The 144,179-nt window shown below is 37.7% G+C and overlaps 1 protein-coding gene across 6 annotated transcripts; it reads left to right on the top strand.

The window, feature by feature from the left end:
* Positions 1-45,834: 45,834 nt before the first annotated feature.
* MDFIC (MyoD family inhibitor domain containing) lies at positions 45,835-100,405 on the top strand. 6 transcript variants are annotated; one of them, XM_075743938.1, is made up of 5 exons: positions 45,835-45,928; positions 48,075-48,230; positions 59,749-59,880; positions 83,991-84,266; positions 96,782-100,405. In XM_075743938.1, the coding sequence occupies exons 2-5, from the start codon at positions 48,140-48,142 to the stop codon at positions 97,027-97,029; spliced, it is 747 nt and encodes a 248-aa protein (XP_075600053.1). In that variant the 5' UTR covers positions 45,835-45,928; positions 48,075-48,139; the 3' UTR covers positions 97,030-100,405. The 6 variants fall into 6 exon arrangements, with proteins under 6 accessions (XP_075600053.1, XP_075600062.1, XP_075600034.1 ...); XM_075743947.1 differs by lacking the exon at positions 45,835-45,928 and adding an exon at positions 47,448-47,589 and having other exon boundaries at positions 59,752-59,880; XM_075743919.1 differs by lacking the exon at positions 45,835-45,928 and adding an exon at positions 47,448-47,589.
* The last annotated feature ends 43,774 nt before the right edge of the window (positions 100,406-144,179 follow it).

The following is a 144,179-nucleotide window of genomic DNA, read 5'->3' as shown; positions in this document are numbered from 1 at the left end:
AGATGGGGAAAGACAAATTTATGTACCAATCAGGACAGGATATGAAGAATACTGGTATATTGGAATTTAAGAGAGTATTTGAGTTCAGGATACTCTAACATGATGAAGTAAGAGATGTGGTACAAAGCTGGTAGAAAGGTGAAAACCAGCAACACGTAGAAAAAAGAAAATTTATCTCTAAGAGGAACTGGTTCAGAAACGTCATTTAGTGTGCCTAGTTAACTTACTAGTGCTTTGAAAATCTGAAACATGTGTGATGCACACCATCAAATAGGGGATTTCTTAAATTACAGTTGTATGCTAATTACTCACTTTAGGCAGTGGTTTGTCTGAAGCAGTAAATGATCCTAGACTTTTTGTCTTAGCAAGAAAAAATCTTACCACTAAAATGTTGGGGACTGTTAGTCACCAGTGCAGGAATTGCCACTTTTCTAAACCTTGAATAGAAATGAATTCAATAAAAAGAGACATAATGACAGATTTATAAAAGCAACGTTCCTTTACATAATGGATTTTCTATTCTAATGTTTCTTTACTGTAATCCTTTAAAATTATGCAAAAAATTTATTATTTAAGTGATAGTAAAGAATTCATTAAAAGATTAATAGTTCTGGTTTACCAATTCGCTTACCAGGTCACTTAATTATTTAGTTCATTAATTCTGTAAATGTCAGACTTACCATGAACTCTAGTGATTTGCATAAGTAAGGTTATAGTTCTATGAGCAATTGTCGTCTAACAACTTCAAACGAGAATTTGGCATTATTTTTAGATTTCAGATGAAAGAAAGTGTTTGTCCCTACACACACACATATATATATACTGATGGGATAACCAATCTAGCTAATTGATTTATCAGCATTCGGAATGGCTTGCGGGGGGGGGTGGAGGTGGGCAGCAGGAGTGAATATTTTTTCCAAAGCATCTAGAAGATAGCCTCCAAATTAGACTATATGAGTAAGACTTCTTTTAGGAGCCACATTTCCCATTAAATGAAAAAACCCCAAACAACAGTCTTTGAAGGAAATATGAGATCTTCTAAAGCTTCAATTTTTTTTTATTCATTAAAAAGAATTACTCATTGGAATAGTGAGATGACGGTTCATTGCAATTATCAAAAGGAGCCTAGTAGTGAGGTGATATTTCACATAAAACATTTACTCTATGCTAATGTGATCCCAACATCAGTACTTACATGTATAGATTTGTACGTATACACACACATATATATGTGCATAAACATGCCTAGAGGTACAGAAGAAATACTAGTAAGAACATTGGAATTAGTCCAAGTAGCCATTAGCTGTTATTTAATCTTCAGTAGTAGCCATCAAGGCAAGACACAGTACAGTATGGCATGATGAACCTCCCTTTTGCATAGGTGAAGTTTTCCATTCACTTGGTAAGCCTGAGCGGAGAACATCAATAGCTGGTCATTATGCACCATGTAAAATAATTTGATGCCCTATGATGCATACAGGCTAAGTAAGGCCATCTTAAATAATTTTTATTGTGGAATGATTTCTTCCATTACAGATTCTATGCACTGTAAAATAGCACGGGGCTGTAACAGTCACAAGCCACTGTGTACTCATGTATCTTGCTGCAGTGAACGGTTCAATGTGAAAATGAATCCTTTCTGGCAGGCTAAACTCACGGCCCTCTGTAGTAGTGGCATCTGCTCTGGCATGTGAATCAGCCTGACTCTTAGTGGGTGCGTGCCAAGTAAGCAGAGGTTTCTAGGGGGCAATACATAATCTGTTCAGACCCACTCCCACAGTCCCCATGAGTGGATCCATTAAGTACAATTAGGCTTGTAATTAAGGGCCGCAGTATTAAGCCCTTCAAGCATTTTTTTTTTCTTTTTGACAACGCAGAATCAATCTTGTGACAGCTTCACTGACACACAATTTTAGATCTTGATAAACAAAGCGTGATGATTATATTTAAGATGATGTGAAAGCCAGTAAAGCATGAGGTGCTCTTACACGAATTAGACTCATTCAGAGTAAATAGGTATAAATAGAAGGAGCATAGGTCAGTGTTATCTATACACAAAGGAAGTATAAAAGTGCAAAAATGTGAGCTTTAGAGACAAGAATCTCTATAACCTGAGTTTATAGACATTCAAAGATGTTCGTGGACAAACCAAAGTGATCCTCAGAAAATGGCAGATGTCCTATAATCTGATCCTGTTTTACAGCTAAAATGTCAGATTTTTGTCTGTTTGGTGGTGTGCAATAGTTACTCAAGTATTTTTACTAGCTCTGAAACTTTTTGGGGAGAAGGACACAAATCCAACCATACTGAAAATCATTTAAAAGTGTTCAAAAATAGTTACTTATAAAAATGTTAGCCAAAATAGTTTTAAATTTTCTGCCATATTTCATAGTTTAATCAACACTTTTATTGTCTAATTGGGCATGTGCTTTCAAAAAACTCACCAAACCAAACAAACCCAACAAAATCATTAGTGTAATAAAGACAAACCTTTCTGATATTACATTAGTCTTTAAATCCTAGAAATCTGAGGGTTGGATCCAACCTTAAGTCATGATATAACAAATCTGAATATCCTGCACAAATTGACCACAACAGCATATTGTAAAAATCACCACAAAATCCGATACAGTATGACAGCACTAGTGGTCTTGCTTGAACTTCTGGTGCTTTATTTCTTCCTATGTGGTGTACCTGTGTTAGCAAGGAGGTTCTTAATGTAATTATATGAACAGTGATACAGCTGGTAAATAGGACTGAGTCTGTTAATGTCTGATTTAAAATTAAATCAGCTGCCTTTTCTCAGTTCCTCAATCATCAGTGAAAAGGCAGGCAGATAGATGGTCTGATAGCAACCTCCCTCATTTAGGTGAGAGGAAACAAGTTAGGTAGGATTGTTGCTTTTTTGTTACAAAAAAACCTGGCTGATGATCTCCAGACGAGTTTACTGATGAGTGGTGTCTCAGTTAAACTTTGCGATTTATCATTTTCCTACATGCTTTGAACAATGACGTGAATACTGCAGACTGGCAGAATAGAATGCCAAATCCTCTGCAGCTCAAACTATTTGCTGTGATGTCCTATTGCTAATAAGTATTAGTTTTCTGAGTTTACAGATCTCACACATGCAGAAATCCTCTAAATTTTCCTGATCCCCAGGGCACGTAAGAACAGCAGCATTGTACTTAAATCTGTAACTGTTTGCGGTACATTGGCTTTAAGCATGGCAAGGACTGAGGTGATACTGCACATTCAAGAATAGAAATAGTCCAGATGATAGAGCATTTGCAAGGCAGGCTCCTACTGCTTGCAGATGCAGCTGGTTTGGGTTGGAGGATGCAGCTGAAAATGAAGTGTGGCTGGATGCAGCTTCTAAATATCGGGCCAGAACCCCAGCTGATGTATACTGGCACAGCCCTGCCGAAGTAGTCATGTTAGTTTATGACAGTTAGGCTCTTGCTCAGTAGTTTTTCTGATGTGCTAACTTGCTGGTGTTAGCATTTGTCTTTATTGCTCTTTTGATCTAGATAAAATAATCCAAATTGCATAAAAATGCAACACTAGCCTTCCTGATGCAGGGGCTGTTTGTGCGTGTGACATTACCAAAGTAAAAAAAAAAAAAAGATGACAAAACAAAAATGCTACTTCAGCATAGGAGAAACCTCACACAGTCACTTTATGTTGAATTATCCAGCTGTGTTGCAAAAATAGTAGTGTTTGGATTAAGTGAAGTGTCATTCGTAGGGTGTATTTTGAATTATCGTGTATTTTGAAGGTGATGGACATCAACATTTCATCAGCTTTGTGTTATTGAAAAATTTGGGGATTTCCTAATGACTGTTAATAGCCAATGAGTATATATTCTTCACTGCCTACTGGTCAGTAGATTATTATGGAAATATGCTTCCGTCTGTTTCGGGAATATAGGTCAGGTCAAAACTCTGACTCCTCTGTTACTGTGGTCAGTTTTAGCTGTTTCTGATGAACAACTACTCAGGCTTCCCGATTCCAATAGTGCTTTGAAATGTGAAGATTTAATAATGCTTGTAAATTATGCAGTACACAAACTTCAATGTTATAAATTAAAAATTGAGACCATTTGCAGTTTTATAAATGTCTGTATGCTAACTGTTTACCTTTTTTTCTATATCGTGTAAAACATGTATCTTCTCAACATGTGTTTCACATTGTTGGTATAAAAGGATCTTAAAATATTTTTTTCTATGAAAACTGAAACTTTAAGCAAAAATATTTGTTCTGAAGGACTGGAAATATCTGATATTTTCAATTCTATTTGGAATGATAGCGATTCAGCACTACAAAATAATCGTAGGATTAGTATTCAGCCTGTGACTATTCAGACTATTGCTCAGATAAAATGACAAAAACAAATGTGAAAGTTCTGTGAAAAAACATCCAAGGCTGTGAAAGTCTAAGTACAGGGGGCATATTCTGTAGTATCTATTCCCCATCTTTCTATGGTTTAATCAAATACCATGTTAATAACTCTGATACTGTAAGACCTTTTACTAGCTTGCTCTGATGTTTTTCTGTCAAGGGCTAACTAATAGTTTTAGCTCTCCAAAGAACAACATAACAAAGATAAGGCAAATGCCAGGAAATGTATTCATTAAATAGTCAAGAGAATGCCAAGGACAAGCTCACTGTATAATGTGTTAGGAGAACATCAATATTTGAGAAAAGGAAGATGCTGCTTTGGTATAACATATTTGTGAAAACTGGAATAAGCATGTTTTAAGCAAGGCTTCTCTTTAATTATTGTCTGAGTTTCACATAAAGTCTGCTTCATCAACTGGATAAATATTTGACTGCTGTTCAGTAAATTGCATTAGTTTACTTTAACTGTATGCTCAGCCTTATTCAGGCATCCTACATTAGGCAATGTAGTGTGTAATGCATCTCTGCAGGTGACCAGAGCTATTCTCTGTATGAGGTAAATTAAAACTCATATTTTAAAAATTAAACATTCTTGCACTTCATGATTTCAATATTTAATTATAACCTGTGTCAGGGCCTAATCTCTGACTGAGTCAGGCATGAAATTAATCAAAAACGAGGCAAAAGCTTAGCAGTTCTACTGCACTGTAAAAATATTTTTTTCAGCAATTCTGTGATTCTTACAGAAGTTTTATGAGAAAGATGCTTGTGAGCATGTAGTTAGGGCAATAGTTAAAAGGTTAGTAAGTAGCCAAAATAATGATGATTTTGGTTGGTTGCCTCGAAAAAAACCTGGCAGAACAGTTTACCCCTGAGATGTGAGTGCGCTGAGGACCTTGTAACACTACAGACGTGATCAGACGAGGAAAGAAATCTTTGACACTATATCTACTTTAGGAGGAGAGCTCAACTACATTAACTAAGCACAGCTTTGCCATTCTCATGGAAGTCGCATCAGGCTACTAATAAAGGAGTAGATTATTTTATGTGAAGTGAAGTATACTGAGGCTACAGAGAATACAACTATATTTTACTTTGCAAAGTCCTTGTGCAAATTAATTTAGAATCATAGAATCATAGAATATCCTGAGTTGGAAGGGACCCATAAGGATCACTGAGTCCAACTCCTGGCTCCACACAGGACCAGCCAAAATTTGCTGTAAATGAACTCTTTCTGGGTTTTTTGGGGTTTTTTTGGTTTTTTTGACTGATGGAAAATGTGGTGCAGAGCAGTGAGGGTTTTTTTCACTGTGCACAATAGCCTTATCTTTCTCCTCTTTTAATCTGCCCTTTTAAACTCACCAAGTTCAGCGCCAAACTTAGTAGCTGACAAACAAAGGAAATGGTGAGGTGCCAAAAAAGTAAAAAATAATTCTTGAAATTTCACAAAGTTCAAGCTTTTTCTGCAAAGTCATGAGATTGTGCTTCAGTTTTATGTGAAAAACATAGGTTCGGCTGGGTTTGGTTTATTTTGATGAATTTGTGTATTTTTTGTGGCCTCGGCGTTTCCTGAAACGAATCATCCATAAAAAACAGGAAGCACAGATGCGGCCAACAATAGTGGAAAAATTCCCAAATGGGCTCCTAAAAGCTGGCTGAACTACTTTTGGCATAACAATACAAAGTAGATAAATATGTTTGAACATACAGTGTAAACGGCAACTTTCTCCCATCCCAGCATAAAGCTGACTGAATTCTGAGGGCAGTCAGCTAGCAGGACCAGCGATTTTATTTAGCTCAGCTCTATATTCTGCTCAGACATGGGCTGCCTTCATGGTTTTAGGCTAATCATGTGTAACCTCCTTAGTTTTACCTGTTGTAAACCAGTTTGCACTGCTAATGATTTCTCTGAGAATTTGGAAGGTGTTTGGCATATGCAAAGTTTCTTATTGCTGGAAGAAAGATTTGTAAGGCAGTAGCTGAGCATGAACTTACAGCTGGTTTGTTTATTTGGGAGAAGGAGCCGTTCTAGCACGCACAGGTCTTGAAGTGCTGCACTTTTTAAAGAAAAAAAAAAAAGGTCTGATTTTATTCATATGAGCCTTCTGCCCAACATGGCCAAGAGCACATCTAGCCCTTGGTGACAGTTCAAGAACCACCAGCTTATAGCCATTTTACAGCAAATTAAAATGCTTTTGTTAAGATTAGCCCTGGAATCACACTGGATCTCATCACTGAGAATATTTTACACCCATTAAAGTACCTTGGCTAGTTGCAACTAGCAATCTACCTGGCTTCACCTAGCCAAGCTGGTGTTCCCAGGGAAAGCCTCTTGCTCCCCACACGTAAATGGTACAAGACGGCTGGTGCTGGTATTGTGCCACTATCATCACTTCAAATGCAGGTGGGGTCACTGCTTTTGTTCCCCCAAAATAAAGTAAATGCAGACTAAATAATTCCCTCCCGTATTCAAAAGCCAACCCAGTTGTCCTTGGGAAGCCAAATCTTGTGAGGGCTGTGACTGGGACTTACCAGGCCTAGCTCCGCCTTGCTGCCCAGGCCTAATTTAACCACACCACCTAAACTGGATTTGCGGTCATCAACATACCATCTGGTGAGTCTACAAATTATTTTAATGCCACGTACTCATCCTTTATAAGTAATTTAACTTCAGGATAACATTTCAAAAATATACAGAAATACTGCATGAAAAACAAGCTATGTGATCTAATGCACTGGTAAAATAAATTATTAGAAAGAATATTTGTTTTTAATAATGTTGGACAGCTTCCATTATGTGACAAGAATATTAGATTTAGTCTTTGAGCTGAATCTGTTAAGAAAGGTTTAGCAAACTTTCTGAGTATATATTTTTAGTAGACTGGAGTACAGTATAGAAATACAGAAGCCCGTTTTTCAGTTTATTTAAGAACATTTTCATTACAGGAATATACTTTTCTGATTTCCTTCAGGCTTTTTCGGGTTCTTTGAGATCTGGAGTTCCTGTTGTACTTTCGGTTACAGGATAAAATCTGGTTCTTTACAGGTTTCTAATGTGCAGTGAATGCAAATGATTTAAAGCAGTTTGGTAGGATTACCTTAGCCAGCGTAACCGTTGCTGCCACTCGAGCCTCCCCAGGTTTTCCTCGCAGATGTCTCAGCTGTCGATCAAGCAGAGTCCACACAACCTCTTCAAAATCGGAACCACACATCTCATGCATGCTCCTCCCTTTTCCATGCAGAGGAGAAAGATTTAGACCCTGATCTCACCTCAGAGAAAAGATATTTCTCCAAACACTGAATAAAAATATCAGTTTAGAACAGTGAACTCAAATAGTTTATTCTTTTTTAAATAATTAATGTTATCATTTGTCTTTACCTTTTTTAGAGTTGAGTTGATATGCTGAAGAGTTATTGCAGCCTATGTGCAACTGCATTTGGTGAGTCTTACAGAATTACTGTTGTTAAAACTTGTTTTAACTTTTTTCTCATTTAAATTACATAGAATACATTGTAATCAGAATTATAGCCACTTCGCTTATAAAACAAGATTAATGACAACAAGGATATTGTTATACTTATTGTTATGTGGTAGTGGAAGATAGATAAAAAATTAACCACTCTCTTTTTCATGTAATTCAAAAAGGCTTTTCTTAGCAGCCTGAGAGTTATTTGGTGTAACACCCTATTTACTGGGAAACTTCAATAATTTCCCAATATTTTCATTTCTAATAATAGCGTAAAACAATTACAGTTTTAGGAGTTCTATAGCCCTCACTGCTCTAGAGGTTTTCTAAATATTTTCATTATCTGATAGAAAATGGCTTTCTGCTCAGTATACCATACAAATCTGACCATGAAGTTACTTACTGGGGTAAGTGAAAGGTGTTGGTCTGTGCTTTTATTGCCCTATTTATGGAGTGATTGCTAAACCCAACAGTACCTTATAACCTCATGAATAAATCATGGAATCAGTCACTGTATTTATAAAAATGTCTGATACTTCTTTCCAGTTTCCAGCATTTGAACATCTTTGGGTGACTGAAATATATAATTACTAAATGGTGAGCAAATAAAGTTATCTGAGCTGGCTTTTGTGGCTCAACATGCTTGCAAGCAAGAGCTTCCCTGAATTAAGGAACTCTGAATGTCAAAGCTAATTCATCTGTGTTTACACATACATACTCACGTTCATATTTTCGTGCCTGTCTGGCTAGGAAGGAGTTTATGGTTCTTTTCGAATGCAAAGACGGTCTTGCACTGAGAGGCAAAAATCTCTTGTCTGAAGCTGTGTCACAGTGTTGTGCCTCCTACCTAACCCTCCCCTTCCTGCACAGACTTTGGGACCGGCAGACACGAAGCTTATATTGCATGAGCAGAGCAGGCAACTCCTTAGGCAGAGTGCTGGAGCAGCAAAGCAGTTCCACCACGGGGCAGTGACAGCGCTGCTGACTGCACACCTTGTCCTGCAGCGTGCCAGCTCTGCTGCCAGCCCCCAGGCTCCGTCCTGCCCTGTGGCATCAGGGGATGGGAACCAGCCGGGACAGCAGTATGGCTGCTCCATGGCAATACCGCACTGAGTTCATGTTCCTCTTGCCCCATGCAACCTTTAACTCGGCTCCATCTGAGGCGTGAGAGAGCAGTGGGATCTTCTTGCTAACATGTAAAGGCAGAATGAGGACCATGGCATATGTGTTGGGAAATCTAGTGGTGCTGCCAGATCCTGAAAGCTTTATCACGCTCCCCTTGACACTTAAACTGCTCTTGCCAGCCATTTCCCATTGCATGGCTGAGTACTGCAAGAAAATGACTACGGCAACAACTCTCGTTAGATGCCACAAAAACATAATGCTGCATTAATGTCCATAGACCCACACACTTGCTCTAAGCTGTATTTTGTGCCTTTTATTTAAAACTCCATCATCCCTGTTGATGACTTTACTGATGTGCTCCAGACAGCTGTGGCAATGATTGTCAACGTCTCAATTTAAAACAAACTGGCAGTGCTCCCCTGGCTTCTTGTGCTTCCTCTTCCTAGAAGACAGCCCCTGAACACCCAGTGGTCCTGGGGGTGTCACTGAGCCTGGACTTGCTAGTTGAGTCCTGCAGGTGGTTGGAAAGATGCTGTAAGTGGTGTCACTGGTACTCGCCCTCAGGCACTAATCAAACAACCAGTGGATCCTGTATCGCAAAGCTATGGCCAAGGCTATTCCTCTTGTTCACAGATTGTGTACATTAGACAGTGGGAGCCACCACTTATGCTGGCTCTTTGACACCAAAATACAGGAACGTTCCTCCTGATTCAGCTCCTTCACACAGCTGGACCAAACCCCTGTTAGCTCTCCTGTGCCTAGTGGTAAGACCATAGGTTTAAATGCTGATTTCATTTATTGAATAACAGGGACCATATCTACATGTTGCTTTTAGTGCAAAAGATTCTAGCTGGTTAAGTCTTTGTTATATCCATGTGTGGTACATATTTGGCTGTAAATAGTCCAGTGCTGTAAATAGGGAAATGATAAGTTAGTTTTCATTTCAATGCACTAAAAAGTAAGTTTAGATGATTTACCTTGAAGGAAGCATAAACATTTCCATTCAAATTGGGTCAGCCTGGGACTCATTTGAAAAGGATAAGGGAATATTTATTTCTTTGAATGTTGAAGATATCTAACCTTAAAAAAAAAAGTATACTCAGTGCTTCTGAGAGGCACAGCCTGTTCCTCGGAGATCTTGTGAACAGTTTCTCTCTGGGTCTGACTCGCCAAGTATAAGTCCTTATCTATCTCCAGCGCTTGCTGCATTGCTTCACTCCTTGTGAAACACTTGCTCCAACGCTGTTTTGAACTGTTTTATGTCTTCTGTACTATTTTGTTGTATATTTCAGGTGCCTGAAAGTAAGCCACCAAGATACATCTTTCAATATATGAAAGACTCTGTGTGTGTGTGTGTGTATATATATGGCTAAAATTAGATACATAGATAGGTAACAGGAAACTTTGACTTTCACACTATGACATTTTTTCTGCACTTCTGGCACATTTTCAGTCCTTTTCAGACCTGACCTTCTGTCTTTGGATACAATAAAGCAAACCAGGTAGAAATTCAGTGAAATATCCACATTTGTCATCTCCCCCCCCCCCCCCCCCCCCAGTACTAAATGTGTACACTCTTAATATTAAATGTAATGACTGATTGTTTTGGGGAGCATTGGCAGCATTCATCCTCCACCTGCTGGTACCCTTTCAGTGACAATTTCTGTGCTGTAAGCATTTTAAATAGTTCCTGGTACATGAGAACAGAATGGATTCGAAATGTAGACAGTTTAAAATGTATGAAAAGGGAGTTGTCTTCATATGAAACATCCACTTATCAAAACATCAGGAATGTACAAAAGGCACTTCTCAAGTAACTATGGTAGTATCTATAGGTAAAAGTATAATTTTTCATATAAATGAGGACAACAAAACTACTGGTAGTCTCAAGCTTATTCTTAGATAACTGGAAATCCATTTTCATTTAGATAATTTCAATTACTTGTTAATATTCCATTAATATTTGGAGGGCAGAACCAGTATGAGGGGTAAATACATTTTTTCTCAGGGTTCTTCATTATTACTGTCTTTCATCTCATATAAGGTATCTATTGACAAAGGGAAAGGATGATTTAGAAACCAGGAATGGTTTATACTGCATTTATCTTAAAAGACAGAACCATTGGGTGACTATATGAAATTAATATCAATCTTTGTTATTAGTTTCTTCCTATGCTGGTGTCCACATGATGTGGACAAACTATTACTGCTTTTTGTCTGATTGCCACCTATATCAGCAGTATCAGTGGAAAGATATTAAAATGAATGAAATGAGGGGCTAAATAAGTCTGTCTGCAGTTCAGATTTAAGGCAGATTGGCAAGGCAATGTGGATGAGCTCTCAGAGGCAAATAGACTCTATGTCTGTCATGTGAGGAAAAAAACCCCTAGAAGATCTGAGCTTCAGAGCAGCATTTGGAGCAACGTTTGGATAGTTAGGCATAGGATTGCAGTCTTTCAGGGGAAATTTTGTTTTTTCCATGGAAATACAGATCCATGATCACGTTATCTTACCTGCAGTGAGACTGATTTATTCTCCTCTGTATGTGGGTGTAGAGTTATGTGATTGCATTAGGCTATTAGGATTCCCCAAGACCTCTCAACCTTTCTGATCTTTCCAGACATCTGGAATCTTGGATGAAGTAGGATGAATCCTGCCCAAGCAAAACTTATAGTGGGAAAGTCACCAAGACCAGGGAAACCCAGACATACAGGAGCCTTGTTAAAGTTGTTGGGCTTTGGGTTTTTTAGATACTCTGGTTAGAAAAAACATAATCTGTGCGATTATGTTTGTGGATAACTTGCATTGTTTCAAACCTCTAATATTTTAAAAAGCAAACACCTCTCTATATCAAGTTAACATGTGTTGCCTGTATTTTAAACTCCTCTGTATTAGCCATAATTGAAAAAATGTTGTCTCTGAGTTTAACTTTCTTTTTCATATTTACAGTCAACAGAAAGCCAAAAATGTAGTTATTTTCCTAATATGTCTTGTTACTCTACCCTGCTGTCAAAATTTATAATTCACATTCATTTTAAATAGCAAAAGTTTAAGAAATATGCATTTGTGTGACTGAAAGAACATTAAAACTTCCATTACCCACAATTTCTAGCTAGGAGAGATGGCAATCTAAAAAAAACAAAGTTACAATGATGTTGGACTGCATTTCACATATTGAGAATGTTCAATGAATAGTTTAGTGGAGAAGTACTTTTACATCTCTTTAGCGATGTCCTCTTGCAATGAATTTTGATTAATGCTTCTGTGATGACTACAACAATCAAGTTTGAAAAATAGTTCTAAGGAAAAGCCTGTAAGGTATGTTTAGCTATGTTAATGCAGTGGCACTAAAATAAATGAGAAGAATCAGGCTGAAAAACATAAGCTGGCATGAAATGGTATTTAGAGTGTGCAGTGGTAAATCACGTTTGCTTCAATATAGCTTATATTTGGCCCATATTGATTTGACAATCTCTGTGAGTAACTTGCTTGTCATACGCAAATGGTGTCTGGGTGAAAGCAGTGATCCTGTGCTGCTGGACCAGTCGTGGTGGCTGCTGGGGTCGGTGTTGAAGCTGGAGCTGGCGGGTACTGCCACCCCTCAGCACAGTGCTGCTCGCGCACACGGCTGAAGCCGCTCGCTTACCGTGGCAGCCGCTGCCTCCCTTCGCTGCATCCCTTGGCTGCATCGTTGCTGGCAGTGTTTTATACCTTTTATTTTACTCTAGCAAGTCAACAAAGACAGGCTTTAGAGACCGGACAAAACCTGACTCTACACGTAAGACATATAAAGCAGAATTAGGCAGTTCCATCAGCGGCCTCTAACTGGCTCCATTTATCAGCCAAATAGTAAGCAAGTAACATGCCGTGGGCACCGTTTTGCTGTTGGCTTTGGTTTTAGCTTTTTAATATATACTGGCATGAAGTACACCAGAAGACCTTACGGGCTGCCAGACTGGGAATTACTGATCTAATGGTTGTAGCAGAGATTTCAGAAACAGGACATCTGGTGCTTCTTCCTAGTATTTTCACTGGCTTTCTGTATGACCTTAAGTAGATAATTTCCCTCCTCTCTGTCTTAATTAACTCACCATCTATATTATAAAGATATGAATTCCTACCCATCTTGGCCTAAATATCAATTATTATTATGCTGTGGCTTCATATGAATGTGCATTTTATAAGTAAGGAATATTTCATAAATAAAATTATTTGAATGCCTTTCTTTTGTTTTGTGCTTTGTCAGATGCTCTCTTCAAATCTGAACATGGTTGATTGTCTCCTATATCTTAAACAATTCTTCTGTCTGACTTAATCAAAAAGAGTTGTTTCAATGATGATTAGAACTCCTTCATTTGTCTCTAATATGACCGTTTTCAAGACTGGAAAAGCTGCTAGTCCCTCTTCCATGCAATCAAACAACCTTTATCTGCCATTCTGTGTCACAAGTAGCAGTTTTCTTTATGCCCAGAATGCACCCAGATGCTTTTGGTACACGAAAGGAAATTTTATCCTTTTCCTCCATTTTCTCTGCTTCATTTTCACTGAATGAATGGGTGGGATATGCCCTTGTTCTCACAGAATGGGATGTTATAATGCCTGAACTTTATCCCTTGTATTTCCAAGTGATTGGATCATTTCTTCCGTTCTAGTAAAATTGGACAGTGTACTCAGGTTTTTGTAATACCATGTTATAGACTGGCAAATAAACCACAGGATGCTTTTTTTTGCTTTTTTTTGCCCCCCCCCCCCCATTTCAAAGTGACAAGATCATCAGAAACTCAGTAAAGAGACTTTACAAGGGGGTTAAGAACATTTTTCAGACTGTTTCTTCAGGAAGATGAAAGTAACACCCATTTTTTTCATTTGGCTGTGGGTGGCCAATTATGAAGACCTGTCTTTGGATGAAAGAAATAGGGAGCGTGAGGCACCTGCCTACTTGAATCCACTTCATACAGAAATATTTTGCACTATGTGGATCCTCGGCCCAGCTAGCTGTTTGCTAGCTGTGCAAGTATCCAAGTGTCAGCCAGTGAGCAGGGTGGGGTGCTGACAATCCTGAGTCCAGACACCACCTGCCTTAATACCAACAAAATGATCTAGTTCGAGTCCAAGACACAGGTTCAAACCTCAGAAGTGTTCTCAGGCCTTACAGGAATTGGACACTGTAGCAGAAAATAGCTGGAAGGAGACACTAACTTGGCATGCGTCTCCATGTGCAGGGCAGGACCTCCTTAAGATGCTGCAATTAGTGTAATTTGAAACAGGAGTCTGAAGCCAAATCCTCCACGTCTAATGTGGGAACGTCCTAATCACCACGCTTCTCGAAAAGGAGGTAGAGCTTCCTCAGTGTTTCCTGTTAATGCTATTAAATGCTGTATTAAATAACTAAATGTGAATTAGGAGAAAGGTTAAGGGGGGAGGAAGCAAGAACATTCTCCTGGGACACAGGAAACTTATATTTGTGTACCTGTTCCAAAGAACGCTTAATTATTTATATGAAATGCAGGTCACTTGGTAGAGAGACTGTTTCACCTAATAACTGTCAGATAAACATACCAAAAGTGGGAAGACCGAGCAGGAGACAAATACATTGCTGTTGTCACTTCAGCCCCTGTGATATTGCATCTGCTTGTTCGGTAGGTAATTTCCTTTTGACAAAATAAATGGTGAAAAATAAGTCTTTTCATATTACCCATTTAAGCTGGAAATGATTTCACCCCACCCCCCTTTTGAAATAACGTAGAATATCATCCTGGTATTGCATGGAGGGGCAGCAGGAGCTGTGATCTGGTAAACTAATTTCATTCCTCTAATTTAGATTTAGTTGCTACCCCTTATTGTGGAATCGGCACTCCCAGCGAGTAATCAGGGAAAGATGGTTTACCTTTGAGTTTATACCAGTATGGCTTAGGCTGAGTAAATGCTAGGTGTGCAGAGTATCATCTAATTGTCTAGTTTTCCCTACAGGGGTCTATCCCTGTTAGGCAAACGCTGTGCCAGCCCAGCAATGGCTTGAACCTAACCTGGGTAATAAGTGCACATGAAATTTAGTAGCTCAGCAGAACCCAAAGCTTTTGACAATCAAATGGTTAACCCTTTCACAGATCTGTTTCTTGGGAATTGAATAAATGAGGGTATTGTAATGTAAAGAACATTTGTTGGCTGAAGGCCACCATGAGGGAGATTAGTGGGGGGTATTAAAGATGAAATTATAAAGTCTCAGTGAAAGAGATTCAGTTGAATTCAATGATAAATGACAGTGAAAGGAAGAGAGGGATATTTCTGAGATGAGCTGTATTTCCCTAAAGAAAAATACTTGTGAGATCAGATTTTTAAAGAAGGAGTATTCTTTTTTTATTATTGAAAAGGTTAGATTATATCATTTTTGAGAGCTCTGTTCTACTGAATGTAATAAAAATTGACATGAAGTGTTTTAAGTTTGTTGATAATTCCATACTATTCTGACCCACTTTATCTGAATATCTTAAAATTCAATTTCACTTGTAGAAGGTATTCTCATATTATCCTGCTATATAGGCTACAAAAGGCTGGTAAATCCATAGATGTTCACGACCACTCATGCAGAAATGAAATATTTAACTACAAGGGTATCTTGTGTTTCAGAAGTTATTTGCTGACACTTCATTCTCTGATCCTTGTAGTCCACACAAAATGATTTGCACATAGGAAATATAAGAAAATGCTTTACAAATTGACTTTTTGAATATTTTGTTACTACTGCTAATAGATTTTATTAAGTGGTTTCTGTTCAGAAATGTTTCAAATGTTGTGATTTTTTTATCATTTAAAAGCACATTGCATGTATTAATCCTCTTAAAGGATTCCTCAGTTTTCCTCAATAAAAACAATAAAAGGATAGGGGTGTACATTCTCATAACAAGACATATGAAAGCCAATGTGTATTAATTATGCTTATTAATTTAACTTTTGTTAAAAGAAATTAATTATAATGCTTTTATTTTAGGAAAAAAATCCTTCCATATTTTACCTAAGTCTAAACAGGTAGAAGTCACTGATTTTTTGCTTAGTTTGAGTGGTTATTAATATAGAAGTCTAACTAATCTTCCTCCTTTAACATCTAGAACAAATTACAGTGCACATTTCATCGAGTAAAAATGCAGCCTCATGTCATTCTAAATCACATTAAGAATCAGTTGAAGTTGGGGAGGTGGATGTCGAACTGTCAGATTTTAGAAAGAGTGGAAAAACTTGAGATCAGATTTTCAGCCTACAAATTCAGATGGAAGAATTTAATCAGCCACTTTCCGTGTGCTTCACTGACTATCAGAAGTTCTGTCTGTCACATACAGATGTGGATGTGAATGTCTGATGTGTGTTTCCCAGCTCTACCTAATTGGATAACTACAGAACTGGTATTAGAATAGACAGTTCGTAGTCAGACCTGTAAACTGGACAACAGCCAAGTTTGGAACAGGAAGCTATATATTTTCAATGTACCTTCTATGTCAATAAACTGGTAAAAAATATTAGCACTGAATCCGCCTATTCATACTGGATTTTAGGATACGATTTCTACTATAGAAAGTAGGTTTCTGTTGTCTGAAAGCATAACTCTTCAATTTCCATGTGCACTAAATAGCCCTTCTTTTTATTACGTGCACCCTGGAATGGAAGGAGAATAGAATGACCCTTAGCAAATGCTAAGAAATGCCTATGAACCACCTCACCCCAAAGATTTTCATTCAGTCACCTGCCCTGGTAACCTATAGGGAATCCCAAAGTCTTACTAGCCACTGCCATGGATGGAAATGAGAACATCACAAATTTTACCACTGTAGAACGCTTTCTGAGCCTGCCTCTTGTGCTATGCAAAGGCTATCACCCCATCCACCTCAGCAAACAGACTGTCCTTTATTATGTGTGCGATAGCATTAGCATCACAGACAGTGTTCATTTTCTTGCTGTTCCCCACTACAGGACACGTAGAAAAAAGATTCATGATAGGAGCAGACACTGTTCAGTGGGATTCGAGCGTTGACAGAGCAGGTTGAATAGTAACACACGTTTCAAACATTATATTGTAAAATTCCTGTAACACATCTGGTCAGTGCTGTTGCTAGAAGTCACAGCCTGACTCCACTGGGCACACCGTTTTGCCTCAGTTGAGTTACTTGCATTTAAATACAGCCTAGGCAGAATGGAAAGGCAATGAGATTTTTGAATAATTTGCTGGAGGGCTTAAAATATCTTAGTAGAACAAGACGACTATCTAAAAAAAAAAAAAAAAAATTCTCCTGGGTGGTACATTCATGGCTTCATGACTAATTTGAGATGGCATAATTTTAGAGATACTAAGAAATCCTATGACGAAGACAGAGCTGCCGCATCCAAAGATTTCAACCTACTGTCATAATGTGAGGGTATAAGGACTCTAGAAAGGGCACAATACTTGTCAATTAAATTAAAAGTGCCAGGATGGTCGTCCATGTTGTTGAGTTCCTGAAATGGCAACATGTCTTGTTTCAGATGTTACCAAAATCCATACTGTCATCAACTCAGCTTTGGACTGTTTCAGAGTCTCTATGGGGAGATACACTTTGTTAAGTAAAGCAGGAGATTAATTGGTTTCTGGTTCCTATTTGGTTTTGGGTAGAATTTAAAGTTTTGGGTTATGCAACCTTAAACAGTTTGAAAACAAATTATTTGTGATGATTTTATCTCTGGGGGATGCAGTGCCAAAACTGCAATTGGAAGGATGTTTAAAGTAAAGTTTATTCATATGAATAGGGCATCTGGTACTCGGTGTTCTCCAAAGTAGTTCTTCAAACTGGCTTGTTGCCTTGGTCTGAAATAGTCCTAACAGACCAGTTTACAGGAAACACAGGAAGAGCAGATCTTATTTAGGTTCTGAGGAAGGCAAATTATGATGTGGAACAGCACTTTAAGGTATGATCGAAAACTGGTAGGATTTTTTTGGTGGTTTTGTCCTCATTTTTTTTAAAGTATAGTATCAATTACTGAGTTCCTTATACCTGTTTTTGAGGAAACGCCTAAGGAATTTTTCTTCCGCGATCAGATCAAAAAAGATGAAGAGATGTCTAAGTTAGGTGAGGCCCCACATTAATACATTTGAAGTGAATTTATTAAAGGGACAGGGAGAAAGGGGTCTGTAGGCCCTCTCCCCACATTTAGTGCTTAGGTACAACATGTACATTGGCATGACTGCTCTGCTGTGATGTCCCAGTGCGTCCCCTCCACCCGCACACACTCCTCCTTGTCAAGCACACTCTGCCTGCACCTTGAACGTGTTCAAACTTTACTAGTTGTAAAATTACATAAACAAAGAATGAAGCTCTTTAGGAATTTCCTGGAAATCCACAGTGTTACAGATTCTTAACTGTAATATCATTTGAGAGTAGGGTGTGCCTTACTAACCTAGTGGTACTGCAGAGCGTGTCTGAAATCTTGATACTCAGGCCTTCCAAGATGCAGCTATATTTATACTGAAGAATAATAATAATAGTAATAGTAATAATAATAATTTTAAACCAATATTCAACAGCATTAAAATGGTGCTTCTCTGGCAAACAAATCCTGGGTTTCTGTTGGATTATTACTGTTATTCTAGGGACAAAATGGGTTGAACATATTCTTTTACTGTCTTACCAACCACCAGGACGCAGCAATGCCAGATGTTTGGGGTTTATATCCAGCACTTTATGGACATTAAAAAATATTTAATGACACTCTAATCATGCTCAAGAGTAGCCTGGATTTAGAAATAATGTCTCACCCACGAATCACCTGCAAACAATGAATAATCCCTGAGAAAGAGTGCCAGAAAAAACAAGAGATTGTGTATACCTTCCTGGAATTATGAACAGATTTCTGACTTGATGGAAATTCAAGTAGTGTCAAAAGTTGTGGAAAGGAAAGGTGTAGAAGGGCCATATATATAATAACCCAGAAACACAGCTTTATTATTAGGACAGAAATGTTTAAGTTTAGCATGACAAGAAGTGTGAAGAAATTGAGTTGAAGTGTAGCTAGATATGGAGATAGTGTCTCATTGAAATTTTTCACCTCATGCCAGGAAAAGGTCTTTAGAAAGTTTAAATAAAAAGAAAATGACACAAATATTATAGTACTTGAGTCACGCCAGATTTGAAGATGACATTTTCATGTCTTCTGAAAGTGTTAGAGATCTTGAAATTATAAGTAAAGAACCAAGTGCAGAAAAATAGACAGTAGACTAAGGATAAGTATGTGGGATGTAAAGAATTAGGCAAAGTCAATTATTTTTAAAAAGTTGTTCATGTACAACCTGTTTACACTCTAACAGAGAGAGCTCATCAATCATTAAAATTGCTTCACACTTCCCAAAATAAGATCCTGTTTTCATTACTTGTAATTTTGCCAAGCCTGAAACATCTGTTCTAAAATTTCCCATACAGACTGAATTTTTGGAAAATTTCAATCCCGATAGATAAGTTTCTTCCAAGAACAAGATTAGACTGAAAAATGTGATGACTTATCCAGAGCCACAATGGAAAATTGAAAGAGATGAACTATGCCTGCACCTTAGAAGCTGTAGCATACTGCCTCAGTCACAAGGTAGCTCTTCTTTACAAATCAACGTGATATGTATGTTTCGTAACTCAACATGATTTACTGAAATTCTGTGTCCCTGGAGAGAAGCACTTGCCAAAGTTATTGTTTTATATTAACCTCTCCACACTTTAAACAGGATAGTCACATAAAATTGCAAGAGCAGAACTAAGTAGCTGTGGTATTTCTTGGCCGCAATAGGTTGCTAGTTATCAGGACATGATAATGTGGAAGCTTGAAAGGAGGGAACTGATCTTGAAGATTTTTTCTTCATGTATACCTCATTATTATTAATTACCATAAATAATCTAAATGCAGGTTTAATTGTACTGGGTTGGAAAAAAGAGAAACTGTGTCAGAAGATGATAGAGTTGCGGAATTACTATTAGGGAAGGTTTTCTCAAAAGAAAGTTAGTTACACCAAGAGATTTCGGTTCAGTTGTCAAAAGAGCCATCTAGAGTTCATTGTTAATAGAATTGGAGAGGAGCCTTATGTAAAAAATGAATTTAGCCCCCTCTATTAGAAGGAAACCTGGATCATGAGCCCAGCTCACACTTTGGGCCCATTTCCATAAAATTCAGAGGGGTTTAGTTCGACATACACTGTTTAAGATGCATGTAATTGAAATAGCCTTCTGTAGAGAATCTTCAGTGCATTCATCCTTCCACAAAGAGGTTCTCCATAAAAGCTCATTCTTTCAAGCCTGATAGCTCCTGCACATGAATAACTTTCACCATAGGAACTCACTGAGGCAGCAAACCCTGAACTTGGTGTCTTTTCAGAAATAACAGGCTCTTGGAACAATATTCTCTTAGCTCCCTTCAGAAGCAATTAACTGCTTCAAGTACACCTGGAGCTTATTAAGTCTGGGAGAGGCCTTAAAGCTACAGTTCACATTTCACTTCAGTCTGGTAAGAAATCAAAGAAGAGGGTGATTTTAAGGAGTCAGGTAATGCTTATTCCATATTTCTGGCAAGCAAAATATTCTATAGAAGGTGCTTGCTTCCTTTGGCAAGAGAAACCCTATTTCCAGCCTAGGAAGCTTCATATCGTATGAATATTTCATTTCCCTTCACTTTAACTGGAGAAAATGTACAGTAGGACATTTTAAAGGCTTTTCTCAGTTTCCAGCTGTGTGATCTATACATCCACATAAAGATCTATGGCATCTGCTCAGACTGCCTGCTTTCAGAAATGACATCGGTGTAGCTATGGTCACCGGCTTGTCGCGGCTCTGAGATGGCTGATTATGGGACCACAGTATCAAGCTATTAAGTGATAATGATACTTGATGATATACATTAATTAAAACCACCAAATTAATGACAGCTGTGTCTCTCTAAATATTTCCCTTTTGGCTGTGAGTCTGTTCTCAGCACAAGGATGATTTGGAGAAAAATCTAATAAAATTATTTAATAACCTCTGTTTGGAAAGTGCATGTACGTTCTCTGCTGAAATGCGTGCCCCTCAGACTATACCAATTCACAAAGCGTGGCATTACCTGGATGCGAATTTCTCCTTCTCTGAGAAACTGAATAAAACCAGAAAATTGTTTGGAGAAATGAAAAGCAACTAGAGAACATCTAGGGCTCTAGCTTTCTTCCAAAAAAAAAAGCATAAGGTTTTTGAATGGTCTAAAGTCCTGACGGTCAAAGAGGACAAAAAAATGGCAGGAGAAAGCACATCCGAGTATCTGGCATTGAAAAGACAGACTTCAAATGCTGATCACACCGATGACATCCCTGTCACACTTGATCATGTTCTAGGTAAAATCACAAAGGTGTGGATGAGATAACACTGAAATAAACTTTTTGCTTTGGTAAAACCGCATGGATCTGAGACAGCTAGAATCAATCTAATTGGAATCTAGCAGAAAGAGTAAAATACTGATTTCTAATATTAAAGAGCCAAGACTTGAATGTAAGCATAATGCACTGCAGAATGAATGTGCCAAATCAATGTGGTTGGCTTTCATAGCTAATAGAGGCTGAAGACAGCAGATCAACCCCTTCCTGGAAGATAGATGTGGACAGACCAGCATTTCACTCCTGTTCTATATCTTGCTTTGTAACAGGCAAGGAGTGTATATACCTGTTAAAAGACTAGTGATTTTTTTGTTGGTGGTCTAAAGGCTTTACGTCAGGTCCAGATGATGTTCTGTGAAGTGGAAAATAATGCATGATCAAGGAGGCAAAGACATACAGATATAAATGAAATTTAGGTAGATAGCCTTTCATCTGGCATTCCCTAATATGTGAATCCTATCTGAAACACTGGCTATTCAACTTTAATGTTCTTTGAACATATTTTAAATAGGCACAATATAAATGATATTCCCTTAAATTGGTACTTCTCCTGGGACCTGCATGCCTTAGAGCATTTTTAATAACTTACAGACATTATATGAACGTAATGGAAAACTGTCTATTGTTCTTCCACTGGCCAAGGAGCATTTACCTTAATGAGAGTACAAGGATGTTTTGAGACTCTCCAAAAAGCAGCTCCAGCAGGCTGAGAGCAGAAAGAAAGACTGGGCTGACCACGGCATTGTTTTAATCCTAGGTAATCCGTCAGACTGGGCAAAGACATCACAATATACACATAAGTGTAGACCAAATGAAAATACCAACCTAGCTCAAAGTGAGGCATTCACCTGTCTTCCTATTATCAGTAACTCTTCCCAGGTTGGCAAAGGATCGCTCTGTATGATTTCAGCCCATTCAGGAGAACACATGGAGTCAGTTTGGGAATACTGATGAAAGTGAGGACATGGGTCTCAAAGAAAGCAACGATAAAGTTGAGAGGGTATTCTCAGAGCTTGTGTGGTGGCTTGAAGAGTAGCATCATGCTTGTATTTAAATATTTTCTGGTCTCAGCCGTTTATCTGGTGTTTTAATAAGTAGCTGAGCAATGCCGTAATGAAAGTATCCTGGAAGTAGTGCTACACTGACTCCTCAATTCATAGAATCATAAAGTCATAGAATCATAGAATCATAGAATCACAGAATGGCTTGGGTTGGAAGCGACTTTAAAGATCATCTAGTTCCAACCCTCCTGCTGCGGGCAGGGACACCCTCCACTAGACCACATTGCCCAAAGCCCCACCCAACCTGGCCTTGAACACTTCCAGGGATGGGGCATCCACAGCTTCTCTGGGCAACCTGTTCCAGTGCCTCACCACTCTAACAGTAAAGAATTTCTTTGTAACGTCTAATCTAAATCGACCTTCTTTCAGCTTAAACCCATTACCCCTTGTCCTATCACATCTTCTCAATATCTATTTCATCCTAAATTTAGAAAGGACTTTTTTACTTAACATTTTTTTTCAAAAGTTCATTGTTATAACGTAACAGGAATGCAGTATAATACTTAGAAGTAGGATTGGAAAAGAAAAGCTGTATAGGAAGAAGAATGCTATGTGACTAGCACGAGAGAAATAAGAGAAACTAGAAGAAAAATATTTTAGAGGTCTGCAAATTCATTTCACGACAGCTTTGTGAAAAGTATATATTTTTGTGGGATTCTGTATTTTACAACTGAGACAGAAAGTGAGACCCTACATATTTGACAATTAACTTTATCAATTGTATATATTTGCATTTACAACTTTGAAGTGAACTTTTCCTTTTGGGAAGTGTTCAACTACAGTAATTCCTTGAAAGACGTTATGAAAGAACTTTATGTTCAACTTTACCAATAAGTTTACATTTTCCACGTAATATGTTTCTTTCTTCTTGTATTAGGTTTGCTGGAGTCCTTCTCCCCCGCTCCCTCAGATTAGTTTATCTCTGTTTTTTAAAGAGACTTTAGCAGAAGAGAGGAAAGCAGTTTAGATCCAGTCTCTGTGAAAGCAGTTTCATTCAGTAAGAAGTTATCTTCTTTTAGCTTGCATTTTTGTACTTATGCCAGGAAGGAAAAGGATGTGGTGTCAGGCTTTGAAGATTATTGCTTTCATTTTGTCTGCTGCATGCGATGTTTTGTAGCTATCTTGAAAAAATCATATACAAAATAAAATTGTTTTAGCACTTATTCTGGGTGTTGGTTTTATATCTAAGACTGTCTAGCAGACACTCTTTCAGTACCAATGGATTTTTCACCAGTCTTAAGCTTTAATGCTCCCAGAAGATGCTCTCCAGATAAGTCTTCAGGCCCTGATTGTGAAGTTAGATCCACTTGGGTGAAATCATGTGAAGGCCCATTCACTTCAAAGAACTTGCAGGTGCCTCATGTTTTCAGGTCAAAATTTAGATCCCGAAAGCTGCTGTATGGGTCCAAGGTGCTGTCTATACTTGACATATATTTCTGGATATCACAACTACAGTCCTGGTGGTGCCAAGCAGGCCAACGGTTAAATATCTGAAGATTTCACAAATTCATCTTTTTGCCTCTCACATCTAATCTGTAGACACCCTCATATCATACTGACTGTATAATTCCTTTCATGAAAGAGACCTACAAAGTTTGTTTTCACTCCCAGTTGCTCTAACCACTGCACCATGGGGAATGCTCTCCAAAGACCTGAGAGAGAGAATGAGTCAGTCAGAGGTGGGATTGGAGTGTGGGTCTCCAGCAGTCCCAGGTGAATGCGCCAGTTGGGTCTACTGAGTGTAATACCTACGCATGCTAACTTATTACTCCTGGCTTTATGCTGTGGTCCTGGGGATTAACCTGTGTAAAGCACCTGAGATCAGAAGAGAGCTCACATCCAAGAACCCCAGCAGGTGAGAGAGTCAACCAGTGCCCAGCCAGGAAATGGGTGGCTCCCTGCCTGGGAGTGCTGATAGATATCCTTCTTCGCATTTCCTACTTTGTGCCATTTCCCTGCCTTTGGTGGGTGTGTTTTCTCACAAGCCCATTTCCTTGGGAGCTTCCAGGCAGCGGGAGCCCGTGAGCCTGTCGCAGGGTTACAGATTCCACCAAGCAGCAGGGTAATTAGGTTCAACGTTGCAACAATTTACTTTGAAGTCCATTACGTGGACATAGCCTTGTTAGTTTATCTCTGAAGACTGGAAAATGGAATACAGGGATAATTATCAAGAACGGTAGAAAAGACAGCCCCAACAAATAATGTCAGGAAAATTAGGAGGTCTCAAAATAAAGGAATTGACCTTGTAGTGTATAAATAATGACAAACAGTGGGACAAAGGTGGCGCTTTTATTTTGAGAAATGAGACAAAGGACCTGACAATACTCACAGATAAATAGCAGCATAACATCCACAGCAACCCCAACTGTCAGAGGTCATTCTGGAGTCACATTTTACAAGTCACAGGCTTCAAGCCTTCTTTGGTAATATTTCAGCAAATAAAACAAAACTGAACTTCCAAGATTTCTCACTAACCGTAGCAGCTATTCATCATTCTAAATCTCTACCGGCGTTTTCAGAGCTTTTCTGTCACAGCCACTGGAGTGGCAGGAAATTCCTGTACGGAGGTTGTCTTTTCACCCAGCAGTTCCAATTACTTCGGTCCTTGACTGCCGCTTTGACAGCATCACTTCTGAGCCATCCAGCAGTGTGATAAAAATTAGGAAACAACAAAAACAACGCATGGCTTTTGAACAGGCTATTTCTTTAAAAAGGTTTTGAATATGTGTCAATTAATTACCATTCTCTGTGGCCATAAACCAGAGCGGATTTCACCATTTGTATTTCTTTCATCTGTAGTCAAGCATTTCTTCTCTGAGACCTGTCACAATAACTGATACAGTTTCCCCGTGTCTTCATTGTGAGGCAGAGTTGGGTTTTTTAACTATTATTGGAATTATCCTATATTTTATCATGGGTATAAATGGATTTGTAAAAATAACAAAGTATGGTCAGAATTCCCTTGAGGTTTTCATAGACAACACTCTTGCATTTTAAACATGAGCAAGTTGAGATGCATGCATAGAACTATTTTTAATGTATTAAAAATCTGAAGTAGAAAATAGTATAATTTTCATCAGAAGAATACTGTTACTGTTTCACCACACACTTGCCATTAATTAATAGTTTGTGTTTTGAGTGTAGTCATAGCCTTGCTATTTGAAACAATTCCTTGGGAACAGTTTTTACAAAAATAAAATTTATTAATGTATTTGTGTCCACGGGGCTTGTAAAGACCAATTTCTAGGAGAGTCTGAATAAAACCATGACAGTCCTGCTGAATTCTGTGAAGCCTTAAGACTGAGTTTCCCTTTGTTAAAACTCAAAATGTGTCAGAAATCTACTGACTCAGAATAAAATTGCAGGTTACAATTTCACCCTTGGGCTTAATCAAACATGTGGTGTAATATCAAATTTATTGTGTACTTTTGCTTTGAGCTTTGCTGACATTTCAATGCCATCAGCTGTAGAAATGTCGAAAAATGTGATTGTCTTTTTCTGCATTTGGATATGGTGCCATAGTTCACCTTGGCTTAAACAAGTTTCACGATATTGTCCATTTTTTTAAGCTGATAGAGGCCATTTTATAGATCATATTTGTGTATATAAAAAAATTTCATATCACTAAGGTTATTATCATGAAAAACTACTGTACTACTTTTCACATGCTACTATATTGTTGATTTTAAAGTCCACGGTTCTCGATTACCATATTTATGAATGCAAAGATAATGTGATGGAATATGATAAATATATAAATAATTTATTGGCTATTTTTTCCCTTTCAGATATTCATAATTGTTATGCTTTAGACCCCAAAGCATATTTTTTTATGTTAATCAAACAATGAAATAAACCTGTGAGAAATGTATGCATTCAGTATCACATTGAAGATACACTTTGTTTTTCAAGCAGATAAAGAGCTTTCAAGTGGCTAGGACACATGCATTATGCCCACACATGTGTATAATGTATACATATTGTTTTAGTGTAAATGCATATAAAAAGGCATAAAATAAAGTGGTATTTGCTTTCTGTGTTACTTATGTAGTGAAAAATAGTGTTCATCTATTTTTGGAATTAGCATTGAGTTTTCTCCTATTCATTTCTTATTTTCATAGAATCACAGAATGGTTTGGGTTGGAAGAGACCTCAAAGATCATCTAGTTCCAACCTCCTGCCATGGGCAGGGACACCCTCCACTAGACCACATTGCCCAAAGCTCCATCCAACCTGGCCTTGAATACCTCCAGGGACGGGGCATCCACAGCTTCTCTGGCAAGCTGTTCCAGTGCCTCACCACCCTCACAGTAAAGAATTTCTTCCAAATATCTAATCTAAATCGACCCTCTTTCAGTTTAAAGCCATTACCCCTTGTCCTATCGCTACATACCCTTGTAAACAGTCCTTCTCTAGCTTTTTTTGCTTTTTCTTCACTTTATTCAGGCATCCCAATGTTGTGAAGAAATCTTAATAGTGCTTAGAAAAATATCATCTTTCTTGCATTTGATACAAAAATAAAAGTGTAATTCTTACTCAAATGATGCCCTTCCTTCAAGGATCTCAGAGTAGCTCATATACACTGGAAATGAATGTTTGCACACGCTGGTGCAATAGGTATTACTACTGTATTTTAAAAACACAAAAGGTGAGACATGGGAGGACTATATGGTTAGATCCACAGATCTAGGTGTCTAACTGCATCTCTACATTGAAAGCCCTCTCAGCCCCCATGCTTACATACAGAGGTTGTGGCAACAGCAGTTCTCCTATGTATGGCAAACGCTGCTTGTCCCAGACGCCACTGGAACAGGGGATATAGGGATGGCAACTCCTTACATTGGTGGTGTTTCTCAAGACCCTGTGTCATGAAACCATTCCATCACCTGCCATCCAATCAGGATGGTGTTTATACTCTTTCTAATAGAAGATTCCACCAGCTAAGTTACCAAGGCACCTGTTTTCAAGTGTGTTCAGACTTGCTCGTCTCAATATCACTAACCTAGTGGACACTCATGTGTTGCAATATCGCAACTGAGAAGATGTGTACAAGCATAGCATTAATATAGAACTGATGTGAAATCTGCTTACGCTTGCACAGAATGTTATGCTATAACTGAGAAAATGCAGCTCAACTGAAAGCCAGTGCTAAAACTTTAAGGCTGTGTTTTCTTCATGTTTTGTTGTTGATGCCCTTTAGGAAATCAAATTCTTTATTTTCTTTCTGCAACTATGAAATCCATATGAAATGCTACTTATTCAGTGCTGTGTGAATATCAGTGATTACCTTTTAACATAAGTGCAACTCAAAAGATTATTACACTCTGATTAGTGCTTGTTATTATTGTTTGTTTCTCGACTCCCGTTTTTCTGTAGACCCTCATCTGCTGCCTACCGAGAATGCTGGATAGCATATGAAAGAGAAATGAGCTTTAAGTGACATTCACACCTCCTAATCTGAGCTATTTGCAATTATTTTGTAATCTTAGGAGAGAAGCATTAACAGCTGATTGAGACTACAAATGCTGCAGGTAACAGCCACAAGGATAAGTCATGGAGAGCCTATAGTTGCAGCTCTGGCTGGGATTCTTCAAATTGTAAGGCAAACGTTAAACACGCTCCATGACTGACGAAATTCTGAACTATTCTTTGGCAATCCTCCTAAATACAGAGTGATTTTGTAGCAGTGAGTATTGAAAGCTATCACATTATCCAAACTTCTGTGTTGAAATTTTGTCGTACCTAATAGGTGAATAAAATTTATTACCCTGTCAGGTACTGACCATACTGTAACATCCCTTATTTTTATTTAACCATTCTGTATAAAAATCATTCGCCATCTGTGTCCCATTTAATGTTGTTTTTGCCAGTGTTATCCCCTTTTCTCTCACTATTTAGTGTTGCCTGTTGTATTCAGTTTAATATTTTTGGCTTTTCCACATAGTTTCATCTGTGGGGGTCAGTTGTAACCCCATCTGTGGGGTTCAGAGGCCACTTACAGACTGTTCTAGGTTGGAGGATCATCTTGACATGCGGACTGCAAGTTGGCTGCCATCAGGTGTTCATGGAAGGCCCAATACAATGATTACATCCCTAACATCCCTAACATTCTTTCTTTTTAATAGCCATCTTTTCTGCACCGTGTATGACCCGTCACCTCAGCAAGCAGCTCTGTACAGGGGCTCTGCCTGCCACTGCTCTTCACCACCACAGCGACCTGACTGCTTGAGTATACTGTAGCAAGACAATACAAATCAAAAAGAAAGGTGTCAAAAAGAAGTGAAGCTCTGGGAAAGAGGTGAACGTGTGGTCATGCGAGGCAATATCCCAGTGCTGGATGTGGGAGCAATTATCTGTTCTGCCTGGGCCAGAGAACTGCAAACTGGTGCTGACAATGGTCCTCAGCTCAGCAATATGCATGGGTCATTATACAGCTGCCACTGGCTGGACCTGATGTGAAGGTCAGTTGTACTGGGTCATACTGGCTTTTGGCTACTGACATTCCCTAGCTTTAGGATGATCAAGAACAATTTTAAATTCCAGGATGCTGTCCTAATAGGCTTGTACAACAATCTACCATAATTTCTTTACTATGAGCATGCCCTTTTCTAGGTACATCAAGAGTTCATTTCCTCTACATTAAAATAAAAGGTGTTAATGTAAATGTTATTGCAAGTAGACCTATAGCAGGTTTTAATTTTTAAATCTTGGTTTGCAATCAACACAGGAAGCTTAGAATAACAGAGTGGCCATAATGTACTTACTTAATTTCAAAATTGTTGCCAGAAAAACAAAGACAAAAATGCCATTAATTTTGAAAAAGGGAACTACATCAGAATGAAGAAATTTCTTAAAGAAGAAATTGGAAAGGACAGCCAAAAGGGGAAAATATGAATTAAGGAAAAACTTAAAGAAGATATACAGAGACCTTTTTTCTTTTTTCCCCCCAAACATGTGAAGAGCAAGACGCTTACAAAAAAGAAACAAGAGTTTGTAGAGACATTAGATAATCAAGGTATGCAAAAAAGATTTAGGGAAGATAAAGCTGAAACTGTAAGCATTTTTTCTGTATCTGTGTTAACTGTTGAGAAACTTGTGTCTCATGTCAGGAAGCCTTGAAAACCAGGTTCTGACATCAAAGCATCTGTTCCAACAAATGAATTCATGGAAAGAAGTTACAAAAATTAAAAGATAATTTAGGGTGTATCAAATCAAGAACTTTAGAATAATTTAGGTATGAGGATGCCAGATTATTTACTACAGCATGTAACCTTTTGCTTTGAACTGCTTTGATACCTAAGTAATGGAAGGTGTGTATGTGATGCTGATTTAAAAAACCAAAAACTTCCAAGGAAGATCAAGGAAACTACTTGTTCCTATTTGAACTGGATAAATATGAACATAATAGAAGAACACAATTAGTAGACGTGAATAAATGTGATATATTGCGAGAGGGGAAACCGTGTGGCTTTCGTAAAGCAAACTGGCATCTGAAAAATTAAGTATAGCTCACTGGAGGAGTCAGCAATCATGTAGACAAGAGTGATCCAGCTGCCAAAGTTGTCTTGCAATTCCAAAAGGCTTTTTACAATGTTCCTTGTCAAGGACCTGTAAAACAGACTACACTACACTGCCATTGAGTAAGAGGGAATGTTTTTGAATGGATGAATAACTGCTCAAATATAGAGAAAAAATAAGTTTATATGTAGTCAATTTTTTCAGTTGAGGGAGGCTACTAGCAGAGACCTACAAAATTGCGTGCTAGACCTGTGCTCTTCAACATAGTACAAAATGTGGTGGCAAGGTGGGTGAAAAGTGAGATGATAAAGTTTGCTGGTATTACAAAGTTATTCAGGACAAGAAGGACGAGGATCAGCTGAGAAGAGTTGTAGAACATAATGTTTCATAATAAAAAAGGAAGTGAAATGAAATGTAAATAAATGTTAAGTGATGTCCATGGGGAAAAATAACCTCAGCTTTAATTATATATACATCTAACTTAACATACACAACTTGTCACTCAGGAATGAGATCTTCAAGTTATAAATAGTGGATAACTGTAGAGAAACAGTTCTATGAAAATGTCAGCTCAAACCAGAAAATATCATTTTGCCTCTCTGAACTCCACAGTGTACCCTCATCTTGAACACTGTGTATACTTCTGGTTCACTTTTATCCCCTCCCTCCCTGAGTCAGAAAGGTACAGAGGAGGTAACAAGCACGATCAAAAGTATGAAACAGTTTCAACATGATTTTTAATTAAACATCTTAAGACTTTTCAGGCTAGAAAAAAAGACAAGTGAGAAGGGATGTAACAGCAGTTTATAAAATCATCAAGGTTATAGAGGAGTTAAAAAGGGAATGATCGTGCACTATCTGTTCTGGAGAGAAAAAGTAGCTAACACATGAGCTTAGAATATGGCAAGTTCAAAACAGCAAACAAAGAAGTAACTCTTTATGTAATTAAATTACTACAGGACATTTGTGGTGTTAATAGTTGATAGAGGCTTGAAAAAAAAATTGTAAAAAATCCATGAACTACTCAAAAAGGCTATTGAATAAGAAGAATTATCTAGTTTAGCTAGTTCTGAACTGCAAATATGTGTGGCCTGGAAGAGTAGACTGAGGAAATATAATTGCTTTTGCATAGGTATCTGCTGCTGGCTAATGTCAGAGACAAGATAATGAGCTACTTTGAACTTGGTCTTACCTCTTATAGGGATGAGTGGTCTATTATGTTCTCTACTTATTTTTTATATTTCATCAAACAAACTTGCCTTTTCTTCTATATCTCTATAAACAGAATTAACAAGTGCTTAATTCTGCTTCATGTTGTATTTGGTACAGTTTTCTTTGTAGACAAGTTTGTTTATTAAGACATGCAAATGTACCTCAATTTTCATGCTCTGGATGGAGCACAGGACATTGCTAATTTAGCCATGAAAAACAGTGACACTTTGGTTTTGAGGGATGCGTTGTAAAAATATTATGTTGCTATTAATAACTACCTTTTATTCTGCTAAGTTCTTGCTTAAGACCGCTCACGTTTGAGGAGGCAGGGATTTCTAAGCCTTTCTTTATTTTAAGGACTCCACTACCCTCACAAATTAGAATTCAATAATCAAATGGGATGTGATATATGGGTTACACCTACGTAGCCAAGCTGCTCATCCTTTGTTTTGCTTGAGAGTCAAGTTTGTCTGATTATCAACTCTACATATATGTTAAGCTCCAAAGTCGGCTACAAGCACTCTCGGCAGGGAAGCCCAGGCGTCAGCGAGAGATTTACGCAAGGCTCAGCACTGGACCTGCTGTAAGGACAGGGGAGCAGTCTGCGCCGGCTCAGGCTGAGGGCCACAGAGCATTTCCCGCTGTGGATTGGAAAGAGGAGCGAGTCCCTGAGACCCCTTCCTTTCTGCCCTGATGCGTTCTCTGGGGAGTGACAGAGCAAGGAGGTGAAAGTCAGGAGTGCGGAGCAGGCACTTTCTCCAGGCCAGCGTGCTGGCAGTACCGTAACTGCCCTTTGCACTGACACCACTAAGATCTGTTTCCCAGCACATTTCGTATTTCACATGGCATGCAAATGAATTAATCTTCACAGTTCCTACGCAGTAGGTAAATGTTGCCCTTAAATAGAAAAAGCCCAACTTGTCAGAAGTCAGGAGGCAGGCAGTGACAGGAAGGCTTCTGAAATTACCCTGCGGCTGGGCTCAGAATTCAGGAATTCTTTTTATTCCTGGTATTGCGTTGAGGTCATCTTGCTCTTTGATGTAGCCTAGAAAATGAAATGAGCTATTAAAATCTGGATACATTTCCCCATTAAATTAGAAACATTTACAAGTCCAGCATTGCACATAAAACTTAGATAGCATTTCTCATGATAAAACCGTAAGTAGATTTTGTTTCTTGTACATTTTGGATTGTGTGACCTGTGGTGTCTCTTTCTCTATTTGGCTTGTGGTTTACTTTGTTATGTAATTGTTACATCTACTTAAAGGTCAGCCAAAGTAAAATTATATTTTGTTGGAGGGGAGATGTAAACAAATGTTTGATCTTGCCCTGCCATTTTTCTTAGGCCTTCTGCAGAGCTGGGTTACAATGTGCCAGTATTCATAAAAGGAGATTATATTTTCGAATCTGTATTGTATTATTCATAAATATTTCAAGGTACCTGCAAACCTAGGTTAAGAGCTATCATGTCTCGGGAAGCTAAAAAGGCAGCCATCGTGCATTCATTGCATTCTGTACAATACAACCATGTTTGTGCGTAACTCAATGCATTTATATATGAATATTTATTTACAATGCCCACTTTCATCACTGCTTCCCTATCTTAGCTTGAAAGTAACCAACTAAACTAGGAAAAGAAAGCAAGGAATTCTTACAAACCTTGTTTCTCTATATCTAAATTCTAAACCCCAAATATAAATTATTGAATACTTTGTTTTAAGAACTTAAGCATTTGCTCACTGCATTTTTACTTTAAACATGCCGTAGATACAGATGTAGTCTTCTTGCATTTACATAGGGCTGGTGTTATTAAGAATATCCACATGAGAAAAGGTTACAAAGATGATCCCTGTAAGAAGGTGAATCAGATAGCATATATTGTAATATAGAGCACTTTTTGCTGTAGCTGACTGACACGTTTAGAAAAGCTGATACTTTGATGAGAAGATCAACTGCACAATATTCTCCAGCATCTTCTCCAGAGTCTCAATGCAAACTAACATAAGGATGCAATGTATGTGTCAAGAGAAATAAACACACATTAAACCAGACATTCATTTTCCTCAAACTAAGCTCTTAAAGCATATGCAACAAAATACTGGGAAAAGGTAGGAATGCCAACTTTACAGCAACAGCCACATTTCAGATAAAGAAAAGCTTTTATATGAAGTTGTATCCACAGTCCCTAGCATAAAATATTAATAGTTCCAGCTATACCACTTTATAACTGGGGAGGAAGTGTTCCTAGGAGAGAATCATTTGATTACAAAAATCCTGCTGTTCAATAAGCATATACTATTTATAATTAAAAATATTTATCTGTTGGCTAATAGGTAAGACCATTGGTGATATATGTTTGATGATTTAATTCAGGCGTGTGATCAGTGTTTAACATAAAGCAGGATCATATAAACTTGCACAGGACTGCTGTTGAGCTCATATACTGAGGCATTAAATGACCTTATTTTTAATAACTTGATTAACGTAAAATGATTTTCCTGGTTTTTTTGTGTGAGGAGAACTCCACTTAAATGTTGTATTCACTTGTCCTCTTTTCTTAAAACAGCCTGGGAGGAACTGAGTGGTGTTGTACTTCCCCTCTCTATAGGCAGGAGGTCAGGGATTTTTGTTTCGCACAGGGCACCTCTGCTTTACTCTGCCTCACCCCCCTACAACGTCCAGAACAGGTGGCAGACAGCTTCTGACAATGTGAACCTCGCTACATTCAATGTGAAAAGGGAGCTGGTTATGGTCAGATGTGGGCAGCAAGTTGTCATTTAGAAAATAGTTCCCAACTAATGGATAAAGTATTTTTAAGCATGCTGGAATGGTTCCACAGCCAAGCTGTTACAAATGAATAGGTCTTTTGTTGTGAGCCTTGATCTCTTCCCTCCTTCCTCCCTTTCTCCTTCCCCCCCCCCCCCCCCCCCCGCCCTTTGTCAGGATGAGTCAATATCTTTCTAATTGGGTGTCCTTTCTGGACTTTTTTTCCAGGTTTTAGGCATTAAGAAAGTTCAAATCCTTAAACACATAGCCTTGGTGCCCAGAAACCATTTTTTCCTTTAACAGATTTATTGCTTCAAGAGGTATTCATTTCAGAAGGCTCAACAGTATTGTTATGGGTTTTTTGCTGCACACAGAAAATGTAAAAGGAACTCAGTTGTACTTCAATGAAATGGCATTATCATCCCAAGAATGAACAAACTGATTTGTTATGTCCTTAACAAGAAGCCAGTCAACTTCCAAATAGTGTTGCGGGATTGTTCTGAAACCATGGCCCGGTATGCTTTCAGAGATAACTACCCTGCTATCTCGGTGGTAGCTCTTATTTTGTCATCACATCCTTTCTGCCCGTCTGAGGAAAGCGAAAGTGGGTGAAGCCATCTCTGTCAATAATGCCACGGGTGAGATAGGCCAAACTTAATGCTGATAGTCGGGCAAGACTGAAAATCTGGTAAGGGGGCCTCCGAATGGAACATGATTGACAGGTGTATTTGCTGATTTCCCAAATTCTTGTCTTAAGATTTTTAACAAATAAAATGCTTGGAATTCCGTGGCACCTGCTGTCCCAGGATCTTAGGCAAATATAACCCTCCTGGGAATCAAATACTGCCATCCTTATTCCATAGATAATAAAAAGAAGGCATGCAAAGATTAAGTGTTTGGCTTGTAGATACAGTGAAAGTTTGTGGCAGATTTTACAAGAGAGTTGAGGTTTCCTGCATTAAAAAAAAAAACAAAAAGGCAATAGTAGATGCAGAAGAAACTGTGTTTAAAGAACTGTAGCTGGGACTCAGAATTTAGATGCACTGAGACTGTATTCAGTTTGAGGCTTGAACGATTTTTAGAGAAAAAATGGAATCCCTCATCACATTAGAGTGAGATTTTATACATTTCTTTATCAAGAACAGAATCTAATGATTGAATTGCATAAACCATTTTTGCATGTCCTCTTGTATGGACAAAGCCTGATGACTGAGGTAAAGAAAAAGCAGCTTTTTGCAAACTAGCGTAAGATCTCATTGTGTGTAGATGTGAAGGAATTATTCCACAGTTTTTATTACTGACTTTGTGCACTTTTCCCTGAAATACCTGGTGTTGCCTGCTCTCTGAGACAGACTGCTCTGCGAGACTCTCCGGAGTGACTGAACATGGCAGTTCCTCGGTTCTGCTCTCTCTCCGCGTGAGACCACAAGCGTAACGGGACTCACAGAGCATCTGTGAGCAAAGGGGAGCGAAAACCAGTGCCCCTCTGCAACGCTGCATTCCTCTGTCTTCCCACCTCCTTCTGAAATTACCTAGGGAGAAGAAACTAGACATTGAAATTAGGTATCTAGTGACCATAAATAAAAGTACCCATGTATTTTCCAGTGCAGTAATAGTCCATCTCCAGCCCTTCCTAGGATGCTGGTTAAAAAGACTGTTAGGTACATTCAGAAATTTGGATTTCCTCCCTTTTATCTCTGTGAACCATTGCAAGTGGATATGAAGTGAGAAACTCAGAAAACTGAAGACAGAAAACTGTTGGGGCAAATGAGGCCTTTTTTTCTTTTTCTCTGTGACAGTCAGTGGGAAGGACAAACACTTTATGTTTCTTTTCTGACTAACAGTTAAGGAAGTACCAACTTGCCACTGCAAGCAGTCATACCTGCCTTCTGTGCTGGCTGCTTGGGCAGACTGCAAACCTGCTGCCTGCCTCTCCGGCATCTTCCTTCAACCTTTTTTCTTCATTTCCACTAAATGAAAAGAGGGTTAAATTTTGTACCGCCTTAGACTGAGACACATGAGTTCAGAGGAATAGGACAAAGGAGAATGATGATCAGAAATGTCACTGGGTGTGCACACATCGGTTGCCCCGGTTCTGGAAGTCACCAGATGACAGCCTGGTGTTCTCGGGTTTAGTAGTTCAGCTGTAAAAGACGTTACCTCATTTTTACATGAGTACCAGAGACGTCTTCGTTGTAAAAACATAAAATAACCAAACATGGCCATTTTGTGTATAGCAGACTACTGTATGGGACCTGTGAAAGATTTGAGTCTCTTCTTATTCGCTGTCTAAATAAAGATGGATTGGCCTTTTACTTGTGACTCACAGCATTAACTAAAAAAAAAAAAAAAAAAAAAAAATCCCCCAAACCCTCAACTTCCTTTCCAAGCTCTTATGAGGGTTTTCCACTAGGACCTCCCTTCTCCTAATTCCGTAGTGACCTCTTCCTAAGGCGTCATTCCTTACTTCATTTATATTTTTGGAGGTATAAATGAAACAGGCCCGTTCCCATGAGACTGGAGAACTGCAACCGCTTTGGACTTGTTTCCAACATGTGCTAACAGGCCAGTTTGGCAGATGAGAATTGTTACTCATTTACAGTAGCTATATGAAAATGAGTCATAAATCCTAACTCAAGCCACGTATGTTCACACTTCAGTCTCAGCCCTCAGTTTCTACACAGGTAACTCCCTCATGCAATTATTTGTCCTTAGCCCTGCTCTTAGGGAGATGAACATATTCCTTCCAAATTCTGTATACACTTTACCTACACCTGCCCTTCACGGGACACGAGTAGGGGCTGTCAAATGCAGTTACATCATAGACTTTCAAACCTTCATTTACCTAGAAAAATCTGTCTTAATGTTGTTTGTTAAATGTGCTTCTCTTACTGGTTGATGGGAAAAATGTTCATGTGGCTGGAATATTCCAGCAATAAACAGCTCTCGTGATTATCAAATGCCTCAGCTCCACTTCAGCATTTAATCACCCTCAAAAGCCATAAATTGCCTCATATACTCCTCCACTATGAACATTTTCTCTTAATCAAACTGGATTAATAAGTTTAAGAGACATTACCCATTTATATGTGAATTTTGGTAGGTCATGAGAATAATGAGCCAGATGTACAGGAGATGTAAAGGGCAATATAAGTTGCAAATCCATAACTTAGAGCTTATACAACATACAGAGAGCAGACATATCCGATATTAGCAGAGAAAGCTACCGACAGATTCATGCTCATTTCAACTTGACATAATACATTTATTTACCTTCAACATGAAAGTGTTTACATTATTTCTTGTCCCTAATGATGTCAAAGACAAGCTTAGACCTGTCAACAGGATCAATTTTCAGTACTGTCTCATATTTGGGACTGCCTGTATTTTCACTTGGGAAGGGTTTTGTATCCCAAAGCAGAGCTACAGGTTTGCTCCAGATATTGGTTTCATTATTGTCATTTCTGAAGTTTCAATTTATGTATCAATTACCATCTATATGTTATTTATTTGTACTTAAAGAAAATACACCAAATATTTGCTTACTCTAGGTGCTCTGAGCATTCCTGCTGATAGCTGTCCATAAAAGTCTACTGTACACACACCTTACCACTGCTCATTAACTGTGTTGGAAATTAAAGTTTTTAACTGCTCACTTATCCCAAAGTACTAAAACTCAACTGTGTGGGCTATCAAAAAGTACAACATAAGCAAAGCCTATCGGCAGCAAGGAGTGTGCCGCTGTCTGTTTGTGTTTTGAATCATAAAGTTGTAATGACAATATTTTATGGTAGGATCCTCTCAGTCCCAGTTCAAGAGCTTTGGGTCTGTGACACTATGATACAGGCTGTGCAAATCTAAATATAACGCTGGCTTGGTACAGTAGTGTATGTGTTCACAACTGGAAATAAAAATGTTAAATTGTGCTGGGGGATTGCAGATATAGCCTGTGGTTTGCAAAGATAAGTGAGCTATCATAAACTGAACAAATTTAAATCTCCTGATTTTGCACAGGTGACGATAGTACATCTTTTGCAGTCCTAATAGAGCTATGTCTCCTTTAATTGATTTAGTTACATTATCAGTCTCCCAAATTGCACATGGCATGCAGAAAACTGATTCTTTCCCAACAGTGATATTTTATGAGATTGCCTGTGGATTTATAAATACCCTGAATGTTTTGAAATGAAACCAAAATCCAAAGACCGAAAGGAAGACTTAAGTAGAAAGAGCCTAGTCATAAATTAACGAAATTAAACATTCTTCATACATTAAAAAATAAATTGTAGTATTGATTAATGCAGCGAGCAGCACAATTCCACCCCATTGCTACCATATTATTGTCACTTCAACCTGAACTTGCGATTTTCACAAGTTTCAGCATTTATCTTTGGAACTGTCACCTGTCACGCTTAATGAAACTAAGTGACAATTGTATTTCTTTTAGTACATTAATATAATTACGGTTTTTAAAACCCACTTCAGGGTTAAAATAAATCATAGAACTTCATTAACTATTGCAAGATAAGAAATCCAGCTTGCTGCTTTTTTTCTAAAGTACTGTAGGTTTGCCTTACTGTTACTTTGTCTTCTTTAATAAATATTGATTAGGATTAAATACTTTATAATATATCTTTTTCCATTCATGAGTTGTAGGCATCCACCTTCACAAATGAGGATAAATGTATAATCTCATGGTCTACTGTAGCATATCCTTTATGCATGCACATTGTGAGTGTAGTTAAGTATGGGTTTCTAGACAGATACTTAGACAAACATCAATGTCTATGTACAGAAATCCGTTGTGTATTTCTAAAACTTGCACTTTATTTTACCAAATTCCCAAATTGTGTATTTCCCTGCAAACTGCAGAGCAAATTAGTGCAGTATTTTACAGATTGCTGTATCCATGGGTCAAGATCCTGATTTTGTTCATCGATGTGAGGGCAAAGTCACCCCATTGTTCCCAAGTTCACTCATTTACATTGAGAAAATGAGATCAAATATCTTCTGCTTTATTTTAAAAAAAGTACTATTCTGTCTCCTTTGTCCTGGGAGCTTGTTGGTGCTATTCACCAGTTCTCATTCCATAACAAATCTCATAAAGAATTTACAGTGTTACAAGATACTAGAAGCTGTGGATGTCTTAAGACACAGTTCTTTTTTGGTATTATAACAGAAAAAATAGCATACTTTTGCGTTTCTGCTTACCTTCATGTTTTGTCTTTTCCAGTTGCAGTTTTATAAAAAGAAAATTCAATGGCTGATAACTTAGACGTTTCTGAAGACTTAGGGGCTTTGCACTAATTCTTTATATATGGCACCAGGCCTTCACAGACTTGCATAATTTTCACATTCTCACTAATTATTTAAGGTGTTTTTTTTATTTCTTAGCATATTTGATCCCATTGCAATGGCAGGCAGAAGGAGACACTTATTGAATATAGGCCTTGAGTGCTTCTTCACATAAATTTCCAGATGTAAATTGTATTTTTTTTTCCTCAAGAAAATAAGACCTTGGTGATGCCATGGTGTTTTGAGAGAGCACTTCAATAACTCTTTTCTAAATTCTACATGATTCTTTTTCGGAATTACCCACAAATGAAGAGGCAAGATGCAATTCTTGTGAGAAGTATTTAATGGTTTGGGCTGAGAGTGTGGGTTGACCACATGAGGAGCACTCCCATTCCCAGTCTCAGAACAGACTGACGCTGAGGTGAGGAAAAATGGAGCAGGCCAGAGCATCTCATGTCCCTGCTGCAAGTGACAAATACACAAGAAAAAATGGCAGTAGCATTTGTGCTACTCCCTTGATTTACTCCTTAATTATGTTTATTGTGTAAACTAATTAAAAGTATATCTTTTACCCTTAAAACCAGGTCTCAAATCTCTTTCAAGCCCACAATAAAAACGTGCTTGAAATTTGAACTAGACTGTGGAGAGTATTGGATCAAGCTCAGGACTGGTTTACCACTATTACATTAAAAAATCTGACCTTTTTTTTTTTTAATTTATTTTGCTAACATAAGAAAATTGGGCAAAAATCAGGGAACTGGCCAGACATCCAGGACTGGAACAGCAGAGATTCTACAGTGAAAGCTCACATGCCACAATTGCTTAAATTTTACTTGGCTGCAGATCACGGTTATCGGAACATTACTTTTATTATAATAAAGGATATTAAATCGAAAATCCAAGTAATTTATTGAGAAGATGTAAAGCTCACTTTGGAAAACCACAGAAAAGTATTTAACTTGTTTTTTGTTGATCATTGATGATCAAGGTAATTTACAGACCGCTGGCATTTATACCTTGAAACAATCTCTGAGAGAGAGCAGTTAGTATGTTAGAATCATAAAATAATTTAGTACAAACTATCTTACTTTTATTTACAATCATAAAAGAAAAAAAAACAGCTCAGACCTCAAAATAACTCCTTGTAAAAGTTTACAGGCGCCTGTTTATAGCTCTTATAATGTAAAACAATGTTAAATAAAATTATACTTTAACATTATGCCTTTTATAGCATTTTCATTAATACTTTAAAATGTTTGAAATAAACCACGGAAAAAGGAAAAGAGAAATGAAGGAATTTGTACAGTGTAATAGGCTTCCTCACTAAACTAAAATGTAACCATTTCTTTTAAAGGGAAAAAAACCACTAAAATTCCAGTGATTTTATGTCCACCTACACATACCCTCTCTCTCTCTCTGATATGTGGCAGATATTGCGCTTATTAATGGAAAATATAATTGTGTCCATCATTCAGTGGGCAGGACTGCATCCCCATATATGTGATCCAAAAGTACCAGCTATATGGGGGACCTTTTGAATCTAATTTGTGTTTTCTGATTTTATTAATATTTTAGCTGAGCTATTATTATAGTCATGCATAAATATTTGGTTCTTGTATGGCTGGTAGCTTATACTTGCCATTAATTGCCATAATGCTTATCTGAATACTTTTTGGAGTTAATGTCTCCGTGCTAATATCAGAACTATAAAATACCTTTCAGTACTGCTTATTAAAATAATGTGACTGAAAGTATTTTAAAACTAATAGTCAGTATGATCACTGTGCAGTCCTTGAAACGGTATAGATAATTTCCTCTTGTGTCTTTCTAGCTATTCCAGCAAGTCTAAAGGATGAGATGAGGAAGGGAACTGGGCAAAATCCAAATTTTCCTCAACCTTTTTTTTGCTTCCTGGGAAAAATCCCCATCCTGTGAGCATAGACACAAAATTATATCAGGCCCGGACCCAAGATTTGCAGTACTTTCATTTAGCTAAGCAAGAAACTGAGGCAGAAGACTGTTTTTCTTTAATTCCCTGTTTCAGACAAGTAAGGGTGCCTTTTTCCATCTTTACTTGCATGGGTTGGCAGGATGTTCATCTATCAATGTAGAAAAACAATAACTTTTTGATCCAAATGAAGTTTTGTAATTTTTTTTTTGTAATGTTATTTTGTAACGTTATTTCGTAATGTTATTTTGTAATTTTAGTTTTGTCCAATCTAGAGAATTGCATGTTCCTGGCTGGCAAAAAAACCCCTTAATTTAGGCAAATAATACACAAACAAACAATATCATGATAGTTAAAAATACTAGTAGAACTGACCGAGGTTTATTTTTATGTTTGTTTTTCCTACAACCTGTATTATCCTATGTAATATCCAAATGAGTGTTTGATGCTAAGACCTTAGTGCAGTCATTTATACAGATGCCAAAAGGAAAAAACAGGAGGATATATTCAGGCAATTAAAGAAAATATTGATTATAATTATCAGCTAGAACAAAGAGAGGGAAAAAAGACCTCATGAAATATTTTACCTCAAGAAAACTGTAATTCATAGAATTGTTGCAATACTGGATTATTTTTTTTTTCTTTGTGAGTTGTAAAGATATGGGTGAGAAATGACTGCAAGATGGCACAGTTGTGAGTGAAAAGCATGAGAAAATAACTTCTGCTTGTATGTATAGCAATGACTTTTTATCAAAGCTTTGATTGTGCATTCAGTATTATGGACTCATAACATGCAAATGCATTCTGCTGTTAATACACATTCACAGCATACATGTTAGTGGTTCCAAAGGAGCTGTTACAATATATGCTCTGAATATGTATTAGGAATAATACACAATATGTAAGTAAGGGCACTCCATATTATGAAAATATAACACAGAATACACAAAATTTTTAATACTCATTCATAGCATACTCTCTGGTAGCTCAAAAGGAGCAACTGTTCTGTGTATTGTGAACTCCTATTGAAGATGTACAAAATTAACTAAATTTTTATAGATCTCTGGATGTGATCCCATCATCTCACACAGCAATATAACATACAGTTTTCTGTTCCACTGCATTATTTATTCTATTTTTAAAATGTGCTTGGTTTAGTATTTTTCATTTTAATATTTTTGGGGAGGAATGACTAGGTATTCTTCTCATATGGAAATATTTTTATTTTTGTGGAATTCTAGATACAGTATTTTTGCAAAAGTCATTTGATATTGGCAATTAGTTTGATACTGCTGAGAAAAGGTAATGTAAATTTCATGAATACTCACAATTGTAAGGAATGTGCATAAAATACTAATGTAGAATAATGCCAGATCCAGATACTGCTCAGGTTGCAGAAGCAAAAGGATCCTTGTTAACCTGAAAAGCAACAGAAATATTTGGCTTAGGATTTTTTTATTTTTTTTTTTTTCTTGCTATAAATATAGCCTCTAGGATTATTATGAGTTAGTGGTTCAGGTAAATTCATTAAGTTATTCTAAATTTACTAAGTGTCTGTATAGTTCGTGTTACAATATTCTGTGTTCAGTTAGCCACACTTTTTAATCAATATTCCCTTGAAGTTCCTGTCCCGTTAACTCAAATATGCTGTTGTCCACCGTTTGTCTTTACTAAGATGATCTTTATTGTCAAGACAAGTTCCTGAGTGCATCAATACAGAGTTTGAAGCATTCACTTTTGCTGAATTTCAAGTTTCTTCTGAAGTCCTAAATAAGTTTTTTATTAAGGTGCAATATTAACTGCAAAGTGAAAAGCTGAATAACTGAAGGGAATATATGCAAATAAATTAACTGTTGCAATCCAGCACACTTAGTTGTAATTGAATACTGAATATTTCTTCTTGACTTATTTGTAGGAATGTAATGAATTACTGGTTGACATTTTGTTGTGATGAAACGTCATTTTGTATGCCTCAATATATGATCTGTTACTTTTTCATGTGAGATCTATTACCTGCTTGAGTGAGCTACTTGCTTGAGCTTGCTAAGGAATAGCTGAAACTACCATAAACCATGCCATGTGATGTGTTTCGCCCTAAGTAGGATAAAGCTTGTTGAGTTGAATTCATCTTCATGCAACTCCTCGGACTTCACTGGGGATACATCAGAAATAATCTCAGAATATTTCATTTTGTTTTACTTCATAATTTCTCAATTTTAATGAAATCTTTGTCATCTGTGTTAGAAAAGATTTTACAGAAACAAAAAATTTCGTATATTATTATACTTACTATAAACAGGAAAATACCTTTTCATATTTTAAATTCATGTTTACACTAAGTTTAATTCTCAATTGCCAGCTCAAGCCAGCACAAAGCAGTCATTAAGCCTCATATTGTCTTTCTCCCCACTGTGGAGTCCATCCTGTGACAGAAAACCATCAAACCTGGAGAAGAATCATTCGCAGCAGAAAGACGACTTCTTGCTCCCAGGGAGCACCAATGTATCAACGTACAGCATTACTGGAACCGATTGCTTCTCTAAAAGAGAATGCATTTCTTTATTCTGTTTCTGGTTATGGAAGGAGTTAATTCTGCAAGTCTCTAATTTCATTTTAGGCATCCTACCGTTTATTTGTTTCTAGGTTTGCGCTCTGTGGAGGTGGATTTCCTCGGGCTAGGAGGGGTTGGTTGCCCTGTTAGGACCAGCTGGTGCCACAGCACTTCACCAGCTGTGTTCTATAGAGCACAAACCCCCACCTGCAACGCCGCAGCATCCAGCTCTGTGCTGCCACCCGACAATTTAAACAGGATGTTTTGGAGAAGGGTCATATACAAACTAGGCCGTGAGCACCAGGAATCAAAAGTACTCCAAACCAGGCATGGTAGTGACCTTCAAATTCCCTTTTACTGTGCTTTTATGCATATACTGCGTGCATTTCTGCTTTGGATCTAAATTAAAAAAAAATAAAAAAAAATTGTAAGCCTCACTTTGAAGACTGTTATTTTATAATATAATTTGCCTTTAACTCCAAGTGTTTTCTTTAGCCCTTTTAAACATTCCAGTGTTGCCACACCACAAAATATTCAGGACAGAGATCCTGCCATGATCCTAATACTGAAAAGAGCTACCAAGTTTAGAGTAACACATATATATGTTAAAAATGCTTATTACAAAGTTGCAACTCATGTTCCTAGACATAGCAGGGTAACATGGACTCACAGGTACTAAGGTACATGCAATCAGTCACAAAAAGATTTACCAAATATTATGTCCATCTTTCAGAAACATTAAAGCGATACAGGGTGTTAAGAAGGATGTAAAATGTTCCCAGTTTCCTCTGTTCCTATTGACTGAAGAAGTCGGCATCAGTTAAAGAGCAGCCTTGAGGAGGGAAAGGTAAGTGTTAGGATGGGGATCAAATTTGGGTACCTACACCTGCATTGATCCGTAAGTAATAGTTATTGATCTTCACTGTGTAAGCGGTAGTATATTTAATAAAATATTTTTTGTTTGTAGAATTATGCACAAATTTTCTACAGCATTGTTGAGATGAGCAACTCTGCTATCCAAAACTCCTCCACAAGAAACTGATATAAAAAACCCCTCAAAGACTACAAGTTTGCCTTGGAAAATTCAAGCTAGAAATACAGCTTGAGTTTTTAATAATGTCAGTAAATAACCTTTGGAGCAGTTTATTTTGGGATATTGTGAGTTTACTTTAAGTAAACAACTTGTATCTTTCTAAACCACTTTATCTCATGCAGTGACAAGTCTATTTTGGCTGGAGGCGATATCTATCATGTGGCTTGTGTAGGAGCTCAGACTAGAAAATGGTGATGACCAATTTTGTCCTGAAGACATACAATTATATTTTGCATTCTGTGCACTTTTAATAGGAACCTGTTTTACAGAAATTTTTTAATGGGGAAAAAACTTGGAAGTTTTTCTTTTTTCTTTCATAAAATGTTTACCTGCCTACAAACTACACTTACGGCCTTTTGCAAATGTTTTGAGCTTCCTTTCACATCCATCCCAAAATCTGCCATTATGGTCTAGAAGTCTATATCTTAATGTTATCATCTAGCAATGGAAGGGTATATTGGAATATATATATATGCAACAGCCTATAACTTGGTTGCTGTAGTGAGATACAGCATACTTGAAAGGCTGCTGATGTTAATGTCTCAACTGCTCACTTCCTGTAGTTTTCAATAACATTTTAGAATGATATGTATTTTAAAGGAAAGAAATAAAACAATTATTTTAGATTAGCTGTGTATTTGTCAGAATGATGTTGTACTGTCAGGAAGTGCTGTATAGTTGGCTTATGCCAATGAACTTCATCTATCAGTGGTATCTCATTAACAGTGACCACATCTGGACCCATCTTTTTACAATCATTGCAGTCTTTGGTATGTAACTGCTACCCAGTTGAACCTTGGCAGGGTGAGCTCATCCCATCATCTCTTTAAAGAAGATAAACTGCACGCCATGAAGTTTACCATGTGGGTTTCATAGATAAGGTTAAAAATACCCCGAACGCCAACCCTGGGTGGTATCTGCTCTTCATAGGCATTTATTATCCAATGAAATATTTTGAAGGCAGGGTGTGGTTGGCTAAATTATGGCTCCTCCCATTCTCTGCTGTTTCCAGTTTCAGAGGGAAAAACACAAGCTTGTACATTGAGCATGAGTCATAACCTCTCTTCTGCTACTGCGTCACTTGGGAGTTTGAGGTAAGTTGCTCTACCTTATGTCTCAATTGCTCTGCCCCCAGGACAGCAAGGAGAGAGGGCACTATGGAAAGTTACGCAATGTTTTTGTAGATGAAAAGTGTAGATATTGAGACCAATATTATTATTATGCAGTACGATAATAAAAGCGTGTCTCAAATGGATTTTTTACATAGCTTCTTCCCCACATAAAACATTTTTTTCCATTTTGTCATGAAAAAGTTTAAAGAAAGATTATGTTGTACCAAAGAAGATCTTAGGTTACTGAAATACTTAAAAATGATTGTATTTCTCAGAGGGAAGTATATGCACCTTGCATCGTACTGTTCTCTTTTGCACCAGTAATGACCAATAATAAAGCTATGCAGTGGTGCTAAGTTGATGACTTCTGAAATAAGACAAGGCCCTGCAGCGTGGACTCTCACACAGAACTGGCTCCTACTCAGGTGCTTACACTCTATCCTGGTTAGTTTGCAAGCATTGCAGGGAAATATTAAACTTTAACAAGTGAACTCTTAATACCTGAGCCTTGGATTTCCTATTCCTTAGGAATATCAAAATAAATACGCATCAGTTATAGTCTTTTATGTTAGGATGTAGATAGTCTATAACTTGGCTATTTTGTCTTCCTACTTTTGTTTCCCAAAAGATACCTGGTTGTACACTGTAATGAGACATACTAGTAAAGTATATTTATTAAACCATAATAAAAAATGTGCTTGTAAGTTTTAAGGAAACTACAGTTTAAACATGAACACGCTTGGTTACACAAAGGTGATATACTGTGATAGTGCAAGCAAGGTAAAGCAGGTAGCTTACGGACACAAGCACACACATGGGCAGTAATTGCAGTACTTCATGGTGTGGGCAAGAGCAGGGCATGACGCTGATGATCAAATCAATCTGTGCCATAGGAAAGAAATGTGTTTCCTATACAGAGAAAGCACAGGTAAGACCAATTGGCAGGTGATAGCGAAAGAAGTAATTTGCTCTCTGGGGCTTTACTTTTCAAAAAATGCCTGTTCTATCCTTTGTGTTCCTTTGATTATTTTTGTATGCCTGCTTTAAAGTCCTTTTTTATAGACATATCTGAGTGTTACCAGTTAAGGTACACGAGAGGGTTAGGTGGTGTTAGAACTGATCTTTGAGAGGGGTGGAAAGACCGGGAGGGCAGGCGTGGAGGCCTACGGCATTTCACGTGCCTGCTTACCCCGCTTCTGAGGCGCAACTTGTTGAAGGCACACAATAACCGCAGCAGACAACTTCTGAGCCAGCGGCTGCACCACTAAAAGTGCCCCTACCCCGCTGCCAAGCGCTACAACTGCAAACCCTGTGAGGCATGAAAGCCTCCCTTTCAGAGGGTTGGGTCGTTTTTTTTTTTTTCTCCCTTCTTCCCTATTTCTGCTTGATGAGTTTCGGCCTCCTGGGGGAATTTCCGTGGCTGGAGGCCCGGCTGGGGGCGGAGGGCAGTGAGGCGCCCCGTCGGCCGCCCCCCACGGCCCCGGCCCCGCGCAGCCCAGCCCAGCCCGCGGGCCCGTCGCTGGCGGGCGGCACGACCTGCACAACCGCCGCCCCGAGCCGCGGCCGCCGCCAGCCGGAGCGGGATGTTTCATTGTCCGGAAATGATGGAGAAGGAGTGACTGGCGGCGGGGGGGACAGCGGGTGTGAGTGCCAGCGTGTGCGCGCCCCTGCCCGGGGGGAAGACCCGCGGGCGCGGGGCGGGCGGCGGGAGAGGCGGCGGCCGCCGCCGGGGGACACGGAGCAGCGGCGGCGGCGCAGGGAGCGGCGCGGAGGTTCCCGCGGTTGGGGCGCGGAGGAGGGCCGGGCGCCGCGGGAGGAAATGCGGAGGTAGGGCGCGCCGCGGTGCCGGCCGGGTCTGCCGGGGCCCCCTGGGCCCCCCCACCCCCAGGCTGTTCTCCTCCCTCCCCCCCCGCGGCCGCCCGGCTCACGGCCCGCGGCCGCCCCCGCCCCACGGCCGCCGCCCCCCGGCCCCGCGGGTGCTCGCCGCGGGGGGCGGGCGGCGCGTCCGCCGCCGCGCCGCAAAGTTGCTGCCGCTTCGTTGCTGTCCCTCCTCGGTCCCTCGCCCCCGAGCCGTGAGTTTTCTGCATAACATACATTAACGAGTCCTTTCATTTGCTTGTTCCTTCAGGGTCGCGTGTTAGTTTTGTTGGAGGGGGGTGCAGGCTCTTTATTACTCGGTGAGAGAGCTGGCAGATGTCCCAAGTGAGAGAACCTCTTCCTCCGGGGCCTGAAGGGCCAGAGCAAGCTCCGACTGAAAACAGCTCTTTGATCTCTCTCCCTCGAGGTAAGTTGCTTTAAAGTTTCACTGTAATTGTTGCGCCTTTTATTTGAATGATACGTTTACTGATTTGTTTTGTGGGTTTTAACCCCTCTTCTCTTTCCCCTCCCTCCGACTTCCCCTCTTGGTGTAACTCGGTAACACTTTCACTTCCACCGCTTTATTGTTTTAGCCAGAAATTCTTATGTAGAAAATGTGAAAAAAAAAAGAAAAAAAAGAAAAAGATGCACTGATGTCACCACCGGTTTTCAGTACTTGAAAAACTGCAGTCATTCAGAAGCAGATGGTGCTCCTTAAAAATTTCCTTCTTGTTTCTCAGCTTTGTGTTTGTGTTTAGAAGCTCTTCCCTGTGAAGCTCTCCTTCCAGGTCTTGCAGTAGATTGAGAAAGGTTGATCCAGGAGCAGGAGCGTTTTTCAGGTTGGAGGTCACTTTGCTGGGTTTTGTTCTTTGGTTACTCTGTGATGCTGCAGCTAAAACCAGTTTCTGAGAGTATTAACTTGTTTTGTAGCAGCTGTTCAAAAGGTTGTCTAAAAGTGCATTCATCTTAAAGAGAAATTCTTTAAGTTATGTCTTTCTTGCATTTGCACAAAATACACTGATATTCTGGTCACCTTCATGTAGGGAAGTTTGACAAGGTATATTGCAGGTTATCCTCAAAACAGGAAAGCGTGTTTGCCTACTGTAAAGATAAGACTTAATTACTTATTTTCATTTACAGCTGCAGCTTTGTTTTCCAGGATTCTGACAGTAGTTTAAAAAAACTCTGAAGAACAGACAAATAAGCTTGTTCAAAAACTGTAACTTTATTCATAACTGGTTAACAGTTATTCATAACTGGTAACACAGTTGTGCAACTGTGGATTAAAGATGTAGTCTTGTTTTTGTAACTTGGAAAATCAATAGCTATGTGAAATCAAAGTTGAAGACTCATTTGAGAAACCAGAAAGTATCCGTAGCTAAGTAAAAAATGTTCTGGCAGGGAGACATATTAAATTGGCTTATACTTATCTTATTGTTGGGGGTTTTTCTTGTCCTAGAGAATGACTCATAACTTCTAAACAGTAAAAAATAATAAAAAAGATTAGATACAGAAGATCAAGCATGCAGAACTGAACTGTTAGAATCATGTTTTTGCCAGAAACATCAGTATCTGTGATACATGTTTATTTTCACTGTCTTGTTCTTATCTGTCATGGGATCAAGTGGCCACACTGGTTAAATTCTGCATGTAGGCCATACATCAAAGTTACTGAAGTTGTAAGTCAGCGAACTAAGTAGCCTGGAGAGTAGTCTACTTTAAATTGAGGTTTCACTATGAAATGAAGTCTTATGTGATTCCATTTTGTAAGACTTTCATTACATGTTCTTCTTTTGATGAAAAAGTAAGGAAACAAATACTGATCTGTCCACAGACAAGTTATGTGCAGAAAATCAGAATGACACAATTACAGCTCACAGCTGTTGAGGTGGAGGATTATAAAGTTACTTAGGGATCAGTAAGGTACAAACAAGTGTAATATATTGATTCAGGTTTGCTTACTGGCCACACCTTTCAAAGCACACACTCAATTTCAAAGCGTATGTATAGTTCACAGAAAGACAAGGCTGTTTTTTTTACAGAATGAAGTATTCAAATACATAATTTTTATTCTAGTGAACTTAGATTTAAGGATAACTGTGGATATTTGTTGCTTTTTTCTAGCCTAAGTCTGTTGGGGAAATGGGGGTGGAAAGAGGAAGAGGTGAGTTCATAACATTTCCAGTCTATATTCCAGCATTTCTGTTGTCAGCTTTGCAGTGTGTGGTTACAGGGTAAGGTAGTCCAGATATTCCAGGACTGAAGATATAAGATAATGTGCCTGGGATTTTCAAAACCCCCCACTCTTTCTATACTCCCCCCCCCCCCCCCCCCCCCCCCCCCGAACATCCAAAGGTACACTGACTTCTCTAGAATGTGGCAATAATTTTAAAAGATGGGGTTGAAATTCATATTACTTCTGGAAATAGGCTAGAGGTATTTGGAACAATCTGCAATAATTTGAAATAATTACTACTTTACTGAGAATCACCTTGTCATGTTTATGTGATGACTCCATCTGTTTGCAGTGAGATACTTGAAATCTGTGTTCACCTAGGAATAAAGATTCTTTAATCAGAAAAAAATGGCTTATGTTGTATGCATAATAAAGTATTAAGTGCATTCTAGTAAGAAAGAATTTTTAATTGGTATCAGCATACTTTAATATGCTTTCTATATTTGTTTACCTGGTAGAGATACCTTATATGCTGAGAACAAACTACTTCTCTTCTGTAGTTCTGTGAGGTATCATAAAAATATCCAGATTGTCAAAGTGCTCCTTTTGCTAGCTGTCATACGCATTCAGGTGCTGAAGACTAATTGTATTTTTCCATGAAAAGAAACTTCAATTGAACTTTAAATATTCAAGATAGCTACCCCACAACCTAAGAAAAACCGAAACAAAAGTAATAAAGCTTAGGCAGATTGCAAGGATGTACATCAGTTGTGGAGATGGTGAAAATTCTGAGTTGAGACATAATTTGGCCTACAGATGTGGCATGCTCTGGCTTTCGCAACTTGGAAGAATTTTTGTGTGTTACTTTAACCAGCATGCTCTCGCAACATCTCCCCTGTCACTGATCTTCCTTGGTAGTTCATTTTTGATTTAATGCATAAATATTTGTGAGATTATTAGACTTTGTCCCTCCGCAATTAGTGCGCTATGAGAGACAGTAAATGAAATCATAGCTTCTTGTGGCAATGTCAATACTCAATTTCACTCCTTAAACCATTATTTATGCCAGTGGAGTCTGCTGCTCTAAGGTACAGACTACAGGATGAAGGGTTTAACCTAATTTCTGCTAACAGCTAGTTAATTTTTGCCACATCATTCCAAAAGCGTAGTTCTACTCGTGCACCCTTGTTCAAGATCCTGGTCATCCCATCCCTCTTCTCCTGTAGCTCCACAGGCCTTGGAATCAAATTATGACTACTACTTCTACCTGTGTGCTGTGTAATGCAGTCAGAGTGAATAGTGTCATGTCTCTGCTTACACCACTTCAATTTGCTGTGATCAAGCATTTTCTGCACTGGTGGGTACCAAAATAACGTCCCTTAACAAGGCATGTGACGTTTTGTGACCGTTAGCCTCTCTGCCTTAAGGAGAACATTTCATATGTTAAAAGTCCTGCCATGTTTATTGCCTGGACTGTGGGTAGACTTTTTCCATTAAATCCTCTACGTTTGAGTAAACCAGAGAATACAAGAGAGAAATTAAACAAACATGGAGCTATATTTAGAGAATCAGGCCACATTTTAGAAAATGTCATCTATAAAGTATTTGGAATGCTCTTACATTTGCTTGTTAGTAACTAAATGTAACCTAGAATAACAAGTGTATAATATTTAGTTTTCTCAATTCAGAAAGAAAATAAATAAAATAAAGGAAAACCCCCTTTACTATGAAATTGAGACTAACAACTATAAAAACTTTCTAAAAACTCTCAAGAAGATGGAAATCCACTAGAATTTTTATTTTTATGGGGTGAGAGAGAAGGATGGAGAAGCCTAGTAGAAATATAAAAGCTCAAATTCTGTAAGTGACCATTCTCTCTGGTACAAATCATGTCGCTGTTGCTGGATGGAGAATGCAATTCTGATTTGGTGTCTGAAGAAACATATTCAGCAACTAATACTCCCATTCAGAGAAGTACAAAATGCATGTGCTCCTCTTCAAGAATGTGTTTCAAACCCCTTCATGTTTTCTGTGCTTAACTATTTTCATGGTGAAGAACGCTAAAGGAACGTGCTGGCTAGATGAAATGGGGTGACAGAAGGAAGATTCACTGTGGGGAATGTCTGGACATTCTTGAAGCAGCAACGATGACTATTGCCATATTGTTGCACTTTACCAGCAGTGTCTCAGTGTTATGAGTAATGGATTTTTATTTTAACGGTTAGCCAGTGTGCTCAGATTGCTCAAACTTACCAAATACTTCCTCTGTATTTGTGTTCCCACTTGCAGTATGACAAGAGTTGAGTAAATCTGTGTTAATTTGTTTCATTGCTGGCTGTCAGCACTGAAGCATTTATTGAACATTACTAAAATACCTAAAACCTAAACCTAAACTCTAAACCTAAAACCTAACTCTAGTTTGTCATAAAAATATACTTTCATAAGTGTCTAACTCTAGTTTGTCATAAAAATATACTTCTGCTTTCAGTTTCACATGCATGCCGTTCCAGTAAAGTGATTCATGTCCACATGGGTGCAATAGGCTTGTGTTTCATGGAGTTGACTGTAAAGTCCTGCATGAAAATTGACATCCTTTTGTTCCATCTCATAGGCTAGTTTTATATCAAAATATTCTTCTCAAGTTCCATTCCAGGTCTTCAGAAGTTAGCCTTATCTTTGTTTTAAACACTTGTTTTTTCCTAATAAGTGGCATCCAGCAATGAGTGTGTTACACTAGTGTTTTCACTTGGATCAGCAGTGTGGTTTCAAAGTGAACCTGCTCTTCACCCCCACTATGGTTTGCATTGTGGAGCAATCCTGGGGTGTGACCTGGACTGGATTCCTTTTGGACAAAATAATCTGGAAGGCGCACTGTGGGAATGTGCCTAATGCACTCCAGCCACTAATGAGCCTTCAGTCTTTGAGATTAAATTTGAGAGCTAGTCCACAGTAGAAAGCCCCTGGAACATGTGTAATATGGAAGGTGTCCATAAAAACAACCCTTTCGCTCTACAGGCCCACTTTTATTGGCCCATGCTATTGCTAATACAGACATAGCCACTGAGTGTTGCTTAGCACTTACGTGAAGCTTATATTTTGTACACATGTGAAACGTTGTTGGATGCATGACACAAATTTATAACTGACCATACGACAATTAGTATGATTATTTGTGAAAAGAAGTTTTCACTTATGTATTTGAACTATTTAATGCTTTTAATAGTGTGGAGTACCTATTTGTTTGTTGCTATTAATTTTTAATTTATCACAACTGAAATTTGCCCAGGGCTGTCAAACTTGTAGTAAATCCATAGTTGTTCCGTAGGTTGCACCTGGAAAATTCTTTGTAAGAGCTTTCCAAGAAGTTCAGTTGAATTGCTTTAATTTTAAGAGACTGACTTTTTTCGGTGGTATTTTTGAGGCCATTGAAAGTTGCAATGAGATATTTAAATGAAAGCCACTAAAATGAAATGAAAACAATGTAGTTAGTTTTAAAACAATGTAACATCTAAACTCCATAGATTCCAACTCTGTAAATTGTAGATTATCAATATTAATTAGATTATACAACCAGTCATTGATGAAATGAGATTGTTTCAGGCAAATCATGAACTGGGATAGGCATTCTGTATACGAATAACAGTTGAACTTAGGTGTTACGTGAAATGCCTAAAGGTTTTAGGCATTTCATGAAGTAGCTGGTGGGTGTTACTGTTAATGGTTGCATTGTGAAACCTGGTATTACTGCAGTTCCATTGTGGTGGTGTTGTGAACAGTGGAATTTTCGGTAGGAAATAGTATCCTCAGTGGTTCCTTGCCAGCGAGGATATTAATGAACAAAGGAAGTGTTAGAAATGCAGTGTTTGCCACATGCTCTTCAATCCCTCCCAACTGCTGTAGGCTTGAGACAGAGAACTGCTTTGTTATCTTTCCTTTTGGAAACATCCTTCAACTTTTTTGTTCCTCATAGACTTACTTTTGTGTTGTGGGGTTTTTTCCACTTTGATAATTTCTCTTTTTGCTTTGAAAGACAAAATTACATTTGGGATGGTTTGATGCTTTTTGTTTAAATCTGCATCTGCTTGTTCAGGGATAACTCAGGCCTTCTGAGGATTCACGACCCAGCACCTGGGTCAAGTTTAGGTGCCTAAGTAAGCTTTGCCCTGTGCTTTCATCATTCCTCCGCCCTTACACAGTACAACTGTTGAGCTGTTCCAGTCTCTGTGTTTTTGGAGGTCGCAATGACTCCACTGTGCTAGTCCATTCTGCTTGTCCCTTTCTCCTTGATGAGAATGATGCACTCAGGTTTCCAGAAGCCTTTCCCAACAGTTGCTTTTGCTTTTTGTGTTATTTGGTGTGTTCCACCACATTGTTGAACAGAAAATGAATGTGTCATAGCAACAAAGCTTTCTTTTGTTGCAGCAACGGGATTTTTAACTCATTTTACATCCACAGTGTCCTTACGTCAATAGATAAACTCTAAACCTGTTTCTCAAGACCTGTTTGTCATGTTTGCTAGTCAAGCACTTTTATAGTTCACATGCATGAAGAGATATATAGGCGTATGTGTCATCTACTGAATAGAAATCAGCTGCCAATCATACTCTGAGGACGTGCAACCCTGTGCCCCTGTGAGCACTTGTTTCCATTTTTTTTTTGTGTGTTCAGGGATTGAATATTACATAGTTACTGATGCATTGAGGTATGATACCACATTTGAACACAGTGAGACCCATTTCTGCATAAACTCAAGAGACATAGTGGGGCGTGAGGGGGCAGCTAAAGTGTGAACGTACAAATGGACAAGCACCCGGAGAAGAAAAGGTGGTTATTTGTCCAAGACTTGAGTTCTTTGAGCTGTGTCCTGCAAATATACATCCACTGCCTATCTTTTGGGGATAGTTTGCATATTAATGAGACGTCCACTCAATATGCTCTACAGTTTCATAGAGGAAGATAGAATAAATATAGCTCTGAAAAGAAGGATACTTCATTGGGATGTTCTAAGAAGTTTTCAGGAATTAGTTTCATCTATATCCCAGCAACTTTATAAAGGCATAGAAGAAAGGATTGGAAGGGATGTGCAGAGATTGCCTTACATACCTTTCTTGCCTAACTATACGTGTCTGTCTTGACAATTCAGGCTATTTGCCAAATTTTCTTTTTGATAGGGCTGTTGTAATAGTAACCTTGTTGCTGACAAATTATTCTGCCACTGTTCTGTTGGTGGAGTCTTGTCAAATGTGTTTGATATGATGCAAAGAAATGTACGTAATCAAAGGCACATACTCCAAACTAAAACAGGAGTTAGCAATCAATGTTATAGTAGTCTCAATGGTGAAAACAAGTTTTGATTCTATGAAATACATGTATTGCTGTGTAATTTTTAAAATAAATATGACAAGACTATGGTAAAACAAATGTATGTACTATAAAAGTGATTTCTATATGCTTTAATAATTCCAAATAACAAAAAAAATAGTTCATTTATTTCATGAAACAGGAATTTTGAGATGTGATTAAAATTGTTAATTTTTTCACTAAGCAGCTTACTTGTTATCAGTAATATAGATATGGTTTGGCTGTTAACCATCTCAATTCTATAGTTTGCTTACATAAACCTTAAACTTGCATTAATCTCTATACAAGTAGAGTTTGTGCCCATGCCTACCTTCAGGATAAACCACAGGGCGCTCTGTGTCACTCCCGCAAGGCTCCTCAGCCTAGGGACTGCCGTTCAATTAGGAGAGGTACAGGTTGCTGATCTAGGGGCTGAACCATGGCAGGTAAGAAGACTATGTAGCTTTTGTGATGTGACCAAGAGTAACTTACCGTGGTTTTGAAGAGAGATTGGATTTCTACCTCAGCACTGCCAGAGTCAGAACATAATGAGTCTTTTCTTTCCATTATTTGAACTGCTAGGAAGAGCATCTCTTTTTCTTCTTGGCTGTCGGTTTTGGAGGTTAGTGACATGAAAGTGGAAGGGTGTACTAAAGGAAGCAGAAGCTAAAATACTAAGGAAGTATTACATTAAAATTCTTAAGGTTAACCTTGATTAAAACAGAGAAGCGTTACAAATTTATTTGAAGATGCAGTAAAAAAAAGCCTTGCCTGTCTATGGTCAGATCCAGCCATTAGTTTTTTGTTCCAGCTGTAGGCTTTATTAAAACTGCTCTGCCACAAGCATGGCACATCAGAGAAGACTAAAGTCTTTGCGTTGATTCTTACTGGACTTGTAAATGCGTTATCTTTCATAAACTACTCTTATCACTATTCTTATGCACCTAACACAAAAATAATGTCCACAACAAAAAACAGACTCAGGAGTGTTCTTGAGGGTGTTTCCTTGTGTGATTGGTTGTAGTTGGTATGCTGTAGTTGCACCTCTAGAATTAAAAATAAAATAAAATGAAATGTTATGATCCCATCATCAGCTGTTTATTATAAGGGAATAATCAAGAAATTCTTTTGTACTAAAACTGAGACCTTGTACACATTCAAGAAAAAACAAATAATTAATCAGGATACCGATGTTTGTCTATTTCCAGCGTTCTGATGCATCGGAAGGGTTGTATGAAAAAATCTTAAATAAACTTAGCTTAAGGTCTACTTTTTCTAAAGCCCCATTGTATGAAGCCTGGCTGGGATGGAGTTAATTTTCTTCAGTGCAGCGCTTGTGGCGCTGTGTTTGGGATTTGTGACTAAACCAAGGTTGATAGCACACTGGTGGTTTGGCTGTTGCTGAGCAGCACTTGCACAGTGTCAAGGTCTTCTCTTTGCCCATTCTGCCCCTCCCCGCCCAGCAAGTGGGCTGGGGGTGGGCAAGGGGTTGGGAGGGGACACAACCCAGACAGCTGGCCCAGGTTGACTAGAGGGATATTCCATGCCATATAACGTCACAGTCAGCAATAAAAACTGAAGAGAAGAGGTTTTCGGGGAGGTGGCCGTTGCTTGGAGACTGGCTTGGGCATCAGTCTGCTCATGGGAGGTGGCGAGTGTGTGCCTTTGCATCACTTGTTTTGTTTTTTCTTCCTCTTTCCTTCACTTATTAAACTATATCTTGACCCACAAGTATTCTCACTTGGGCTCTTTCTGTTCTCTCTCCTTGTCCCGCTGGGGGCTGGGGAGGGAAGGAGCGGTCCTGTGGTCCTTGGCTGCAGCCCCGGGGTCAGCCCACCACACCCTCAGAGTGGCATCTGCCGCAGGATTAGCTGCTCCAGTGGGTAATTCTGGAGTGCAAAGAAAGATACCAAATACATGTTTAATGGTGTAGGTTTCTGTTATGTACATTCGTGGGGAAGTCTTCATCTGAATTTAACAGATCAAAGAACAGATACTCAATGTTAATTGTTGTAAACTTCCTATAAAAATTGGTGTTCAATAGCAACATTGGGTTTTTTTTACTTTTTAATAGCACCTCTTCTTTCTTGTTAACTATTAATATTGTTTACATGATTTTGACTGGCTGTTTACCATATCCAGCTAGAATAATAAAAGTAAACAAGAAAAATACACATACAACCTACGTAGTATTAAAAAAAAAAAAAAAAGAAAAACATGCTGAACCAAAAACAAGCAGAGGAATGAAAACTAAATCCCTATGAATAATGATGACTGATTGTATTCTGCACTCCTTCAGCTTTATTAGATAAAAATGTAATCTAGAACACTGATGGCCCCATAATATTAACATTAATGTTCCCTCCATGATATTACCACTAATGTTTCCTTAGAGCTGTTCATTGTTTACTACCTGAAACAGTAGGGCTCTGCAAAGTCAGATCCCATGCAAGAAAATTATGTACAGTAACTCTGCAGTTTTGTACTACCACTGCTGGGTAGATATTGTTGTAATCTTGCTGTTGTTACCGCAGTAAAGTAATTTAAGAGCAAAATCTCTTAAAATAGCTCATTTAAGCCTACTGTATGTGGCAAGCAGAGTGCACAGTGCTTGCATTTCTTTTACACTAGCTCTCTCCAGGACACTACTTATTTTCATTCAGTCTATTTCAGGGCACTTTTCAAACACTTTTGAAACACATTTGCACCTAATACCTGACTGCACAGGCAAACTCATCATGCTGCAGTACAGTTGGATTTGTATCTGATAGATATCAGGTAGAAGTAATTTGTATCTAGTGTCTGTCAAAAGGGGTTGAAAAAATCTGAGGTTTTCTTTTGGATAGGACGAGTATCTAGGTGAGATTAAGTCATCAGGGCAAGATGCAAAACTGACTGAAGTCAATGGATATCTTCCCAATCGCTTTGTGAAACAGTTCATCTCAGGATGGGCCTGAGGAAATACTGACACATTGTTGAAGAAATGGTGATGGGAGGGAGGGCTGAGAGGTAAGTACCACGGAGGTAGCTGGGTCAGATGTTTCAGAGGTGGAAATTAATAGAAGGGGAGCAGTAGTGCTTGAAGGCACATGCTACTGTACATACAATGTGGCATATATTATTTTGAGTAATGTTCAAAGCCTCAGTTTAATAGGGTGGATAAGAAAGGCAGAAAGTTAGGATTTAAAATCAAACTGCTGTTGGTTACATAAAGAAACTAACCTTTAATATGTTGCAATAGCAGTAAGTGATTTTTCTGTGTCTCAGGATTGGAATCATTGCTTTGCTAGAGGATATGGTATCGTTACATTGTGATAAGTGGTTTATGAACGCGTTCTTGTTTGACACAAATAAATAGAGCTAACAGACTTTTCAACAGTTGCTCATTTAGATTTACTCTAAATATTAAATGTTGTACATATACTCAAAAAACACTCAAGACTGAAAATATTTAGTGTTTCACAGATCCCTCGAGTAAGTGACATAAACTGATAATCTGTCGCTGTGAATAGTGAACAAAGTAATTCCAGGTTTTGAAATGTTTCCTTGAATGCCAGTAGGAAGAACCTGTAGCCATGAAGAACAGAAAGATTTGTGTGTGTGAATTTGACTATTAAAACATTAATGACAGCGAAAATAAAAGCTGTCGCTTACCTTGGTTTGAGAAAATGAAGGACTGCATGTGTTAACTGGCAAAAATCATCAAAACAACAAGATCTGCTATCTTATGAAATAAGTTTAAGAATCTCTCAAATAACCTTACCATGGAAATTTCACTGCATCTTGTATATACTTGGAGAGAAAAAAATAATTTTTCCTTTCACCGTAGGCTAAATGTTGACTTTTATTCAGGACTGACTTTTAAAAGGCTAGTTTTTCAATGAAAAATAGGTAGTCATGTTATAATAAATTTTCTGAATTTCTGTACTAATCAGTTTTGAAGTTTCAACAATATTTGTCTTTAATTATACATTCAATTGTAAATAATAGAGAACAGACTTTTGTGGAATTTTTGTGGCTTTTATTTGCCAGAGCCACATGTACGTGGGCAGAAGTAATGTTTTTTCATGTGACAAAGCGATTCAAATTTTTATTGGAAAGTTTTATGGAAGGTAATTAAATATAAACAAACTCAACTGTACTTGTTGTTATGAAAGCTGCTGAGTATTATTTTGCATGATTAAACACAATATGACTAAAAGAAACACAATATGACTAAAAGACTTTTTTGAAGAGGAATTTTTTTGATCTGGACAAGAAAACAAATTGAAAATCAACTCGGTTAGGAATTATTTCTAAGGAAACTACATGAGATGCTAATACAAGTTATATTTTATGCTCTCTTGTTTTTAATTTTCAAAGGTGAGTTTTGCTCACATAGAGGAAAAATACTGTAGAAACTAATATGTTAAAATTTCTTTTGCCTTAGAAGAAACTGACCAAGAGAATACTCCGGCAGGAGATAAAGACATAAACCAGCCTTCCAGTAACCAAAGTATAGAACCAGAGATACAAGACCAGTCCGTCTGGGGAAATCGCACTGATGGTGACCTCATCAGAAGTAAGTATTTCCAGAACAAATTGCTGCCATTTGGACTTGCTTTCGCAGTGTAACGGGATACTACTGCCTGTTGACTCAGTTAAATGTGTGTCAAATGCAATTGTGTTGCAACTATAATGCACATCTACCAAATTTATTTCCCGGAATGACTCCTGTCAGCGTGCATAAACAACAGCTTCAAAGAAAGGTGTGATTTGAGTCGTGCAGTGTAACATAGACCTCAGTAGCATCTACGTTTGAAAGCCTTAGTGTTATATTCTTCTCTTATCATTCATAACGGGATCTGTATATTTAGTAGGCACACGAGTATGCAGTATGCAACTGTGCTATCAGTTGATTTCTCAGGTTATACGTTTAAGTGGCAGAGTAAAGTACGCTGCGAGCAGTTGCATCCAGATTACACTGAGTATGGGTCAGATCTAAGTTTATAAAGAGGTTTGAATCCTAAAGTAGCTAGTCCTTTCAAAACTAGAAAAATGTTATATGACAAGCTTTTAGGCCTTAAGTGCTATGGAATTACTTTTTTTTTTTTTTTTAAATTAGTTTTTACAAGTCCACATTCCTAGTGTATCTCTTAGATGCTTTAAAACATAAAAAGGTATGCAAGATTATTCCCATTTTTCTGTCTTGAATTGAAGATAATATGCTGTCCAAAAGATCACCCACAATTGCACCTTCCTGAGGCGAAAATATTTCTGTCAACTGCCAGAGCTAATACTACTTTAAAACTCTGTGAATGCTTGAACGTTAGTTGCTCAAGGGAGGAGCACCATGAGAGAGTGTTCTCTAATTATAGGGTGTATTCAGAAAGCAAATGGACTAAATGCTGAGTGGTGCTCCAGCTCTCTGAGATCATTGTCTGACCACACACATCAGGGTCAGTCTGTCTTTACATTGCACAAGTACTACACGATACACAGCGGGGTAAATTCATATTTCTGAACCTGCTATTGTCATAACTGGTGATTTTCTTTGGAGTTACCTTTTTCTTTTTAGGTTTGTTTTTGGTTTTGTTTGATCTTATCTGTACAATCAACTTCTCCTGAACTTCAAGCATTTGAAGTTCTTTTCAAATCTTAGTTCATTCTTTTTTTCTAAGTAATGAATCCCGGTAAATAATTAGACCCTTAATGTATTGAATAGTTATCTAGATCCTTTAAAGGAAACTGGAATTTAGCATGTCCGATATTTATCTGACAATTTAAAAATAATTCTTAAAGGGCTATAAAGAGTGAGAATTGTCCTGCACAGCTTGAGAGTTCACTTAATCCGAAAAGATTGTTTTAGGCCTAACCATCTCTGGACAAGCAATTGCTTTGTGCTCGTGTTGAGGACATGGGAAGGTGTGTATGGCATCTGCCGCTTTTGGAGCAGCCGCCTCCGCATTCCCTCATCTTAGAGCCTGTCTTATTCGCAGACTCATGGGAAAGCAGATTTATTTCGTAGCAGTTAGCAGCATGCCTGAACTATGGAGGAAAGGGCCAAGGACAGTAGGGTGGTGCTGTGCTTCCTCTGATCTCCTCACCGCCAGGACATGCTGTAGTGGCTGCACTGGGGAAGTGGGAGAGGAGAAGGTAAATTTTTCAAGGTATAGTAAAAATTGCAGCAGACTGTGCCAGTCCCTGGCTGATAAGGAAGGGTAAAGTGACTTGACAGTTATATGCAGTTATATGTCTCTGCGATCAGAGTGTTATCTGAACTGAAAAAGTAACAGGAAAAAGGGTAAAGGTAGGATAAAATTCTGAGGTAGGTAGGTGTGTATGTATGTATGATGCACTGCTCCAGTGTGCATAACTGTGCTCCTCCTGGAGTCACTAGTAGTTTTACCTTTGACTTTGTGAAAGGCAAGATTAGGTGAAAACTGGAAGTTTCTACAACTCCTAGTCTTAAGAGAGTTTTGTATAGTAGTGGCTTTATTATGAGACATGTTGGAGTAGCTGCTATGCTGCAATCTTCTCTGTTTCAAATTCATTTAATGTTCCTAGTGCCAAAGTCTCCTAGATGGAAGAAACAAAAATGGTGAAATTAAAGCAGCTTCATTTTCTTCTTTTTTTTTGGGGGGGTGGGGTGGGGGGGGATGTGGGGTGGAGGGAGGAGAGCTGTGGCTATAAGTAGGGAAGTCTGTTCTATTTAAAAAAAATAATTGAGGAACAGTGTTTGGCTCAATTACAAGTAGTTCTTGTAGCTTGCAAAAGTTTTACAACTTGATCTACCTAGTAACTAAAGCTTGAAAAATAAAATGGAGCAAAGAGAAGCTTGTTTATCACAAGCATTACTTAGGTATTTCATCTTAAATAACAAGTGTAGGCTGTGATTCAGTCGGATCTATTACCCCACTAGACTAAAGTTTGCAGAATATTGCATATTGGAAGAAGCTTGAGGTGAGAAATAAACAGTGTTTTGATCACTATGGTCTACTTCAAAACTGTTTCATTAAATTGTTTTAGCCAGGGCGTACTTTAATTTTCTCAGGTATTAACAACTATTTATGTCGAGCCTAATGATTCAGTTTCTTTTTTTTCCGTGCAGTTTGTTTTCCACCCCCACAGCTGATACATACTCCATTTGTGTTAGCCTTGGTTTTCACTTTATAAACGTTTCCAGCATTTAATTTCCAAGGTTCTCCTTGTTTGCAGCTGTTTTATCCTGCTGTTATATGGAAGTAGATTAATCAGTCAGTTTTATTGGCACACCAACAACGAAGTCCAGTGTTAGAGACTCAGTAATGACTTCATTATGTATGATTTCTCATTTGCACTTGTGAACTCAGTTTACCAGGCAACATCAATAAACTGAAATGCTGCCCTCCTTTTCCACAGTAAGACATTTTCAATTCACCTTGCCCTTGCAGTCCTTTTCTCAAGCCCCCCTTTTTTAACCTCTAGATGATGAGATTTTCCCCAGATTAGCCCTTTTCCCACCTCCTTTGGGGCATCCCTTCTCCCCAGAATGAAAACTTCCATAATATCCTAGGTAAATGGCTAATCTTATGGGAAGCTTCAACCAAGGAATTAATTGGTTTTGAAAAGAGCTTGAGAGTCATGGTAGAGGAATATTAGCTTCCCGTGCACCACTGCTTCAAAAGGTTACTCTGTACTGACATATAAACAGAGGAGAGCTAAATAATAAGAAAATTATTATATTACCTTTCTGTATTAATTGTTAATGTACTTGTGTAACTGTTACTGGAATACTGCCTTCAGTTGGAGAAGGGTCAGGGGAGAACCACAAACATCTCTGGAATGACTGGAGTAGCTGAAAACATGCCTTATTGTGGAAAAAACTCCTGGAGTTCAATCTGTTTAGTGTTAACGGGGGGATGAAGAGGGGCTTGCCTAGTCCCTAAGAAGCGTGATACCATAATGAGCAGAAATGTGGTAGGACGATTCTTCAACTGTCACAGACAAAGGGAGAACTAGATGGAGTGTCTGGAAGTTCAGTTAGACTAGAATTAAGGTGTATGTTTTTTAACAGTATTTGAGAACAGGAAGAGCTGCCAAATATTTGGTGGGTTTAGGTGTGTTAAGTTGGCTTTACTCTTCACAAGGTGGCCGTTGCTATCCATATCCTTCGATTTTAGAACTTGAGTAAGGGACAGTCTCTTTTCCATGGCAGTTCCCCCAAATGGAGATAACTTCTATATTTTTCATCTCAGGTATTGTTCAAAGCAATATTGAGACCTATTCCTTTCCCTTCACAGATGCACACATATTTCATATTTTATTTCAGGCGGTAGAGGTTCTGCTTTTCAAAAGAGCTTAACCTTAGAACAGCTCCATCTGCTTTTCCTTCTTCTTTGGCAGTGCATTTTAAATATCTGCAAACACTTTCTGCTTATTTTCATTGTATGATCTGGTGGCCTGTAATGGAGACGTTCGGCTTCTGTTATCACTCACCTTTGGCAAGTGCGAAAGAGCGAATGTTATAACATGCAGCAGGGTAACCTGTGGCTATAGGAATGAAGCCATAGGAGTTTTTGCTGCTCTACATTACCACAGTGCCTGGCTTTGTTCTTGGGAAAGGTTGGGTAGTTTTTTACCTTCTTTAAAAAAAAAAAAGGCTATAAAGGTGGATTTCAGAATATTTAGGGAGAATTTTTACAGAGGGTACTAGGTTATCAATGTGTGCTGTTATGTAGGGGAAAGAACGTTTAGGAGGGAAGAAAATGCCAGTCTTGAACACTATTTGCTTGTGAGGATTTAATCTCCTTTCTGGTTCTCAAGCAGGACCTTAGCTATGTGATATTTAAGAAAACAAAAAACATCTACCATAGATTCAAATTGTCATGAATAATTGATTAATAATAATCCAATTCTCAAGATTAAATACCTAAAATATGCCCATGTTTTACAGAGAGAAAGGTCATTGCTATCCATCATTTCCTGGCTTCAATTGCCTCTTTCTCCTCCATGAGACACTCTCCTGATAGGAGTGGTTCTTTGGAGAAAGGGATGCTTCATTCAGCTCTGTGGGGATTAAACAATTTTGCTTGTTCTTGTGCCCACTATGTCATTTACGAAATTCTTCTTTATTGCATTTTGTTTGAAATATAAACCTAGGTATTTTTTATCTTTTTGTTTTCTCTATTTTTATGCTGACATTTTTACTTTACGTGACTATTTATTTAATTTTAACATCTGGAGATTCCCTTTTCCTACTGGCTAAATATGTGGATGATTTTCATAGTTTAAATAATGTAGTTTGAGTTTGGGACTTTTTTCCCAACAAGAAGAAGATAATCTACTGTTAGAACTGTTCTTTTTATTTGATATTAATCCAGATATCTTTTCTTGTCTAACTTAAAGTGCACAGTCATCTTACAATTACTGTGATTTTAAATGACTGTGTTTATTCTGTCTAAAAAATAGTGCAAAGTGCTTGATGTAACTTAAATGGTTCTGTTCAAAGCTAGAAAGTATGAGAGATACAGTCTTCTTGCAGTGTAACTGTGTGAGTACAGAAGTTGCACAGAATAGGTTAATGGCAGTTTTTCAAAATACATTGCTGAGTCTGAAAGGTGTATGCTGTTAGTTGAGTGATTTGTGGACAGTGTTCTAAATATACCCAGGTATTTGCTTCATCTGGCTGTGAAAAAAGTGTAAGCCTATGAATGAACAAAACTTGAATCAGTTCAATACTGAAATATAGGAATGCAGTTTTTGATATTTAGATCCTTCTTTAAAAAAGATAAATCTTTGAGGAATTTGGCCAGTAGAAGTAATAGAGGTGTGAAGGACCTCCCTGAGATCTCCTCTCCCAGAGGTATCTTCTAATATTATCCCCAGCACACACCCAGCCTGTGTTACTTCTGTTTCTCCCCCTGACATGGCAGATTTACTATTTTTGTTCCAGAAGTCCTTAGAAAACTCCTCGCATGCCTGTTGAGGAGCCTGATGGGTTTTCCACTTCTTCCCAATCAGTTGTAAGATGGCTGACAATGCATGCATTTTTTTAAAACATTCTTTAAAAATGCCGTGCATTAGCTAGTTCCCTTAGCAAAACACAGAAGGTAAAATGTGATTTGTTATAATAGTTTTGTACTGGTTTTGTCTGGGAAAGAGTTCATTTTCTTCATAGCTGAAAGGGTTATACCACAGTGAGTTTTCTGCTACTAAGTAGTGAAATAAGACTGATTATATAAACTGGAAAAAAGCTAAGTATGTTGCACAGCATATTCAGAGTATTCATGCCAGTCAAGATAAAGCGTCTCATAAAGGTGGTGGTGAAAATTATGCTGTTTAACAAAATTTTGGAATTTAGTTGGCTTGAAGGCAGGCCGGTGTGTTGTGCATCAGAAGTACTTGGACCTGTGAAAGACCCATGGATTTACTCCTACTGATGATGCACCAGTTGAAGCTGAGAAGAATGAATAATAGTGCTCTCGCAGTGGGCTGAGACATACGAATGAGAAATCAGAAGCCGCTGCCATATCAGGATACCAAGAAACCAAACAATTTCAGTATTCCCAATAAACTAATGAGAGCTTGCAGCTGGTGCACACGTATGCAACTGGAACTCATGCTTGCTGCTGTTCACCTGAATCTTGATGACTCAGCTGGGGTTGTTTAGATTTCTCTCCCCCTTTTTTAGTGGATAATGATGATGCACTCTTTCCAGTCTCTACTTGGAGGACTTGGGCAGAAAGATAGGCCTTTTCTTGCTGAAAGTGTATCCATCTTCTTGCCATTTCGTTTTCCAGCTCAGACAGTTTTACATCCAAGGAATTTCACACCTCGTTGTACAACAAAAGCATTTTCATTTATTTTTTATATAATCATCTCCAGGGCAGAGAGGCATTTTCAGATAGCTGTATCCTTACAGTTACAGTCTTCAGAGTCTAAGACTGGATCTTCTGCATTTACAGAAGTCACCTGTGGAATGACCTGGGTGTTGCTGAAGTTAGTAGTCCCTTACTTGTGAGCAGAGCTGCTGTGGGATGCAGATGTTTTCGGTGTAACCTCTCTCCTTGGACTTGGTCGAATGTTTTGAAGTGATGCAGTTAATGATGGACTGCGATAGGTGAGGGGTTTGTATACTCAGTGGTGAGTCCATGTGGAGAAATAAACTTCTTGCTGTTGTTGACCCACTTGCAGAACAGTCGTCAAACTTCAATAAGAGCTTTAAACCGCACCAGATGACCTTAAGATAGATGCATGTATTCTGCATATCACTAGTAGCCAGAATTACCTGGAGCCTTTCATTTTCTGTTGTACCTTACTTGACGCTCAGAACATCACCTGAATTTATGGTCTGAGGCTGAGGAAGTTTGGATGGCAGTAATCATCAGTACCAGACAAAGGTGAAATTCTTCAAGTAATGTGAAGATTACTGTGGTTGCTGTGTTTGAGCCTGAAGTAAATTGTATCTTAATTTCAGAATATTTTCCTTTGTTGTATTGGTACTGTCTCAGAATTAATGTGCTGTTATGCCTAGATGGGAAAGAATATTTATATTCTTTTCCTGATTAGTTCCTCGTATAGGGGAAAAAGTATAATATATATGTGTAGTGGTTCCTTAAAGAGGAAGAGTAATAAGACTCTGACTGCATTCTATGTGAAATATTATACTACAAAACCAATGAGTCAGTGTGGTTTCAGTCTGCTATTTTCAGTACTAACGGTATTCAGTTAGCCATTTTTAGCAAAGAAAACACCAAATTACAAAGTGCACAAAAGTATCGTCATTCAAGTCGCACTTTTAGGAACCTGTTTTCTGGCAAAAATGTCTTGAACTTAAACCATGGCAAAAATTATCTTAGTTTTTATCTTTTTAAATTTTATTTTACATTTGCTGTCGTGTGTGGAACACTTGGAGTATGTTTATACAGCTGAAAAGTAATACTGTATATTGTGTGTACATCAAAATGATTAAATTAATTCTTCAAAATCTAGACAGCCAAAATAGTTTTTAATCTTTTGAATTTTGTATTTATTGCTTAAGAGGGGCTCATGGTCACAGCAGAAGGCTTAGCTAAGTAATTATGGTTAAACATTTTTCTTCTTTAAATAGCTATGCAGAAGAAAGAAAGGTCTGAATGCTATTTATTTCTTCTGCATTCTGGTAATACCTGCAATGCAAAAGGACTCACAAGTACCTTTCCCTGAAGGTATTTTTGTAAAGGACGAGGAAAAACAGGAGACTATGACCTATTTGCATGTTGTGGAGGTGGTGGGTTTTTGTTTTCTTAAAAAATTAAATTAAAAAAAAAATCTTCATGATCCAAACCCAAAGGATTCCTTTGAAAAACATTCAAATGTCAAACAGCGTGGTCACTCAGACTGTTTCTAGTATTGGTTTTGTTAACTCATTTTCCTGACGAGTAGGCCTCCAGAAATACTGAGGCTTGATTTAAGAGAATGATGAAGTATTTGCCACCTGAGCCTTAACTATTTTCAAAAGAACTGTAGTTTTCTGGCAAGTGAGAAACATGTTTTTGTGTGGAGACTGCTCTTGAAATTTGTGAACATGAAATGCAAACCCACAGCATTTTAACACAAGAGCTTTCAAATTCTGAGTTCTATGCCTGGACCTATGAAAGTTAGAGGCTTAAATTTTTCTTTTAAACCTGCTTCCCTCAAATTCTATGCAGTATCTTGATTATCGTGTTTTTGCTTTAATCTGAAGCTATAAATATTATGACACTTGTTTAGAGAAAATTGTAAGATGTAGCAATGCTAATGTTAATTACAGCAGAGTTTCAACCAAGAGACTATTTCCTGTTGCAGAGGTTCCTCAAGTTTAAGTGAGTTTTATTGATGAACAGTTCAGACTTAAGGTTGTATAATGTTTGCATAAAATGTTACAAAGTTTACTTTTGAGACAAGTCAAGTAGAGCAAACTGTTAGACAAGCCTATAAAATATGTGGCCTATGAGTCAGATTTGACCTTCAGGGCAAGTTTTTGCCCCTGAGAGACAGCACAAGGTGTTTGCCCGTTCCTCAGCGGAGCAGGAGTAAGGCTGCCTTCAAGTCTGGGTAGCTATGAAATATGTCTTTCTTCAAAAATAAAAGCTCTTAGCCAGTTAGAAGGCATGTGCCTTTTCCCATCTCCCTTCAGTAAATGCGCAATTTAACTGCATTCTCTAAGTTGCAATTTGAAATAAAATTCACATTTTTACAGAAAAGCAGTGAAAGATTCTTATGCTGACCAAAATTGGCCATAAGAGCAATGCCAAACCAGAGTGAACAACTTTTAGGTCTGTGCAATTCAGAAATACAGGAGATTAGTGAACGATGCTCCTTTTGCTTGAATTTCCAAATGGAGGAAACATTATGTTTTAGTGAGAAGATTTAGGATCAGCCTGCCTGGAAAGGTTTATCTGAGTGATCAAACTAAGTTTTTCATAGAAGTGATATAAAAAAATATTTGGATGGTGAGACAGGATACAAAGCTAAGTTTGGGTAACGCACATGTAGTTTTCGTATATGTAATTTTATTAAATTACACCAGGTCATTTAACAATTTAGTATTTCCTAGCTATTTGCTTTGTAACTGTGACCTTATAAAAGTATTTCCCTACCTCAATATATATTCTTTTTTTTGTGTGCTGACTTTTTTAGTTATAATAGTCACTATCATATTTATAATGTAAAATCAATATTGAGAAATATTTTTATATGGAAATAGCTCTTTCAGCAGACTATACACTAATCACTCTGTAAAGTATCTAGAACTGTATGTTCATGCATCTGAAGTTGTTATAAAGATCTTCTACACGTTTCGTAACAGTCTTCATTACAGCCATTCTGTAAACTGTTTTGTGCTGGATCAAGACTTTGAAACTTGAAACTCGTGTGAGTTTTATATTTACAACAAATAAGACAGTGTTTAACTTTTAAATTATATAGAAGGGAAAAAAACCCAACACACAACACAAGTTTTAAAAGGAATAATTCTAATAAAAATTACCTTTTTCCCTCCCTTCCTCTTCTTGTTCCTTTCCTTTGACTGTTACTTCATCTACTTTTCTGTCCACTGGATTTTCTGATTCCCATCTGTAGGGTAGTGTTATGCCTAAGGAATCTTTTCCCTACAAACTTAATTTTAAATAAATCACTGTTTGGTTTTTGACCATTTATATATGACAAAGCATCCGCTACTCTTGCTCTGAGAGAAGAGCAGTCCAATGGAGAGACTTCTTTTGCTGTGCTCTGCTCCCTTCTTGAACAATAGAAATAATCTGGCAAAAGCTTTTTTTGTTATTATGTCTGCATCCACACAAGGGATTCTGCTGAGATAGATAGCTGGAATAGGGCAAGACGTTTAGGTCTTATTGTCAATATTTTGTTGGATATATGTGGAACAGGTCCTTATGGAAAAGGACAGTAGACTTGTTTGATTAGCACAGGGAAGGTTCTCACTTTGCTCTCAAAATTTAAACTCAGAGTTAGAAATCTGTTTCACAGTGACTATAACAGAATGGCATTTGAAAGTTTGGATCATTAAAAAAAATCCTTTAGAAATTATGGTAATTTAGGAAGAAAGTAAAGGATATGTGTTGGTGATACGGTAGAAAGAGCAGTGCTGGCTATCACGGTGGAGTCAAAGTTGGAGGAGCACTGAAGGTTTGTTCACATTCTTAAGAAATTGTGCTGTGTCCTCTTGCCCACATTTATTTTATAAAGTAAAAAAAAGAGAGAAAAGACTGATCCAGTCCTATTATAGTTATTGTCTTTAAGCCATTTTTCTCTTTTCTGCTTGCAGAGTTTTCTCTAGTCCCCCCTTGCCCTCTTTTTATTGCTGTTTGTTTGTTTGTTTGTTTGAACAATCCTTTTTCCTGTTTCCCCACTTCTTTCTCTATTACAATTACTTATATGTAAGCAATGACAAGAAGGTTGTGCTTAGAGGCTGACTGGAAATGTTTTTAAAGTGCTTCAGTATAAAGGCCTGTTCAGCTTCTGGGTGTTAATATCAAAATTGCATGAAAGCTATTTTGTAAGTAGCAATGAACCTTCTTATTAGAATGAGTATTTTGACTATTGGGGAATTAACAGTAAATTAAACATTATGAAAAAGTAATGTGGATTCAGGGAAAAAAAACCCACAACTGTTAATATTACAACATACTTTGAAAATCTCTGCTTCTGGAGTCATGTGATTATGTGAGATTTAAATTTTCATAAAACAAACCAAAAATTAACCTAGTCTTAGTCTGTAGCTACTGACGAAAGCTGAAAGTTAAAGACTCAAAATTGAGAATGCCAATAAAAAGGATGTATTGAAAAATAAAATATTGATGATTTTTGAGTAGTTTGGCTTGGCAGTACCACACTGTACAGAAACAAGGAACTTTGTCTAAATGAGTGTAACACTAATTAAATATAAGGCGGTAGGGTGAGTTGTTAATTCCAGCAGCCTGAGTCAATGATATGGCACAATGAAATGTAGCTAGTTATGCTGGAGGAACAGTAAAGAAAAGGGTGCTGGAATTAACTCCAGGTGGCAGGGCTATGGCAGCTGTGCAGCTAAAATGGCAGGTGGCATGAATCTTTAGTGTGGATAAGGATGTATCAAAACCAGTGCAGCTCTGCCCTTTTGGCAGTTGTTTGAATGGTTCCTTAAGAGCTCTTCTGTTTGGGGCCAAGAAGTACACGAAGGGAGGCTGAGATGTTTCCCAAGCACGGAACAGCTGCAGAGCACAAAGGGATGGAGGCAGCAGTTTGGATCCCCCGTCACCAGCCCGGTCGAGCTGCTGTTGCTGATGATGACATGAATGCTTTTGTGGGGCTGAAGGCTTGTGTAAGCAGCGAAGGAAGGTTGTTTGCATGTGATGTGGTTGCTGTCTTTGCTATGAGACAAGGGTTGCTGCTGTCCTTCAGATCCTTTTGGGTAAGAGGGGGTTGCCGCCTCAGCTGTGACTTTTTAAAGCACTTGAATTTTTAAAGGACAAAAAAATGAATGTAACTGTAAATGCTTATGCTTTCACTTAACATGCTCTTTTCTTCCTGTGAAATTTGCCAGCTTATTTGCAAAACCTTCTAACAAAGTGGTTTAAGATGTAAAAATTCCATACACTTCTCAGTATTGTGAATAATGTTGACAGAGCACAGATTTCACTGTTGTATCTGCACTCTGCTTAAAAAAAAGTAATTGTGATTAGTGTACAGAAGGTGTGGGTTTTTTCTCCTTAAATAAAGGGAACTATGTCTTCTAAATAAGACAAAACAAAAGATTTTTCAGAAAAAAAGATCCTTGTTGCAAGAAGCACTGATTCAAAGCATGGGCATCATCCAAATTTAAATGCTAATTAGAAGTATTTTTAAACAATAGGTGAACTAAATAAATGTCAGTGGGCAAAATTATGTAGTTTTATAAGTTGAAAGAAATATTTTTTATATCTTAATAGAAAATGAAAATGATTCCATATGTAATGTTGAATGCTTTTAAACATGTAGAAATAGGAGTACTCCCTTTCTGTATGTTAAACACCAGTGGTCTGCTGCTATTCAGTCAGTTTTGCAGTATAAAGACTTGCAGGTGCTACTAGTCTCTACTGTAATGAAATAGTTTGAGCATAATAATTCCATAGATTTGTATCTTGTTTCAAGAATGGAGTGGAGAATCTGAATTTTAGTTCAGTTATGGGATGAAAAAAAAAGGTTGTATGAGTAATTTCATCCCGTTAAGACAATTTACCTGTTTCTTCAGATAATCTGGTATTTTGTCCTTTGTGTTAATGCGTTTGTTCCTCTGAATTTTTGTGCTTGTAGCTGTTGGTCACTGATGTGACACTGTATTTTTCTAACAGGACAGATTTGTAACTGTGTGGCTTAGATAGCAGAGCTTTCTTGTGAATTGTTTGAGCAGCTTATGCTTTGCTTCCTTTCAGGAAACTAAGTGCATCGTTTTTACAGGAAGTTCGGTCTTCACCAGCCCTAGTCAGCAATCTGACTTTTGCACTGCTCAAAGGGATGTGTCTGTGAGCAGCAGGCAAAAACTCATTTAGCATATTTATTTTTTTTTACTATGTTGAACTCATATAATGGAGGTCATGTATGAAAGCTTGGTCAGAATGGGTGGGTTTGTCCAGCTGAGTCATAAAGAGGACTTCCTGGATGATTTTGGTAGAATGCAGTAAGTAAGAAGTAAGTAAAAACCATTTTCCTTTGTGCAAAGTATCGGTGACGGTGATTATGCATGAAGCACATTCAGCTTTGAATTGAACACACAAATCTCTTAGATGATAATTTTTTACATTCGGAAATATAGCATTGCCTTTTCCTTCAGCATATGAAACTACTGAGGTCTTTTTCAACCAAAATGATTCTGATTCTACTGTTTTAGTGTAAAACAAAGTTAAACTGCCTGTGGGGTGGGGAAGGGAAAGGGCAGTGAGCTGTGATGCAGAGATGCAGACTTTAGTCCTGCTTGCAATTTTGAATCTAGGAAAGGAAAAAAAAAAAAGATAATTTTGGTTTTTCAAGGACTCTAAGAGGACCTTTCAAGGTATATTCGCAAGAATCTGATTTGTACAGCTTGCACAAAAACATTTTGGGTGAGATTGTGCCATATCTCTTTAAGGCACACCTAAACAGTTCAAAAGAAGGAAAAAGAGCTCTCATTTCTGGGTCATCCTGATGCCAAGCTGGTGCATTAGTGGCACAAAGCAGCCCCAGATCCAGCTTTTGTTATGGCAGGTCTGCCTGAACTCTGTGTGACTTAAAATCCTGTGGTGGCCTGGGGTCCCTGGAGTGCTTTGAGTTGGGGAAGCCCCCCTCATCCAGCCCATGGGAATAGCAGCCAGGTGGGTTGGTGACGGGAAGTCTGTGGCCATCTCCTAGACCCTGCTTGCTATGAGGGAATTCCTGTGGCTGAAGGACATCCATAGCAGAGACTAAGGCTTCTCAGTGTGTTCAGTGTTGTCTGTGCAGATACGTGTTGCTTTTCTTTCTCCTCACACTTTGCTTTTTCAGAATCAGGAAGTAGATGGACACTTGCTGCACTCTCTACCATGCTTCCACATCTTTTTTTCTCCTACTGACAGTCACTCTATTAACTATCCCACCTGCGTAAAGACAAGCTGGGTCATGCAGAGTTACTGTTGTGGACCTCAAGTCCTCACTCTGCTTTCTGACAAAGAATTTCCATTTTCCATCATGCTGCTCTTGCTGAATGTGGCCGATTTTTGGCCTGGGCTCCAGGATGCTCTCTGACCTGGAGCAGAAGGGGAATTATTGCTTTGACTCTAGATGTTTGTGCAAATGTGATGTGTTTATCTTTGTTTAATTTCATTGCTTATCAACTAGTGATTTATCATTTAATTCTTTTCTTACTAGTAAAATTTGTAGCAAATACTTGAGCTGTAGTGGGATTTCACTTGTGAATTTTCTTGTTTCTTCTTCCCTACTCTTTTCTGCCCTCACAGACTGAAGTGGCTCAGCTCACTATGTATTTTTTCCCTTTCTGTCTCCTTCCCCTCCGGTGCTGTCTTCTTCTGGGTGGTTGCTATCTGCTCTTTTTTTCTTTTGATGTTTTTGCCCTACTGTTGTTTTAATAATGTAAAATCCCAAGTTTTAGCCTGTTCCTCGTGGTTACTGCCCATTTGCTTCTCCTGTTCCATTTTCCTTGCAGCTGTGCTTTCTCTTTCTCCTTTGGTTTTCTGGTACTTGGTATCTGCTGATGCCAAACTTAGCATCAGCTCTAGGTTGCTAGAAAGAATAGCAGAGAGAAAATAAGTGCAGCAAAGTGATCAGAAACTCAGATATGAGTGTGTGAATTACTATTTTTGTACTGATACTCTGTGTGTTTTCTCACTACCTTTTTATATTACCTTGTCTTTGTTGCCATCCTGTTTTTACTCCTGTTTTTTCTTATTACATCTTGTTAGCTTTGTTAATAGTAGTGTTAGGTATTAGAATTATAGAGATGACAAAAGACAGCACTGAGAGCAGGGGGCAAGACATACACTTGAGGTGTAACACTTTTTGGAGTCTTCTGAAATTCTGTCACTTGTGTGAGTGGAGGACTAGAAATCAAGGGAGCAGTGAACTTTAAGGGAATTGCTCATTCCAAGCATTTGCCTTCATATTCTTTTTAAAACCAAGTACATCCAGTTTTTGTGTATATTTCTATGAGTTTAACTGAACACTGTAATGTCATCATCTGAAAAATCAGTACGTATGGCCAGTGGAGAATAAACTTGAGCTTTTGAGTGTTTTCTCACTCAAAGGAGAATAGTTAGGTCTAGGCTTAGAACCTGTTTGCCTCACCATCCCATGTGTGTTTTCTTGCAATGAAATGTTGTCTAGTTTGTCAGCGGTTGTTGGGGTTTTGAGGAAGGGAGCAGGAGGTGGTAGAGCCAAGAGAACCTGTTTGTGCACTTGCCCGGGTTGTGGCTGTTAATGACATTGAGGTTATCTCTCCTGTCTGGTACATCCTGCTGTACCGCTTATGAGGCAATACCCAGCAAGTGATATCCTGTTGTTTGTAGCTTCTCTTTGATGTTTTTTATTTGATTTGGGAACAAGTAACACAATGGTGAGGGGCATCAAAACTGTTCCAAATATTTGACTTAATGTCTTAAGTTCCATGGGACGCCAGTGTGTCTTTATGCAGTGGCATAACCGTATGTTTTAATAGGTACTAATTGCATAACTGCTGTGATTGTCATGCCAACAGCTTGGATTACTTTTTTGCATCTAGTGGTTAATTAATCTTCTTTTTAAAATTAGAGCTCCAGAAGCAGAGCATTCTGTTCCTCAGTGAGGTGGGATTGTGTTGGTTTTGCACCCCTTTGTATTCTCTATAGTTTGGGTGACTGTCTTCACATTTATTAAAATACCAACTATTTGTGTTTCAGAAATGGATCACTTTCAGCACTTTAAAAATTAACAGAAAGCCCAATTCTCTGGTTTTTAATTTTTGTATTATTTTGTTTTCATATCCAATTTCTACAAGCCACAGTGCATTATAAAGAAAGATTTAACACTAACGACAACAGCAGCAACAAAAATCAAGTAGATCATTATATGTCTTAATATGTTACCTATGTAGAAAACATGGGAAGAAATACCTAGGCATTTCACCTTAAATGAAATAAAAAACCAACCCTCACTTTCAGGAGTAATCAATTAATGTGTAAACCACCATGGAATGTTGTAATGGTGACCATAAGTTAACTTGCCATTGCACACATTTCTGCTGCTCTCAGTAACTGTAATGCTACGAAACATGAGCGCAGATACACCACAGTTCTTTTCCAGTCCTCTAGCAGAATGCATGAGGAGAGAATGGATAGATAAATGTTGCAAGTGAAAAACTTGCCATAATATTCCCACTTTTGAACACAGCTTTACATAGAAGTTTATTCCCCAGGTGTCTGGGTGCCTGTTACCTACAATGTCCTGTTCGGTGTTTGGCTCTTCTCTTGGGTTTTTCATGGCAAGCTACTGCTGCTTGTTCTCAAGAAATGAAAAACTGTATGCTACAGTAAGAACTATATTCCACTTTAAGTAGATGTGGCTTATCAATCATCACATTGTGTGAATCATCTTTATTTCTACCTATGTTGTGATCTAGCAAGAATTTCCAAATAGTCTTCAAAGTTTATCATAGATGCCAATATTTTCAGTCTCACAAAAACCCTTGCTAATGATGGCAAGATTTCTATATGATAAAGAAGGACAATTTACTGCTAATCTATGGTAATTAGAAGACAAAAGGATATTTGGATTTTGAGATAATTGTTAAAAGATAGATAATTAAAAAAGTGTTAAGGGATTTACTCAGTTTGGCAATGATTAAAAATTTGCTGTTGCTATCATTAGAAAAAATCAGCAGGCATTTCTTCATTTTGCAAAATCATTTTAGGAGAGGATTTGTAAATAGAAAAATTCACATTTTCAGTGGGAATGCCTATTAACTTTGTAAACCTCTGGCTACCAGCCCTTTTCATGCTTCCCTGTGGTAACTGCTTCTTTCTGGGTATGTCAAAGACATCTTTATACAATTCCTGCAGCCCTTCAAACAGCGTGCAAGGTCCTGCAGTGCTTCCAAAGGACGGCACTGCAGGTGTCTTTGCACAGATTTAAGAGTACTCTTGGCACCTTCTCGTGCACTCGCGTCGCCTTCTCAACCCATAAACACACATGCACACATGCGTTTGCCATTCTTGTCAGCCCTTCACCGACCGAGAGCCGATGGGATAAAATGTCTTTCCCCTTTGTCCCCTGCCAGCCCCGTCTCTGTTATACCTGGTGTTCCCTGGATGTGTTCTCAGACATATTATAACAAAGCGTTCTCAGTGTGGGTCCTGTAAAACTCGTACCAGCAATTTTACTACAGTATTTTCATTACAAAGGACATCCTGTTTCATAATAATATATTGTATTCATTTTGAAGATGTCCTCTTGTCTTACAAGAAGCAATTCTAAAAAGGTGGTTGATGCTGTTAGTCGGTACTTTGTTTTCCTTGTAAAGTCAGCATGGTATAAAAAATTCAGTGTAAAAAATTGATTTTTAAAGATAGATTGTACCTTGATGGTACCTTGTTATTTAGTTAATGTATGCCTTCTGTGATATGGAAGCTGCAGTATATGCTATTTATGTCCTAGAAAATATTCAAAAATAATTGCTGACAAAAGCCACTTCACAGGTTGACTCAGAGGTACATCTTGTAATCTGAATGTTAATATTCTGGATAGCTCGGCATAGAAAGCTATTGATGTAGTTTGAAGATCCACATAGAGACTAGTCAGTATTTTAGTTAGAAAAGTGGGGAGGGAGAGGGATGGAGGTAGTTGAGTTCTCCCAGCTTCACTGAGATTTTATGCTTATTGAGCGTATGAATGCATACAATTTGTAATATTTCTGAAAAGGTAAGATTTTTTGCTAGTCAGTTTGAAATGTTTCCTTTTATATATCAGGAATTTATGTCTTTTCCAGAAGCAATTTGGAATCACCTTAATTTTACTCTAGAATCCAGGCATCTCCTGGTTTTACTGTGCAATCCATGACTATCTGTCAGACGCTTTATTTTTCCCCTCAAGCTTAGGTCTGTGTTACAAAGAAGTACTGACAAAAACCAGAGGCCTGATTCTTACCTCCCTTGCATGTGATCCCTTCCATGTGGTCCATGTGGAGGGAGTAGGAGCAGCTACCACTGAGATGAAACAATTTCTTAAGCTCAAATTAGCATGTAGATGGTGGCTTTCAGCATTAACGGACCCAGGCAGGACCTCTGTATTTCCTAAAAATTGCTCATCCTCTTGTTGTGGTTGCAACTGTTTTGGGGAGGCAGACAAGCGTCTAGGATATTTTGAACTGGAACGATACTTTGTATTTTCTCAATATTTGAAAATGCCGAAGGTTATATTTTTTTACACCCAGGAGTCCTGCATTTTTATTCCTCCCTAGTCCACCTGCAAAAATACTGCTTCTGTGGCCTGATCTGATGTCATAAACTACTGTGTCATAAATGAAGAAAAACAGCATTCTTACCTCTCTGGGTGTGCAGTCAGTTGACCCAGGCTGTAAACTGGAAAGTATTTTTTCCATCAGTGGCATTGGCCAGGCTAGCAAACTCCACGGGCATCTGTATCAGCTGCCTTTTGATGTGATTGGGCTACTAATTAGCTGTCTCAATTCTTCACTCCCTCCTGATGTTTTCTTTTGATTCACTTTGACTCCGAGGAGTCTGTATTCCGTGTATATTTGTTTTTGTGTTTTGTCTAAAATCCCTAATGATAGCTTAGTCTGTCCTCTTTTGGTTGAGAGTTTGCCTGTGTTGACATACATTTTTCTGTTAAATGCATGCATCAGGATTTTTCTCCTAAGAATAGCTGTTATTTTGCAAGGTGTAAACAATGTATTGTCAGTGAGCATATATATGTGCTTATTCATTTAAACTGCGCTAAGGATTTTACAGTCTGAATGAGAATGTGCGTAGTTACTTCAAACCCATCAAAACCACAGTAAATGGTTAGTACTGGAATATTTATTCACCAGATAGTAACAATTAAATTATTATGTAAAGTCAGTGAAATAACAGCAGAAGTTATTGTATTAAGGCCCACTTTGCAAGGAAACCAATGACAAGGAAGCAGTGAAACACACTAATAGATTATATGCTATAGCAATATATTGCCTTTTTATTGCTTTTCCACAGGCAGCAGATTCATGTATAGTTATTACTAGCTACATTATCTGCTAGTTTTCTATCAAAAAAGATTCAGTCTATTGAATCATTAATCCAATATTTATCATTCTTATTGAAAATCCACTAGTGTTAGCACTGTATAAAATATTGACTTAAATCTACTGGTTTTGCTAAAGATTAAAAACATATTAACCTAAAAAGCACAGTATTTCATAGGACATGTGAAACTATTCATTGTGGATGTTTGAAATGACAATATTTCTATGTTGTGTGAGGAATTATTTTTTTTTAAATCTTCACCATATAGTAAGTGACCAGTGCCATCCTGATTTAAAGATGCTGAATGTTCATCTAACTCATATTTGAAATTTTGATGTGTATTGCATTAGTTACTGAATATCAAGAATAAAATTTTTGCTCATACATAGAGTGTAAAATGGGATCTTTTGTAGCAGCACACGGCCTGTTTAGAATGATATAACAGGCGCTGAATGTTCACATATCAAACAAAATGCCATCTTTCTGTAGAAAAGAGGTGTCAAAAAGTTTCTTTGTACCTTTAACGCATGTGATTATGTAGTACAAAATGCAGAGTTTGTAAAATTTCTTGAATATACAGGCAAAAAATGAATAATTCAAAACAACTCATAAGTTCTACATTCTATTGTATCTTTTATAACGCAGGCAGAAGATAGCATTGTGTTCCCAGTAGAGCTGAATTTGCACAAGTTACACCTCTGAAAATGCCAGATGGTCTATGGTCTACTTTTGAGAGCTGTCACATATGTAAAGATTTGAAAAAAGAAAGACAGCTGAATGAGAGCAGTGGATCATTAAAGAGAGAGTGAGAGTCCCTGGGTATCACTGTGTTTTAAGAAGCATTGTGTCGTTCCCCATATTACACCTTTTTTTTTTTAAGATATACACAACCTTTAAAAAATAAGGTAAAAATATTTCTGTTTTAAACTGAGTGGTTGTGGCTTAATCTTAGAACTGTCAGTTTCTTTTGTTCTTTATGCTAGAATGCGGTCATATGGTTCCTAATTGGTTTCAAGTGTGTTTTAACCATAAGATTCAAGTCTCCCTAGTGCAAAATTATCAATAAAGTTAAAATAAATTTAAATTGAGATAACTAATCCATTTGGGGTTTTATTCCATTTTGATTTGACCTGCGTATCACATGTGAATACTGTAAAGCCAGTCAGCTAAAAAGTTGTATGTTAATGCTAAAAGACTGAAGTAAGAGTACTTTGGGAACAGGATTATTTAATAAAAAATTAAAAAAAAAAAAAAACCAACCACAGAACCCCCCACCAAAACCTCCCCAAACCCTTAGTAAAAATAATAATAAAAGCAAAAACATATAACTGTTTAGCTTCCCCAAGACTTTGCATTCAGCCATGGTTTGACAGAAGCACACCTAATTTTGAAGATTGAATTTTGGATCATTTGTCAAGTTATTGTATTGTAGCAAAACACCAAAAATATACAAAGAATTGTAAGCTGCTGCCGCCACCAATCTAGCTGGCTTAGAAAAGGTCGTAACTGTCAGTTTTAGAAACTTGTGTGTCCAGACATACAGAATTTTTAGTATAGTCTATTGCTTTTATTTATTGAGGAAGGTTAACCCCTCCCCGGTAATTCTAGGTTACTGGTACAACTGCAAAACTCCAGAGTTGGAAATCAAAGGCAGTGCAGTGTGAGGGAACATAGAATCATAGAATGGTTTGGGTTGGAAGGGACCTCAAAGATCATCTAGTTCCATCCCCCCTGCCATGGGCAGGGACACCCTCCACTAGACCAGGTTGCTCAAAGCCCCATCCAACCTGGTCTTAAACACTTCCAGGGATGGGGCATCCACAACCTATCTGGGCAACCTGTTCCAGTGCCTCACCACCCTCATAGTAAAGAATTTCTTCCTTATATCTAATCTAAATCTACGCTCCTTCAGTTTAAAGTCATTACTCTGTGTCCTGTCACTACATGCCCTTGTAAACGATCCCTCACCATCTTTCCTGTAGGCCCCCTTTGGGTACTGGAAGGCTGCTGTAAGGTGTCCCCAGTGCCTTCTCTTCTCCAGGCTGAACAACCCCAACTCTCTCAGCCTTTCTTCACAGGAGAGGTGCTCCAGCCCTCTGATCATCTTCGTGGCCCTCCTCTGGACTCACTTCAGCAACTCCATGTCTCTCCTGTACTGGGGCCCCCAGAGCTGGACGCAGTACTCCAGGTGGGGTCTCACAAGAGTGGAGTAGAGGGGCAGGGTCACCTCCCTCAACCTGCTGGTCATGCTTCTTTTGATGCATCCCAGGATACAGTTGGCTTTCTGGGCTGCAGGTGCACATTGCTGGGTCGTGTTGAGCTTCTCATCCACTAACACCCCAAGTCCTTCTCCTCAGGGCTGCTTTCAATTCATTCTCCACCCAGCCTGTAGTTGTGCTTGGGATTGCCCTGACCCATGTGCAGGACCTTGCATTTGGCCTTGTTGAACTTCACGTGGTTTGCATGGGCCCACTTCTGCAGCCTGTCAAGGTCCCCCTGGATGGCATCCCTTCCCTCCAGTGTGTTGACCACACCACAGAGCTTGATGTTGTTGGCCAGCCTGCTGAGGGTGCACTCGATCCCACTGTCCATGTCACTGACAAAGATGCTAAAGACCGCCAGTCCCAATACGAGCCCCTGAGGACCACCACTTGTTACTGGTCGCCACTTGGACATCAATCTGTTGACCACAACAATTTAAGTGTGACCATCCAGCCAATTCCTTATCCAACATGTGGTCCATCCATCAAATCCATGTCTCTTCAATTGAGAGACAAGGTTGTCATGTGGGACAGTGTCAAATGCTTTACACAAGTCCAGGTAGATGACGTCAGTTGCTCTTCCCTTATCCACTAATGCTGTAACCCCGTTGTAGAAGGCCACCAAGTTTATCTGGCACGATTTGCACTTAGTGAAGCCATATAGTGTCACAGATCACCTCCTTATTTTCCATATGTGTTACATCATTACATGGAATGTGAAAAACACTGTTCTGTCACAGTACCATTTACATTTGAGTGGGATAATGAAATAAAGCTATGGGGAGCTGTGGGTATGAACACTGCATTTTAGAGAGTAAAATTTTGATTTTATTTTTGACTGTGGGTGGGTCTACGTTGACTATTTTTAAAATGGAAGGAACACCTTTTGATTTTGAACAAAATTAGTTTTGCACATATGTGGAAAGATGACCTACACAAAGGGTTCCTGGGCATATACTTTTAACGAATCCAATTCTGGTAAGAGAAAACTCCCTAAAAATTTGGTTTTGAGCCTTTTCAAAAGTTTGGAAACGTTAACAGAATATATACTACAAATTGTATTCCAAAGTGAAGAAAGTGCCTTGCTCATGCCTCTGTTCATAGGTTTTGCAAACACTAATGCGAAATTGAAATGAGAAGCAGTTTCAATATTGCCAATGAAAAACTTTTTCGGCAACAGTTAGTTGTTGAGCTGTCAGAAGACATTGTGATCCTGCTCTATTGGCTTGGAGTTTCGCGAGCAGTTACTGCTGGTAATAGAAGGGAATGGTCTTTGTCTTCCCTGCAACATCTTTGGGGAGGCTAAAGCATAAGTGTGTTCCCCAGCCCTCCCTTTCTTTACTGCAACACAAAATTACCACTTTTATAAAGTAGGGTCAATCAGGGTTACTCTGACGTAGATAGAGGTGGGCAGTCTAGGGTATCTTCTTAAGATCTTAGTTGCTGTGACTAAAAATATCAAAAAGCAAGAAAAAATGAACCAGTTCATATTTAAACTGTTATGTAGAGTATCTCTTTTTCCCTGTGAACGTGACCGGGACTTAAACTTTAAGATTTATCTGAAGAAGTTTAGATTAAACAAGTTTATGATAGTTGGAGGAAGCAATCTAAGAATGGTATCAGTGTCCTTGATAAAAGGGTAGCATTGAGGGTTTCTTAGGCAAATTCAGAACTGAGAGTATTTTTAGTGACCATGTTGTTTTGTGTGTCCCAGTAGTATTTGTCCGAAAGTTTGATCACTGTACCTGAAGTGGAGATGTTTCTTTTAGAGGAAGCTGACTATAATTATCTATACATGTTGTTGTCTTGGACACAGTGTAATCTACATACAAAGCTATACTGTGAAATCATCTGAAAAGAGAGTGAACTGCAACACTGTTGTTCTTTACTGCAGGCACTGTCTAATCTCTCTTCAGTTGAGCGTTCAGTAGAATCTGGGCTTTTTCCTTGACATTAGATTTATAAATAGTTGAAGATTAGACTACCTGAAAACCGCTTTATGTCCAAGCATGATACAGTAGTGTTTTGATTAGGAGAGGTGATTGGGCTGATGCTTTTTGATTATGAAATCTTGTTGTGTTACTATGTGTATAGTTTTACTAGTTTTCAAAAGAAATCTGCATTTTTTTTCGAAATAAGAATCTTCAATTGGAAACCACTTTTTCATTATAAAACTTTACATAAAAAAAAGATCCTGCATATTTTTTCTTTAGATACAGACTTTAAATACATAGACAATGTATTTTCCAAGTTATTAAAAAATATGCTCCTTTACGATACAGTAGCTCAATGAAGAACGGTAACGTTTTGTGCCTTCTCATTAGAATGGGTTTATAATGTGTACCCTTGGAGCCTTAACTAGACCAGTGCAGATTCCTGCCCTGACAAGTTTTGTCGTCTTTTAACTTTGGCCATTTCAGTTTATTGCCATTAAAGCCCTATCTGGCCCATTATAGCCAATTTTAAAATTGTGATTCTGGATTGAGGAACATGGGCTGGGGGGGCAACACTCTGGTTTGCTATAGCTGTGCGGCGTTTGAATGCGTGTTCCTTCTGGTTACTGGATCACCTCCTCCACTAAACCAGATTTTGATTGGTTTTGTTCTTCCCAGCAATCAACGTATGTATGAATTTAAGCTCCAAATATTGTTCGTTACCTGGATACTCATTCTCTAATATACTGGTCCTTGGTGGCTGAATGTTGACGTACCCTACCATGTCACTCAGGTTATTTTCTGAAGACTGGCAGGTTGGTCAACCTGCAGCTTCACTTCTGTTACTGCAGTCTGTATCTTCTCTCCCATACCTTTTTCTCTTGTTCTGTTGCATTTCCCTCATTCTTCATCTGGCTCCCTTAACCCAAATTTGTCTCATTTTTGCTGCTTTTTCTCCCATTCTTGATTTTTTCCTTCTTCAAATTGCTTGCCTTATTCCGTCAATGTGATTCATGGAGCCTTGTGAACCTTCCATGCAGTGCCGAATGGGGAACCTAGGTCTCATGCAGACATGAAGCACTTGCTGAATACCTAATAGTTATTGTTAATCTAGAGATTTATTTTTTTTTTTCTTCCTGGTTTTGATAGGGGAATGTTAACTTTTCTGTCTGTTCTTTGATCAATAAGAGCAATGAAAATTGCCTTCGCAGTCTAGCCTCAAATGTTCAATTATCAGTTTACAATTTAAATTAACCCTTTCTTTCTTTCTTTCATTTTAAGCACAACCTCAACGTTTGCCTCAGCCGAATACTTCAGCACTGGAAAGAGGTGAGGAAGAAACTGGCAAAATCCAAAACGGCCATGTGGGTCTGAGTAATGGAAGTGGAATTCACAACGGAGTCAAGCATGCACCTGCAGACAACAGAAAACTTTCGGCTCCTGTTTCAGAAAAAATGCACAGAAAAATTCAGTCCACCTTGTCTGTCAACAGCAACAGCAGCAAGAAGAGTAAAATAAGCTCTGCGTTTTCTCAAAAGCCAGGTACTTCACCTGAAGGTAAGCAGAAATTCTTATTAAAAAACCCCAAACTGAATAAAGACTAGCAAAACCCCATTCTCGCTAATAATTACACAATCAACTGAAAATAATTGAAGAGCATGACTCATGCTCCAGAAGCAAATAGAAATCATTATGATAAAACACAAGTTACTTCCCCAAAGGAAAATATTAAGTATTTGAAGGAAATTGAAGCAATGGGAGATTTCTTGCTTTCAAACATTTGGCCAACATAGTCTGATAATGTTTTAGTCTCTCTAGTTAGTATCTTGAACTGACAGAAACTTCTGTCAACATTGTCACATATACACTAGAAAAAAAAAAATATTAAAGCACTAGTTCAAAGCATAGTAAATACTTAAATCCAGTAATGGCAGGCTCCATGAGGGTAGAGTTTGCTTTTGAAAATGTTCTGTTACCAGAAATTCTGACTAGCCGTGAGGTATGAACACTAGATAATAAAATTTGAGCCTGTGCTTCAGTGTTTAATGTGCCTTATGCTGTATTTGGGCTGTAAATAATTTGCATGAAAAAGCTTCATACTCCCTATGCACAGCTTAAATAAGCAAAAGTAAATAATTTCCCTGACGTTTTAGCTCTGTGTGAGTGTTTTCACTGCTTGCAATTACTCTAAAGGTCCCAGAGTTCCTGAGCCTCACCTCAATCCATTGCCTTCCCATTAGCACTAATACACTTGATGGGCTTTGCTCCCGCCCGTTACAAGAAGGGTGCAGAGGCTTTAGAAATTTTATTGGTTTGAGGCAGGATAGATGCGGCAGATTAAAAAAAAACCAAACCACTGGGTGGTGGGTACAGACACAGGTTCTTAGAGAAATGGGGAACGGTACTGTTCAGTGAAATGAGGGGGGTTCTCAGCCTAGATGAAAGGAAGAGGGATCAGAAGGACTGCACGTAGTGGCCTCAATGAAGCCTGCTGATGTCAGTGGAGTGACTTCTCTTGACTTCAGCTACTTCAGTCAAACCTACTGAGTGAATTTGTGTAGTAATACCATGAATAGCTCCTCTCATACTCTGCCATGGACTGGTCCCCCTTGCTGTGGTTTATTTTCGTATTTATCTTCAAGAACCTACTGTTATTTTTCTGTTGCACTTTCAGTTCTCTAACATTTCTTTCCAAAATCACAACTTCATACTTGCTATATTCCCCTTATCTCTTTCTGTTGTGTGAAATCCAGTTCACCCTCCAGCCCAATATTTCTCTTATGTATCAACACACAGTAGATTGAGACCTAGATCTGTTCGCATGACTGGTACAAAGCGCAGGCCTCTGAATTTAGGAAATTCAAGCTCTGAAAAAGAAATTATGGAGTTCTAAAGAGATGGTGCCTGTCCTATTCATGCCCTTATACAATTATTTATGGCAAGCACTTCATTTTTTCTTCTAAAATTATATTGGAATAAATACAGTCAGTGGGTTTTTTGTTTGTTTTTAATAACCTTGGATATAGCTGTAAGTTCTGATGTCTGTTTTTAATATCCAAGACATGATTGTGTTAGTTGCCTGAAACTGCCAATATACATTTTTTTATATAAAGTCAGAAATGTTGATTTTTTTTTTAAAGGTATGTTTGATTAGAATATAGATAATTACATTGTGTTGTCACACTGTCTAGCTCATATAGCTTGACCCACACTGCTAATACCTGCTGCTCTAAGTTTTCTGTTAACCAGTCTGAGTGAAGCACAAGTTTATTGTGCAATGATTAAAGTATATCATGGTATTTGTGTCTACACGTCTACATGCACACATGTACAAGCCTTCTGACAGTTTCTTCAGCTTTTCAGTAATTTACCCTAACTATAGGCTATAAGTAATATTCTTATCAAGTTGTTACCTTGCAGGAAGTATAATTTGTTCTATCATCCATCAGTTTTTTGATAAGATACATAATCAGAGACTCTGGCAATGGTCAGCTGAAATACCTAAAATAACACAAAGAAGAGATGGCTATTTAAGGAAAAATGATTTATCCCTAACTTAAAAATAATTGTGTTCATGAATTTAAGAAATCTTAATCCCTTACGACTATTTTTAGAAGGCTACACTTAAAAAGCTTGATATAATTAGTCAGGTTATTTGTTCAAAGGAGTTTAATTGCATTTAAACCATCAATATATACTTGATGAATACATCTCACTATACAAAACCGGAGGAGTGCACTAGTAAGTCCTGTGACTGAGGATTGCATAGACGCTCTTTCAAAATGGTATACACAAATTAATTTGAATCTAACTTCTACAGCTTCTTTGTATTATGAATCATACTATTGTTGGCAAAGAGGTATTCTTCTGAGCAGTTGTTTCTTCTGATCCAATGACATTTCTGTAGAAACTACTGAAAAGCTTTACAGTAAGATGGAAAATATAGGAAACTATTGGAAATTATTTGCAACATTGCTTAACTGCTTGGCTTTGCTTTAACTTGTACCATGTTAACCTCATAAGCCATTGGTTACTGCTGAAGAACTGCTGCGTTTGAGTTTACTTGAAGGTGTGCATTTGTGTTTGTACACTTCTATACAGTGTAATAATATAATTTCTATGCAGTTTTTTTATGTAATCTTATGTAGAAAGAGACAAAATATATTAATTTTTGTACTGTGAGTATTGAATAATCAATCACCTGAATTAACACAGCTCCTGCAATTTACTATCATGTCCAGATAACTTCAGTAGAGAGAATGCTTTCAGATATTCCAATTTACTTTAATTTTGCTATTCCTTATGTACGACCTTGGATTTTATAATGTAATTTATAGTGATTATTTTTTTTAAACCTGAAAATACATGACACCTATTTTTACTTCATCTGCCTTGTGTTCCAACTTGAGTGCTCTACTCTGTTGCCAGTCAGGAGAATAACTGGTTTTGTTAAGTGAAACAAAGTGGCCACACAAAAGAAATAGAGTATGTCCTCAGAGGGAAGAAAAGTGAAAATTCTGGTTATCAAGTTGAGTTTAGACTATAGGAAAGAGAAAATATTTTTCACTCTTTCTTATTCCTTCCCAAAAGCGGCATTCTTCTTGTATCTTCTTAAAAGACAAGATATGAATATTTCTGGAGCACCACACCTGTTTGTAATGCAAAATAAGTCCAGCTCTAGTAGTTATTTTGCTCTAGAACATCTTATCTATTGACAGAACAGAAAACCTGGTAGTGCTTGAAGCAGGGTAGAATCAAGAAACATCCAGATTTGCCACCTATCCTGCACGGGAGCATATTTGGGCTTGGGCTTATTTAAAAGGCTAGCAAATGCAGCATGCTGTGTCATATCCTGCAGACTTCACTACATATACCAGAAAGCTAAATGAAGGCCAGTGTTATTTTGCCCAGGATATCACATCTTCCCATAAAGAAGGTCAGTACTGCTCCTGTTGGTCTCCAAAGTACTAGACAGCCCTAACACAAGCTATAAAGCCCCCCCACCCCCCACTCCACCAAAATTCCCCCACCATAGGTAAAAACTCTTTTATTAATTGTTCCAGCCGCAAACTCCACTTGTGCTGTAGATCGCATCTTGTGAGCTTTCGGCATTGAAGTTGCGTTGGAAGTGCTTAAAATGTAACAGACATTTTGGTAGTGGTAGCATAAAAGCTTTAAAATCTGCCTTTTGAAACGAGCTTGGAGTGTATGGAGTCACATTGGCACTCCAGAATATGCTGTTTAGAAACACTTTCACATCCAGTGAGGCTTAGGAGGGTGTGAGTGCACTCACCAGCTCTGCTCTTCCTCTGCATCTATTATTAATCCATATTGTCCCTGAAGAAATCTTACTCAGCCCCATAACTTACCCTACAAGAAAACAAAGGAATTAGGAAATCGTAGGAGTGTCTCTCTTAAAAAGCAGTTTTTAAACACTATTTCAGTTCTAAAGATTTTTCACAAGGACTGAATAGGTTTCAGCACATATTGGGAGGAAGAGGTTTTTTTAGTCAAAGAAATTTTAATAATATTTTAAATTATTGATGTCAGAGGTGTCACAGTTCCTCCAAAACTCTGGTCGGTAGACCACTTGCAAAGAGAATTGTCACTCTCTTGCACCTGTCGTGTACTGCAGAGAAACACCTTGGAAACCTGAAAAAAGCAATTGTAAATGAGTAAAAAGAAGGCAATCTAGCTGCTGTGTTTGGAAGCAGAGATACCTGTCCAAAGCGACTTAAAGAAGGGAGGAGATCTAAAGGAGACAGCAAAGAGGCTGCTGAACAGTAAATCTAGATGTTAGGAAATGAAGAAAAACAGGTAACTGAATACTTACATATGTGTATCAGACTAGTGGAAGGTAAGTAATAACGATATACCCAGGGTTGGAGGAGGAAAGGGAAAAAGAAAGTGGGCAATGGGAGGGATGGAAGATAATTAAGGGGGTGGAGGCGGCAAAATGAAGTAGGCACTAATTATTTTGTAAAGTCCAAACAAAGTTTTCCTACCAAAACCTTATGAAGCTTGATGTTATGCATTTTTTAAAGTAAAGCAATTGTTTATAAAGAGTTAATGATGGAGAGGGGGAATACAAGTTTTAATTCGGTTTTGAAATGGAACTCTTGTTTGTGGTCAAGTTGCCATGACCTTGCAAGTTACTACGTTTGTCAGGGTAGTTCCCACAACTCCAATAACTTGTGATAATTTCAGTTTAGGGTGATACTTCACCTACTCAAAAGGCTGAGAGCATGCACAATTGCTGTATACATCTGGAAATGGTAGCTTGTTAAACTATGGTGAGTGGATCCTGAACCTCCCTCCTGTATGTACAGTGAGATCTTCACTTTATTCCTTCCCAGGCTCTCAAAACCAGAGAGGCACTAGAAGGCATCTTCTTTCCAAGGATTTTTTTCAAGATAGGTCTTAGGTAGTGTAATAAGTCTAGATGCAGGAGTGAGGTAGATAAAGAAGGCCTGCGGCACGGGGTGAGGCTCTGGGGAGAGGCAGGCAATGTTGTAGGCTTGCTGCCAGATTTAAGTTACCACTCATGGTTTTCCAGGAGCAAGGCCTGAAGCAACTTCCCTCAACTTTCTGGATTGCGTATCTGGTGCTGCTGAGCTTAGAGATATGGTGAAAAATCTCACCCAACGTGTGGGTTTTTTTTTTTTAAATCCAGTGTTTAAAATTCAACATTTCAGGGTGCACTTGAATTACACTTTTTTTCCCCCCTTCTTTTTAGTATAATGCAACTTCATCTGTTCTAGGTGTTGAATCCAAGCACGGGATTGGTGAGCAGTATTTAACTCACGCTGCTGACTACATTGATTTATTCGAGTATCCCAAGTGATATTGATGGCTTAACTGAAGGCCAAACAACTCCACCAAACAGCCTGTGTGTTAAGCCAGGGCCTTAAGAACCACTAAGTGCATATACATGGAAAGTAGTGAGTAGTTCTCTTAGCAGGGTAGCAGCCCTGTATTTCAAGTAGGAGCATCTTTCTTTGGTTTATATAATTTTGTATAAACTGAAAAATAGTTTTCAGTCAACTTTCCTTTTGGGCATATGATTTTGAATAGTATTTTTTAATTATTTTTTTTCCTCTTGAGTGTCACAAGAGCAGCAGTAACTTTTCTTTTATATACTGTTCTGTCATTGGATTAGTATTATTTACTGAAGTTCGGTATGAGTGCCCATTATACCATGAATAGCCTAACATTGCAGAAATATCTGCTGACTGCCTCTCTCTCTTTTTTTTTGTTTTTAAACATACATACACTTCTAAAATCCATTTCATAGCATTAAGTAGCATTTAGGCAGCTACTTGGTATCCTAAAAATCTCTCTACTTGGGCCAAAAAATTCCATTGTTACCTTTTAGAATTTGATGCAAAGTAGATTTGTGTCTGAGCATGAAGTGCTAAACAGAGGTTTTGTTAGACAAGGTTGTATCGGAACACAGTTGTCAATCAGGCAGTGGGTAAATAACATTATCATGGTCAAACTGGTGATTTTTAAGACAGGATTTTGAAGAGTGGTGTGTTTTAAGCATGGTGTGTATTTTTATTTGCATAGAAGTCTTGGGAGGTGATTTAGATGTTGTGTAGCATAAGCGAGTGGAAAACAGGGCCTGTAATGAAAGAAGGTCTTCCCACAGTATCCGTTTTATAAGGTTATGGTATAGCTAACGCCTAACTACTCTCAGTATGTGCAGTGATGGGCAATGGGAATGAAAGCTGGAGATTCTAAGGAAGCCTTAGATATTGTAAATTGGCACATTTCTTAGGATATTTGTATGTTTGAAAACGAGATCATTTTTCTCCTGAGGCTATATCTGTATCGAGAGTTTAGAATGTAAGCTTAGATGAAAGTTTCCATGTGGTTTGCAGTGTAATTTGCCTGTTCAGGCAACGTTTTAATTTTCTTGATCAATAGAGATGATCGTTTTCTATTTTAAAATGCTGAAATATCATGTATACTATGCTGTGTAACTGTATTTTCCCCTGTCTAAATAAACATAGCTCTGTTATGTACGGATAACTATACTTCATGCAGCAGATCCGTTTGTCCTTTCTGCATTTCTTATTTTTCCTTGAGCATTTTCCTGGGTGCAGTGAGTTTTCTAGAAGGTAGCAGAGGCTGTGCACAAGCCCCGTACGCTGCAGGAGCGATGGTGTGATGGCGTGCGTGCCGCTGCTTGGTATGGTTACGCCCCACCTCTGTGTAATGCACACCTTTAAGAAACTTGTGCCGGGGTGATTTCTCTTTGTCTTGCCGTGCCGCTCTGGCCGTGGGCTGTCTCCGCCGTCGGCACCGCGTGTTCATGCCCGCCGCTGCCGGCTCCATGCTGCCCACCGGCGGGACGCCTGTAGCACCTGCTGGGGCTTCTGTTCAGGGCTCTGCGGGGGCCCAGAGTAAACCCCCGCTGAGGACCTCAGCTGCCACTTTGATTGCGGTTTTGCCCTTTTTGATTCTCGCTGTGAGGCAGCGGAGTGCCTGGAGATTTGTTTTGAGTTGTCGGAACTCGGTGAATGTAGTTAGTAAGAAGCTGGCCAAGGTCACCATCCTGTAAGTGAGCTTATTTACCATTGCAGACGTGAAAACCTTTTATCATATGTGACCTGCCTGCTTGGTATGAAAGCTTATTGGGTCAGTTTGTGGCAGGTTAGTGTCAAACATTACAAAAGCAGCGCAGATCAGCCTGCACGTGTGTTTTCTCTGTACGTTTTTCAGTTTAACTTCTGCATCCCTTGTACAGTTTCGATGGTCGATAGTTCTCGTAAAAGTCTATTTCTTAAGTAGAGCCACACCTTTTCATAAAAATGAAGAGGAGGTGATAAAAGGAAAGTTGAAATAAAAGAAATATATTTTTCAGTATTTAAAAGGAATTGGATATCAGGGTAATATCTATATGCAAAGATTTTAGGAATAAAAAATGGTGTGCAAGTTCAAATGTTTTAAGACATGGACAAAAATTAAAGTTGTTTTATTGTTGATATTATTTCTTTTCCTTAAATGAGCATAGCTGTTACAACTGGGATAAGGTATAGAGTAGGGCCCTCTGGGCTTTGAATAACAACATGTAAACAGTTTTAAGGGATTTTAGGCTATTTCTTGTCTGGGTATTGTCTGTGGTAACATTTATAACCCAGTTAAAGTAGATGTTACATGCACTGTATACACTCTTCAGTTAAATTAACACAAATTAGCTGGATGTGCATGTGTGGTGTAAGCAGCAAAAACTTGGACGAATTGGTTGAGTTTCTATTTGTCTTGGCATTGTTTAACAGTTTTGATGAAGTTCCCTAACAAATCTGTAACTTTTGGGGATGTGCCAAAGGACTAAGGAAACAGCTTTACTTACACAGCTATTTAAAAATGACCCTTTTAACTTCAGGTCTAACTTTCATCCCAGGCAAAATGAAAGGATAATTGAAGATGAGCTTTTGTGTCTGAAAGCTCATCTTTTTTCCCCAACTGTGAGTTGATCTAATAAGATACACTATCACTGCCTACAGACCAAGCCTATCATAATTTATGCCATTCAGCAAAGCTTTGGGGAGCTTGGGTTATAGTCAACAAATGTGATACTGTGTTTTGATGAAATAAATGCATCTGATAAAAGAACTAAGGCAGATGTACTGTTCTGTTTAGGTTTTTTTTTTTATAAAGTATACCTCTGTACAGTGTTTGACACCCCACATCCTCACTTTTGTGTAGTGCCAACCCGTTGTGCTGCATTTAAGACAAGAGGAAATGGCCTCAAGTTGCACCAGGGGAGGTTTAGATTGGATGGTAGGAAAAATTAGGAAAAATTTCTTCACCAAGAGGGTTGTCAATCATTGGAACAGGCTGCCCCAGGGAAGTGGTTGAGTCACCATCCCTGGAGGTATTTAAAAGACATGTAGATGCGGTGCTTAGGGACATGGTTTAGTGGTTGGACTTGGCAGTGTTAGGTTAATAGTTGGACTTGGTGATCTTAAAGGTCTTTTCCAACCAAAACAATTCTATGATTCTATGATTTCTACATTAATTAGGGAAAAGTGTAATAGAAGAATTGAAAAGCAACGGAAATTTGAGACTGGTGCGGTGTAGGGTGAAAGTCTGAAGGAAAAGCTCATCTTCATTAATAGTGGGCTTATGTAATGAGACATAGGCTAATTTCTTCCTCTCTGTGAAAGTATTTAATGAAAACCTAAACCCCAAGGAACTTGGGAGTTGTAAAGACATACCCCTAATTCTTAATTGCATTAGCATATCTAATGGCAATAGAAGAATGAGAAAACCTCTAATTCTCAAACAACAACAACAACAAAAACCCCAAAAAACCAAAAAAGATAATTTTAAGCTAGCCTCACTTTGCAGTAATATAGTGTAATAGCCGATATTGCTATATCAATTCTTTATCAGAAAAGACTAAAATATATTCAAAGTTTCCAGAAAACATGTTGAGAGACATTAAGATCATCAAATTTACTTTTTTTTCCAAATCCTTCCCAAATATTTAAATTCAGTTTAGTTCCAGTTGGATTAATGTGTTCCACTACTCACTCATCTGCAAAAACTATTAGAATTTTGATGTGGTAAGGTCAAAGAGTGGAAGTTAAGTATAGTCTTTATTCTTAACATATTAAAATAGTTTTGAAATTTGAAATAATCTGTAATTTAAAATAGTCTCTTTGGTCTTGGAAGCAGGAAAGAATTATTAGGAAATCTTGTGCAAGCAGTGAGATATATTTTAGTGGTCTCCAATATGGTAATGAAAAACCTGAGGTCATCTCTTTTGGAGTGAGTTTTATACAGCATCTTCTTCGTGGCTGGATTCCACTGATCATGACACCCTGCAACAGCAACCAAAGGAAGTGGGTTTTAGCTGTATAATTTTTTCTATGGAACTGACAGGTTGCTGTAGTACTAGAGAAGGATGTGTGAGTTTTCTGTAGCATGTAGATATGTTATTATTACAAAAAACCACTGTGACTGTATCTTTTCCTTTTCCTTATAATTACATCTGTAGATAAGAAGCTAAGAAGCTGGAGCCATACATGGAAGAAATTATTCTTCCACCCATTTTATCTGAATGTATTACAGACCTTTATAGTCACGATTCTGAATTCGGCAAGTTAGATAGGGCTAGGTAACAGCATGCTTTGTCATGTGTTAAATAATTGCTACCTGGATAGCTATTAAAAGTCAATAACATGAAGAGTATAAAAGCATGATTATTTCAGGTTTGTCCTTGAAATGTGGATCAAAGTTTATGTTCATTGTGCAAATGAGTCATTGCAAGAATGAAGAGAGCAGTAAAAGGTATCTCTACTTTTAAGTGTTTGTGTAGGTTAAGCAAAATTGTTATATAAAGATTTTCTAAATGGAAAATTCATTTTGCAATCTGGAGAGAAGGATAAAAAAATGAATAGTAGGTAAATAAATCCTTTTAGTGTTTCAGTCAGTGAAGAAAACATGGAAGGAAAGACCCTCCACAGAGTTTCCATCATAGCACTAATGGTCAAAATTTCTTTCTGTGTCTTGGACCATTTTTGATAGCTTTTACATTTGAAATACCTTATTTAAATCAACACAGCTTCTCCTTGCAAGTATTGATTTAGTGGGTTTTTTTAGATTAGGAGGGAAAAGTTCTCTTGTGGGTCCAGAAAGTGCTTTCTGAGTGCAGTCCCTTTTGTTTAACCTGTGAACTCTGTCTCTTGTGCATCAGTAAATATGTATATTATAATTTCTGTAAATGTTTATTTCTCTCCCTACAATTTTACATATCTCTGCATGAAGCAGGCAAGATTTGTTTGAGCATCTTATTTTCAATACTGATACACATAAAGTTTTATTGTGGTGTTTTGTTTAAAAAAACATTTGTAGAACAAAATTTGTTGTAGTATTTGCTTCTTTCAGCTGTGTTTTAATGGTGCAAAATAGTAAAACCCTCAGTTCCTCAAATATGAAGGCTTCTTAGATAGAACTCTTGGCTTCTTTATCTTTTTCTTTCATATTAAAAGAAAATCTGAAAGGAGATTGTACCTGAACAAATTTAACACCATCTCCATGACAACCAGCTAATTAATTGCTATCGGTCTGGCTTTGGTCCTCTTCAGTGAACTGATACTCCCCAGCTTTATTTCACAGATCTTCTGGGTTTTCTATGAAGGTCATTTATTTAGCGACAGTATTTCTTTGGGAGAAGCAGCCTTTTAATGCAAGCAACAACTTTCTTTAAAAACAGCTCAATCTTACCTGTGGTTTCCTCTCAGTTTTGCTTCCTGAACAGTGGTAGGGAGGTTTTGAGGTTGGTTTTTTTCTCCTTCTTGCTTTTCCTGATATTTTCATTTTTTTTCTTTCGGGCATAATTGTTCATTATGTATATTATGACTGTGACCACATTGCAGTAGAAGTATTCCCAAGCTAAGTTTGGATCTAAGTAGTGTAGTAAGTAGGAGATGTGATGTTTAGAGCGGGCTAAGAGCTCAGGTAGTTCCTTTGCTTCTTGGGACAGATTTTGCATGTCTGAGCCTCTTACCACTGCATCGCTGCACGTATTCGTGCTTGCTATTGTAAAGTCATCTCTACATTATCCTGCAGTCCAGAGTTTCTGCAATGTTAGAGGTACTTTGAATCAATCAAGATACTTGCCGCAGTTACTGCATCATTTTTGAGATTATAAAGATGTTTGGGAGGGCTGGTAATGGTATTACTGTTGCAAGCTTTCCTCTGTGATAACAGTCTCCAGCCTGTGAACAGTAAGAACATAACGTCTGTAGATGGTGAAACTAAATGCACATACAGCTCAACATCCTGTCTTCCCTGCCGGCCTCTCATAGCAGATACCTGTGATAGGCTGTGGGGACAGGGAAAGGATGACTTGGTGCAGGATATTTTCCCCAGAACATTGTCCCAGTCTTCAACTGCCTGTGGCTAAAGGAGTTAAGGGCTTGCAAGCAGTAAAAAGGAGAATGAAAGCTGAGGCCAGGAAAGAACAGTAATTTTCTATCCCGAACATTTCTTGTATTTTTAAGTTTACATTTTCTTTCTGGATGACTGTTCACTGCCTCTTACAAATTAAATATGTGTGTACATCAATTTATACATGTTATGTGCTTAGTATGAGAGGGGAGTGGAAACAGCTGAGTATATCCCTCACTCCTGCAGTCTCCTTTTCACTGGCACATGTTTAGTTCCAATCTTTGTGTTTTCCTGTCATGTCTCGTGGATGTATTAATTGTTTGAAGTTATTCCATATATTTTCTCCTTGGGTGCCATATTTTTTGCAGACAGTTTGCGGGACACCTCAATTATCTCATGTAATTTAGTAGTACTTATGAGAGATGGATATTGATGTTCAGGTGTAGCTATGAACTCTATTGAAGATTAAAGTCATGCATTAAAAGGATTGCCGAGAGATTTGTGTAGAAAAGCAAGAGAAAAATCTGTGTTTTGACTGAATGTTTTATATATTGTTGAAAGTACAGAAATACATACAACATGCTGTTATGCTCGTTTTAACATGTACATAAAACTAGAAAGAAAGCAAAAATGTTGTGGCAACTCCCTTATTTTTCTTCATAAGTGGCAAGCCAACAAAACGGATTCAGAAGGACAAGATGCACTGGGAGAGGCAGGAAATCATTTTAGATATTTTCCTTCATAAGCTGAATTTTTAATATTTTTTTAAATCACTTTGTGGGCCTGCTGGAAGAAGTTACGACTGAAGATAATAGATACGGATATTTTACATAATAAATGTCTGGAGAAATGGATCTAAGCAGATGTGTAGTACTTGGGATTTGCATGAAGTGAAGTGGCAGAAGGAAACTTGCACCAAAACCAGTACTGAATTGGAGAGGAGTTAGGCTGCAAAAGTGACCTTGAAGATGGGAAACACGATGTTCGTTGTGGTGTTAATATTATATCTATTCTGAATCATTGTCTTTCAGCTACTTACTTGACATTGTGATATATCTGACATTTAGAATAACAGAATAACATATTAATGATTTTTTTCTTTTTTTCTTTCCTTTTTTTTTTTGTTTGTTCATATGTGACATGCTACTGAACTGGTACGTGTGAAGATTGCTGTGTTCACTGTATCCTGGCTTGCTTGTTCTGTGAATTTCTCACCCTCTGTAACATTGTTCTGGGACAAGCATCCTGTGGCATCTGCACGTCGGAGGCCTGCTGCTGTTGCTGTGGGGACGAGATGGGGGATGACTGTAACTGCCCGTGTGATATGGACTGTGGCATAATGGACGCATGTTGCGAATCTTCAGATTGCTTGGAGATCTGCATGGAATGCTGTGGGATCTGCTTCCCGTCATGAAATATTTATCCCTTTTTATTTTATTCTCTATAAAACTGGAGAGCTTTTCTTTAAATACATTTGAAGAAAGACAAGGTAAGATTTTCACAGAACCATCTGGTATTGCACTGTTAATTCCCTATATATAAATATGTTTTTTAAAGCAATCCTCAAATCTGTATTCTAACACAAATTGTATAGTTTTGTATGTGAAACTCAAGCTACATTCCAGCTTCCTTTTGGCTTTGCAAATGGAAGACTTTATTGAAACCCAGTTACAGGCCTGATACCGCAGGCTGTGTGAGAGCAAAATTGCCATTTGAATTGAGTGACAGGTTTTGGTCAGAGAAGAGACTACAGGGCAAAAGCCTTAAGTATTTACCTTTACCTACATTAATGTTTAAATGCTCAAATGCCTCCATGCATAACATGCCTTTACAGGCATTCTGAAAAGCAAAACGTCTTTTTTCAATCTATTAGGGTTGAAAGCAACTTTGCTCTATTATTTTAAACTTAATTCAAAGTCAGCATCAGGAGTCTACTGTTGGTTTTGCTACAGTGGTCACACTGGCAATATTTCTTTTGTTTTTAATATCTCATTGATTTGAGAGAGATTCCTGGTATTTTCCATTGTCAGTACTGATACTACGGGAAGATTTGGCAAACTAAAGTCAATGTAAGTTTTGCCATGGACTACAGTACCAAGATTTCGTTGTTATCAATCAACAGAGTATAGAGAACTTATATTTTACTTCAGTACTAATACTACTTGAAATGCTTCTTTTTAGAAAGAGACTTTGGAAATCTGTGTAGACGTGAAATATAGCCTTAGACTAACAGACCAATAGACTAACAAATCTTCAGAATTTGGCTATAAAAGGGAAATTATCAGATGTTAACTCATGAATCTACACCTGTACATTAGTGGCCCTGTCAGTGTTTGTGGCTTTACAGCCAGTATCAAGTAACTTAGTATTTATTTCTTCACTGTGTGAGAGAGATCCACAGAGGATAGCAGAATTTCAACAGGGTATAAAGACCAAATCCAAACAGTCTTGATCAAGGACTTCTGTCATTGAATGCAAAAAGCAAATGCAAAAATATTATTCTCAGATACATTTTGTTATTTTTAAATAACCGCATTAAAAAAGGACATTTTAAAAATGGATGGTATCCTTTAAAAATAAAAGGAGTATGATCTAAAATGTTTGAAAAATACAGTTAGGATCCAGTGAGCAACTTTTTCCCTATTACATTGTTAAGGTTTTCTGAGAAGTATCTCTCTCTGTCATTGTAATTGTGAAATTAATTTGGTCCAACATACAAAGAAGTTTATGGCATTCCCAGATTTAGGGAATAATGGTACCCATTTTCTTCACTATCTGCTAGATTCTCCCCACCATGTCTGTAGCTCATTAACTTTTCTGTGTAAACCACCTATACATCTTGATCTCACATACTTAAAATTTCCTATCTATACTCCAGATTTCCCATTTGTAGATTGTTGGATCTCATAAATTTAGGCCTTGTTACAGGAGTCATCGATAGCCAATAGCATATTTCTGTTGAGTGAATTGACCATAAATGTCTCTTTCCGCTGCAGTGAATTCAGTTTATGCAAATGTGACAAACTAAAGATCACAGGAGTGTGAAGCTAAGTCAACAAATGGTCTCATATTAACCAGAGCTTCTCCCTGTGAACACTGACTAGTAGTGCCTACTACTGCAAGTTATCACTGAAGGTAACATAGCCGAATCCTCAACTATACTAGGGAGCTGGGAGGTGTAACGTTTTACCTTAACGTCTGCAATATTGTGGTGCATTCTGATGAAATGCAGATTTACTGAGAGGGTTTCTTATCTCTTTTTTGATAGTTACTACAAGAATTGATTCTTCTTGTGGTTATTTTTTTTCCCATATATTGGGCCAGATTCAGATCTGTGTCACATAAAACTAAGTGCATTTCCATTAATGTCAGAATTTTCCATTGGTTTAGCTCCAGCTAGAGAGCACAAAAATATTATGGTAATAGGCAGGCTAATAAGGAATCATATAGTTAAATTGATAAATTCCCTGAGCTCAGAATCAGGCCCATGGGGCTCAATTATGACTCCTAAAAGTCTGAACCACATTGGGAAGGGGGAAGAGGTGCCTTGGTTGAGTGGCAGTGCCTGGAGGCATTTTGCCTTTGTAAGGCATAATGCCTCTGGGGAAATTGGGGGCATCACAGTGAGCACTGGGACTTGATGCACCTTGGAAAAAGTGTAGACAGTGCTTCGCCCATTGTAGGTCTGTGGTTGACATCGTGGTGGTGGGGACATGCTGTCTGGGGCTAGGCAGCGCCATTAGCTATCCTTCCTTGTGTCCTGGTCACGGAGAGGTGAATTATGGCTGTTTCTTGTCTTACTGTGCTTTTGGGGATGGGGAAGAGGACTTCCAGTCTCCTGTCCTGCCCTGACGTCCGTGCCCTGCCAGAGCAGTTCCAGTTTTGTGTTTGGAAAACTGCATATTTGCATATCAAGCTTTTAGTGAATACTGGATGTTAGTTAAAATTACTTTTACTACAGGATGATACAGTATTAAAAAAAAAAAAAAATCAATCTCGGGAGTCCTTTTTCTGTGTAAAAGTTTATTTATACAATTTGCTCTGCACAAACCCTTGTTTCTGCTTACAGGAACTCAGACTTTTTTTGGTTGATTGAAATTATGAAAACCTGGGAAATGTATTTACTATTAAGCATTTACTTCCAGTACTGTTAAAATACAAGTACCGAATACAAGAACTCTGTTCATGCATATATGCATATGTGTACAGATTCTCTCACACGTGTGCACACACACACATATGCAGATATATTATTTCTTTTCCCACTTCATTTGTGAAATAGTAGGAAATGAAAATAGTGCGTATTAACCCTCATAGTGATTAGAAGTATCAAAGTATTATGGACAATTGAAAAAAAAATAGACAATTGTGTGATTTGTTTGACATTTAAATGTAATCTGCTACTATTTGTCATAGAGATATTAGCACTTTTGTAAAATGTATCTTTGTAGCAGAGAATATTAGTATGTAGTTTAAGGAATTCCTTTCTATATTTATATTCTTAAATTCTATTTTGTAATTTTCACTCTATAGGCAATCTATAAGCACCTTGTGTAATTGAAACAAGCAGAATTAGAAGGAGACAAATGTGAAAATACAGTTTAAATAAAATTAAAACATCAGAACTTAACTGTCTATTTTATAATAACTTGTGAACTTGTACAGTGTTTCAGTATATAGTTCTGCAAACTGGACCATTTGAAAAAATGGTATCTTGCTATTTGTATTTTATATCAACTGGATGTGCTATTCTCAAACACTATTTTGAAATAAAGATCTTTATTTTGAAACTTTGGGATATCTTCTTCTAGTCTTGCCCTGTTACTCTTCTGAAAGATAATTTCATGTCTTGTTTGTGATTTTTCTGTTATAACACTTGCTGAAAGCTTTGGCCTTTGGGTCATTTGCACAGAGGGTGAGCCAGTGTGAGTGAGCTGTCTTACGTACAGAGCTAAACCAGCTCAGGTGCTGGAAGCTGTGCTAGTGTGAATCTCCAACAGTAAAAAAAGTTTGTCATTAAGAGGGCAAATTAATTCCTTGGTGTAATTGTATTAATGAGGTGGAATTCCAGTAATGATTAAATTTGATCAAAATGAAAGTTATTGTAATACATGTGCTGCAACAGTCTTGAGTTTACTAAAAGCAACCTGAACACAGAATGTAGTTTGTTCATAGTATTGCAGTAGAGAGATTACGGTCTACTGGACTCTGTGGCCTATGTAACTGAAGGCTTATAGACAGTACCACTATTTTAAAGTAAGGTATGTTTTTAAAATCAGTTAGTTTAAACACAGATAGACCGCTTTATCTGTGATTTAAGCAAAGATTTTTTTCCTGTTGGCTTAAGCGGAATGTAAACATGCCCACGATACTTTAAAACTGCAGAAACTGCATGTCTAGAGTCTTTACCACTAATTTTTCTATGTCTGTTTTAAATTTACTGAACGTTCTACCATGTCTGTGTATACATGGGCCCTTAAAATAGTTGTAATATGTCTCCTCTGGGTGTTACAGAGGTGATATGTTAAAACTGACAGAAATTCTGTGCTTGAATGTGTACCATGAAGTCTTGCCGTTGAGACTGTGCCACACTTCTCTTAGAAAATAATTGTTCCTGAAAGAGAACTAATAAAAGCACAGACAAATAGCACCGTTTGAGACTTATTACAGGTGTTCTAGCTGGTATCTGTAATACATAATATTTCTAGAAAGAAATGGCTTCTGTGAAGAGGGATCATGATCAACATTTGGGAGCTTTTAAACTGAATATTGACTCTATTTCAACTATAGTACTTGTGTTGAGAACTGTTTGTTGAGTTTGGTGAATCATTGCTTTTATGAAGTAGTCTTCTGAATGAAAAGCTTTTCTGAGCTCTTCACACATTTAAAAAAAAAATTGTTTAAATGATTGCAATATTTGCTGTACGTTCTTGGAGAGCAATGCCAATTGTGTTGATGTATTTCCACAGTAAAGCTCCTTCTGTCAGCAGCCTTGTAACTTTCTGAAAGGCAACAGATGTATCCAAAATCTTACTCTTAGCCCCTAAATTAAATTAAAGATTAGAGAAATATCTCCCTGGTATCTTCTTTCTGTCCCTCTCTCTGTCTGTATGTGAGTGTGCACACCATGCGTTGGAAGACCAAGTACTGTTGTTGATGACAGTAGTAACTCTAGAATCCTACAGGCATTAATCTTACTTTTTTTCCTACCTTCTAACCCTTCTGCCAGTTCTTTTAACTTCCAAAGAGAGCTGGGGGACCTTAGCTCAATTTTAGCATCAGGATATTGAAAGCAGTTAAATGAAAATAATACCCTGCACCCACTTCTGTGATGCACTTGTTGGCTGTGCTCTGTATACTCAAATGTGATTGCTGGTACAGAATTCAGCCTCCTCATAAGCACTTGCTTATGCTATTTACCAGTGATTTGGTGCTAGTGACATAAAAGCATGGTCTTTCTCTTCTTTAGAAGTCTTTGATATGATGGGCTATTTCTACTACAGTTGGAAAGAGAAATTTCTCTGAGTTACCATTCTGCAAAACAGACAGATGTTGAGTTTGATTAGGTGATCTTAATCTCTATATGGTTTTTAGTATATCAGTTCACCTCACTTAAAACTTAATTTAATAGAACACTACATGCAATCCTGTTTGTCTCCTTTATGTATGTATATTATAGCAATTGTTAGTACATTACCATTCAATACTCATAAAAATGGGATGTTAGGTGAAAGATTGTATAATACCTTTTATACCTTTAATAGTATCTTACTAATTTTTATTCTGATATGCATATGCTATTTTAACTGGCGAAATACTCCACTATAATTGAGGCTCTTTATATCATCTCAGTAGGGTATGTAATTGGTGCCCAAGCACTATGCAATTCCTCTTCAATCAGCGGTGTAGGCTTCTGCAATTTGTCTCATCTCCAAGTTGCACAAAGTGACCACACTGTGAATAGGCTGTACTCCAACTTGAATGTGTTTCACATTACAATCTTTTTCCACAGTGCCTACCTTTGTTTCTTTAGCTTTATCACAAGGTAGTTTGTTTGGTTTTGGTTTTTTGTAATCTTTGCTGTTCAAAGAGAACAGAAAGGGCTTTTATTACTGAGGTCTAGGACAAGACCAAGATGTATGTTATGGTGTAAATTATTTCGTCATCTTTTCTATGTTCACTGCTATATGTAACTCCTAGTCAAATAGACTTGTGAAAGTAATATCTTTGGAACTTTGGAATATAATGAAGTAACTGCAGCTGAACGGTGTATTACATTTGAATATATGAAGTTCAAAATATATTGATTGCGTCTTGCTTATTGAAATAAAGAACTGAAAGTTCTGTTGAGATGGACTCTGCAGAGTTTTGCAAACTGGCAATCTTCAAAATAGTCCTACTCACAAGAACAAGACCTGTACATTGTTTTAAAATTAATACCTTTTACAGTGGCATATATATATGGTAGCTTTTAGATTCTGTGATACTTTCAGTTACTGAAGTCTAGTAATAACAAGCTTAGAAAAAGAAATGTATTAAGCAACATGGGTTTGCTTTCCTTCTTAGGAAGTGCAACTCTATTTGTCTGTTTCTTCATGTGAGGAGGAGACACCTTGATTACGTATTTAATGTAGACTAACAGCAGTGGTTTAGAATCTACAATAACTTCAAGGTCATTACGAGCAGCGTGTGAAGGATAAAGGGAAACACGGTGCAAGGATTCCACTACTGTTGACAACTACTGTCTCTTCATCAGTAATTTGCGTTGCAACTACCAAGCTTTCATGGGGTTAAGTTTAAGAAAATTAAGGTATCTATGACTGAAGTTTTATATTCAGTCTTGTTTCTTCAGAAAGAATAATTAGACATATTTACACAATTACATTTTAGTAAACTATTATGCCAGCTTAACTGTAACACATATTCGGGTAAAAGTACATTAAACAGCAATCCAAAAGCAATTTAGCTGCTGAAGGCATTATTTTCTATCTAATTATTCACAAATTAATGAATAAAATTAAATTCCAATCACTGAAAAAATGAAGCAATGGTGAGAATCAGAACTACAGATTAGTTAAAGCTATGCAATGCATAACAGAATTAAAGCTTTCTTTTATTCAAATTCAATGCTTAAAAAAGAACAAATCCATCATCTTGAAATTTGACTTGTAGCTTGACATTAAAAATAATATGAGTAGAATTTTCAGTGGGGTAAGCACAAAACTAGTTCAAGTAGTGTCACTCTCAATTAATGTACTCAGGTGGTGTGCCCATTAAAATTCCCACTTGTGGGTTCAGCTCTCTATGCAAATGGGGTCATTACCTGGAGAATTTAATTGGGTATGACACTGGGAGTAGGAATTTTCCTTTCAAAATAAACCTACTTGCACACATTTTCACTAGAAATTTGATTGTTACATATACTTCATATTGTTTGGCTCTATAAATATTTACCAAAATTGAGAATGTCTTCACTTATTTATTTTTTTTCAGGTGATTCATAATGCATCAAAATGATTTTTAAATTGTTCCATGTATTGCATATGCAAGTCTTGTTACAAAAACCTGTGATGAAAATGTATTTTTTGGTGTTAAAATGATACTTTCACATGGTTAACATCTTTTTAAAGCCCATATTAATTTTTATAGCATCTGAAAGCAGAACTGTAATATTTCTCTAGTATATGTACAGGTAAATGAAAAAAGACTATATAATACTGAACTTGTATCTCACACATTGTTTGGAAAGGACAAAAATATACTGTGGTTCTGAGTAATACTAACTTCCAACTTTTAGTGGGAATTACTTTGCAGATATTTGTATAAATAAGGCTAATACTGAACATTAATTAAGAAATGCACACACAATTACTGTGGAAATACATGTGGAAGAATATGGTTGGAAGGAACTTCTAGAGAACTTCTAGTTCAGCAGTCTAAGCTGAAACAGTGTCTTGAAACATGTTCTTGAGGACGTCTGATGAAGGGAATTTTGGACACTAGAGAGAGTCGTCACTAGTGCTACAGTAGTCTTACAGATAGAAAGCTTTTTTCTAACATCCCATTTAATCTTACTTTCATTTCTGTAAGTAAGACTGATGTATCCGTGTTCTATTCCCAGTGGATGTGTAGAACAATCACCATTCTCTTGTCATAACCTTTCATATATTAACCTTTCATATAGTTTGTGTACTGCTGCCTAGTTTCCTCTTACCTAGTCCAAAGAAATCCAGTCCAGTTTCTTCAACCTGTCTTCTTCAGCACGACATTCATATCAGGCATTATAGACTGTATGAGCTATGTTTCTCATTTCGAAGTATCACAAGACTGAGGTAACAACTGGTGAAAGGACTTTCACTGCTAATGAGAAACATGTGTGTTGGATGGTGTATTGAGGTAAAAAATATATTCATGTCCATAACATGCATGGATGTCTGTGGCAAGAAAGTTGACAGTATTTCAGTTGCACCTTAGCTTCTGTAAAGGAAACAGTCCAAAGAATCAACATTATGATCTTCTACGTAAACACTTGAAAGATTTTCATGGGATTTGTACAATACTTCTGAAAATTTCCAGGATGGAGACCTACAGGTGTTGTCTTAGCAAACAAAAAGAGAAAATCAATCATTAAAGCTTATCTCCATTTGTTACTTCTGTATTTTTGCTAGAACTCAGCTTTCAGCTTCATGCCATTTCTGTTCACCACTCCACTAATCCAGCATCCTCCATGTTTTCACTAAAACTTGCTCTCCAGTTCTATTGGTTCTCATTGCTGCTTTGATGCCTAGTACAAATTTATCTATGCAAAAAAACCCATGATACTGAAGAGTGGTGGTTCATAATTAATCTTATCTGCAACTTTGCGGTAGCCTTACAATATGGTTGTAAGACCTTAGCCGAGAGTGGATTTTAAAATAAACTGCATTTCAAAAGGTTGATGCTACCTTACTACTCTTCATGTTCAAAAATCATAATTAGAAGAATTTGAGGAATGCTCATTTTATTGTCAGGGAAAATCACTGGAAGCTTGATGTGGAAATAATGACAAATTATATTATGGAAAAAATATTCATGTCAATATAGTTTTATGGGAAATACCTCGATTATTATTCACTAATGAGAATAAAAATTTAGCTGATAAAAATAATTGTATGGCCATAATATATGAGTTCTTAAGACATTTGACTTAGAACTTTTATGACATTCTGATTTGCAAGATTATACTTTAATATGTGCAGTTCATGCAGACTGAAATCGAGTAACTGATAGATCTCAAACAGTAGTTGTCAAATGAAATCACCCTTGTTAGAAGGGTGATTTTAGGGAGGTTCTGCAGAAATTGGTACTGTGCCTGCCACTATGCAATCTTTTCATCAATGATCTGGAAGCATTTCTAGGAGAATTTGTAGATGAATCAATAATTGACGAACAGTAAATTAAATATGTACCTTGTTACAAGGTGCTTATTTAGAGCAATCTGGACCTGGTGGGATGGACCTATTCTGAGAAAATGTTTTTCCATGCTATGAAAGGGAAAGGAAATATTTAGAATTTACTTAATAGAAAAAAAGGATTCATTTAAAACAGTTTGAAAAGACTTGAGGATCATGATGAAGAAGGTACTGAACAATGGTTTTCAGTTGAAATGCTGTGGCCTTTCACGGTGACCTTTCGATTTTTAAATGGGTAATGCAGTGAGTGGAAGCAGGGAAGAGTGTGTACTTAGGAAACCAGTTTCAGAACAGTGCTTTCTGACCTTCATATTTTGAAAAACAGAAATAATCCAAGCCAGAGCCACAAAAATGACTTAGAGACATAAAATTGCTTTAAAAGGAGGGAATTGCAGAGCGTATTCTACTGAGTTTATCCAGCAGAAGCCTGAGATGTGACTTCATCACGCTGTACTGGTATCTTCACAGGCACAGATTACTGTGTTCTGAAGTTATTGTGCCAGAGAGATGCAGAATGAGCTAAAATCTAAAGCCAAACAAAAATTGGTGTCCAATTTCTTACCTGAATGTAACTGAGAAGATAGTAATGAGTAGAACAAACTACCAAATGCAGCATTTGATTACCCACCTCCTGATAGTTTTAGCTCTCAACTGAATGCTTTTCTGAAAGATACACTTAGTTTTAAAAGGCTGTGTGTCTATATGCATACATATATACATAGCATATATAGAGAAAAAATACAATAAATGTTGAACTAGATGAAATTTTATTTCATAGAATCATAGAATCATAGAATCCTAGAAAGGTTTGGGTTGGAAGGGACCTCAAAGATCATCTAATTCCAACCCCCCTGCCATGGGCAGGGACACCCTCCACTCAACCAGGTTGCCCAAAGCCCCATCCAACCTGGCCTTGAACACTTCCAGGGAGGGGGCATCCACAGCTTCTCTGGGCAACCTGTTCCAGTGCCTCACCACCCTCACAGTAAAGAATTTCTTCCTTATATCTAATCTAAATCTGCCTTCCTTCAGCTTAAAGCCATCGCCCCTTGTCCTGTCACTACATGCCCTTGTAAAAAGTCCCTCTCCAGCTTTTCTGTAGGCCCACTTTAGGTACTGGAAGGCTGCTGTAAGGTGTCCCCAGTGCCTTCTCCAGGCTGAACAACCCCAACTCTCTCAGCCTTTCTTCACAGCAGAGGTGCTCCAGCCCTCTGATCGTCTTCGTGGCCCCCCTCTGGAATCATTCCAACAGCTCCATGTCCTTCTTATGCTGGGGACCCCAGAGACCCCCCAGGTGGGGTCTCATGAGAGCAGAGTAGACGGGGAGGATCACCTCCCTCAACCTGCTGGTCATGCTTCTTTTGATGCATCCCAGGATACAGTTGGCTTTCTGGGCTGCAGGTGCACATTGCTGGGTCGTGTTGAGCTTCTCATCCACTAACACCCCCAAGTCCTTCTCCTCAGGGCTGCTTTCAATCCATTCTCCACCCAGCCTGTAGTTGTGCTTGGGATTGCCCTGACCCATGTGCAGGACCTTGCACTTGGCCTTGTTGAACTTCATGTGGTTTGCATGGGCCCACTTCTGCAGCCTGTCAAGGTCCCTCTGGATGGCATCCCTTCCCTCCAGTGTGTTGACCACACCACAGAGCTTGATGTTGTTGGCCAGCCTGCTGAGGGTGCACTCGATCCCACTGTCCATGTCACTGACAAAGATGCTAAAGACCGCCAGTCCCAATACGAGCCCCTGAGGACCACCGCTTGTTACTGGTCGCCACTTGGACATCAATCTGTTGACCACAACAATTTAAGTGTGACCATCCAGCCAATTCCTTATCCACTAGCAGTCTATCCTTCAAATCTATGTCTTTTCAATTGAGAGACAAGGATGTCGTGAGGGACAGTGTCAGTTTCCTTTCATATTGGAGATATTGGATGAGGTGGTGCAGTAATGAATCTGTTGTCTAGCTGCACTAACAGATCATTTTAATCATTTGAATGGCGTTTGTAGAATTTTTACTTTTATCAAACATTAAAAAGAATAGAAGGAATTTTTTTCCATGAAACTTTCATTGACATAATATCTCTCTATATTCTAGGTATATAAGAAAAGTAGCAGTATTCTCAACTGTTTATCGCCTATGTTCAGAGAGATTATCTGATGAGGAAGTGACATTTTCTGACCTCTGCTCTGCAAGTAAGATATGTGCATCAGATAAAGCAGGGACAGGTCTCCTAGGTCTACAAGGTGGACTGCTCCTTAACTGTATTCCCGTAACAGGTTCTACAACATCTCTGTGGGCTGGGTTTTGGTTTTTTCCCTTTCTTTCCTTACCCTTACTGGTAGGAGGAGAAGTACCTGTATATGTACAGGTCTATTGAAATGGACTTGACCTAGTGCTTTCTTCACTAGTGCAGGATCTCCACAACAAAGATGTATGGCCTCTCACAGTAGCTGTCTGGGATAATGTGGCAGCCACAGACATTTCCAATACCAACATTCAACTATGGTGAATGTAGGTTATAGTTCTGGGCTAATAATTCAAATAAAGATTAATTTCTATTGCAAAAATGTAAAACACATTAAATGTTAATTTCAAGGGCAAAGCTAAATTGAAGTCCCTAAGAAAATACTTTAAATTAGATGAATTACCTGTAAAACAAACATCCTAGATAAAAAGTGAATTTACTTAATATAAAAAAGTTAATAAAATGGGCTGTGAAAGGAAGATGATCAGCAGTGTTAAGGTAAATAGTCCACTCACACCGACATAAAGCATGAAAGTTCATCTATGATATAGAAGTTTATGGAAAATTTACGAGACAAAATGCATTCTGGTGTATTAAACAAAGGACCGCTGGGGTTTGTGTGTTGTGAGCTGTCAGCAGGCTCATCATAACCATTACAAATCTACCCTGAAATGTTAAAAGAGCAAAAATACCGAGCTAGAAGGTCCAATTCCTCTGGGCCAGGGAAAAGAAGTGGGTACTGGCTTTTTGTTTCGTATGCTGTCCTTCCACGTGTTGCAATGCAGGAAATTACAGAGCAGGTGGAAAGGTCAGGTGTGTGTGGAGACTTCGCCGATTATTTCACTTCCCTGCTCCTTAGTTAGAGGTTAATACAATGCTGTGTTACATTGATTCAGCAATAGTTTTGCATTCCCCTACTCCAGGAGAAATTTAACTCACAAAATATACCATTAGGTTTATTTATTTATTTATTTGTTTGTTTGTTTGTTTGTTTGTTTGTTTCAGGCTGCTTCCTCAGTTCTGTGGTGTTCTTGAGGGACTCAAATGATAAAATGAAGATTGACCCTTATGGAAATCATAAATAGTTTGTTAGACTGTATTGTGAGACATATGGGGATTTTGCCAATGACAGAAATGAATTTTCCCCTTTTCTTAGCCTGGTTTCCAGAGAGAAAAGGGCTTAATAATCCACTGTGATGTATATGCTTGCATGTGTGTTTGTCCATTTTCTTATTCCCTACTAATAACTTTTAAGCCTGTTGGTCCCATTTAAACCAAATGAAAAATGAGAGCAATTAAAAAAAAAAAAAAAACCAAACCAACACGTTCACAGAAGAGTGGGCTTGTTCTTACCCGACTGAGAGGGCACTTGTAGAATTTGCTCAGCTCTCATAAGCTGTCAGAGAATCCACAGAAGGGAGAATACTAAAAATGTTTGATTGGGGACAGACCTACAGCTGGAGTTTACATTTTATTAAATGCAAGGGACTCAAGCTGAGAAACTGAAATCACACAAATGCAAATTAATTCCACTATTTATGGAACAAATTGTTTTGTGTGATTTAAGCTTGACTTCCATAAATATGAGTAGTTTAAATTGTTTTCAGAATAAATCCTACTCTTTTTTGTCTCTTGTTTTGTAATGTTTGCTTTTGCAAAAGTGATGGTATTCCCCTTTAATGATTCAGGCTTTTTCCCCACCAAATAGCTTTCTAAATCCATTGTTCCAGTGTAAACTTCAGGAAGAAAACTAGAAATTATTGAAAAACTAATTTGATAGTGGCTAAGAAAAAAAGTCTGAAAGGCTGAAAAAGAAACTGTGTTTTTATTAGCACATACTTACCTTGTTTATTTTCTTTCTACCAATAACAACTTTGACTGAAGACTAAATATCTTGTATTTTAATTCTATATACCATACTGAAGCAACTCTTTGCAATAAAAATTTTCTAATGAAAAAATGAATAGTACACTGCATAATTGTGCTCCCAGTTAGCATTAATAAAGTATTATATGTGTAATTTTTACAACTAGAAGTAGCACTGTGGTTGTCACATTTTACTGTACACATAGCTTGATTGTTGCAGAGTAGACATCTGCCAGAAACATTTCAGTTTAGCATGATGAATTTACTGTAACCCTGTCAAAAATCACGTAACGATGCCAAAGTATTGCTTTGAATATAGGTTGAAAAACAGAAATAAGTGTGTTGAGGAAGGTTTTCAATTTCTCTCAGAATCCAGTCATTACTGGTGTTCTGGCCAGGCACGTAGGAACGCTGCTGCTCCGTGGGGGATTCCCGGGAAGTGAACATTACTTACTTAATCAGGGCAGTGAAAAGCAAGATCCTGTTGACTGTAGGTGCCCTGAGTAGGCTATCAGCACCCCAGCGAGGATGCTGGCGCACAAAGGGCAGGCAATTTGCACAAAAGTGTAAAGACTTTTTGAAGCCTTTTGTTAAAATTAAAACGGGAAGGGCGCAATTTGTGACGTCTTCCGCGCTGACTGTATTTCAGATGCCTGATTTTTTTACTAATTACGTATGAAACACTGTACGCAGCGCTGCTTGGGTTAATACGCTTGTTGAAGCTTTGCGTCTGAATTATTTGGGCCCGATTCTGAGCTCAGGTAAACAATAGAAGAGACAATCAGGGAAAGCACACACTGTCTGGAGGCTTAATGGTAATTCTCTAGGATCCTGACATTTCAGGAAATAGTGTATCAGGAAAGGTAAGTACTCCGGCATCTTCGATAAAAGATTCTTCAGTGTAGTATGTGGTTTAAATAAATGTAGGATATCTCACTTTTTTTTCTCAGGTTAAATCTTTTTGTATTTTCAATAGAGGGCAAAGGTGTTCCAGTATATTTCAAACAGAAGATAAGATATGATCCTAGGATGTAACTCAAACACCACATTTGTATATTTTATAAAACTATTATTTATGAAAGGGAATTACAAATGTGCATCTGCATTTGCATAGGCCCACTGTCTGCCTACCTGTGTGAATATTACTGTAGCCTTCGGGTAAATCCTGGAACTAAGGGTATCTTGTCAATACATAGTCACCTTTAATGGATTTTTAAACCATAAACAACGGAACTGATTGCTCATATGTAGATATAATTAGTGTAAATTATTATTTCCTGACATTAATAGATTAAACAACATGCATTGTTTGTTGTATTATAATTTTGTATTGTTAAGATGATTTCAAACAGTGTGTATAAAGGTCTGATGGCAGAGTAGCGGTCTGCTACGGCGTGGGAACTTCTGCCTTTTCTGATGTGTATAAAAAAACTTCACCGTTGAAACCAGTATTGAATGGGGGAACCTGCATCTCCCTCTCCCTTTACCTTCTCAGAAACGTACCTCAGAGTGCTGGGACAGATGGTGGCAGGCAGTTTGAGAGCAAAAAAACCCCAAACCAAAACCAAAACGAAACCAAACCCAAAACAAAAACCACAAAACCTCCTGGGAGGTGGTAACCTAGAAAACTGGAAACCATGTTAAAAACCAGCCAAAGGAAGAATTTCTTTGTTCCTTCAGAGAGCTTTGATGCGGTACATGGGAAAGTGCTTGTCCTGTGAACTTTCGTTTCACTATTTACAATGACTGAATTTATCTCTATAAAAAGTATTGCTACGTGACTGTAAATGTTAATATTTGCACGTGCACATGTGTTCCTCTCTAACTAAATATTCTTGCTTGGAGTGCTTATGGCTCACATCCTACTCTGCCGTGCTCCTGTGAGTAACCCAATGCCCTGACTGACTGACAAGACACCCTATTCTGCTACAGCTGAATTAGGGCTGATACACATGTTACACACAGTGCTGCCTGACAAATTGAATCAGCTACTCTAAGTGATTTTGCCTGTTTCAGAGTACTGGGAAACTCAAAGGGCATCAAGTCAAATTACACATTGATCGCAGTTTGCCCTGTAGCTTTTGCACACAGAAGGAATCGCATGCAACACTTAGAAGATTAGCGGAAGAGACTGCAGCAGGGGATTATCACATGTAAGCATGTAGAAGTTGGACTTCTCTGGATGGTAGTAACATCGCAAGTCTAGCCATCCAGGAAAGAGCAAAATTTATGTTGATGTGCACTTCCCAAATGACACAGACATAGACTTCATTATCCTTTCTGTAGACCTTGTCATTCCTAACTTAGCCATGCCACAATGCACGTTTGGTTTGGGGTTATTTTTCCTTCTTCAAAGAAACAAAATGTCAGAGTATCACAAATTAAAGTGATGTCTAGATTTGTTTTATATAGAAATACAAATCCATATGTACTAATGTTTATGAACTGCTATACATTAGAATATCGCTAACCACAGAGATCACTGATCTACTACTGTATGATCTACAACTATCTAGAGTTTGGATGACAGTGCAGAAGTAGGATGCCTGAAAACTCATTTTTTGTCTTCAAGTTTTCTTTGGAACCACAGAGGCTAAATGCTTCCTTAAAAAAGCAGGAGCAAAAACAAAAGAGAAAAAAATAATCAAGAAAACAAAGATTTTCATATGAACTCTTTATTCCAATAGCTGACATTTAAAAGACAATACAAGATACTGTATGACTTACAGTGATGCCAGGCATCAGCACAAAGGCTTATCTTTATTTCATTTGCAATGCTTGTGCTAGCTGAGGCTTCCTCCTTCTCCTTGGTATGCTGACGAGCAAATTTTGCACCAACTCACAGCGCACTACTCAGAAGAGTGTCATTGTGAAGTATTACTAAAATAATTTAAATAAACATCCATTTACTGGATCTCAGTTTATTAATTAGTAATGTATGTACGGTAGGATCAGGTTCAGCACGGGCATCCATGTTTCAGCTTTTCTGAATAATCTTCCAAGTCATTTAGTCCACTGAATTATCCTGAAGATTTCTAATTTCTGTCTGTTGCCATTTAAATCTCTCCATGTTTTCTTCCAGTTAGTTACTAAAAGCACTAACACCATTTTTCTCAGTTTTGTTTCTATTTCTAAGAAACCAGTCACTTGGTTTTTGTGTTCTTTGTGTTCTCTTTTACAGTCATAGACCTGCTAAACCAAGAAAACATGTTCTGTCACTGCTTCTGTTAACTGAGGTCACCAGCCAACAAGGCGTGACAGCAAATGAAAGCGAGGGATTTGTATTGTTGTGTATGTACAAACATTACGGGTTGTTTCCTGTCCCATTCTGTGTTTTGGACATATCCTTTACTTCTCTCACCTAATGCTTACTACTGAATCACGATAAATATTTTGGGGACAATATGCTGCTCCAAGCCCTTCCGAAGGCAATTTCTGTTTGCTTAAGCTGAAAGCTTTTTTGTTGGTTGGTTGTTTCAGTGGATACCTTCCACAGAAGGAAATGAAATACGCATTTTTAGTAGTTCTCTTCACCAGATCTGGAGGTGGTTTGGATTCAAGGACTGATAGTCTTTTGACTGGGCTTAAAAATGTACTGTATCTGTTGTTTAAGGTCAAATGTCTCAATAAAATCTTTCCATAGAAGTGACTCTTTAGCTTGTACTTTTATCAGGTCCCTTCTGCATTTTTTTTCCCCCAGCTTTCTTGATTTCAAAAATGACAATGATGGTATTTGAGTTTTCTGGGAATTTCTGCACTGCGATGCATGTTGTGAAAAGAGATTTTTTTCTAGTTCTGCTTCTGGGCTCCCTCTGATCTTTGTAATGTACAGTGCAGTGCTGTCTTCCCTAGGCACATCTCTTATCATTTTCTTAACTTGTTCTTCTGTTCCTCGTACGGGGGTAGCTTGTGGAGCTGTGCAAGGGAATCATTCACAATACCAGCTAAACTGCAGAAAAACATTTATAAGGATTCCACAGAAATGAAGAATTATGAAGATTTGACTTTTTTTAAGCCCAAAATGAGGAAAAATGAAGATCCCACAAAGCATCCAAAAAGCCTCCCACCTTGACCTGCAAAACCAATGCATAAACACAAAGGTCTTACCCATTATAGATGCAGCATTTTTCTGCAGGAACCGCTTTGCTTAGGATTGTATTAAGATCATAATGAATAAATAAAAAGATTATTGGACCAAAGACAAGGATTTGTTCATAAAAGTGTATTTTAAAAACTTGAACACCTTTTCTTTCCTCCCCATACAATGATTACCCTTCATAGGAAGCAAATACACAGCAACAATAAATTGCTGCTGTTCTCCCTGGAACAAAACATAGTTGATTTTTGAATAAACCTCCGATTGTTTGGGGTTTTCTCCATTTTTCAGTTATTGGTAGAATATGAATCGCTGATATTGATCCTGTTGTTTAAAGTTTGGAGTTTTGCTCCCTGCTACAAATCACAGTTGTGAAAGCTGGAGGGTCAGGCGACCTGCCTCCTCCTGTGGCTTACAGCATGTGTCCTACCAGCTGGCATGGAGAGAAAACCTGCTGCTTCTTATCTTCTTCTCCCACTTGCCTTCCTTGGTACGTGTGCTTGTAAATATTTACTTTTTATGTTGCTTTCATTTCTTGTTGTAGCTACTTTGGGCTTGAGCCAGCATTCACTAGCAAGGCAAGAAAGAGACATTCAAAGGGATTATCAAAGAGATATTTCATCTTGAAAAGTGACCAGTGCTCATCCTGGAGTATTTGAATTATGTGCTTGTGGACACAAAAGGCTGTGTGCAGAAACAGCTTATACTCCTATGTCTGTCTGCAGGTCTGTCTCCATAAACTTGACCATAAAATCATTATTCATTTTGTTTTCTTCTTAATACAAAGTGTTTGTTACTTACCATGAAATTAGTAGATCCTAATACTGAACCTGCAACTTTGTTTTGGTTTTTATCTTCTGTAGTGTCGTGTTTATATATTAGACTGTCTTAACTTGGTAGGACCAAATTGACTGATACTTCTAGAAGCATTTTGAACCTGCTACCTGTTGTTTTGTCTCAAGATGGAGATTTACATTATAGAAGTTCTGTAAGATGTAGCCAAACTGCAAATCCATCAAAAACTGGGAAATTGTCCCAATTCTCCTTTGATTTTACTGGTGATTTTAACAGGAACATTGGTGCTATTTCGAAAGCAGAGAAATTACAAGACTTGTGGGGCAGCCATGTACATCTGTACCCATCGTACGAAAAGCACATTTTGCCCACAGATGGTTAAACAGTGATTTTGAGTTTGCTTTTTCCGGTCTAACATGACAGTGTCTCTTTATCTTATTTGTCTTTATTTATTTATTTTTCTTTCCCCTTTATCGCACTCTGAAATGTTTTGGCCTGTCTTTTTCATGGCTGTTCATGACGGTCTCTTGACAATTCGTACAGAGCTTCTGCCTTTTTTCTTTTCATCACAGCATGGCTGGTCAGCCAGTCTCGCCAGCAGGAGCTGACTGGAACTTGGGTACTTTTCCAGTTGAAGGATAAAACCGTTCTTCCTGCAACCTGTATTTCAACAATGAGTAAAGAAAAGTTTTGTAGTCAACATTAAATAAAAACACATGGTTTCCTGCAGCTGGAGTCTTAATCTTGCATTAGGTTTCCCACAGCCAGCGCTGCAAGTGGCAGCGTTTAAAAGCTGGTGGTACTGCAGCTCTTGGTTTTGCAATTGCAAAAGTCTCCTTTCAGTTAAACTTGAGTTTGTGGCTGCTCATCACAAAACTGCCAAAAGAGAAAGAGCTTTTGTAGCTTCTTGCTTTTGGAGTTGCTGCTGGGAAATCAGTGGAGCCCAGTCCTGTTATTGTATAGGAGACTGCAGTTTCTGTACTGAAGGCAGAAAACCACTCTAGACTTTATTCAGCAGCATTGCTTTCCATTTAATTAGAGCTTACCTCCCTCTGTCCTTGGATAGCTTTCCTTCTGGAATTAACTGAGTTCTTAATAGTGGAGTTATGTAGCTTGTAAAAATTATGCAAATCTTGTTGTTTTAACAGCTGCATGTTTTGGTGTTCACTTCCCATGTTGTTCTCGCGGAAGGTGCCATAATCTTAAATCCTCATCTGAAAATGTTATGAGCCTGTCACTTTTTTTCTCCTGACTCACATTTCAAAGAGACCTGCTTCTTTTTATCATCCTATCTGCCTTCCCATTACAATTTTACATTATGATATTGAAGCAGTCTTTGATCGTTTTGTAGTTTGCGTAGGTCCTTGTGTAATATGTTCACTTGCTTGTCTAGTAGCATGTTCACTTGCTTGTCTAGAACGCTGCATGTCAGTGAGACAACCTGCACAAGCCTAATCTCATCTGCCTCGGTTTTTTGAATAGCTGGCATATTTTGTCTGATGTGCTATATAAATTGTCTGAGTGTTTGGCTGAGCTCTTTTTGATAATTAATATATTATTCACCAGGGATTTTTATAAATACATTTCCTCTAACTTTCTCTTCTTTCTTTTTCTGAATTATAAGAATTGCATACGCACAGAGTTCTGTCACTACATCTTCTCACTTGCTCCCCACCCCCTTCACTGACATGATTATACCACCTTGGTAGATAATTGGTGTTTTTTATGCTACTGATAGTTAGCATAAGATAGTGAAAATGATTTTACTGTTGTAAACAATATTCACTCTCTTTAAGCACTTGCGTTAAGTTTCGGCATCCCTGTGCAATAACTGCTATCTTATAGATCTTTTGAAAGAGAAAGTGTGCTTGTTATATTGTCAGAGGTCAATTACACTTAAGTTTTAAATTTCACTGAAATGAAGAAGGCTAATGAGTGAGGAACAAGTGTGAGTGTGAGTGGCAGAATCTGCTTGATTGTGTTAATAGGTGAGTACCAAGGATTCTCTCCTCCTTACACCCATTAAAGTGAATTTTTAGGGGTTGAAAACTGGTAAAGTTTATTTCTGATCACACAGACTGATGATTTGGGACTTGTTTTTATCAGGAGTATGTGTAAAGTGAATTTACATGTATTTGCGTGGGTACTCAGAAGGAATTTAAGGGTAATATAAATAAGAAACACCACCACAAACTTCCAGGAAAATGTTTTTTGGTTTTTTTATTTTATTATTTTATCTATTCTATTCTATTCTATTCTTATTTTTATTTTCCTTTCTTTTTTTGTTTTATGATATTTCCTTAGAAAAGAAAGGGCAGGATTTGTGGTTGCTGCCTAATACTTGGGACTACTGATGGCAAACAGGTAACACCCGGCGAAGTTCCTGCAAGGAGAGGAAGGGGATGGAAAGGGACCTAAACTTTCATTTTGGCTGCATTCTGCATAGCCTGAAAGCCTCAGGGAAACTTCCAAGTGTTAGGGTAGGTAGGCTACAGTGTACTGATCCAGTCTGAAGATAACCAAAGCACAGCTCAGGGTGGGGAGGCTTGAAACTGATTAAAAGTAATCACAGCCCTGTGGCCTGAGGCATGCAGAAAACAGAGCCATTAATGCTATCCGGGAATCCATATAATGTCCTACATAGCAATTTCCAGTAAAGAGAAGAATAAATTTCTCTAGCACTTCTTCTTGAAGCCAGGGAATTTCTTATTTCTGCCAGTGTGGTGAATAAGAGCGTTATCGTGAAGTGTCTCGAGTGTCAGTCCTGATGCTGGTGGGGAGGTGAGGTCCCTGCTGCTCCGAGTGAGCCTCCTATATCTAAGGGGTGCCTTGACTTTTTGTGTTTCTTAATTTACAATCCAATTTATATCCATCTTAATTCATAATCCAATAGAAGCTATACTGAGAGATACCAACATCTTATTTTGTGCTCAATATATTGTAATATATAGAATAACAGTGGGAGGAAATTGCTGAAAAATAATTGCAATGAGATATTTCAATAATGGTTTATACAGAACCTGCTGGGAATACCTCATATACTGTTGATTTCAATAAGAATATTTACTGTAATAAACACAGTAGAGCTCTATTTTTAGTTTAATATAAAGATTTGTGTAAAAAAAGATGAATTGCATTACTCAGTTGTATCTCTTGAATGATCTTAACCATATGTGGTTGCTCTTAAAATTAACCAATTTATTATTTTCTAAAGAGCAGCTGGGGAACTGTTTAATATCTAAAACTGAAAGCAATGTAATTACAAACAGAGGGGCAGAAGTAATATTATGTAGTCACAGTTTAGAAACTGAGCCTGGAGTATCTTAATATATGCCTACATAAACGATTAGTATTAGTTTGCTTCAGCACTTACCTCAATGGGATATTTTTGCCATAGCATGTTTCTTCCACCTGTTGGTAAACCAATAAACCACCTCATTCACATTTGTTCTGTGATTTTTTTTCCTTCTCGTATGTACCAGTTTCACCTCTTTTTATGTAAGTACCTTATTTTCATGCATGTATAAAAATGGACCAAATTACAAAGGAAGCTGAGAGCATTTGGAATAGAATTTAAGAAATGTAATTCTAAGAAAAGGAAAGATTACATTTCAGGAATTTTAAAAATACACCTTTATGTATGCACTTAAAATGATAAAACTCAGTCCTTGTGAAAGACGTTTCAGCACTGAAAGATGTACATGTGTACCCTCTGCACAGGTCTATGACTTTTGTGCTTGGTACACAAAGTAATTATGTGCGTGCTGGGTAACGATGCAATCGTTGCTGCTGGGTCTAACTGACCTCCATAGATGCTGTATATAGTATCTGCCCATGTATTTGTTCAGGTTAAAATTATAGAGAATGATATCTTTTTACCGTAGGTGACCACTGTTTTTAAAAATAATGGTCATAGTTTTAGAAATCAGGGTTTATTCACACTTCTCAGCAAACATAATTCTGTACAAGTGTCATAAGTTGTTACTCTTTTGCATTATTTAGGGTAGCTCAGACAGGGTGCTTTGAACTAGAGGATTTTTTTCTCACTTTATTAAAAATACTGAATTTTCCTTATTTTTTCAGTGTCGTACATTTTATAGTGCTTCCTTATTAATGCCTTTGTTTTAAAAATGGGGCAGAGAGACTCCTGATCTCAGCAAATATCTTAGTGAGTATACTTTTGCTTTGGGGCAAGCACAACTTAATATTCATAAATCTTGGAATGCAGAGGCGGAACGTGAAGAGAATCAATGTAGATTCTCAAGCATTAGGTATTGGGGCTAAATATCTGATGTGAACAACTTATCAGAGGTTTGGCAACATTATTAAAGTATCATGTAAGAGCCAAGCTATTTCTAAATTTCAAAAAAACATGGAAAGATCCCTAGTACTAGTTGACATTTCAATAAAATATGGCTAAGAAGAAAATACCTCACATAAAGAGATCTCTTCAGACTAAAATAAAATGAAACAATAAAGTAAAGCCAATGTAATAAAATAAAAATAGGTTCTGGTAGTGATGCTTAAAATCTGAAAATCAATTAAAGCTAGTTTTTAAAATGACAAGCAAGTAGTTCACATTATAAAAGACACAGCAAATGACGTGTTTCATGGATTGCGTGTATAGTTTTAAAAAAATATTTATTTTTGATTGATGCAAAAGTCTCAGTAAGTGCAGATTCCATGCACTGTTTGCTCCAGAGCCATATTAACAGTCATTGTCTGATTTGTACCATGGATAAAAATTCAGAGGCAACTAAATAGAAAATAGTCCATAACAAATACACACCCCTCTAGCTGAAGCTCAGACTTGTGCTAAAGGTGACCCAGGAAGAAAGCAGGCTTTGCTACATATCGAAGGCTAGGAAGTCAAGGCTGCGGCAGATCAATGGCAAAAGCCAGTTCCCCTGTCAGCACACCTTTGGAAAAAGCGTTCTGCCAACAGTTCTCTCTTCAATACTAAGGGGAGTCTGCGTTCATCACTGTGGATGATACGGACACAGGCAGGTGTGGAGATGGTGTGGGGCAGCCTGGGCACCAAAGCCTGGTCTAGACTTGAATTTGGGGTTGCCTCAGCTGCTTCAAAGCCACGGGGGTTCTGGCTGGAAAAGGCCAGCCTCCGATTACACTTAGGTGACTTTGGGAACGTGAGTTGGTTTTCAGTGCATGATTTGTGCCCCATTCTATGATTCAGAGATTCAGAGAAGATACATATTGCTTCCAAGTCATTTATGAGGCACCTGTCCTGCAAGCCTACATGCAGGCACAGAATCCTGCTTCAGTAGCACAACTCATGCCTGGGAACTTCTACATTTAATGACCTATGACAACTAGGCATTTTTGTCACTGGCATTTTAAAGAATTCTGTTGAAGATGAACAAGAAGGAACAGAATCCATCTTTCTCAGCTGTGCTGGTTTTGCAGGTCTAGCTGCAATAAAAAGCATTAAAACTTTTTTTTTTTTCTTCCTTACTGAAGTCAGCAGATCCAGCTCAGAATGCTCAGAAAGACTGGCTCTGTGGAATAAAACTGTGCTATTATTACTCAGACGTGGTAACACTTCAGGGTAGGGGGAAAAAAAAAAAAAAGACTTTTAAGAAGTGCAGGACTACTCTATTTTACCTGTGGCTCATTGATGTTAGCTAGTGTACAGGTTGTCAAATTCCTATTCCTTTGGTCATCGCTAGTGATCTTTTTTCTATAATATCTGGCTTTAATTTATTTTATTTGTGCAGATATTCACTTTTTTTTCTTGATTTATGCTTTATAAACCAGTGTTTGAATACATTGATATCAAATAACTGATTTTTTTTTTTTCATGGTATCTGCTTCTCAGTTGTTTATTCTTTTCAGATGATAAACTGTAATTATTCATGTGAAAGCTGGAAATCTCTGAAAATAGATAGGTGAAACATGACACTTAAATGTGTATAGAGAGACATTTTGCAACTCTGGTAAAGATCTTCTTGTATTTATCTCAAAACAGGCAAGGCAAAACCTACAAAGTCTATGTCCTCATGGGACCCAGGTAGTGATACTATAGCTATGACTTTGTCATGTGTTTGCAGCACTCTAGGAATATGACTGTCCCAGACACTCCTAAAAGTGAACGTGTCAATAGTTTGTATATGTATATTTTGGTTTTTAAAATACTCTCTACTGGAGTGTCTACTATAAAATTTGTGAAGGAGGCTGTGTATGAAGTACTGGTTGAAGACTTCTGCTTTAAACAATTTACTGATAACTGCGGTGAAATTTTGTGCTGTCTCTTCATGAAAGTGCAACTTTCAACCCAGAATGCAGTATTGAAAAAATCTTTATACCACCATTGCACTCTGCTGATTTGAAGTGTGGACACAGAAACTGAAAGCGTTGGAGTTACTGCAGCATAGCAAGCTATTCCCCTCAGCTAAGCAGTGGTCATGGGCTATATGTATGATCTTCATCCCACGCCATTTGCTATTAATTCTATTACTTTTGATCATGTACTATTTTGTAAAGGGTTTTAAGAGTAGGTATGACCTTTAAAGGCTGTCCCCACGTCCCTTTGAGTAACGATTATAGCTGAAAACTCTTCTGGATTTTGTTCCTGCCCCTTGATTAGAGGCCACTCTGCCCCTATCTTTGGGTCCTCCACCAGCATTTGTGTACTATAGCAGGAGTCGTCTTGCACAGGCTGCATCACAGGCTTTCCCTTGTAGACTTATCTAAGGCTATAAAGCTCTTTCATGCTGTCACAACAGCATAAAAAGATGAGAATAGTCTGTGCACATTGAAGATTCCATAGGTGTATTTTAAAGAGAGAATAAAGCACATTAAGTGTGAGTGAAATTGTCCTTAGTCTATAATTTTTAAACATCACTAAAGTGAATATAACCACATGAGAGTGCTCTGGAAGAAACAATTTGTTTCTTTGTAAGACAAATTATATGTAATTTCTATAAATGTATTTTGTATGCCAAATGTGGGTAGAATCTCATAAGAATTATGAGATTTCACAAATGTTAGAATTATGTGGAGAATGATTTAGAAAGAGTGTACAAGGAACATAGGCTAAAACTCTTGATATATCCACTGCAACCAAATGAATGTACATATGATAGAAGACTAGTAAAGTTCTTCAGTTCTCTAGCCAAGATGATGAACGTAGGCTTCCTGCTTTTTTTGCAAGTAATTTGGACAGTGCTTGAGCTGTTTGTTGGTGAATACATATTAAAACAGTAGTTGCTTACTGAATTTAACCTTTGCAAATATAATAGAATTAATAGTTCAATAAACATGGTCACATCTCTCCAAACCTCTTAAATTTCTTTGAGAAAAAAGACACAATTTTTACTAGCTATATTTTTTAATGACGTTTGTTCAGACTTTTACTTTCATGTATACTGTCGCAGGTTCTAAATTCATACATTTTTATGGTTTTAGCAATATTCAGTAACAAAATTTCTCATTAAAATGGTGCCTTCTCAGTTTCAGAAATACTTTAGGTATCCTCTGGAGAAGATGCAGGAAATTGCCTTGGTGGTTAGGTAACTTTGAGGACAGGGAGCACCATGCAGTTCAAATTCATTTTCAGTAGCAGACAATCAGGCAATATCAGCACAATGCATGAAACAGTTTACCAAAACAGAAAATAAAAAATAAATCAACATTGTAATTTACTTAGATTATTATTATTGGTTCTTTTTAGAAACTTGAAATATCTATGCGTGTGAGTACAATTTTGCAAGGTGAAGAGAGTGACTGCTTGGTTTAGCAGAAAAGCTCCAGTGAATAAGAGTGACTTCTATGTTTATATAAATAGGAATTAGCAGGCATTTTCAGTGAAACATTTGGATTTGTTAATTAAAAAATATTCTTCTGATATTAGGAAAAAAAATGTTTTAGCACTATATGGAAGGTTGAAAAATTTTACTGTTCCTTTCATTTTTTTGTTGTTGTTTACCTCTTTGTTAACAAAATTTAATCATTAAATGAATCACTAAACTAGTTTAAATGATGCAATAAGTGAAAAATAAAATAAGATAGTTTTCATGGATGTTTGAGAAATTCAGTGTACATCTAAGTATCATTTTTTTCCTTTTATATATAACAAAAATTATTTTTTTTTCTAGAGGTTAGCAAAAGCTATAAAATCAGTTCAACTCGTCAAATTGTAAGCTGTTCTACATAGCCAAAACACGACCTTTTGGACCATCAGATTTCCTAACAAAGACACTAATTTTGCACTAGTTCTGCTTGTCTTATAAAGTTTGTAATGTATGCTTATCTCTTAGCCAGTATTTTTTCCAGTGTTAATTTGGAGCTGTGAATATTTTCTTTTTTTTTTTTCTTTTAAGTGACAGAGATTTAAACCAATCTGTGAAACATACGCTGTGAAAAACATCGTGACCTAGTAGATAAAAGATTTATATGCCTCATATTTCCTGTACATAGTTTTGTAGGTGATTTAAATTTTGGGGGCATGTTAGTGTGGTCTGACCTACCAACAAAATTCAAAGCTTAATTTGTGAAAATAGGCTTTATGTAAGGGAAATTCCCCGGCATTTCATCATCAGTAAGGTTGTATGGATGAGTTTTTGCAAAAACATGAATCTTATCCTCTGCAAAAAGTATTTTTCCTTTCAGTCCCGAGGGTGAATGTATGTTATTTTGCAGGTAGAAAAGTGTAGAAGACTCTCAGAATGGGGGTAGTCGAACAAGTAGTGTAAGAAGGGAAGTTTTTGGTCTGCAGGAGAAAATGAAGACCTGTCAGTCAACGCCGGACTGCCACCTGGTGCTCGCAGGGATAGGAGCTGCCTGCCTGGGCTCTTCCCCACCTTCCAAATTAATTCAAGTCAGCAAGAGAACTTGCCCATTTACTTAATTGATCATACCTTTAGGACTGTATGATCCGAATTATTACATTTCTTAGCAATGTAATAATGTAAAATGACAAATTTTGTTAAGATTAAATTGTATCTTTAAATTATTTAGAGGTCTTAACTGTTCATTAAAAATCACCTTCATAAAACATGTAATTGTGTTTTTATAGAAGAAAATATGTATATTCTGACTGTGGCAACACTGTAGAAGTTTAGCTAATTAACTGTTCTGAACAATTCTTTTGAAGAAATATATGTGGGCACAATTTTCCTTGGCATTAGTTGTCTCAAATTGTTTTTTCTGAAAAGGATAACCTAATACACTCAATCCCATATATATTCAAGATTCTTCTTTGAGTCTGTCAGAATCCCGTGGATTGGATGGAGACATCAAATCTTATTCCTTTCACATAAGCTGGTGTTCATGCTGTTTAACTCCAGCCACTCTGCTGAGGCAGTTGGGCCTCTTCTACGGTCTGCAGAAGCAGAGCAGCACTTCCAGAGGGCGATGTATCATACCTGAGATTAGTGTCCTAAGGTAGAAGAAAGATGAAATCAGCTCTATAAATGGCCATTTGTCCCCATTGACAATAGCTCTAGAAGTCAGATTAGAAAAGTAAAATTATTGAGAGGAATTTCACTTACATTTTCTTATTTGGAAAATTCTACTTTTTTGACATAAAGAACATATTTCAGCTATGAGCCATGAGTGGCTGATGTTGCATATTAATTTTCAATAGATTTCCCTCCATGCTGTGAAATAATCATTTAATAAAGCTTTCAGGGGCAGTGTGAACCTTAGTAATATAGTTTTAATAGATGTGTTGCCTGGAAACTTATATCAAGGCTTAGGTCCAATGCCCGTATTAAGGAAAAACCCCCATAGGTGGACTTGTCCCTTGTGTAGGTCTTAGACGATCCAAACCAGTTTTGGTAGTATTTTTCTTGGTGGGAACATTGACAGTAGTGCTCAGTGCAGACCTCTGCCGGAGAAAAAACTAACATCCCAGAGTAGAAAGATGGATAGAAAAATCATTATATGCTTCCCAGCATTTCTGCAAGGGAAAGTGGTAGCCAAAAGGTTCATCACAAGTTCTTGGTGAAATGGATTCTCTCATGATGAGGCTTTGAATCAGTGACTGGGTCCACCTCTGCTTAAAACAATATTTTGTATTGCAAGGTGGTAATCATCTTTAAGGTCTTTAGGTCATATGTAATTTAGTCATTATGTACTGTGTAACATAAAATAAATAGCAAAAATTCCATGTACACTTTTAAATTGGTTAAATTCTAATTCGATGAGACTTCATTCTTTATTATGTTTAAGTAACATACATATGAAAGTGCAAAAGCTTAGAAAATATTTTACCATAGTTATTTTTAGTAGTATACTTAAAACTATTTAACAAAACATTTACTAGTCATATGCATCTATAATAATATTAGATTTGAGCAGCATATAAACAAATGAAAGTTCAGCGCTGTGTCTAGAATACCGAGCCCGAGAACAATATATAACCAACATAATCAGTATTTATTGTTCTTGTAGCAAAACAAATTCAATAGCAGTGGTTGGAAAAATGTAAAACTTGGAAGCAGTTTCCAACAGGACAAATTTAAGATCTGATGTTGACATCTCGGAAGACTGTACAATTAGAGGATTAGAGGTGTAGGACTGTGTCATAGTTGACAACCCATCAATTAGAAAATGCTTTAATGACACTTTAATCAATGACAAATAAATTTTAAAAATCCCCATGACCTTACTGGTCTTTCAAATCTTGGGGAAAAAAAAGCTAGTCTCAATCCTTGATTTCCCTTTTGGCAGCTTCTGCAAGCGAGCTGGAAAGTGTCTGTTAAAAAGGAATAGCTCAACTGAAACAAATTCCTCTTGCTTTTGTCTCCAAGTGAACTGCACTGTGAAAGGACATGAAATGTGAATGCACTGCCTAAGAGGTTTACCGTAAAAGATAAGGCACATTCTGAGGGTAACTATTGACATCTCCATTGTGCAGCAAATACTCAGAATGGTAAAAGGTAGTTGTTCAAGAAACAACAAGTAAAACAAAGCTTTAGTGTTTTTTAAAGGTTCTCTGTAGATATCTAAATTTTTCATGTGAGTTGTCCTCCTAGCCTTGTTAAGAGCTGTTATTAGAGCTGCATGAAGAAACTGCTAGTTATTGAGGTGTATGAAGTTATAGGCAACAAAAGTATGTCAGAAGAGGGGGAAACACCCCTATATTCACTATCGATGATATTAACTAATAAATTCTGGTCTTAAGAATAATGCTTTAATTCAGCTGGAGAAATTTTCTTGAAACATTTATGCTGATTTGTGTTCATTTATGGATCAGACTTTCAAATAAATGAGCTTTATGTAGCCAAATGTGAATGAAACATTGTATGTTTACAGTTGTGCATGTAATTATTCCACATGGGGGCCTGGATAGGGGCTTGCTCCAAAGTCCATGAAAGTTAAAGTAATCCACTTTGATTTCAGTGGATATTAGGTCAGGCCTTCAGGCATAGATAACTGCCAACTGGAACTTGAACATACAAACACTTAGGTAACTAATATTTTTTTTGCCTTAATATATCTAGGCTCCTGGACTGGGCTGCTGAAAATATTGGAAATGGGACTTTCTGAAAACCTTCATGTTGTGGTAGGCAAAAATAAAGCTATATGGTGTGTCCTAGTTAATTTCCTAAGTGCTGACACCTCCTTTGGGGTAAAGGATGAACTAAATGATCTCTCCAGATCTTTGCAGCCGTTTTCTATTATTTTAATTGTATAGATGTAAGAATAGTTTATTAGTGGTGTTGAAAGGATTTAAAATGTATTTGTTGACTCATGCTTGTGAAGATTGATTCATTAATCTCTTTTTTACATATTTTTGAGGTCAAAATATCCCTAAGTTCTTTCACTAAGATAACAGTTTAATGAAAAGAATGCAAAGCTCAAGAGAGGATTTCTGCAGGAAATTTGTATGACTACACTGTAATGTGCCATAAAGTATGATTACAGATGGAGTCCTTCTACTAGGAAAATTTTAGGGTCACAGAGTAGACTTTTTTGTCATTTACGCTGGACTGAATCCATTGACTTTAAAGCAGTAAATGTAAATTTAAAGTGCTGTTCATGAGATGTGAATACAGACTGCAGGCTAACATTTCTTGAAAGTCACATATGATTTTGGTTAAATTAATTAGAATAGCAGGAATATATCAAAAGGTCCATATATAATATTATTTACTTCACTGAGGTGAACATGGAAATTGAACCAAAAATTGTATTCAGAACAAGACTGTTGTGTTGTTTTCCTTTACGAAACATAAGTATAGGTTTGACTGCTGAAGTTTTGTGGGAGCTACATGAAAGTACAGAGAAGAAATGAAAATTTATGTTTCACCAGTCTTCTGAAAATGGTGTGAAAGTCTCCTGAAAGAGATCCAACAATCATTCTGTGAAGTAGCACCAAAGTGTGGACAAAAAGAGCTTGGAAGAGATAGAAAAAGTAACTTCCTAACCATAGGAAAGAATTTTTTCTCCTTTCTTTTCTCTCCTTCTGCTAGAACAGTGTGTGACTGATGACCATATTTGAGATTGATCTCACTTAGTGTTGTAGATCTATATCTTTATGAGTTGCCCCAACATTTTGGGGAGTCCATGGAAAGAAACACCTGATTTTGTGTGCAAATTGTCTGACCTGTTTTAGAGGAATTGCAGCTCAGAGGTGACTGCTGCCCTCACTATGAAGAGGGTCTTGGCTCAGAGGAGTGTGAGAAGTTATATTTCATTATTTGTTTTGTTTTCTATGGCCAGGTGGGTTTGTGATCTTAAACCATTTCTTTATTCATGGAAGAGATCTGGGGTTTGTGTTACAAAACACTGTAAGAACCATGTGCCAGAAACCGGGAATGCTGCCACACTGGTGCTTTTGGCATGGAGATTAGAAGAGCCGTAGGTCATCATCCTGTCTCTGTACTAATGAACGGGTAGCTGGATTGCCCAGCTACATTACATCTTCTGGGGATTTTCTTTAGACAGATTAGCTAAGGCAGGCTAATACTGTGCGTATAATATCTTGATCATGCAACCCCTCCTGGTGAAGGAGACTTGGAGCACAACTCTTGGCAGACAGTATGGCAGGATTTCCAAATAAAAATATTTCCATTTCTTACATTTTCCTTCCTATTTGAAATTTTCCATGGGATAAATTTTCTGGCTAATTCTGACCATACATACATTTCAATGAATTCGTTACAGTATTCTACCTTGTATCCCAACCCCAAGAGGAAAAATGGTATGTGTTGTAATCCGGTCCTAAATAACCAAGATAAATGAAACTTCAAGCCTAATTCACACATAAAACCCATGCCAAATTCAGCCAACATAAATGAATTTATTGTAAACATTGATTGTTTTGTACAAATGTTTTGTTCAAGAAAAGCAACTCATATAAATAAAACTGAATATACTTACTCGAAACTCTTCTGATGGAAAAAGCAAAGCACGCTTTAAATAACTTTATTTTCTGCTTGCTAGACAAAGTTTTGACTTTTCACTGGAGAAACAGAATATTTTAATGAAAATTGTTCTCCCCTGGGCTGAGAAACATTTCCCACTTGTATGCAAATTTCTATTTTCTAAATAAAAAGAGCAGCCATTGTACAGCTTATAAGAAGTGTGAAACAGTTTTCTTCTTTTCTAACCCACTGCAGATTTCAATACTGGAAAAGTAAATAGTTTATTAGGTTAAGTTAATTTAGATTAATCAGACTATTTTACAGTTAAAGCTGTAGAACACATCACAGATCTTAATTACCCCTCCTGATTATCACAGAATTGTAATGAATTTGCAGGTCTTATTTCTCTCAGAAAGTCTGGTCTCCCTGTCTTACCACTTCTGAAGAACAGCAGGATGTGGATCTTACATACATGCTCACGACTTTGGGTGATGCTTCTGGTTTGTGTTGCCTCCCTGCCACTGACTGCTCTCTATGTTCTTCCTGGTACCTCAGGCTGTGCTTTGCCATAAACGCATTGCAGGCTGGAGGTCTTTAGAGGCCCTGTGCTACGCAAGTCAGTGGGTCTCTTTAGCACAAATACTGCACGTTCTGTTCATCAATAAAGTGCCTACCCTACTTTGGCACTGAGCAAGTGGGTGATGATAAACCCACAAATTTCATTGGTCTCAGCGAGGAAGGAAAAAGGCAGATCTGCAGTACAAGAATGAAAGACACACTGGAAATATACAAAAGACACACTTCAAGAAATACATAGACCAATGAGAAGATTGCCATGGGTTTCAATTTCTTTTGGATCTGGCTCAGGCAGATAGCATAAGATACATGCTATGTAGTGCATGTTTTATTGTGATAAACATGTATTTTAATATAGAGAACATAAAAGTAAAAATGTGTGTCATCATTGCCTGACTCTGCTACCATGTTTTTTGTTTTTAGGTGAGTGCACTATTGCCTTCTTCCTTTAAAGCCAAGATGACTTATAATCACTACTGAACATATATTTTAAACATATTCAATCTACTTGCACATGGAATCTAAAAAGCTCATGCAGTACTTCAACCGTGAGGGTAGGTTTTGAGGGAACTTTCTATTGTCAAAGAAAGAAGTGTGCAAGCAAACACAATTGTTCAAAAAAGTCTTTGAATAAAAATACTATAGATAATGCTTTAAATTTTTAAATAGTTTGGGGGTTTTTTCTGTGATAGATCTATTCTTTTTGATGTTAGTGATAACATACATTCCATCGATCTGCCTCCCCAATGACCTGCTGAAGTTTGGTGGTATATCTATTAAAATGTTGCTTAAAGTTCATCCAACTTGTTTTTTCTACACTAAGTTATCCCTTCACAAATTATCCCTTGTTGAGAGGCAGGGGGAAAAAAACCCACTGTGTGTGTGAGGAATATTTTCCACTGGTCTTGAAAAAACAATTAAGGAATGTTCCATTTATTCTTCCAAAGCCAATGTTTACCTTTTTGAATACTTTTGATTATTTTTTCCTCTCAACTCATAGTATTTTTCAAATTTTGCTTATTGCTTTTAAAGTATTTCTAAGCCTGCTTGTGTTAGATGTTTATCATTTGCAGTGAATTCTAGATTATACATGAGATATTGAAAAAAATCACTGGAAGACAGAGACAAAAAATCAGAATCCTTGCAATATCTTTCACATTTTCAGACTATGCCATCTATTTTTTGAAGGAATATATATGGGAAAAATACACCTATGAAACTATGTAATTGTTTTAAAAATTAAAGTAATATGTGAATCAGTTTTTACTGAAATCAATTACATAGTCCTGAATAATTTTTTATAATCATCAAAGCATAATGAGTAAAATCTCTGTTGCATTTTTATTGTATATTTAATTGTACTGTAGTAGGCCATAAACCTCCAAATCTCTTATAGTAAAAATGTTCTAAAATTCAAAATAAATACAAATTATTTTATTTTTCATTGGTTACTCTGAATACTCAACCACTTTCACTATGTAATATTCAGACAGATTTTTACGTGCCATACTCGGATTTATATAGGGTGAGCATATTTATTGTATTGCAAAAGAAAAGTCCCATTGCAGGTTAATCAACACTGGAAATATTTTAAAGATTCATTGCATGAAAAATGAATTTCCACTGTAATTTAGGCAATGAGCATTTGCATTTTATATGATATTTATACAGGTGTGAATAACTGTTCTATGAAATCTTTTTGTAGAGCTGTATTGCAATAGAAAATATTATAAAGCTTTAGTGACAGACTGTGTATAGTAGATATTTCTTTGAAATTATGATTATTAAGGAAAAAAAAACCCAAACATAAAATGCATACATAAGAAACCTTTAGTATTATAAGCATTGTAATAACTAAATTCTGGAAATTCAAAGTCTCAAACAGTTCTATAACTCATCCTATTCAAACCTAATACAGCACAATGCAATTTTTACAGTGCCCTTTGTGCTAGTATCCTGGAGCGCTTTAAAATGAATAAAGTTAAAATTAGCAATGTAGCACTCAATTTCCTAAAGGAGTTACTTTAGAAAAACTAAGTAAAATCAATGCCTTAAATGTTTGGATTTAAAACCCTGCCAATTGAAGCTCTTTTATTTCGAGTAGCAAAGTATTCGAAATCTCCTGAACAAAATGTCTGAAGGCTCTATAGGTTTAGGATATCAAAAAAGTATTTAAGATTTGTAAAACCATCATCTATCAATCTCTGAGTGCATACTGATAGGCATGGAAAGTAAATGTAATGGTTAGGTAGAGCTATACAGCAGCCTCTGCATCAAATAATAAGTAGTAGTTTATTTGCATTTCTATAATACAGTTCACCTGAAGATCTCAAAGCGGCCCCTCTGTTAACTCCAGCAGAACAGTATAAAACACTTACAAAGTGGAACAGTGAACTGCAGTAGTATGCTGAAAAAAAGGAGTTTAATATAAGCAGCAGGAGAGGTGCAACCCTCCAATATACCATGGGGTCAACTGCACATCAGGTGGCATCACTTGTGTAATGGGGCTGTTTGTAAGTGATTTTATTGAACTGTAGTTCTGAAGTTGATTACTGCAGTCCTGTATTTACATATGCAACCATCATTTGCAAGAAGCAGAATTTTGTAGGAAGTTGGCAAGTCCAGGTGTAGTAGCAAACGGTATGGAAGCAATGGCTGTGTTCTCTTTGCTCTCTCTTGCAAAAGCACATAAATGTATACCAGAATCCCTAGATGGACAAAAAGGAAACCAACAGTAGTATGATATACTGATAAGCAAGCAGAACTCTTGCTATTTCTGCTAACCAGCTTGATAATATCAAAAGAAACAAATAGGCTTGTTTTCAAACTCTGAATAAAATTGGAGAGTCATCTTTCAAATTACAGTAAAATAGTTAAAATTAATTTTGTTAGTGTTTGGGAGATTTAAAACAGGAATCAAAGTCATGTACACATGACAGGAATCATAAGCAGTTCATGGTGCTCGGGATGAGGAATCTGGTCATGAGTGAGTCCTGGAAATAGGGCTATGGGTATTCTTAGTCTTGACCGACACTGGCGGGCAGGAAAGTGAAGATCTGCAGTGGGTATCCATTAGCACAACTCAGTCAGTCATCTGTGTTGTAAGGTAACATGGAAGCAAGATGTCACCCGCAACTTCTATTTGTAGCCGTAATCTGCCTCATTGTTCTAGCCACTTAGGAGTTTCCTTTCCCTTTTCATCCCTATTGCTACAATTCACTCTATAACAAACTACTAACCTCCTTCCTTCTCTAGCTATCTCTAATTTCCATCGTGTCCCAGTAAGCCAATCATTCACCGCTACCGCAGCCTGATCCAACAGACCTGCTTTGAGCAGAAGGTCGGACTAGATGGCTTCTGGAGCTCCTTTCCAACCTGTGTGGTTTTGTCATTCTATAATTAATGCTGAGTTGGGTCACCTTTCTCTTTATATGATTTTTGCTTTAATTTAGTGTTGTAATTGAGGCCAAGGTGCTGCTTAGTTATCATTTAAAAGTCCTGCTATCATTGCCCTCCATTTCTTTATATAACCTGTTTCTGATCTCAGTGAGTAAATGAATGCTATTTGTATAAGATTGGAGTTTTATGAGTGTATCCACATCTTTCCCTCTCTCTTTAGTGACACCTGCACTGATTTCGTCCATGATAATATGAACTGCCAGAAAGACATTTTTGCTGGCTCTGCATCCAGCTGTGGCTAAGAAGGATGCAGCTATTTTGAAAAGCACTGTTTTCTGAAACCACTGAGACCAAGATTGGTTTGGGAATCTCTATAATCTATAAAACCTTTCTCTGTTTCCTTTGAGAGAAGAACGAAGACTCTGCTTCCAGTGGGGATCTTCCCCAAAATTACACCCTGCTCCACTGTCACTTTTTCTTTCTTTTTTTTTTTTTTTTTTTTCCCCCTCCCTAAATATCCTTTATGGTCTGACAAAGGCAGCCTGCTGGCATAACAGGACATATTTTGTATGGCATGAAACACTGTATAGGCACTGATTACACAAATAATCTGCATTGTGAATGCGATGCTTTCATAAAAAGCCTTTCTTCATTTGTTGGGTGATGAAAGATCACTAAAATCTCATCAATCTGAAAAGGGAGATGTGAAACCCTTTGCTGATGGATCTTTGCCAGGGAGGTGGCAGGAGGGCATGGGAAGGGGAAAAAGTGAGACAAAGACATTCCAGGTGTGGAGAAAGGAGTTGTCTTTGTGTTGGAAAGAAATGGTGTGTCAGAACATGTCAGGTGTCAGGAGGAATGACAAAATACATTGGCATTCAGAAAGTTATAGATCCACAAGTTATTGTCTCCAGGTGTTTAGCTTAACAAGAGGCTGCAGATGAACTCCTGGGTTGTTGAAGTTCATACCAGACTTGCCACTTGCTGCTGTGTGACTCAAGATTTCCATACATTTCTGTGGTAGAAAGTGTTTGAAACTTGATTTCTTTTGTCATATTCTGAATGACCAGAAGACAAGCCAATGAACTAACTAGCAGAGGAGCAGCTGCAAGAAGATTTTGAAGTGAGGCATTTATTAGCTGGCACGACCAGAAAGAAGCAGAGGAAAAGCACAATACCCTTCCTCCCTACCTTCCTTGTGCAGCTGGGCTCTGCGAGAGGGTGGCTTGGAGAAGGAAGGAGCAAACGTAGTCAAGGGTGTGTTACAAATGGAGTCTCTAATGAATACCCAGTTCCTTGTTGCCAGCCTTCTCTCTCCAAGGGTGTTTTGGTGTTGTGGGTTTTTTTTAAAGTTTCTATATTAGTCTAAAGTAACACAGCAGTTAGCTTATAAATTTCTGCTACATCTAGCAGAAGCAAACATATTAGCTTAACAAGAAAGTAAACATGGGCACTTTAAAACATTCATTCCAACTAGGGATTCCAAATCTTGTTTTAACTTTTTAGGCTTTTTCCTGTTCTGTATATCTGTAGTGTGACATCTTTACAATGCAAACCCTCTGTCACCTGTTCTATATGATTAGTGTTTTAGATGATTTTCAGTGTCAGGTTGTGCAGATTTTGGCTCACCAGAAGAGGCTATTTAAACTTTTCCATATAGGCAATGATGCAGACTACTCATAGGAAAAAAGGACTGAGAGATGGAAAAAGTTATGAATATTTTCAGGCAAGTAGGCTTTCAAAACTGATGTATTTGCTGCCAGGAAGAATTTTCTGACATTGTCGTAAGGTCTTTTCTTCCTGATTCTGGGGTTTTCTTTGTTGATTGTTACTCTTTTGCATAGTTCACCCCTTTTTCTGAATCATTCATAAAACAGCCATCATGTTGGCATGATGTGGTTGGCCACATGTGCTCCCATCCTTGGAAGCAGTGCCAGTATTCTGTCTCCTTGTCCAGAATGTCCAGGTAATGCAGTCTGAAAACAAAGCTCCTACTTAAGGGGAAAACTCAGTCATTATCCCTGTTGACTTTGATGGGTTTTAAGACATGCTTAACATGAAGTGTACGCTTTATATTGTGGAGTGGAGAAGTCAAGGAGGAAAATGAAGAAAACAATTTCAACTTCTAAATGCCATAAACAATTAAACAACTGTTTTCCAAGAAACAAGGACTGAATAATTAGTTCTTTGTCAAGCTTTTGTGTGCTTGCTAGGAATGAGGAGATTGAAAAACGATGGTAGAAAACTATGCAGTGCTTGACAGATACTTTTAAAGTGATAATAATAGCTACAGTAAGTGTAAGAAGGTATATTGCTCCGAGACGGTTTACTGAACTACCAGGTATTCATTTGGCTATAGGCAAACACAGATCAATGGCAACTGACTGAAAAGGACTAGGGGTAATAATTTTTTTTTCTCAACAGTTCTTCTAAAATAAATCTCTCTAAATTTGTGACACAGTCGGTCATGTGCATCATATTATGGCAGGTTACATCACACGATTTTATGTAGCCTGCTGGTAACGTCACTTTGCATTATACTTTTAAAGAAATATCACTTCTTTTCATGTAGGGTAGAAGACAGTAATCAACTGACAAGTATTCTCCCGCTACCCATGAGAAGAAGCCAAGTATCAGATCTAATACTTTCCACCCCCAACAAATAAATTTCTGTAAATGCTTGTGCATGACAGAATGCTAGAAGATAGTGGGTATTTCACAGCTGGTGACTCTCTTATTGTTTAACTGTGATGTCTGCATCTTATCACTCTGTGCAAATTATTTAGCAACTGCCATATTATTTATAGGTATGAATTGCACAAATTAATCTCATAAATAATTCATTTTTTTTTTGCTGTGAATTAACATTCTGCCACAGTTAAAAATCTAGTTCTGTGAAAGACTATCAATTGCTATGGGCATGTTGTGCTTGATTTTTCCAGCCAACGGATTGTGAAAAACACAGGTTTCAGTGAAAAGAATGAGAAGAGTTTTTCCTTGAACGTTGCACACACTCGGCAGAAGCTTTCAGGTTGTGAAAAGTACCTCCATGGTCTTTAATAAGAATTATGTCATGTTCAGGCATTTACAGGAAGAGGAAAAACATTGGCTCTCATCCTAACAGTATGGCAGTCTGTCATGACGTGACACCAGTTTGTAAACAAGAAACTAACTTACATGAATAATGATCCATTTTTATAACTGCAACCAGAAAATAATAACATTCTTTTTCTTTCCACAGTAAGACATAAGAATGTCATTGTGGACCTAACAGAAAGACAGTCGCAAGTTTGTTTGCTAGTAGACTCCTAGGGAGCTGAACACAAAAATCCAATAAATAATTAGCTCTCCTGTGACAGGCTTCTGAATTACTGTGATACATTAATTGGACAAAATTAGCATGAATTAAGGCAAATAAGTATAACATGTAATTTATTACTTACTAAGCATGGTGCTGCAGTGGAAGCCTCAAATTTCCCTTAAGATTGCTTTAACAGCTATAATGCATTCCTTAATTTACTCTGTGGAAAATCAATTTTTTCAGAGTTCATTAAGCACCAATATGTTACAATGCAACTCCCTAGAGCATAGAACCACAATACGTTATGCAAATTCATACCAGCGTGTTACCAATATGTAAATAGCAATAATACTATTGTCAGCTTCCTATTGATAGCCATGCTGAAAAGCATAAAGCTTAAAACTTCTTTAACTCTTTTGACTTGTTTCTGATATTAATCAGTACTCTTTTTAAATGTCATTTCTTAGGAGAGTTGTTATTTTAAAAAATCTTTTCCCTTTATGGTTCATTAATGAGAGTGTTCTGAAGTATCTGTTTGCAAAGAATTGTCACATAAAGCTTTCTTACAAGTTCTAAGAACCATCCTTTTCACAATGAAAACTCGATATTTCCAGTAGACTTACAAATGGACAATGCTGACTGTTATGGATATACAATACATGAAAGAGAAGGCATTCCTAAACCACAAGCCCCACGCATACATTTATTTAAGCCTTTTCCCTCCCTTTCTTAGCACAAAAAAAAAAAAAAAAAAAAAAATTAAAATAAAATGATACATTGCATTAATTCCAGCCAATCGAATGTGAGTCACGGGAGCTAGCATTAAGAGAATGAAGTCCCAGACTGTTCGATATTCACCTAATCATACGACAGACTCCAAAGGTATCACAATAACTGCCTCTGGAGCTCTTTGGGGAGACAGATGTCACCAGTGGAAGGATGATTTCCACGTCTTGGCACTCCGCAATTGTCAAACTGAGGGAGAGAGAAGGAAAGGAGGATTCTGCTAGCAAGCAAGGATCCTTTGTGGAAGGAGGAGGAGCCCCGTCTTACTCCTGTCATTCTCCCTTTTATCAGATTTGTTTTGAATAAAACCCTTTCTGGCTAAATCACACTCTGAGAAGCAAGGGATGACATTGCCCTAAACTATAAATACACGCACTTAAGTTCACAATTTGGCCCTGTAACTATCATTACAGGCAGCAGGTCAGAAGAGTTGGCTTGGAGGGTTTGGACCTGTGAGGGTAGGATTTTTTTATATATATATATATATTTTCTATATATATATATAAAAAAACCTGGTTTATTGTTCCTTTGAATTATGGTGAGACTGGCAGAAGAGCAAGGTCATTAACTTTTCAGCCTCTGATGAAACAGCAATTAATAAACCAATTGGGCCTTTAACTGTTGCAGAATTCAGCCCACAGAGGAACATTTGTTTGAAGTTTTGTTGTTGCTGTTGCTTAGGTTTAATGAAGCATAAAAGATTTAATTTGTTGTTAAGGCATTCTTGTGTAGGAAAACAGCAAAGTCCATGTAAAGTGAGACTTGTATGTCATTTTGTTTAGCACCATGTTTGCAGTGTTTCTTACTATAAATACAGGAAATACTGTGCTAGAGATAAGTAATATTGTGTCGTAAATGCCCACTAATGCCCAGTGGTCTTTACTCAGTCCAGCATTTCCTAGCCTGTGATCATGGCACTCCACATCTTGCAGCTCTAATAAAAATGGTGAATGATAGCTTCCAAGCCCCCGTCTGTTGAAGAGCACTATCAAAGTCTTCAGAGGACAGCTAATGCAAAACCAATGCATCCTCAATGTTATCAGTGCATATAGAGAGTATAATACTCTGGAACCATTTTTACAATAAATACATATTTGAAAAAGAGTGTATGTTAGAGATGAACTCAGTCTGCAAATTCAAATTCCCTGTGGGCTTAAGTCTCACTCCCTGACATCCTCAACCATTCAGCGTATTGCAGTGCCTGTCCTTGATGCTGTAGTTGTGTGCTAGTGGAGACTGGATCCCTCTGGAACTGAATCAGGTGCTTGAGGACACTGAGCCTTTAAGGATAAAGATAGGATATGAAGGAATTTGTAAATATTTAACTTTTGTTCATGTTAATGGCAACTTTAAATATTTCCAGGTAGCAATATCTGGCTCCATTTATGCAGGGGTTGTATACAACAGACATTTTGAATTTGTGTTTTCAAATTCCCTGATATCATTTGCAATAGTATCATGTATGTTCTGGAAAATAATACTTTTCAAAGAATTTTATGTAGCAAAGTGAGTGGACATTTTTAAAATCAGATTAGTGGATTTGTATTTTCTATTGGCCATTAAATAGCATGCTTAAAATCAGTCCCTCAGAGACCCTTAAAGAATCTGGAATGGGTATGAAAGGTGAAAAAGCTGTGGAAATTCTATTATCCTTATTGCCCATGTAAACTGAGTAGCAGAGAACACATGCAGAGAAATTTTGTGATCTATATATGCCATATGTCTATAACAACTTCACTTTCTTTTCAACTGAGATGATGTACAATATTGTAAAACAGTGAAAAAAAAAGCTTGGTGAATTAAAATCTGTGGTTAAAAAAGAATACAAGTCATGGATAGTTTTTTCTAATCTGAAAAAATGTGTGAGTTTGGGGTTTTTTTTCCTCAACAAGAACCTGTTAAATGCAGAGGGCACATTTGTTACAGAAAGTGTGAGAAAGAGCAGCAGCTGCAGCGCTTGCTGGCTCTGAGTCAGACCAAGTTACAGTGACAGAAGTGGGAGAGTTGAAACCTCTGAGGGCTTCTCTTGGAGTACAGTCTTGGTGCTGTATTCCATCGCTCGCTTAAAGTCTCCCGGAGGCCTTCCCTGACTCACTACCGTGTTTTACGGAGTGGAGCAGTAATGTTTGTGACATCTTCCGATTGGGTTTGGAAGTTCGTTGTCTTAATACATTGCATAGGGGCAGCAGCGGCTCAAAAATAATGTGTGTCAAGGATTATTACGGCTGCACTGACTATGAATCTGTGCAAAGTCTTACAAGTTTACTTACAGCGCTAGGACTGGTGCTGGAAATCTTTCTGTCAAAACCAGCTCTGAGACGTCACAGTGTTTTCCTATTCTGTTCATTCTTCTTGACTACCTCCACATTCTTTTCTGGAGTTGAGAGTGAAGGCGTTTTTGTTGCCTTCCTCTTGTTTGAAATTGATGATGATGATGATGATGATAATAATAAAAAATATACTGAAACTTTATGTCATTTTATATAATTTTAAAATTTTTAGTTACAGAATACTATGAATTTATAATGAAATCAAATTGATTTTTTAGAAGAAAACTCTAGCATTAACATATCAGGTAATGGTTTCTATCATCACTTATGACCTAAAATATATTTTAAAAAAATCAGTATGGCTAATTTTCTAATCATATGCATTTCTTTCTGACATCTTCCATCTTGCAGAGTATTAAAAGTTGCAAGCATGATAATTAACTGCATAATAGGAGGTTTCCAAGGTGTTTCTACCTTTAAACAGTCAAACACTGTAAGTTACATGAAGAAATTTAAACAAAAAGTGCTACAAACAGCTAGGGAGTGGACTCCACCTCTCCATCTATTCACAGACCTCAAAGTTAGACTCTCAATTGTGGGTTGCCATTTGACTTCAAGATTTTTGCCTTTTTGACTGTACAGTGGCCTGGGGAAAAAAGTTAGAGAGCATCTTCTCTCTGTCTTCTTTTTCTCTTGCAGTCAGCTCTATTTCGATGGAAGGGCATTCTTGTTGGGTATGCCAATTTGGGGATCAAAACTCCTTAAGCTGGAACGCAGGCATCTCTGAGTGCTCAGGTCACTGGGATATTTTGCAGAAAGCCCATGGCTGGTTACGGGTCAGGCCTTAGGAGACAGCTCTGGGGCTGAAGTCTGAAGGCAGAGCCATACCTGAGCTTTTGCAAGGGGCTGAAGTTCCGACGCAGCCAAGTTCCTGGCCAGCTCTAGCCAACCTTAAGCTTTTTTGATCTGTCTTTGAAGTAGCTTCACTCTGTCTGTTGATTATAGAGCATGGCGGTGCCAGGTAACACATTCTGGATCTCCTGATTGGGGTCAGGTGCCTGCTTTTTGTAGCACTTAAAGTAAATGGTGTCTTCTTACCCTTAAGTCATTGCCATCTGGCTGAATCCCGGTCTTGGTTACACAGAAGCTGTGTCAAGAAACTACCAAAATATCAGAATATTTGCTTTCACATAAAACTAATTTCAAACATCTCTTGTCAATCCTAGACATTTAATAACTGGCAACAGTGATAGGAAATTTGACAGAACTGTGCCAGGAATTTATTCAGTGTATGGCTTCATGTGGAAATCAAAAGAGAAGTATGGGGTGAAACACCCCTATTGTCTGTAGAAGGTCTGATTCTTTGCTCCCTGTTGGAATTACAGGTCATTATTTTCCTTCTTTCTTTTAGCATTGAGAGAACAGTGACACATACCTGAATTTATCCTTTAACTTTCAAGCACATTCTCTCCAAATGTAACAATTCCCTTCTGATCTTTGTTGTTGCTAAAATTGCTATAATATGTTTGCTCATATGTGTGCCTTATGGTCCCTCACTTAACCTGCATCTCTAAAAATGGCTTACTAATATATGTTTGTGTTAAGAGATAAATGTCACCTCCATTCTTCTCAACAAAGTCAAAACCAGTGAGAGATAAGGCAAACAATTCAAATGCTACCGAACAGTGGGGGAAGTTGGCTACCCACGGGTATGGCAGGGTAATTATCTATCTGCCCACAATCTGTCCACAGCTGGAAATTGAGCTAATTTTATTTACTCTTCCAAAGAGAAATTGAAACCCCAAGAACAGAAGAATCTCATAAACCTCTCCAAATAATTAAAGTTAAGACCACGCTTCAGAGTACTCTGCCTTTATTATGCAGTATACTGTTCTGCATCTAACTCATTAGGTCATGACCATTTACACTTGCAAGAGAAATAATCCATATCCAAAGGCATCAGTGCAGAGGCCCTCATTTCTCTGTGAAACCTCTTTTTTTCTTTATGAACTCCACCCAAAGATATTTTTGTAGAGTTAAATAAGTGGGATAAAAGATTAAAGAAATCTTGGGTTGGCGGTTTTGTTTAGAGGAGTGTTTACCTCGTACTTTTGGAGAGAAAATATGTTTTTGAGTCTTTGAGAATATTTCAGGTGCCTCACTGTGAGCGTCAAGTGCCATTTGATATGCTCTAAGGTATTCTGCTTGACTTCACACAGTCGTGAGTCTTCTGTGGGTCCTGTGTCATATCTGTGCCCCATGTATATGTCCCAGATATTCTAATGCATTGTCAGTATTTAAGGTACTGAAGTTGCTTTAGTGTTTTGTTTCAGTTATCTCTGTTTTTTACCTTTGCACACTGAAAAGACGCATCAGATGAGTTAAGCAAAAGGAAGGGATCTTCCTTACATTACTTTGTCATTCTAGTACATGTACTTGCCGCGCTGTAATATACTCTAAGCTCCCTTTGATTCTGTCCTCCAATATTTTTACACTTCCCTTAGGCCTATGTAATTCTGCTTCTATTAAGCTATTGTCATTAACATATATTTGGACATTTTACATGTTCTACTGATGAATTCAGCCTTTGTGCCAGATTTGACCACTGTTATGGAATACTTCTGGCTTGGCAAAACACATCATTTAGAGTGAGATATTGACCAGAAATCTCTATGTGGAGAGGCAGCTGGAAGTTGTTTCTGCACAAGCCTAACCCTTGAACTTCGTGTATTTACATCTCTGCAAAAATAGGTACTGTTTTGATTTGCAGGTGATTTCTAAGTTTAAGGAAGAAAATAAGGTGCAAAACACCGCATAATCAGATCCAAACGTATTTTAAATCTGTAAGACACACATCTGTGTTTTAATTTTGTTGTTAAACTTTTAATAATTGCAAGGACATTGTTTCTGAACAGATTTCATTCTGTCACTTGTTCCTGCCTTTGGCCAATCTCATTTTGGTATCTGTCCCTGTTTGTAACCAATATTCCCCTTTGCCTGCCTGCCCTGCCCGGAGGCTGATTGATAGGCAGATGGTGGCAAGCTCTAAGGAGGTAGGGAGAATGTTATCATCTGCTCAACGCTATCAATCCACTTACTCTTTTGTCTTTCAGATCTTTTTCGCTTTGTAATCATTGCCTTTGAGTCTTTTTTTTTTTTTTTTTTCTGAATGACTGCTTGTGCTCATGTTCCTTCTCTCAGATTGTAAACACTTTTGAGCAAGGAGTTTGGGGTTCTTTACTCCATCATCCCCTTTTAGGTACAAGTCTAACATAGAAAATATCTGTAAGGCTGACAACAAGGTTTGCACGTTTTGAATCTCAGCTGCTTTCGTTCCTTTTTATAAAATGGGGCATTTCTGTTCCAAATAGAGTATCATTACAGAAGTCACTTTAATGCTTCATAAAGCGCAAATCCTCTTCTTTGCCTTCTCTGCATGGTTTCCAATATCAAACACTTCCTTTCTTGTATTTTTGTCCCCAAAAGGTCTTTAAGAGTGAGACCTGTCTGGATCCCACATGAATTTCCTTTTTCAACACCCGGAGTTGGTTAATAATCTGGTCAAGTCTTTCTTTTGTGGCTACTGTTTATTTGCTACCACATATTCTATATATTGATGGGAACCTCAATATAATTCAGGCTGTGCAGCATCTGATTGTAACAGATTGGTTTTCACTCCCAGAAAGCAGCACATCAAAGCAGACACAGATCAATAATACTTTCCCCTTCCTGTCTGTGGATAGTGTTGCAGGTTTCTGTTCAACAGCCACGAGAAAATGTCTACAAAAATCCAGATAGTGATCACTAAGTAGCAAATGCAGAATCAAACAGCTGGCACATGAAGTATCACTTGAAGTGCACGTTGTTGGTTCTTAGTAAAAGAAACTTGAAGAGTGTATCCTTAAGAGCTTTTTTTTTTTTCTTTCCCCCTTCTCATTTCTTGCCTTTTACTTGGTCTCCTTCACACGGTGCTATTCTCCCTTTTTATACTGTAGCTCTGATGATAGTGAATGCTTCCAGTCCCAGCTAGTCATCACAGGATGCAAACATTAAATGAAAACTTTTTCAATTAAATTTTAGGTTGGTTGAAGCCAGAAGTGGGAAATATTTAGGTGAAAGTGAGTAGTGGGTATCTCAATGGCAATTAGTGTCTACTTCCAATACCCTGAGGCAGGGACTCAAATATTTCACCTGTGGAGGAGGGGGTCACGGCTTTTCATCCATTCTGTTCTTTTCCTTTTAATTCCCTAACTCCCATAATCTGGCAATGTATTATGCAGCACAGACCAGGAAGGTGGGCTGCAGTAAATGCTGCTTTATGGATCAAGCAGTAGGAAGTGCTATACTCTTCCCCCCAGAGACTGAAAGCTTTACATCAATCAGCATACTGACAATGACTGCTTTTGAACTTACCTGTAGTATAGTGGTGTGGCAAATCATTATCCAGCATTCATTTTTTTAAAGAACACACATAATTTGAACACTGAAGCACCATATGGCCATTTTGTCTGACTCCAAGCACCTTTTTGATTGATCACCTCTGTCTGTGCCACAGGGAGGAGACAGGATATATTCTTTGCCTTTGAGTATGGTGCCCAAATAATCTCACATACTGTAATGAAATGTGTGAAATTTTGTGGCATCAACATTTGTGTAAATTTAAATACGGCTTGAGATGTTCCAATTCTCCTTAAGCACAAAACAGTGAAATTAGGTACTCTGTACCAGGCAAACTCAATGGGTGACAAACAGAAAATGTAGCATTGTGGTGTGAATTCAGATACTAATCTTCTTTTGCTGTAGATAATGGGATGGGATGTGGCCTTGGGAATGATGCAAGGGAACAGATATGGCACCTGGCACTTATTAATCAGGAGCTTTCATACCAGCCAGTTAGTTGCAGATCCAAGATTATGCTCTGTTTGTGCCTGAACTCATTTCACTGTGGGATCAGGACTGTCATAAATAGGATCAATGGCATAGAGAGCTCTGTTTATCTTCAGTTTCTTCATGTGAAATAACTACTGTACGGACTGAAAACAATGACAAGAATCCAAAAGCATTTGCACACTGTTCTGATTAGGGAAAATCCAGCTTCAGTCTTCACAGCAAGTAAGCAGAGTTCATCATCTTTGAAAGACAGAATATTTCACTTCTACTATTTAAAGTAGACTATCTCTTGCTAGTCACCTGGATCTGTATTCTAGATAATAGGAGTGCTGGCAGCAATCACACTTGGTTCTCTTCTGGCACCCAGATGAAAAAAAAGGCTCTTAATTTCCTATCTTCTTGTCAGAGTTAGTCATTGCATTTCCTCTTCTATTTTTGTTTGAAAGCACCTGTTAACATAGCTCTATATTGTTGAATTTTTCTACGTTTCTCTACTTAATTCAGTGCTCAGGTCCTGCTAAGTTTGACTCTTCTTAAGCACAAGGATGGACTTAAA

The sequence above is a fragment of the Balearica regulorum genome, chromosome 1, assembly GCF_011004875.1.
Source record: "Balearica regulorum gibbericeps isolate bBalReg1 chromosome 1, bBalReg1.pri, whole genome shotgun sequence".
Classification (NCBI taxonomy): Eukaryota; Metazoa; Chordata; class Aves; order Gruiformes; family Gruidae; genus Balearica; species Balearica regulorum.
This window is presented reverse-complemented; position numbering and strand designations above follow the sequence as displayed.

Coding starts and splice junctions, on each gene's coding strand:
- MDFIC (XM_075743938.1), top strand. CDS start 48,140: ATGTCCCAAGTGAGAGAACCTCTTCCTCCGGGGCCTGAAGGGCCAGAG. Junction 59,881..83,990: donor TGATGGTGACCTCATCAGAA/GTAAGTATTTCC, acceptor TTTCATTTTAAG/CACAACCTCAACGTTTGCCT. Junction 84,267..96,781: donor GCCAGGTACTTCACCTGAAG/GTAAGCAGAAAT, acceptor GTACGTGTGAAG/ATTGCTGTGTTCACTGTATC.